The sequence below is a fragment of the Monodon monoceros genome, unplaced genomic scaffold (genome assembly GCF_005190385.1).
Source record: "Monodon monoceros isolate NGI ecotype Baffin Bay Population unplaced genomic scaffold, NGI_Narwhal_1 Super_Scaffold_12, whole genome shotgun sequence".
NCBI classification, from domain to species: Eukaryota; Metazoa; Chordata; class Mammalia; order Artiodactyla; family Monodontidae; genus Monodon; species Monodon monoceros.
In genome coordinates this window covers 166,224,449-166,362,669 of record NW_021703768.1, presented here as the reverse complement: position 1 = coordinate 166,362,669, position 138,221 = coordinate 166,224,449, and the positions used below count along the sequence as shown (strand labels likewise).

At 52.7% G+C, this 138,221-nt stretch overlaps 7 protein-coding genes and 1 pseudogene across 12 annotated transcripts in view; 3 read left to right on the top strand and 5 right to left on the bottom strand.

The window, feature by feature from the left end:
* The window catches only part of NDUFA13 (NADH:ubiquinone oxidoreductase subunit A13), a 7,736-nt gene extending 5,050 nt beyond the window's left edge, over positions 1 to 2,686 (top strand). The window contains 4 exon segments of the mRNA XM_029219229.1: positions 302 to 380; positions 1,737 to 1,808; positions 2,205 to 2,274; positions 2,492 to 2,686. Of these exon segments, the coding sequence (XP_029075062.1) occupies positions 302 to 380; positions 1,737 to 1,808; positions 2,205 to 2,274; positions 2,492 to 2,611 (341 nt within the window). The 3' untranslated portion in view covers positions 2,612 to 2,686.
* Positions 2,687 to 3,194: 508 nt separating this feature from the next.
* Positions 3,195 to 11,904, top strand: YJEFN3 (YjeF N-terminal domain containing 3). Of its 2 annotated transcripts, XM_029219228.1 has the most exons (6): positions 3,195 to 3,317; positions 7,286 to 7,394; positions 9,481 to 9,591; positions 9,827 to 9,940; positions 10,020 to 10,170; positions 11,642 to 11,904. In XM_029219228.1, the coding sequence occupies exons 1-6, from the start codon at positions 3,202 to 3,204 to the stop codon at positions 11,845 to 11,847; spliced, it is 807 nt and encodes a 268-aa protein (XP_029075061.1). In that variant the 5' UTR covers positions 3,195 to 3,201; the 3' UTR covers positions 11,848 to 11,904. The 2 variants fall into 2 exon arrangements, with proteins under 2 accessions (XP_029075061.1, XP_029075060.1); XM_029219227.1 differs by lacking the exon at positions 11,642 to 11,904 and having other exon boundaries at positions 3,202 to 3,317; positions 10,020 to 10,508.
* A 3,139-nt stretch (positions 11,905 to 15,043) lies between these two features.
* Positions 15,044 to 21,017, top strand: CILP2 (cartilage intermediate layer protein 2). Its single transcript, XM_029215800.1, has 4 exons — positions 15,044 to 15,504; positions 17,450 to 17,558; positions 17,752 to 17,909; positions 18,157 to 21,017. Exons 1-4 carry the CDS (start codon positions 15,261 to 15,263, stop codon positions 20,490 to 20,492), a joined length of 2,847 nt encoding a protein of 948 aa, XP_029071633.1. The 5' UTR covers positions 15,044 to 15,260; the 3' UTR covers positions 20,493 to 21,017.
* A 9,200-nt stretch (positions 21,018 to 30,217) lies between these two features.
* Positions 30,218 to 30,388, bottom strand: LOC114891702 (annotated as a pseudogene).
* A 6,885-nt stretch (positions 30,389 to 37,273) lies between these two features.
* On the bottom strand, positions 37,274 to 75,579 carry PBX4 (PBX homeobox 4). The gene is given in 9 exon segments (XM_029216886.1): positions 37,274 to 37,629; positions 40,128 to 40,242; positions 40,573 to 40,733; positions 43,692 to 43,827; positions 44,088 to 44,303; positions 44,536 to 44,779; positions 63,035 to 63,108; positions 75,054 to 75,312; positions 75,498 to 75,579. Coding segments are annotated over 9 exon segments (1,374 nt in total). The 3' UTR covers positions 37,274 to 37,542.
* Positions 75,580 to 78,109: 2,530 nt separating this feature from the next.
* LPAR2 (lysophosphatidic acid receptor 2) lies at positions 78,110 to 80,430 on the bottom strand. The gene is made up of 2 exons (XM_029218515.1): positions 79,684 to 80,430; positions 78,110 to 78,987 (listed from the first exon to the last, which is right to left on the bottom strand). Exons 1-2 carry the CDS (start codon positions 80,423 to 80,425, stop codon positions 78,674 to 78,676), a joined length of 1,056 nt encoding a protein of 351 aa, XP_029074348.1. The 5' UTR covers positions 80,426 to 80,430; the 3' UTR covers positions 78,110 to 78,673.
* A 1,774-nt stretch (positions 80,431 to 82,204) lies between these two features.
* GMIP (GEM interacting protein) lies at positions 82,205 to 91,610 on the bottom strand. 5 transcript variants are annotated; one of them, XM_029218332.1, is made up of 21 exons: positions 91,478 to 91,610; positions 90,420 to 90,504; positions 89,883 to 89,958; positions 89,714 to 89,771; positions 89,289 to 89,414; positions 89,133 to 89,197; positions 88,916 to 89,023; positions 88,391 to 88,471; positions 88,137 to 88,307; positions 87,910 to 88,047; positions 87,363 to 87,550; positions 87,029 to 87,135; positions 86,865 to 86,954; positions 86,469 to 86,546; positions 86,246 to 86,400; positions 85,836 to 86,024; positions 85,597 to 85,734; positions 85,298 to 85,494; positions 84,586 to 84,973; positions 83,151 to 83,217; positions 82,205 to 83,014 (listed from the first exon to the last, which is right to left on the bottom strand). In XM_029218332.1, the coding sequence occupies exons 1-21, from the start codon at positions 91,494 to 91,496 to the stop codon at positions 82,641 to 82,643; spliced, it is 2,898 nt and encodes a 965-aa protein (XP_029074165.1). In that variant the 5' UTR covers positions 91,497 to 91,610; the 3' UTR covers positions 82,205 to 82,640. The 5 variants fall into 5 exon arrangements, with proteins under 5 accessions (XP_029074165.1, XP_029074163.1, XP_029074164.1 ...); XM_029218331.1 differs by having other exon boundaries at positions 82,215 to 83,014; positions 87,339 to 87,550; XM_029218329.1 differs by having other exon boundaries at positions 82,215 to 83,014; positions 87,339 to 87,550; positions 90,422 to 91,184; positions 91,478 to 91,579.
* Positions 91,611 to 93,188: 1,578 nt separating this feature from the next.
* On the bottom strand, positions 93,189 to 109,019 carry ATP13A1 (ATPase 13A1). Its single transcript, XM_029217417.1, has 26 exons — positions 108,605 to 109,019; positions 106,227 to 106,316; positions 105,941 to 106,131; positions 104,404 to 104,476; positions 104,059 to 104,214; positions 103,885 to 103,954; positions 103,700 to 103,806; positions 103,066 to 103,195; positions 102,886 to 102,941; positions 102,183 to 102,309; positions 101,952 to 102,089; positions 101,752 to 101,872; positions 101,241 to 101,398; positions 100,752 to 100,927; positions 100,568 to 100,678; positions 99,346 to 99,471; positions 98,377 to 98,485; positions 96,655 to 96,854; positions 96,478 to 96,574; positions 95,614 to 95,774; positions 95,429 to 95,543; positions 95,145 to 95,341; positions 94,154 to 94,296; positions 93,839 to 93,950; positions 93,610 to 93,753; positions 93,189 to 93,524 (listed from the first exon to the last, which is right to left on the bottom strand). The coding sequence occupies exons 1-26, from the start codon at positions 109,004 to 109,006 to the stop codon at positions 93,414 to 93,416; spliced, it is 3,621 nt and encodes a 1,206-aa protein (XP_029073250.1). The 5' UTR covers positions 109,007 to 109,019; the 3' UTR covers positions 93,189 to 93,413.
* Between the last annotated feature and the right edge of the window lie 29,202 nt (positions 109,020 to 138,221).

The following is a 138,221-nucleotide window of genomic DNA, read 5'->3' as shown; positions in this document are numbered from 1 at the left end:
GTGCCCCTGCCCGCAGAGTGGATGAATGGGATAAAGAGTGGGCTGCAGCTGTGGGGGGGGGGGGGTCCAAGGGAGGGGGGCCAGTGGACTTTCCACAGAGACAAAAAAAAGTAGTCTGAAAAAATAGGTATTAGAGATGGTACCGGCCATCTCTGGCAGGGGGTTCGTGAGGGCTTTTGCCTTCTCCCTCATTCATGTTACTGGAGTATTTGCACAGTGAGTGGGTTATGCTTCAGGAGAAGAAAGGACAAGGTGGCCTGTCCCACGTGCAGGTGCTGAGCAGCGCCCCCTCTCCCCACAGGCTACAGCATGTTCGCCGTGGGCATCGGGACCTTGCTGTTTGGGTACTGGAGCATGATGAAGTGGAACCGCGAACGCAGGTAGGCCCTGCGCTGGTGAGGATGGGAGGGTGGGGACGTGTGCCTGTGGACTTAGTGTACCTCGGGGCCCCTTGTCAACTCCTCAGGCCTCAGGGGGTGCAGGCCCTGACACAGCAAGTCGATTTCTGGGCTTTACCCTCAAGGAATGACTGACTAGTAAGCAAGAAGCTCGCCGCCAGATGTTTACTGGGTGCCCTTGACCTCCACCACTGGGTACCCGAGGGTCCACGTTAGCATAGCAGAGGTGGAGGTGGAGGGACAGGCCCGTGATGCACTCTCTTAGTGGGTTTTTGTCTTTTTGTGGGTGGTGACCGGGCAATGGTGATATAAAGGCTTAAAAAGCAGATCATGCAAGATAGTGGCCGGGCCAGCCGTACAGGGCCTGAGGGACCCAGGTCTGCAACGGCCTTGGCTGGGACTCTGGCCGCCTCTGAGCTTGCCGGACACCCCGCCACGTGGCTCCTTCTCAGTGGCTCCCAACGAGCTAGGCCCCTCCACCCTCTCCCACTCTGTGTCCTGTGTCCTTAGCACCCACCTTGAGCTTGCTCACCCCCAGCACAGGTGGTGCTGGAGGAGGCCTAGCAAGTGGAGGGAGCTCAACATTGTTGAGTGAACTCAGGAGCACCTGGTGGGTGCTGGACGCTAGGGCCGCCACACTGGACAGGCAAGACCAGGCCCAGTCTCCCAGAGGGACCCAGTAGTAACCACGGTGTGTGACTGTGGTGAGGGCAGCAGCCTGGAGCGGGGCTGCTACCCTGGGTCCTGGGGGATGGGGAGGGGGTGGGAGGGTTGAGGTGGGGGCTGAAGTTCACCCAGACCCTTCCTTGTGCTGCTGTGAGATTTCTGGTGATGAGGGGACAGGGCAGGAGGCCACTCCCTGGGCCACATCATTGGGCATCGCTCTCCCCACACCTCCCAGCACAGATGGGGCTGGTGGCTTGGAGATGCCAAAAAGCAGGGAGAAGAAAGGAGCTGCCCATGATGCTTGCTCCCCCACGGCTTTCTTGCGGTGAAAGTGATGTGATTTTGTAAAGTCCAGAACCCCATGATGAACGTTCCCCACAGTTCACTGCAATCATCAGGCCCGGGCTATTTTTAGGATTTAAAAAAAAGTTTTGAACTGAAAAGAAAGCGTGAAGCCAGCAGTCTTGTGGACTGACGCCGCCTGTGTCAACTGCATGCCCCCCTCATCCCCCATCTCAGGCTGCCGGTGGGCAGAGCCCACTGCCCAAGCCCTTCCCCCTTGCTTGCCTCTCCCCCAAACCCCTTTCCAGGGTAATGCATGTCCAAGGGCCTCATCATCCACCCCCCATCCCACCATGGTCTGGTCTGAGTGTTGGTTTTGGGGTTTCACAGGCGCCTGCAGATCGAGGACTTCGAGGCCCGCATTGCACTGATGCCTCTGTTGCAGGCAGAGAAGGACCGGAGGTGTGCTGCTGGGGCCAGGGTCGGGAGGTTACAGGCCTGAGTGCTGCAGCCTGCAGCGTGGGATAAGGCCAGAACACACATGGGGACCGACAGCCATGACCTTGTACGTGGCTCCAGGGGATGCCCTCGTCCTTGGAGAGGGCCCCAAACTTGATTTGCAGCAGAGACCCAAGAGAGAATGGAAGGGCTTCTGGGGGAGGGGGCATTGGGGCTGGGCAGGAGGACAGTAAGATTCTGCCAGTGGAAGAAAGGAAAGAAGAGGGGTCAGCATGCGCAGGGTTGAAAGCTGCAGGAGGTGATGGGGAGGTGGGGCAGGGACACGTTTGGCAGGTTTGTTCGGCAGGGGCCCCTCAGGGTGGTCAGGCCTGTCCCCCACCTCCCACCCTGTCCCTGCAGGGTTCTCCAGATGCTTCGGGAGAACTTGGAGGAGGAGGCGATCGTCATGAAGGACGTGCCGGATTGGAAGGTGGGTCCTCAGCAGGGAGGGCGGGGGTCTAGGCCACTGCAGAAACGCAGCCTCCCACAGAAAACCTGGGGCTGAGGGGTAGTGGGTGTCAAGTGCCAGAAGGGGAAGGCAGTTTTGGGTGTAGGCACAGTGGCTGCCAGGCCTGGTGGGGTCCCAGCAGGCTGCATGGGCCTAAGGGGTTAGCTGCACCGCCACCCATACCCTTCTGTTCCCTCAGGTAGGCGAGTCTGTGTTCCACACAACGCGCTGGGTGACCCCCATGATGGGCGAGCTCTACGGGCTGCGCACGAACGAGGAGATTCTCCGCGCCACCTATGGCTTCATGTGGTACACGTAGGCACCTGTGCTCTTCAGACCACTGGACCCCTACTCCCTCCCTACCAGGAGAGAATAAACGCTCTGGAGACTGGCCTGCCTGTGTCCTAGGGACTGAGTGATTGGGGGTTGGGGGCTACGGGGTGTCACAGGAGGTGCAGGGACTAAGCAGAAGTTGCCAATGGGGTGGCCCCTGGATCACCCTTTAGCATCGGCTACCAAATATGCCTGGACTTTTCCCTACCTTTTTTGAAACCCTGCTTGTCAGCAGCCAGCCCCTTCGGACTGGGGGGCTTCTCCACCTGGGTACGGGGTGGGTGGGTGACCTGCAAAGGAGAGCACCGGGGTGGAGAGGGGCGCAGCACAGGCGGGTCCCCTCGCTCCTAAGCCAGGATCCCATAGCAGGGGTAACCGGCCCATCGCTGCCCCTCCAGACTTTGTTTTCTTGCCAATATTCGCAACTCTGGGATTCCCGCCATCCTCTGGGGCAGCAGTGGGGTTAAGTCCACTTGCACCTACCGACCAACGGCTGTGCACAGCGCCTTCGCGGCGTCTCCTGATTGGCGGACACACGGTGGGCGGGAGGAGAGAGGACGCCCCCTCTGCCCAGGGATGCACTTAAAAGGCTGTGGTGGTGGTGGCTGCCTGCGCGCCCAGATCACCTCCGCCATGAGCAGCGCGGCTGGCCCGGACCTAGCGGAGGCACCCGAGGAGCGGTGTTTCCTCAGGTCAGCCGGGGGGGACAGGGACGGGAGGCTGGGGCATGGCTGGAAGAGGGCCTGGGGGACCAGGGGCTGTAGATCAGAGGCAAAGGCATGGCCGGGATGGGGGGGCAGGGAGAATCCCACGCCCATCCGCATTTCACTGGAGAGACAGCCTGCAGCTGCCGACACCTCCAAAGCTGCGTTACCAGGGAAACGGCATCTGCAGCGGCCCATCAGCACCGCTGGTCGCTCCCCCGTTACCCACAGCCTAAGCAGGGCCCGCCGCCCCTTTCCATCTTCCCCAGGGACCCTGGAGCCCATGCCCCTTGTCTCCCATCCGGGAAGAGCTGAGCTCTTTTAGCTCCTCAAATGCTCACACCCTCCTTGATAGTGCGCCTGCTACTAACCCCTCGTTCGGAGAAGAAAACTGAAGGCTGGGGAGGGAAGCCACTGGCTGAGCTAGGGCTAAAGTGATTTTTAAATACATGGGGCCACTTGCCAGTGGGCTGATGAATTTGGGGTCTGGAGCTGGCAGCTCTGGTTGTGCCCTCCACCTTGTCCTAAGTCATCCTCTTGTGTCCTCTAAGCGCTTGTGACATGGGACCCCAAGCAGGGCTGTAGACCTCACTGTAAACCAGACCCCACAGTCCTTTGTGCGGCCACCTGCCCACTGTCCACTCAGCCCCTCTTCTCAAGGCAGATCCTGTGCAGCGACTGGCTGATGTCCAGACTCAGCGAGAGACCCAGCACATGCTAGGCAGGGGGAAGAAAGTGTTTTAGAAGCTGGAGCTGTGACTTCACCTGGTGTGGGGGATGGGGGGGGCCTCAGATGCCAACTAAGGAGTGATGGGGTGCTGTGTGTTGGGTGGGAGTGGAACACGGGGAGAGGAGGCTGGGATGAGAGACATAATGGGGGGCATGTAAGTAAGGTGAGGAATTTGAATATTCTCTGAACACTGGGGACCCATAAGAAGGTTTGGGACAGGGGGTGGTGAAATCTGGTGTTCAAGTTTTCAAAGCCCCCTCGGCTTGTGTTGAGTTTGGGGGGATGTGACTGCAGTAGGCAGCCAGGTGAGCAATGATGAAGGGCTGGTGGGCAGAGACACGAGGGTGGAGAGAAGCAGATGGAGCTGAGAAAGCAGGGAGTGTGTGGCACAGGCACCCTAGCCTCAGAGCTTCATCTCTAAAAAGCCCCCTCCTGGAGCATTTTGCCCCTTCTGGGGCTGGTGGGCAAATCCCGGGACCTCACAGCTCCTCTCATCTGGGGGCTGAGGTTGGGAGAAGCAAGAGGCACCCTCATAAACTGAGCACCGTCCCCCAGTCCCATAACAGTTCTGCCCTATCCCCTTCCCTGCCCAGAGCAGCTGCTGCCCCTACCCTCAGGCTCCTAAGCCTGGACTGCCCTCTGCCTGTGGAGTCCCGGTTATCTCTCCAGTGACCGGTTAGGCAGGAAGATAAGGTTCCAAGTGGAGGCCAGAGGCCAAAGCTTTGGAACAGAGAAAGAAGAAGAGGAATGCATGATCCTCCCCCAGCCCTCCTGCGGGGGCAACAGAGCTGTCACAAGGTGAAGATAGAGGAATGAGCCATATTCTGCCTGCCTGCCTGCCTGTGCTGGGTCTTTGTTGCTGCTCGAGGGCTTTCTCTAGTTGCGGCGAGCGGGGCTACTCTTCGTGGAGGTGTGTGGGCTTCTCATTGCGGTGGCTTCTCGTTGCGGAGCACGGGCTCTAGGCACGCGGATTTCAGTAGTTGTGGCGTGCGGGCTCTAGAGCTCAGGCTCAGTAGTGTGGCACATGAGCTTAGTTGCTCCGCGGCATGTGGGATCTTCCCGGACCAGGGCTCGAACCTGTGTCCCCTGCACTGGCAGGGGGATTCTTAACCACTGCACCACCAGGGAAGCCCCGCCACATTCTTAAAGCGCCTTCGACATTCTTTCTCGGGAGCTGGGCTGGCCTGTCCTGGGGGCGCTCTTCATCTGGCCCCACCATGAGGTCTGTTTCCCCACCCAGTCCTTCAACCTCCTGCAGCATCAGCCACAGACAACCTGGGAGTTGCATCTGGCTCTGCTCGCTGGGGTGACAAGGCATGTCACCTTGCCCTAAGCCTCCATCTTCCCCATCTGTGTGGGACCCTGAAGTATCTTTCTGACCAAGTTTCTCAGCCTCGCTCTCTCTGCCTCTCTTCTGTCCCTTGAACCTGCCAAGTTCATTTCCACCACAGGGCCTCGGCCCTCACTGTTCTTGCCACCTATATTACCTCCCACAGCACTCCAGGCCAGCTCCTCCAGGAAGCCCTCCCTGACTCCCCATCGCATAGCAATGCTTGCTTCCCACCTCCACCCCTCCTGCTGCCTGGCCTGGTCACACTGTACAATTGGCTAGAAGGTTGTGGTCTCCTGCTCACGGAATCAAAAAAAGGAACCTCAGGATTCATCCCAACAAACCTCTACCCATCTGTAGGTCTCCCTCTGCTTTGCTCACACCCCATCCGTGGCTCTGGAGACAGACACCAAGGGTAGAAGGCTCAGTTTTCCAACTTGCTTCCTGCATGACTCTGGGCAAACCATTTTATTTATCTGAGTTGTTATATGTTCTTCCAACTCTTCTGGGCCTGGTCCTTTTACGATAATAATAATAATGATAATACCCTAATAACAATTATTATTATTATCATTACACTCTAGGGTGTGCTGAGCTGGGGGCAAGTGCAGTTCCCCAGCTGGAAGGGGTCCTGGCTATGGGAAGCTGGCATCAGGCTATAGACCCTGCCCAGCTGCTCCAGCCCCTGATTCTGGAGTGAAGAACGTCTTCCAGTCCTCAATGCCAGCCAGCTCTTCCTCTCTGTAGCCACCAAGCCCAGACCAAGACCAGCTTGGGCCCTGCTCTTAGAAGGACCCAACACTTGGTTTAATGCTCTGCCGTCACCATCTTAAAACTCTTAATAATTATTGATCAAGGGGCCCTACATTTGCATTTTGCACTGGACGTTGAAAATTATTAGCCTGTCCTGCCTTCTCTTTTGCAAGGCTCAGAGAGATGAGACGGACCTCAGTCACTCACTGAGCTGGGGGCTGAGCTTCACCTCAAGCGCTTTGGCTCCATTTCTCTGGCCACAATTATTGAATTTTATCACTGTCCCTGAAAGAGGGATCACCAATGAGTCTCATAGCTGCAGGCGCCACATCCACCTCCCCATGTGAGCCATCAAACTCTGCTGCCTTGGACTTCCCTGGTGGCGCAGTGGTTAAGAATCCGCCTGCCAATGCAGGGGACACGGATTCTTGCCCTGGTCCGGGAAGATCCCACATGCCGCGGAGCAACTAAGCCCATGCGCCACAACTACTGAAGCCCCCGCGCCTAGAGCCCGTGCTAGGCAACAAGAGAAGCCACCACAATGAGAAGGCTGCACGCCGCAATGAAGAGTAGCCCCTGCTCGCCGCAACTAGAGAAAGCCCGCGCGCAGCAACGAACACCCAACGTGGCCAAAAAAACAAAACAAAACAAAACTCTGCCGCCTTTAACACCCTCCTCCCCACAGGCACCCCCAGTCCAGTTGACCTCCAGTGTCCTAGAATCCTTTCAGTGGTTTTCACTGCCTGAAATCCACGCGTCACCTCCAACAACTAAGTCCTTCATGCTCTATTCCCCCCTCTGGGTTCCTCTTGCCTTGGGGACTGGGGGCATCTGGGTGAGGCTCTATATCCCATGCTTTGGGGCAATAGAACCAACATGCACGGCCATGCACTTCTTCTACCACCAGAGGGCTCCCGCGCCTCAGGCTTGTGCTCAAAACTCCCGCAGCCTTCCAGGCTTCAGTTCAACGGTGTGCACGATGGATGAGGAAACTGAGGGTCTTCGGCTCTGGGCACGGGGTGGGGGTGGCATCCGGGCCTGGCTCAGAGCATTGGTGGCACATTTCTGGCTCCAGCTGAGTCTCTGTCTCTAAGTCTTTCCGTCTCTCTGTGTCTGAGCATTTCTCCCCACTCTGACCCCCAGCACAGCCGAGGCAGCTGCCCTGGAGCGGGAGTTGCTGGAAGATTATCGCTTCGGGCGGCAGCAGCTGGTGGAGTGGTGCGGCCATGCTAGTGCCGTGGCTGTGACCAAGGTACCTGACCCCTGATCCTCAACCTTGACCCCAACCAGATGGCCAGCCCACCAGAGTGGAGGCCTAGCTGCATGACCCCCACGGCCAGGATGGTCATTTCTGCCCTCAAGAAGCCCCTCTTTGCTTGGGGCCACCCCAGCCCATCACTCAGATGGGGAAACTGAGGTCCAAAGAAGATCATCACTGGCCCAGGCCAGTGTGTTAATGAGCGTCAGGACAGAGACGGGGGTCCCCACAGATGTGGAGGCAACCACAGAGATGGGTCTGGGGCCCTTGACTGCCTGCCTCTGCCACCTCCTGGGTCTTGAGCAGAGGGGACGTCAGTTCCTGAAGTCTGAGCACCCGCAAACAACTCCCAGCCACAGGTGGGGGAACTGAGGCCCAGAGGTGGGGAGGGGTCTGCACAGGGCCCTGGGGGGTTGGAAGTAGAGCTATGTTTGGCTCTGGAGCAAACCCCCAGGCCTCGAGGTGCCTGCAAGAGATGCAAGAATAATAGCAATGACGATACTACTGTCCAGTGTTTCGTGTCATGTTGCCAAACCACGCTGGGCCTCAGTTTCCTCCTCTGAAAAAGGGTAATAAACTGACACCAATTAATAAACACAAATGCCTTAAGAAAGTGCCTGATTGAGTCAGGGCTCCAGCACGTAACCCTTTTCCTCTTCCTCCCCTTCTTCCTCCTCTTCTTATTACCGCTGTGTACTTTTTTTTTTTTTTTTTTTTTTTGTGGTACGCGGGCCTCTCACTGTTGTGGCCTCTCCCGCTGCGGAGCACAGGCTCCGGACGCGCAGGCTCGGCGGCCATGGCTCACTGGCCCAGCCGCTCCACGGCACGTGGGATCTTCCTGGACTGGGGCACAAACCCATGTCCCCTTCATCGGCAGGCGGACTCTCGACCACTGCACCACCAGGGAAGCCCACCACTGTATACTTTTTAAAAAACTTAATATCTTTATGGGGCCTCAACTGTCTTTTAACTTAAATGTTGCTAGTTCCAAGTGAAACAGATCCTGAGTGAGATGCTCAGAGGAAAAGAGAACAATGAAAATCAAAGCCACAAAAGCAAACCCAGTGTAGTAAACTCACGCCTGGCCATTGATGACCAACCGTCCAGTTTTTGCGCTGAAAGCTCTGTGTTTGTCCAGAGGCCCCTTGGTCCTAGCCAGCTGGATGTTATCACTCTACCCGACTTGGTTGCGGGTCTGGGGCTCTGGGCATGGCGTGGTGGGGTCATAGGTAGGACCAGGTTGGGTCAGGACCTTGCTGAGGCCCTGGGGAGGAGACTCAAAAAGGAAATAACTTTCCCTCTGTGTGGTTGGAGGTTAGAGTATAGTTGGGCCCCCTGGAGCCACCCTGGGCCTGGTAGAGACCCCACAAGCATGTCGGAGCCATTGTTACTCCCATTCGATAGAGGCTGGGGAAGGAGAGTGAGCTGAGGCCAAGCAGAGAGTCAGGGTAAGGCTGAGACTCTTAACTTCTGCGTTAAAGAGAGGGAGATACACAGAGACAGAGAGGAGAGTCTGAGAGATACAGAGATGGAGAGAAAGAGAGACACAGAGGCGAAGACAGAAATGAGAGAAACAGATGAGGAGAGACACGTAGAGAGTCTGAGAGATACAGAGAGAAAGACAGGGAGGTGAAGACAGAGGTCAACACAGAGGGACAGACGGAGAGAGACAGGGTATGGCGCGTTGGAAAAATACCCCCCTCCCCTACTCCCTCCAGCTTTGGGGCCTCCGGGAGGGACGGAGGCCTGGAAACATGAGCGGTGGGAGGGGCAGCCACTGCAGTGGAAAAAGGTGGAAGAATGTCTGCAACTCAGGCCGAGAATAAACAAACCGCACTCTGGGCTCGGGTGGTGGCAGGAGGCACGTTTTTCTGCTTGGGCTTGGCAGAGCCTGAGGCAAGGACTCTGGGTCTCCAACAAGGAAACTGAGGCCCCCAGAGGCCCCAGCCCCTCTCCTCCCGTCCTGTCCTCTTGCCTCCAGGGCTGAGCCCTATCCCATCCTCTACTCCAGGCCTCAGTTTCCCCACTGGAGTAAGACGTTCCGAACGCCATGCCTTTGCCTTTGCTGTGCCCCTGCCAGGTGTTCCCTTTGCCTGCCCACTCCCGGAAGCAGAGGACGGTGCTAGTCGTGTGCGGCCCGGAGCAGAATGGGGCAGTGGGGCTGGTCTGTGCCCGGCACCTGCGGGTGTTTGTGAGTAGCAAGAATTTCCTTGGCCTCTCAGGGTCACACTCCCAACCCATCCTTGAAAAAAAATTGCTTCCTCCTCTTATTAGTGTCCCAGGGGGAGGATGAGGCATGTCAGTTACAGAATATGCCCAGTGCTTGTGCCAGGCAGTGTCTGCTGTCTGGTACCCAGATCTGGGGACAGAGGCCCAGTGGGGAGCCTGGGAGGGCCCCAGTGCTGACCCCTTCCCACTCCCCACAGGAGTACGAACCAACCATCTTCTACCCCACACGCTCACTGGACCCGCTGCACCGGGACCTGACTACCCAGTGTGAGAAGATGGACATCCCCTTCCTGTCCTATCTGCCCACGGAGGTCAGCTCGGGTGGCAACTGAGGGGGTTGGTGGGGGACAGTGCCCCAAGATCGCCCCCTGACCCTGCCTGCCCTCCCAGGTCCAGCTCATCAACAACGCCTACAGACTGGCGGTGGACGCCGTGCTGGGCCCCGGTGTGGAGCCGGGCAAGGCCGGGGGCCCCTGCATGCGTGCACTGGCCACGCTCAAGCTACTGTCCATCCCCCTCGTGAGCCTGGACATTCCCTCAGGCATGTCAGGTGGAGTGGGGGGCATGAGGATCTGGAGGGCTTGGGTGGAGGTCCCTGTACCCTGGCTTCTGGTGGTCCCAGCCTGTCTGCCCACTCTGAGCCTCAGTTTCCCCAGCATGGATGGATCCTGCACTCTGGGTGAGGCTGAGGGTCATGTCCATCCCTCGGATGGGGAGTACCCAGGCTGGTGCCCGTGTGACCCTGGGTCCCCTCCCCCCTACACCCAGCACAGTGTGCCCGCTGCCCACCCTGGCCCAGTCACCCGGGGCAGACGTGAGCTCACTCGGCAAAGGCCCCGCTCATCCTGGCCACGGCCCCAGGCCTGTTGGAGCCATTAGGCAATGGGCAGAACGGAACAAACAGCTGCTGGCAAGCCAGACCCTCCATGGGGGTGGCCAGACTCAGGGGGACATCACCCGGCTTACAAGACCCCAGGGTCATACCAGCAGGATGCCACAGAGCTGGGGGTGGTGTCTAAGGGAGGAGGTGGTCTGAGGGGACAGGCTGCAAGCTCTTGTCTGAACAGATAGCCTTGGACAGAGAGGGTCTCCCTGTTAGGTCAGAAGGGCTTATTAGTGGCCCCTAGTCTGAGGGTGGAGGCTCATTTGAGGGATGGCAGAGGCTACAACCCAGTGAGGGAGGGGGCAGGGTCCTGCCAAGTCAAAAGGCAAGATCTAGTCTGAAGGTGAAGGCAGGGATGTCAGGTCAGAGGGGAGAGTCTCTAGTCAGAGGCAGGAGGCTGGCTGCTCAAGTTGGGAGGGGCGGGGGGCACATCTTGTCAGAGGCAAGAACCTGGGGCAAAGAGACAGGTCTGATGGGGTAGGCTTGCCTGAGGATGGTGGCAAGTCTGTCCCCTGAGTAGAGAGTGGGGATCTGGGAGGAGGCTGGGAGGTCTGGGTGGAAAGAGACTTTAGTTTAAGTAGGGGAGCTCAGGGTTGACAGGCAGGGAGGTATAGAGACGGCAGACGCAGAGGTCTGATTGGGAAAGGGCAGCACGTATAAATGAGGTCGTCTGAAGGCAGAAGCTCTGGTCAGAGGAGGAGGGAAACATCTCCGGGGAGCGGGGAGAAACTGGCCTGAGGGCAGAGGCTCAGTTTTTTTGGGTTTTTTTTCCGGTACGCGGGCCTCTCACTGTTGTGGCCTTTCCCGTTGCGGAGCACAGGTTCCGGACGCACACGCTCAGCGGCCATGGCTCACGGGCCCAGCCGCTCCGCGGCATGTGGGATCTTCCCGGACCGGGGCACGAACCCGTGTCCCCTGCCTCGGCAGGCGGACTCTCAACCACTGCGCCACCAGGGAAGCCCCCAGAGGCTCAGTTTTATGGGAGGCAGGTCTGACCAAACTCATGGGTCAGAGCAGAGGCTGTGTCTGATGGGGAAGGGGAAGTGGGTGATGGGGCGGCAGGTCTCTTGTCTGAGAGCCAGCACCCCTCCCAGCTCCTGGTCCCCGCCTCCCATCCTTCCTCCCTCAGGCTGGGACCCAGAGACCGGCGGCGACGCCGAGGACGGGCTACGACCCGACGTGCTCGTATCGCTGGCGGCGCCCAAGCAATGCGCCGGCCGCTTCTCCGGGCGCCACCACTTCGTGGCCGGCAGGTTCGTGCCCGACGACGTGCGCCGAAAGTTCGCTCTGCGCCTGCCGGGGTACACGGGCACCGACTGCATCGCGGCGCTTTGACAGCCACCCGTGCCCACGCGGCTTGGGCCCGCGCCAATAAACACACGTACCACCGCCACCTCGCCTGGGCCTCCTCTGTGCGCGGGGTCTGGCGCGGGGGTGGGGAAGCTCAGGGAGGAACTTCCCACCGGTCCCCTGGTGGCCCCAAGGCGGGAGGGATGGAGGGCAGACGTAAATGGACTTCTTGCTGGCCTCGGAGAAAACTGGAGCCAGAAGAGTGGAGGGTAGATTCAAGGTGGGATTTCCAGGCTGCTCAGGGTGGCCTAAAGCCAATAGAATCGAAGTTAGACCCGATGGAGGATTTCTAGCCGCCTAAAGGGCGACTTAAACATTGAAGGTTCAGACAGCTTCAGGCTCGATTCCAGGAGGCACTTCCCGACGTGGAGAACAGAGGGTGGGCTAAGGAGGGGACTTCCAGCCGGCGACGAGGGGACGCAGGCCAGCCCGAGGGCGGAGGTACAGCCAGACGCACCGAGGGGGGCGACCCAAAGAGGTTGTCTGCGCACCGAAGTCACCTCAGGCCCGGGAGCGTTGCTTGGACGGGGAGTGGCCTGGACGGGGCGTGGCCTGCGGTCGCGTCCCTCCCCCATCCACAGCCCCAGCGGCCGCCAGACCCGCGGGAGTCCGACCCGAGTGCACAGCGGAGCTGGGACCCTCCCTCCGACTTTCGGACCTGGCCATGGCGTCACTGCAGATACTGCTCTGCCTCTGTGTCGCCGCCGCGCACCTGGCGGGGACCCGAGGTGAGGCGCCCCCAGACCCCAGACCAGCCCCCTAGGCGCCGGACGTCTGACAGAGGGCGGGGCAAGCAGCCGGAGCCTGGAGACAGAACCAAGGGACCCACTTGCTTCCCCAGGCCTGCATTCCCTTTGCCAGCCTCGGGGGTGGAGTGAGGGGGCAACGAAGAGATGGAGCTCTGGGACCACCTGGGGCAGGAGGGGATCTCGTCCACTGTCTTCCCTCCTCCAAGGGACGATAGGGGCACCAGGAGTGTGGCTATGAACTTCAGGCTCCTCTGGATTCTCAGGACTGCAGGGTACCCATCTCAGCCACAGCATTTGGACCCTGAATCATCCAGTCTTGGTCTCACTATGAAGGGGCCAGAGCTGTCCCCTCTCACCTAACTCCTTCCCTCTTCCACACACACACAGCACTCAGAAAAGAAATTCCCATCTCTGGAACACTCAGTGGAGTGGGGAACTGGGCCCATTTCTCAGATGGGGAGACTGAGACTCCAAGAGGGAAGGGACTTGTCTGAAGTCACTGCCCAGACCAGTTATCTCAGACAACTCGCGGCTGGAGAAGCCAGGCTAGATTCCAAGGACTTCCCACTGGCAGCTTGGGCCCCAAGTGCAGGGATGAAAGGTAGACTGAGGGAGGGACTTCCAGTCAGCAAATGGATGAAAGAAAATTCAGATCAATATGACAGCAGGGAGGGGCACAGCCAACTGAACTCATGGCCACTGAGCACAGTGGGAGAACTGGGTCTGGGAAGCAGAGTGGATACAGACTTCCCTAACCTAAGGGGCTGTGTCAGAGTGAGGGATGGGGCTGTGGGAGACTGGGAGTGGGGAGGTCATGGGGAGGCTTCCTGGAGGAGGGGGTGCTGCAATTCTCCCCTGGATTCCGGCTTCTCCCCTGTGAAATGGGGATGATCGTGGGAGCACTTTGCATACCAGGAGTTCACAGAAGTCCTTCCCCCTACCCCTCACCCCTTTGACAGGCACCACCACCCCTGAGGAGCCCATGGTGACTGCGTGGGGCCTTGAAGGTTCATTGCTGCACCCTGGCCAGCCCTCACCAGCCCTGGAGGACTGGGAAGGTGAGCCAGCTTGGGTCTGAGTCCTCGTTCTGCTGTGGACTCTGTGTGAGCTCTGGCTGGTAGGGTCTTGTGAGGAGGGGACACAAGCTGGGTGAAGAGCCCAGGACTGTCCTGGTCCCTGGGCACGGCAGCCCCTGGAAGTGGTGCCCCAAGAGGTCTAAGTTTTAGGAGCAGGGAGATGACAGCCCAGGCTGTTTGTCCAGGAGGAAACCAGGGTGGGGTGGGGCGGGGCGGTGAGACAAGCTCAGTTCAGTCAGGGAAACAGGAGTTCTGGAACCCAAGTCTCTAGCTTCCCAGCTAGGAAGGTTCTATTTGACTTGCTCTTGAATGAGGAAAGGAGTGAGCACCCCTTGGGGAGTTGATGGAAACAGAAGCTAACCTGTGAGAGGCCAGACCCTTCCCACCTCTGGCTTCTGTGAAAGGGAGGGTTGACTGATAGGTTCAGTGGGCAGCAAACAAGGTCCCAGCTGGCACTGATGCGAGGCTGCTAGGCAGTGGAACAGCTGGTCTCAGGCCTGGCTCCTCGTGCTGCCTTTATATCTCCTTACACCTCAACGGTTCTGAATTCTGAGAGTGGGGGCTGGTGAGACAGTGGCAAGATCTCAGCGTGCACTCATGGGCCAGCTCAGATACTGAGCAGCAGAACTAGGGCCGGGGCAAGCGCAATCCAACCTCCCCTGATCCTTCTACAGCTCCTTCTGCCCTCGAGGGCTCTGGATCTGGGCAGGCTGGGCTCGCCCATGCACTTTTGTGGGGAGGGGGACCTGGCTTAAACACGCAGATGGGGGTGGGCAGGCCGCAGCCCAGGCCCCTGCCTGAACTGATGGGGCCCGACCGGCTAAGGCCCGGGTCCCAGCGCGTGCGGTGTCCGCAGAGGCCAGCGAGTGGACGTCCTGGTTCAACGTCGACCACCCGGGAGGCGACGGTGACTTCGAGAGCTTGGCTGCGATCCGCTTCTATTACGGGCCGGCGCGCGTGTGCCCGCGGCCGCTGGCGCTGGAGGCGCGCACCACAGACTGGGCCCTGCCGTCAGACGTCGGCGAGCGCGTACACTTGAACCCCACGCGAGGTTTCTGGTGCCTCAACCGCGAGCAGCCCCGAGGCCGCCGCTGCTCCAACTACCTCGTGCGCTTCCGCTGCCCGCTCGGTGAGGGCGGGGCTAAGGGAGCGGCGGGGATCGGCCATAGGTGGATGAGGCCTGAAAGGATGGTGTCGTGTGGGGTGGGGGGAGGGTGAGGGTGCAGGGCGTGGCTAGGAAGAGGCGGGGCCTTTTAGGAGCAAGGCCGCAGGAGACGGCCGGACCGGATAGGAGAGGAGCTTTGGAAGGGAGGGGCTAAGAATGGCCGGGGCCCAGGTCGGGGTCAGGAAGGGGCCCCCAGGAACATAGCTCCCTCTCACTGCCCTCTTTTGCTCATCTAGAACTAGGGCCGTTCTGTGGAAGTGTGTTTTGAGCCCCAGATGTGGGTGAGACGCAGGGAGAGCAGCAGGGCTTATCTTGGCGGGGGCGGGAAGGTACCTCAACTGCACATTCGACTGGTGCGCCTGGGGGAGCACCGATTGAGGCAGTGGGCAGGACTTCTCTCTGACTCGGATGCGCGTGACGAGAGCACCCTCCAGTCCCACACTGTCAACAGAGTTCCAGGTTCCATCTGACGCCCCCATCCCTGCCCTCTCCCCAGAGGCCACGTGGGGTGCGTGGGGCCCGTGGGGTCCTTGTTCGGGGAGCTGCGGACCAGGCCGTCGCTTGCGCCGCCGCCGCTGCCCAAGCCCTGCTGCGGATGCGTGTCCTGGGCGTCCCCTGGAGGCGCAGAAGTGTGTGAGGCCTACATGTCCAGGTAGGAGGGGCGGGGCCTGGAGGAGATAGTTGGGTTAGAGGCGGGGCCTGAGTGTAGGGGCGGGGCCAGTTGAGGGAAGTACCTAGAGGGGCTAGTTGGGGTGGAGCCTGATGGGGCGGTGCCTGGAGGGAGGAGGCGGAGCCTGAGTGTAGGGGCGGAGCCTGGACGACCAGAACTTGGACCACTTGGAGACTGGCTTTTCCTTCCCTTCCGGGCCCCCGAAGAGCATTGGTAAATGTGTACATCTGGACGGGTGGACGCCATGGGGGTCGTGTCCAGTCATGGGCAGATCTGAGGAGGCACTTCCTCTGTGTGCCTGTTGGAGTGTGCGGATGTCCTGGTGGATGTGGATACACACAGAAGCTGGCTCACACACTCGTGGTGCACACGCGCGTGGCATTCGCAGGCCACGCCCGTCCCCCACACCCACGTGGACATGCGCTCACACCCTGGCAGACATGATGCCCAGGCCCTCCCTGGTCCAGACACCAGGCCAGCCAGGAGGCGACTGGAAATTCCAATCAGGCCTGGTCTCCACAAACATGGTCTGGAGACTGCCCCAGCAGAGCACGCAGCAGGGTGGGGGAGCACAGTAGCCAATGGGGTGGTGGGATTCCCCACCCTACTCTGCTTGGCTCTGCCTTCTCCGTGCCTCTGCCCTGAAGTTTCCAGTGGAATTTTCCATTTTATGGAGAAACCGCAGGATTGTGACAGGAGGGAGATGTTCTGGGCCCAAGACCCATCCCCTCACTGGGCCCCCAGCCCCTGCCTGAACATTTTCTCTCATGCTAGAAGGAGCCTCTCTGCCCTGTAAGAGTCACCTATCCTGTCCTCTCCTCCAGGGCATCTCTTTCACACCAGGATCCCAGGTCCCTCCCCTTGGCCCAGCCCTGACCACTGAGCCCCATGTCCTTCACACCAAGGGCTGCTGCAAGCAGGTCCATGCTGAGGACTCTCTGAGTGGAACAAGGTGGGGAGGGTGTCTGGGTACCTTTGCTGAGTGACTGATAGAGAGGAAAGCCCTCCCCAGGAAGGGGTCAAGAGTCTTCTCTGCCTTCTGTGCCCCCCCCAGGGTGTGGTCTCAACACCTGTGGGTGCCCTGACCACATCCTTCTGGGCTCGGTGGTCACCCCACCTGGGTGTCCGCTGCCAGGAGCCAGGGTCTCCTTGCGAGACTGGCCTGGCACCATGGCTACTAGCCATGCCCACAGAACCTTCTGGGTGCCTGGAGTCTGTGCCAGCAGCTGAGCCAATGTCAGTGCCCGAATGGATGGCTTCTCTGCAGGCATGGCCCAGGCCCAGGCCAACAGCTCCATCTCTGCTGTGGTCACTCTTGTCCTTAATAAGTTGGGTAAGTGCCTCATGGTAAGAGGGATGAGGGGGCTGAGGAACTGGGGAGGAAATTCTGGGTGACGCCAAGCACTTGGGATGATGTGATGTACAGTGAGGCCAATGGAGCAAGAAATAAGATGTAACGGTCATTGGAGAAGATGTGAGGTGAGAGGTGGAGTTGCAAAGGGAAGCATTAAGATTAAGCATTGGGCTTCCCTGCGTGGTGCAGTGGTTGACAGTCCGCCTGCCGATGCAGGGGACACGGGTTCGTGCCTCGGTCCAGGAAGATCCCACATGCCGTGGAGCGGCTAGGCCTGTGAGCCATGGCCGCTGAGCCTGCGCGTCCGGAGCCTGTGCTCTGTGATGGGAGAGGCCACAACAGTGAGAGGCCCGCGTACCGCAAAAAAAAAAACAAAAAAACAAAAAAAACCCTTTAAGGGCACAGTCTCCAGCAGATGTGAGGTGAACCTGAGTGGGGGGAGGGTCATTAGAAAAGGCCCAAGTGAAACAGGGCATCACTGTAAGGGAAAGGATGGGGCCCTGCTCTTGGGAAGGGTCATTGGGAGAAGCTGGGGTGGGGCAGGGCCCTGACCTTTGCTGCCTCTGCCCCCAGAGAAGCCCTATCTGGTGAAGCACCCTGAGTCCCGAGTTCGAGAGGCTGGCCAGAATGTGACCTTCTGCTGCAAAGCCTTGGGCACCCCCATGCCCAAGAAATACTCCTGGTGAGTGCCTTGCCCCATGCTCAAGGGTCTCGTGCCCAGATTTGGGGTTGGGATGGGCTTCCCATGATATGTGGTGCCTCAGAGACCCAGAGGAAGCTGCTCTGCAACCTCCCTGTGCTCCATGTGGGGCGGGACAGATGCAGCCCCTCCCCCGTGCCAAGGGCATTCATGGTGCTGCTCACCCGCCACCCAGGTTCCACAACGGGACCCTGCTGGACAGGCGAACGCACAGGTACGGGACCCACCTGGAGCTGCATGGGCTTCACCCAGACCAGGCAGGCACCTATCACTGCAAAGCATGGAATGATGCCGGGGCCGTGCGATCGGGCACTGCCCAACTCACCGTGCTTGGTGAGTGTCCTCAGCAACCCTACCCACAGCCCTGAGCGAGCCCTGACACCAAACTGAGCCCCAACCCCAGCGAAAACGCAACTTCAAACGGAACCCCAACTTCAGACTGATCTCTGACCTTGCTCAGTCGGATCCCAGGCTCCCACTGAGCCCCCAGGTTGAGCCTCTGATCCCAATCTAGGCCCCCAACCTTGGCCTCCATGGAGTGCCCCCCTTACCCTGATCTGGCTGATTTCTTGCTCCACAGCCCCAGGCCAGCCAGCCTGTGACCCCCAGCCCCGAGAACACCTGATCAAGCTTCCAGACGACTGTGGTCAGCCAGGCAGCGGCCCCATCTACCTGGACGTAGGCCTTTGCCCTGACACCCTCTGCCCCAGCCCTGCGGGCTCGAGCCCCCGATGTGGGGATGCAGGCTCCCGCTGCTGCTCGGTGCACCGGCTGGAGAGCAGGAAGATCCACTGCTCTGGCTACATCCTCCCAGTAAAGATAGTGGCTGAATGTGGCTGCCGGAAATGTCTGCCCCCTCGGGGGCTGATCCGGGGACGTGTGGTGGCCGCTGAGTCTAGGGAGCCCTTGCGCTTTGCTCGGATCCTCCTGGGCCGGGAGCCCATTGGCTTCACATCCTACCAGGGTGACTTCACCATTGAGGTGGCACCTTCCACTCAGCGGCTGGTGATTACTTTCGTGGACCCCAGTGGCCAGTTCGTGGACACTGTCAGGGTCCTGCCTTTTGACCCTCAAGGTGCGGGCGTGTACCATGAGGTCAAGGCCATGCGCAAGAAAGCCCCTGTCATCTTAGATGCCAGCCAGAGCAACACGATATCCCTCGGGGAGCTGGAGGACGAGGCCCCCTTAGGTGAGCTGGTCATCCCGCCGAGAGCCTTCCGCAGAGCTGATGGTGAACCCTATGCAGGGGCTGTGGAGGCCCGGGTGACATTTGTTGACCCCCGAAATGTCACCTCGGCGGCTGCGGCCCCCAGTGACCTGCGATTTGTGGACAGTGACGGGGAGTTGGCTCCACTGCGCACCTACGGCATGTTCTCGGTGGACCTCCGTGCTGCCGGCTCCGCAGAGCAGCTGCAGACCGGGCCGGTGGCCGTGCGTGTGGCCGCCAGCCAGATCCGAATGGCCGGCCACGTGGAGGCCCTGAAGCTGTGGTCGCTGAACCCTGACACGGGCTTGTGGGAAGAGGAGAGCGGCTTCCAGCGTGAGAGGTCGGCGGCCTCACGGGTCCGCCGGGAGGAGCGGGTCTTCCTGGTGGGCAACGTGGAGATCCGGGAGCGGCGTCTGTTCAACCTGGACGTGCCTGAGCGCCGCCGCTGCTTGGTGAAGGTGCGCGCCTACGCCAACGACAAGTTCAACCCCAACGAGCAGGTGGAGGGCGTGGTGGTCACGCTGGTCAACCTGGAGCCTGCCCCCGGCTTCTCGGCCAACCCCCGCGCCTGGGGCCGCTTCGACAGCGCCGTCACTGGTCCCAACGGGGCCTGCCTCCCCGCCTTCTGCGATGCTGACCGGCCAGACGCCTACACCGCCCTGGTCACGGCCACCCTGGGCGGGGAGGAGCTGGAGCCCGCCCCGTCCCGGCCCCGCCCACGCCCGGCCACCGTGGGCGTGGCCCAGCCCTACCTAGACAAGCTGGGTTACCGCCGCACCGACCACGATGACCCCTCCCTCAAACGCAATGGCTTCCGCATCAACCTCGCCAAACCCAGGTCCGGCGACCCCGCCGAGGCCAACGGCCCCGTGTACCCGTGGCGCAACCTGCGGGAGTGTCAGGAGGCCCCGGTGACCGCCAGCCACTTCCGCTTTGCTCGCGTGGAGGTGGACAAATACGAGTATAACGTGGTCCCCTTCCGCGAGGGCGTGCCGGCCTCCTGGACTGGAGATCTCCTGGCCTGGTGGCCCAACCCGCAGGAGTTCAGAGCCTGCTTCCTCAAGGTGAAGATCCAGGGTCCCCAGGAATACATGGTCCGCTCCCACAATTCGGGGGGCAGCCACCCTCGGACCCGAGGCCAGCTCTACGGTCTGCGGGATGACCGGAGTGTCCGAGACCCCCAGCGCCCTAGCACATCTGCGGCCTGCGTGGAGTTCAAGTGCAGCGGGATGCTGTTCGACCAGCGTCAGGTGGACAGGACGCTGGTGACCATCATGCCCCAGGGCAGCTGCCGGCGCGTGGCGGTCAACGGACTCCTGCAGGATTACTTGACCCGGCACCCCCCTGCTGCACCCGCTGATGACCTGGCTGTCTTCTCCATGCTGGCCCCGCTGGACCCTCTGGGTCACAACTATGGTGTCTATACAGTCACTGACCAGAGCCCAAGGCTGGCCAAGGAGATTGCCATTGGCCGCTGCTTCGATGGCTCCTCTGATGGCTTCTCCAGGGAGATGAAGGCCGATGCTGGCACAGCCGTCACCTTTCAGTGCCGGGAGACACCAGAAGGCCGGCCGAGCCTCTTCCAGAGGCTGCTGGAGTCCCCATCGGCAGCTCTTGGTGACATCCGCAGGGAGATGGGTGAGGTGGGCCGGGCACAGGCACGAGCCTCAGGGCCCCTCCGCACCCGCCGTGGCAGGGTCCAGCAGTGACCCTGGGCCCCAGCCTCGCTCCTCTGCCCTGCTCCAGACTCCTCTGTCCTTGGCAAGTCTCTTCAGGTTTCTGGGCACTTCCCTCCCCAGCCCAGAATTCAGTCAGGTCCGATGGTGCAAATGCAGGCAGATAATTGTTGCTGTGTGACGTGAAATGGAGTTTGTCCTGACTGTGGGAGCCAGCATCCTGGGATGATGGTCGGGGCTGGTGACCGGCTGAGGCCCAGAGGGGATCATTCCCAGCTCACATGCCAGCTCTGATTTCATTTCATATTTTGACCCGGATTTCAGATAATCCTCCCTTTCAGATTTCTGTGCTGAGCTGGATGCTTTATTGGGTCCTCTACCCTGAGTTTTGTTCTTGGGGTTATTTATTGAATAAATAATAACAGGTGTGAGTGTGGGGTCCGGACGTGGCCCATTGAAGGTCTGGGGAAGAGGCTTCTTGGCTCTGGGACTGAGGAGCACAATTCTCATACGTTTGGTGCTTGGAGATTCCCCAGGGGGTCGGAGCAGGGATTCCATTAAAGATGCTTCATTTCCAACTCCTGGTGTCAGTCTTGGGGAGAGAAGGATGGAGGCTGGGGCTGCTGGATCCAGGTGGACCTTGGCAGGCAGAAACAGGCCTGAAGCACATACGGACATGGGTGTGCAAGCGGCTTGCAGGCCCCCGTGCGGCCCTGGACACTCCTCAGGCAGGCACGTGGTCCCCAACCGATGCCCACAGAAGTGTATCTGCGACATGTGTGTGCAGAGCTGACTCATAAGCAGCCCAGGCTTGTGCAGCCCTGACTGCAAAGCACAGTAGCAGCTGCTGCCCTGGCCTTATCCTCCTTGCCTGGCTGTGGTCAGTGGCTCCTATCTGGCCACATGCCCAGGGGCTACAGTGGGCAGGGAGGGGCCCTGGCAGGGCCGCTTGCCCCAGGAGGCAGGAACTGAGGCTTCCCTGGACTTCTTCCACCGGGACCACAGCTGCCCTGCCCTGGGTCACACCCGGCTGAGGCCTGGCCATGCCTTGACCACGTGGTGATTTGGCTGCCCAAGGCCATGGTCCTGAGCCATCACCGGGACTCTCAGTCTGGAGGTGCAGCACCATCACTTGCTTGCGCGCTGTGTGCGCGCGGCCAGGCAAGTTGTCCTGACGCCCCATGGGGCAGGCGCTGTTCCGACCACACCCCCACTTTCCAGACAGAGAAACTGAGGTCCCAAAAAGGAGAGTCAAAGGGCTGCTTGGGCCCCAGAGTGAATCCCGGCAGGAGCGGGGGGCTCCCTGGATGGCCCAGCAGTCCCCTCAAGGACACGTGTGAGACTCCCTTGGCCTGTAGACGTCGGTCCCTGGAAGGCATCAATGTGGCGTTTCTGGGGGCCTGGAATGGGGAGCATTGTGCCTGGCTGATTGCCCCCAGAAAGGGTGGCGGCAGGGAGTTGGAGTGCGGGGTATTATTCCCTTATTCTAGGGCCTGCTCAGGCCTTCTGCACACCCACCCACTTACCCACTCAACTGCCCACTTCCCCTCTATCACCCACCCACCCGCTCGCCCACCTGTCCACCCCTGCCCCTCCAGTCCCTCTTACCATCTGCCTGTCTAGCACGTAGAGGTGTCACCTCTGTGCCAACAATGGGGGCCCGGAGAGGGCCTGGCCTTGGCGGGGAGAGAGGTTCACGCACACCCCGACACACCTGTGGAGTCAGTGCTCAGCCTACATGGCCCGCTGGCTCTTGTCCACCTGGAGAACTCTCCATCGGACAACCCCCAGCCTCTCCAGCCCTCACTCACACTTTTGCTCAGCCCATGCCTTTCATGGGAACATCTTCCCCTGCCCAGGGGCCAGACTTAGGGGCCTGGAGGGTCTGGGAGAATCTGGCAAACCCGAGGGTATCAGCCCCAGTCTCTGAGGGTGGGCCCCAGGGCTGTGCTTGGAGACAAGGTTTGGAGGCCCCGGTGCCAGCACCCCAGCCTCTCCTTGGATAGGCTGTGATGGATGAGAGAGGGGAGATGCTTTGAGGCCCCTGGGAGCCAGGGGCATGTGCATTTATCCAGACTTACTGTGTCTACACCCTCAGCTGAGAGGGAAGCTCAGAGGGGTAGGCCACCGCCCAAGGCAACGCAGACTCTGGGCCTGCCTGTCGGGGTCCTGGGGGGCAGCAGGAGTTGGGGGGGTTCCCCCTGCAGCTGGCAGGAGAAGCTGGCTTCCAGGCTGGGTGTGATGAGGTGTCAGACACCACTACCAAATACCTTTCATTGAGAAAGTGTTGGGGCTGCGGCCACTGCCAGGCCTGGGGCAGCTGAGTTGGGGGCTGGCAGCTGGCCCCCCTTCCCTAGGGTGGGGCAGGGGTGAGTGGGCGTCATCCTGGGGCCCCCTCCCCAGCTGCTGCGGCTGGGCCAGGAGTGAGCAGGGGCTCCTAGAGGGAAGCGGGCCAGGGAGACTGTTCCAGGCAGAGGGCAGAGCCCAAGAAAATGCTTGGCACAGGACGGTGGCTGAAGCCCCAGTGCCTCCTCATCCCTGCTAACAGCTCTTCAAGAGGCCAGCACTTGGCCCCAATATTCAGATGAGAAAACTGAGGCTCCAAGAGAAGGAAGCCATGGCTCTGAGCTGACAGCCCTGTGCTTCGTTTTTTGGGGTTTTTTTGCGGTACGCGGGCCTCTCGCTGTTGCGGCCTCTCCCGTTGCGGAGCACAGGCTCCGGACGCGCAGGCTCAGCGGCCATGGCTCACGGGCGCAGCCGCTCCGCGGCATGTGGGATCTTCCAGGACCGGGGCACGAACCCGTGTCCCCTGCATCGGCAGGCAGACTCTCAACCACTGCGCCACCAGGGAAGCCCAGCCCTGTGCTTCTTGACGCTGTCTTGTGACCCCATTCTAGCCTCGGAGCCAGGAGTCTCCACGCCCCCGCTCCTGGAATGTTTGCTATCCGCCTCCTGGTAAATCCATTGCTCTCCCCCTAAAACTGGGGCTGCCAGACCACACCCCGTCAGCTTGGGGTGTGGGGGGCATAAAGTCCACCCTAGAGACCCCAGCTCCAGCCACCCTGGCGTCAGCTCAGGGCACAAGGAGGCCCTTGGTCCCGCCCACGGCATTTTAGACATAATTTTAGAACCAGGGGTTCTTAAAATTCCTAGTATTGCGAGTGGGAGAAAAATCTTGGAACAGTGCTTAAAACAAGAGAGTCTTAAACCTGTAGAATCCAAGAGGAGGAAGATAAAAATGAACACACATTGAGCAGTGACTGGATACAAGCCCTCCCTGTCCCCAAAGCCCTAACTCACTTTGAGAGCATTTAATGTATATTTATTGCCTTGGGCCTCAAAATATGCTTTTAGGGAGGGTGGTTTTTCACACACGTACCCCCATTTCACAGCTGAAGGGACTTGCCCCGGGTCATACAGCAAATGGGGACACCATAGGCTGAAGGGAAGGGCAATGTTTCTCAGAGAAAAGGACACAGGCAGTGGGTCTTGAAGGATGTCTAGGAGTTTGCCAGGTGGGCAAGGCAGGAAGGGCATACCAGGCAGCTGGAAAGGTACATGTGAAGGCTGAGGAGGGAAACCTCAGGCGGGCATGGAGAAGGGAGACACACAGGGGTGGCGTACAGAGCCTTGAATGCCACACACCTGTGGAGTCAGTGCTCAGCCTACATGGCCCGCTGGCTCTTGTCCATCTGGAGAACTCTCCATCGGACAACCCCCAGCCTCTCCAGCCCTCACTCACACTTTTGCTCAGCCCATGCTTTTCATGGGAACATCTTCCCCTGCCCAGGGGCCAGACTTAGGGGCCTGGAGGGTCTGGGAGAATCTGGCAAACCCAAGGGTATCAGCCCCAGTCTCTGAGGGTGGGCCCCAGGGCTGTGCTTGGAGACAGGGTTTGGAGGCCCCGGTGCCAGCACCCCAGCTCCTGCCAAGCAAGGAGCTGGAGAGTCTCAGGTGGGTGATGGGGAGCCACAGAAGGTGCTGGGGCTGGGAAAGATCACACAGTTTCTCATAACAAAGACTCCTCTAGACCTGGGGCAGCATTCAGCGTGTTGAAAAGTGTTTCCTTTATGGAACTGGGTCTGCCCCCTCCCACGTGGCAGACCTTCAGGGTCCAAACCTGCAGCCCAGCGCCCCTTCCCCTCCAGCTGCCTCCTGTTTTGGCTGAACACTGCTGGCTCCTCCACTTGGGCCTCGTGTCCCTGGCATGGCTACCCACCACTTCCCCAGCCCTGTCTGTCTCCCTCATCAGCCCTCAGAGTTGGGTATGACCCAGTCGCAGACCCCAAAGACTGGAGCCAGCCTGGCGGGGAGAACTGGCTTCAGTCAGGTGGGAGGAATGCTTGCATTTTAATGGTGGAAACAGAGGCAGGAGGCCAGCAGAGAAGGAACAGTTCAGCTAAGCGTCAATGTCCTGCCCAACCCCTCCCAGGGCAGGAGCTGAGGCCAGACCCCAGGGCCTGGGGTGGGGGATCTGGGCAGGCAGGAGGGAGGAGAGCCCAGGGATCAGGGGAGCAACAGACACGGACATTTGGTGATGGATGCAGGGAAACATCCACCGCCCTACCCAGGGTCACAGGTGCCGTGCCAAACAGCGGATGTGGCGCGTGGAGTCAAGCTTCTTTATCATCAGTCCTGAGGTCACGCCGTCCTGGTCACTCGCTGTCCCTGTCCTCCCCAGTCAGACACTCCCTCCCACGCCACTAGGCCCCCTTCTTGTCACTCATTCAGCTACACCGTCACTCTTAACTGCAGCCCCACACGCAGTCATCCCCCCCCCCCCCGCCAAAGTGCACATGGCTGGATTTGCCGGTTGTTTTGGGTGTGACAGCCTAGCTGGCCACTGTGCCAACCCTCACAGCAGCCCGGGCGGATGAACCCTCACACAGAGGCTTACAAGGCAGGGTCCTGCGAGGGTGCTGGCAGCCAAGAGCACCTGTGTACAGTGGAACATCAACACCCACAGTTGCCCTTTGTCACCCTGCACTTGGGGACACTCAACTCTCAGACACCCTGATCGCCCAAGTCAGGGCTGATCCTGACCCGCCACGAACCCCCGCAGTTCAGTCCCTCAAAGCACAGCGGGCGCAGCCTGGTGCACATGGCACCTCCCACCGTCCGGTGGCCCTGGGGAGGCCGTGGGCTGGGGGCTGGGGGCGCCTCGAAGTCCCAGATGCTTTTCCTAGGAAGTCCCGAGTCCCTTCCTGCTGACTCAGCCCTGGGGACTGGCTGCCAAACCTCAGGTATGTCCTCGAAGGCTGCCTGGCGGGGCCTCCATCAAGGCGATCGGGGGAGCCCACTCAGGACTCAGCCCTCCCCCGGGCCCCAGCCCCTCCTTTGCCCCAGATGGAGATTGAGCTTTAATGATGGGTCATAAGGCAGGCTACTGGCATGGTGGAGGAGGCTGAGGTCGGCTGCTCACACCTCCAGTTCTTCCAGGCTGAGGGTCGGTAGACAAATGAGCTCCAAGCCAGGTCAGGCTCCCTCATAAAGGGGCCCTGCTCAGCTCACGCTCCTTGCCTTGTAAAGATGCCTCTGTCTTGGGTGGTCTGGGGATATTTGCCTTGGCTGCCCCTCCTGGGGCCCGGCACGGGGACAGCGACACACACACACACACACACACACACACACACATGCATGTGCACACATGTGCTCTCACGTGATGTCTACATGCAGACCTGTGGGTACAGATATGCTTGATCATGCCCAGACTCAGCCCTGGACTGGCCTTTCCAGAGCCCCATTCTGAAGAGGGAGGCAGAGCCAGGCACAGGTACCTCAGCCTGTGGGGGTCAGATTTAGGCCAGCAGGAGGGCCAGGGGCTGGAAAAAAACAGAGAAGGGCCGAAGGAAGGCTTTCTGGAGGAGAGGGCATTTGCTATGGGCTTTGAAGAGAGAATAGGAGTTTGCCAAACCAAGATCACATGTCCAAAGGTCTTGAAAGCTGGTTTTAGAGTTTACCTTTTTTCTGTGAGGATTTTGAGCAGGGGAGGGACACAGTTAGATGAACCGCAATTCACTACCTCCTCTTGAAGACCCAGCCTCTCCCCTCAGGGGGCTTTCAGTCAGATGGGAGAGGCAGAGCCAGGCCCAATCTGGAGGCATAGAAGAGTCCTCAGGTTTGTGAAGCACCTGCTAGGCATTGGGTTGGATCTTGTCAACAACCTTTTAAGGTAGGTATTATCTCTAGTTTTCAGCCGAGGAAAGCAAGGCTGAGAGAGGGAGGTACCTTTCACAGGGTCCCACACGGAGGCAGGGCTGTTCACACACAACCCTGGCTTCTGACTTGCAGTTGTGTCTGCTGACCTGGTCCCAAGCTGACCCTAAAGTTCGAAAGGCAGGGCAGTGGGGCTCCAATAAGTCAGCTTTGCCAAGGGTCATGTTTTTGCATCTTGGGTCCTGGCCTGTGGGGGAGGCCCCTGCTCACGGGACACACAAGCTCCCCCTGGGCCTCAGCATGATTGTCCCTCTCCCACATCCCTTGTCATCGGCTGCTGAGTGGCTTTAATGAGCAGCCTCTAGGCAGAGGGATGTCTGAGTAGGAGGCTGGTGGTGCTTTTCCAGGCCTCCTGGGAGGCCAAGGCCACAGGCCCGACGTCTGGCCCAGGTGAACACAAGCACTTGGAAATGGCTGACCCGACGGAATCTAGGCTGTGGCTGAAGAAGCCACTGGAAAAACACGCAGTCCACGCGGCCAGATCCAGCTTACGTCTCACCAGACAGGAGTGGCCTGCCCAGTGCCTGGAGCTGAGGAATGTTCGTTCCCTAGCTCTTTGGAACCTGCTGTCTCTGACCGGGGAATCCAGCCGCCGGGCGGTGCCACCCTCGGTCTCCTGTGGTCAGGCTGTGACCCGCCTCCTAATGTGTCCTTGGAGAATTAGGCCTCTTGTCTTGTCCCCTGGCCCAGATGCTGTTGGAGACCATTTGCTTGCTTGCATGCCCCTGACAATAGGAAGATCACTCCTTTACAGCTGTCGTACCTGGCAGCCAGGAGCCTGTAACTGGACCAGTTTCCTACAGGAAGCTCTGGCTCCTTTGACCACGTGGAGGGGAGGTCACTGCAGCCTGAGCACCCCACACCTCACACCCCCTCTGTGGGTGCAGCCCCCTCCTGGGCCTCAAGACTTCCCCCATGCTCTTTGCATTCAGCGTGTCCTAAGGAGACCCAAGTGTCTCACCCCAGAATGTGCTCCTTGCCCCATGGCCATGCTTTAGCACTAATTTCTCTGTCCGCCCTCCTGAGCCACGGCCTGGGCAAGTGGACCACACATCCATTGAGCACCTACTGGATGCTGAAGCGCTTTACTTGCATCTCTTCACTGACCCCTCCCAGTGAGGCTGTTCCTATAATTGCTCTACTTTACAGATGGCGAAACTGAGGCTCAGAGGGTTTACTTGGCATCCTGGGGTAGCAGGGGCAGATTCTGGAAGTAGGAGCCATTCCCCTGCTGGAACCAGGATAGGGACCTGGTGGCCTTGTCTTTTGGGCTGGGGCGGCCCCTGGAGGCCAAAGGGGGAGCCGCAGCCTGAGCCACACTCTTGGGCCTGAGAGCCCCCGGCTTCCCATAGGCTCTGGCCTTTCCCCTACACACAAATCCTCCATGGCTCTGACGGTCCCTGTCAGTAAGAGCAGGAGCTCTGGGTGAACTCTTGCTGGCTCACCACGGAGACGCCTAAGCACAAAATCCAGCCTCTTGTATCAAACGCAGGCTGGAACCAGGGATGGGGAGGGACCAAATGAGGGGAGGAGCCAGTGTCAGGGTCTGAATGCGGGTGACACACCGAGGTTCCAGGGAGGGGGTGGTTCAGATGAGGGGTGGGGTCCAGATGGACTGAGAACAAGTGCTGCCCGGTCTCCCAATTCTACCCTGCCCCAGGAGACACTGTGAAATTAAACTAGGAGCTTCGGGGGGCCTTTGACGAATGACCAACGTGGGGTGAGTGGGATCGCAGACCTCCCCTCCACACAGACCACAGCTCTCCTCACCTCTCAACCCTCCCCAGGACTCGCTTTGGTCCGGAAAATCCCCATCGACCAGGACCAGAGGGAGTTCCCTGGCGGTCCAGTGGTTAGGACTCCGCGCTTTCACTGCCAAGAGCATGGGTTCAATATCTGGTCGGGGAACTAAGATCCCGCAAGCCGCGAGGCCAAAGAGAAAAAAAAAAAAAATTGAGGACCAGAGAGGGGTAGATCCTCCCTGGGGACATACAGCCCAGCCCCCGTCCTGTCCCCGGTGGCTGGGCGGCGATTGGGTGGGGTGGGTGGGTGATGGGCCCAGAGCGAGATTAACCGGAGCCACGCCCACAGCTGCGGAGTTGCCCCATCACCTCTTTTTTTTTCTGGCCGCGCCACCATGCTTTCGGTATCTTAGTTCCCCAACCCGGGCCAGGGAATTCCCTTTTTTTTTTTTTTTTTTTCTGGAGTTGCCCCATCCCTATCCCAGGGGAGAACGCGGATCCAGGAGGAGAAACCAAAACGCCCTGGCTCCTGAGGTGCCCCCAGCCCCTGGACGCTGGCTGGCTGGCGAGGACGGGGCGGCTAGGGGGAGAAGAAAGCTGGGGAGGGGGCGGTAGTGAGTCAGGGACCCTGAGGGGTCAGGTCCCGGGGAGAGGGTCTGTGGGAGTCAGGCTGGGAGCAGAGGAGAGGGGTGGGGTTTGGGGGAGGGGTAGAACAATTCGCCGGGCATAGAAGGGAAAAGAGGGTGCTCCGGCAGAGGGAACGGCCAGTGCAAAAGCCCTGGGGTGGGAACACGTTTATGGGATGGGTAGCCAGGGGGCCAGTGAAGAGGGAAATGACGTCAAAGACACACCTTGTAGGGCCTGGAGGGGGAGAAAAAGGGAATTGGAGTCTGAGAGGGAAGGGAAACCAGTGCCTGGATCCACTTCCCGTTGTAAGATTGCCCCCTGGCGGCCCAGTGAAGAACAGGTAGGGAGACGGTGGGGTCCGTCCATCCTCAAATCTACCCTCTGGCCCTCACAGGCCTTCACAGAAATTGTGGCAGCCTGAGCTAGGCTGCCCTTGGTCAAACCACCGCCCTCCTGTCTTCCTGTGTCAGTGTCCCCCTCGGCCGAACGGGGACAAGGTAACCCCAGACTCTCCAAGAGCATGGACACCATGCTCGGTGCTTTGGGTCCTCAGTGCTCATGTGATTCCCACCAAGCCTACTGGGGCAGGAGCTACTTCTGTTTCCAGTTCACAGCGGGGAAAACTGAGGCTCAGGGAAGGCAGCACATGCAGGGTCTCCTCACACCAGGGATACCTGTCAGGAGAGACTGGACCCCACCAGGGGCCAGCCCAGTCGGCCAGAACACAAGTTCAAGTTCTGCCTGTGCATATCTCCCCAGTTCTTCAGTTGAGGGAGGCTAGCAAGAATAGCACTAATTCGTTCTTCAAACTTTCTCTTGCTGATGCTGGTGTCCATTGGCGATTCTTCTTCTTCTTTTTTTTTTTCCAGAGCAAAGTTTCACGCTGTGTGCCTTCGCACACCAAAACTCTCTCCACCAACATGGGAAGTCTAACTCGCGCTGTGTATTTCCTCAAGGGCCTGGGCCTTTCCAGATGCAGATGGAAGGAGGCAGCACCACCAGACACCAGAGGGATCTGAGTTCAGGGGTGGGGGGAGGGGGTGTCGGTTTAATTAATTGTCGTTTTTTTTGGGCCACACTGCGTGTGGGTTCTTAGCTCCCCAACCGGGGATCAAACCCGTGCCCCCTGCAGTGGAAGTGCCGAGTCTTAACCACTGGACTGCCGGGGAAGTCCTAATCATCCATCTTAAACTTGCCGTTGATGTAGGGCACCCAGTCCAGAATCAGCCACCAGTCGGTGGCCCACACCAGTCCCATGGTGCCCACGGTGCCCCACATGCCCACCGTGGGAATCCAGTTTCTGGCCAGCTCGCGGCAGTGCGGGCCCAGGAACCTGCTCAGCATCCTGGGACCCGCTGGTGATTCTTGCGTGAATCAGTGCCATCATGGGCCAGTGGGAGACCCTTCAATGCTGCTCCTGTGTCTGTGATTTACTCTAAAATTCAGGTCCTCTGGCTCTCTGACCTCAGGCTCCTACGCATTTGGATGTATGTTTTGAGATTGAAAGTGCTACTCCTCATGTCTGAAGAAGGTCCCTCATCACCTGGTTCTACAAGGATTGGCTCATTAGCCACTACAGTTGCTCACCTTCAACACACCTTGAAAGGAGTTCAGGGCGGAGATCAGGAATGAGGCTCTAAGTGCTCTGGGAAAACTGGCAGAACAGGTCTTCAGATAGGTAGGTATCTTCAGGAGGACATTTTTTTTTTTAATGACTTTATTTATTTATTATTTATTTATTTTTGGTGGTGTTGGGTCTTCGCTGCTGCGCACTGGCTTTCTCTAGCTGTGGTGAGCAGGGGCTTCTCACTGCGGTGGCTTCTCTTGTTGCAGAGCACGGGCTCTAGGCGTGCGGGCTTCAGTAGTTGTGGCTCACAGGCTCTAGAGCGCAGGCTCGGCAGCTGTGGTGCACGGGCTTAGTTGCTTCTCTGCGTGTGGGATCTTCCCAGGCCAGGGCTCGAACCCGTGCCCCCTGCATTGGCTGGCGGATTCTTAACCACTGCCACCAGGGAAGTCCCAGGAGAAAATTTTTATGAACCAAATTTCTTGCATCTTCCCAAACGTAGAAAAGCACTAAAATCATTAGCCGAGACATCTGCTCTTTGTGACTAGCAGCAACCTTCTACTGAGATGTGTGCTTGATTGCACGTCCCCTTTTCCAAAATCACATATATGCTGACCTCCTTCACACCGCTTCGGAGCAGTTTCTCAGAGCTCTCTGAGAAGCTCTCTCCAGGGCTATAGTCCTCAGTATGGCCCCAAATAAAACTGAAACTCACAGCTCTCATGTTGTGCATTTTATTTCATTCAACATTCTCTTTCCAATTTATCGCTATTCCAAAATAAGGAAACTAAGGATCTGACACCCCAGCAGCACTCTGTCTCAGCCAGCCCCGAGGGAGTGCTGTCGTGTGCAGGGCCCACACCCAGGCAGGGGCCATTACCCCAGTCAGGATCACACATTCCAGGTAACGGGCCACCACTTGCAAAACTCTAACCTAAAGCCAGTCTTTTTTTTTTTTTTAATCACCAGTCAATCCTAGACAATTTGCTAATTAATTAGCATGATGAATATTAGAGGACTGGGGTTAAGATGTGTGGATCAGCTAAAAAAAAAAAAAAAAAAAAGGTTCTGAAGAACCTGGGGGCAGGACAGGAATGAAGACGCAGATGTAGAGAATGGACTTGAGGACACGGGGAGGGGGAAGGGTAAGCTGGGACGAAGTAAGAGAGTGGCATGGACATATATACACTACCAAATGTAAAATAGATAACTAGTGGGAAGCAGCCACATAGCACAGGGAGATCAGCTCGGTGCTTCGTGACCACCTAGGGGGGTGGGATAGGGAGTGTGGGAGGGAGATGCAAGAGGGAGGAGATATGGGGATATATGTATGTGTATAGCTGATTCACTTTGTTATAAAGCAGGAACTAACACACCATTGTAAAGCAATTATACTGTAATAAAGATGTTAAAAAAAAAACCATTAAAACACTAAAAAAAAAAAGTGTGAATCAGGGAGAATATTAGCGGCTCTCCCCCTCCCAGACATCTGGCCAGAGTTCCAGCCTTATCTGGGAGATGGTAAAAATGCAGATTCCCAGGCCTGGCCCAGAACTGATGAACCAGAGCCTGCATTTAAACCCATCTCTGGCCTAAACCCCTCAGAGTAGCCCCCTTGACTCGAGACTCTGAATTGGTCTTGTGTCCAGCTGCTTGGAACCCTACCCAGGTTACAGTGGCTTTTGCCTCAGTGGCTCCGTGGAGCTCTAAGCAGATAGAGTGTGCCTTTCTGGGGCTCCTGACTAGGTGATGGAGATGTGATTTCGTGGAACCTGGGGAAGGTGGCTACTCATCTCTCAGAGGCAGCCCAGGACACGGATCCTCAGTCTCTGCCTCCCACCAAACTGGCTCACAGAAGCAAGACAAATCTCTGAAAAGCTACACAAATGGTATGCAAAGAATATGCAAATCCCACACATCTTTAATTCAAATAAAGCAAGTCGTGCATATTATATGCAAGTAACAAACACATATGCAAATGTCATGAGAGGAAGGGTGCCCGGCTCAGGGGTGAGGGTTGTCAGACACATTTCAAGGAACACACTGAGTATAATAGTAATGGTGGGGCTTCCCTGGTGGCGCAGTGGTTGAGAATCTGCCTGCTAATGCAGGGGACACGGGTTCAAGCCCTGGTCTGGGAGGATCCCACATGCCGTGGAGCAACTAGGCCCGTGAGCCACAACTACTGAGCCTGCACGTCTGGAGCCCGTGCTCCGCAACAAGAGAGGCTGCGATAGTGAGAGGCCCGCGCACCGCGATGAAGAGTGGCCCCCGCTTGCCACAACTAGAGAAAGCCCTCGCACAGAAACGAAGACCCAACACAGCAAAAATAAATAAATTAATTAATAAACTCCTACCAACAACATCTTCTTTAAAAAAAAAAAAAAAAAGTAATGGTGGAGGTCTCATTTCCTGCCCTGAGCCCGGCCCTTCACAAGGATCAGCCCTTGGACCCGACAGCTACAAGTTGAGGGGGTCTTATATCCCTGGGTCTCCAGCCCAGGAGTGGTAGGTCTCCAGCCTCTAGCTCTGTACTCGCTGCAGGGCCACAGCGGCCTCTGGTGGATGGTGATGGGACACAGCAGCTGGACCTCTCACTCCACCTCCACTTTCTTCTCCCTGTGTGGTGGTTTCCAGATCCCCCTCCCGTGGGGTCCTGATCATGAACTTCCAAGCCACAGATTAGTGGGGGAGGGGGAGAGGAGGGAGGGGGAGGGGGAGGGGAGGGGGAGGGGGGAGAGTGGAATAATGAGTAATGAGCAGGACTGGCTGAGGGGAGTGGTCAGTGTTCCAAGGGCTCCTGCTGCTCTCCCAGCACAAGCCTCAGGGATTTCTAAACTGCAGACTGCCCAAGGGTATACAGAGAAATGAGAGATCGCTTCCCTGTCAACTACCGGATCCTTGGTTCCTTCCCCAGTGGCCACGGCTGTGACCTGCGTCTCCTTCCAGAGATACTTGGATACCCCCACCCCCCAATTTCAAAAATGGACACAAATGGTTATCCTTCCTACTTTTTACATTAATGCATTGTGGAGACAAGCTACTTCAGTCTTTTGAACGGTTGTATGCTATTCCACTGCAGGGCTGAACAGCGTGATTTAAACAGTGCCCAAAGGACAGACATTTATTTTCATTTTTTTGCAATTACAAAAAAATGTGGCAGGAAATGCATCATTTTGCATTCATTTGCATGTACCTGTAGAAAAATTCTTAGAAGGAAAACTGATGAGGGAGAGGGTGTGTGCATTTTTAATATTAATAGATTCTAGAAAATTGCCATCTTGAGCAGCCATACTGATGAGCTGTCTCCCCAGAACTGCCTTCGGGCTCACAGCCTTGGCTCTGCCTGTCTCTCTCCTAAATGGGAGCCTGGGGCACAGGTCACGAAGCCTCTGTGCCTCAGTGTCCCCACCCGTTGCATGGAGGTGCCATCAGCACCCACTCTGCCAGCAGGGTGGTCTCAGGGCGTGCCAGGTGACTCCTCTGCGCTCTTGTAGTCCTTAATAGCTCGATTAGTGTCATGGGGCCACATTTTAGGCATTTTTTTGAATAATGCAGTATGAAATGCTGGTAAAGTGTGACTTTACGCGCAGAATTTGACCTAGGGAGTTTCCTCAAATTACAACCCTCCAAGAGGGACTTCCCTGGCGGTCCAGTGGTTAAGACTAGGCACTTCCACTGCAGAGGGCCCAGGTTCGATCCCTGGTTAGGGAACTGAGATCCCACATGCCGCGCAGTGCCGCCAGAAAACCGAAACAAACAAGCAAACCAAACCTCCAAGAGACTCAGCCAGAAGCTGGCGGCCGAGCCAGCCACGAGCCGCATTCACGCCACAGCCACGAGAGAGCGCAAGTGAGCGGGAGGCTCCAGGGCCACCTGGGACCCGCAAATTGCTGCTTTGTCTATTTCCTCTGGGACCGCGCTCTCCACCTCCTCTCCAGTGTCCACACGACCTGCCGTGGCACATCCCACCCTCTTGCTCCCACAGGACCTACCCGGCAGCTCTCCGCGGCACTGCTTCAGTTTCTCCGCACGGCCTCTGGCGACCTCTTTGCCGCGAGTCTCCTGGAGAGCTGACTGTGCTCTCTGATCCTCTGAGTCGCTGATTGTCTCTTGAACTAATCGGTGGCCCCATCGCTCCACTGAACCCAGGCTGCTCAGTCTGGCAGTCATTTTTCCATGTTGGTGGACCTTCACTTTCTGCTCCTGAAATCTGTCCTGGCTCCCATGACATCCTGTCTTGGTTTTTGTCCCATATTCTGGCCTCTCTCAACTTCCAAATTTCTATCCTGAACAAGACTCCGATGTCTAGTTGCGTGCACACCCCAAGCCTGTCAGTCCGGAGCTGAGCTACCTCCCCTCCGTGATGCCCCCGTCCGGTCTTCCTGTGGCTCAGCCCACCCCATTTCTACTCAGCAGCAGGTCCTGCAGGTCTACCTTCACCCACGTCCCCCGGCCCTAGCCGCTCCTGCCTGCACTTGACCGCCACCTGGAGGTCGCGGGTCCTCCCCTTCCCTGCAGTCTGTTCTCGATGCAGCAGCGGATCCTGAAGATGCGAGTCCCACTGGGGTGCCCCCTGCTCACACCAGGCCTGGCCCCTTCCAAGGGCCGGCACCTCTCGCCCTCCCACTGGTGTGGGTACCTCGGGCAGCGCCCACCCTGCACCTCGGCATGCTCTCTCAATCACCTCCCTAAGGCCTTGTCTTAAGGCACAGTCCCCAGTGGGATGTTGGCCGTCAAAAGGAATGAAGCACTGACACATGCTATATATAAAATGGTGAACCTTGAAAACATGCCGAGTGAAAGAAGCCAGACACAGAAGGCCGCATGTATGATTCTATGTATATGAAATGTCTGGAACAGGCAAATCCACAGAGACAGAAGGTAGATGAGTGGATGTCAGGGGCTGGGGAGGGGAAATGGGGAGGGACTGCTCACGGGGACGGGGTCGCCTTTTGGGTGGGCTCTACAACAGCCTCGACTGACCGAGACCCCCCCAGGCTGTGGGTTTGGGGTTGCCCAGCATCCTAACAGCTCCTGCTGGCAGGGATAGGGTGAAGAGCAGCTGGGAGGGCTCAGTGGAAAGGTCACAGATGCAGGGGGAGGTCCTGATGGCTGTCCCCCGCCCGCCCTGAAGGTTTGCAAGGCAGTGAGGGGAAGAAAAGAAGCGCCAACTGTGCAGAGAGCCAGGCTGGGGGCGGGCTCGCAGAACAGCACCAAAGAGACTCGAGCTTTGGGGCGTCGCGGGCACAGGGCTTTAAACATGGGAGCTACCTAAAATATCCAGCACTGGGGCTGAGGGGCTCCGGTGGCAGTTCATTCCCTGGAGGAAGATCCTCCCAGACACAGAGGCAGTGGCCAGTGCAAGATGCATCGTGTAGAGAGAAGCATGGTGTGCCAAGTGGGGGCTCGTCTGCAGGGACACACCCAGACCGCCGCGGACCGTCTTGGCAGGTCACCCTGAGGACTAGCGTGCCGTGGGTGCCGGTGGAGAAGGGGCCAGGACCCAGACACGGTTGGCTGAGGTTGTATCACCCGCCTTAGATTTCCATTTCTTGGTTCTTGAAAGCAACAGAAATGGAGACATGGAGGGCAGTGTGGTGACAGGCCAGGTGAGAGCAGCCGGCTGCTGCCCAGAGGCCCGTGGGTGTGATGGGTTGGGATGGGCAGATGTGCGGGGGGGATGGAAGCCAGAAGGGTGGGGGGCAGAGGTCCTTTGATCCCAGGAGACCACCATGCTCAGTCTTTCGCGGTGCAGGCCGGGACCCCGCTGTGCTGCATGGCTGTGACCCAGCGGACCCTCACTCCCGCACCTCGTTTCCTGTCTGCAACCCTCACTAGGGTGTCGGCGCCACGGTGGTGACACCCGCGGGGGTTGGAGACAGGACAGAGGGATCTCTCGGGCATGGGGGCCCAAGAACCGGGAGAACGGTGATGCATCCAGCTGGCCAGGATCTGGGCGGAGCTGGTGCGGAGGTGCACGGGAGTCAGAACACTCTGTGTCCAGAGATGAAACACTCTGGACAGAAGCTCAGATGCTGGTCATGGTGGCAGCTGACAGTGCGGGGTTAGGGCCGCGGTGACACTGACTGACGGGCAGATACAGTGCACCTGCTCAGGGCCCCCGAGCTGTCCTGAGCCCAGGTTCATTTAATTCTCCCAACAGCCCAGCTCTAGCATCTTCATTCCCGGTGAGGGGAAGAGAGGAGGAGACAGAGGGAAGGTCCCACCCGAAGGCTGAAGCAGAGGAGGAACTGGGCGAGGAGACAGAGAGGGGCATCCAGGAGCCGGGGGACTTGCAGCGCCAAGCCTTGGGCCAGCAGGATTTCAAGAGCACAGATGCAGGAAAGTGCTTGGGAAGTTTATCGTCTTTAACGACATTTCAGCTGAAAATGGTAGAACCTGTATTAATGGGAAAAGGTGCCAAACCAATTCCCAGTAAAATTCTGAGCTCACAACAGACTTAAATCAAAACTGCATGAAACGACACAGCAGAAGAGAGTGTGGAAGGCAGTGTCTGGGCGAGTTGGCACACGGATGGACAAACGAGCAAACAGAGTAACAACCCGCCCAACTGCGCAGCTGCAGCCCTGCACCTGCGCGGTCAGCCATCAGCAGGAACAAATCTGGGAGTGAACGACATCGAAATTAAAATTGGTCCAAAACTGTAATGGGAGAATTTGTGCCAAGTCCTAGAAGAAACAATTCAGCCTTAACCATAGAATTACAGTAAAAAACACCAAACGGAGTTGGCAGAACGAGCAGTGTCTCAGCCCATTTCAAACCCCAGCTGACAAGCAAAAGATGGTACCGGTGTCGCCTGCCGTCAGCTCAGGGAGCGCTGTCTGCTGTCAGTTCTGGGTCTTCTGAGGAAACATGAATTCCAGGGAACCAAGGCAGGTCACACCGTCCTCTTTTCTGCTCATCCCAACACTTAATTGGATGCGTCTGAGGTGACCCTGCCGGGGTCTCCAATAGGTGAAGCGGTCGACATTCACCTCACCTGCCAGCCGCCCCTGGCCTGAAAAGACAGAGACAGAGAGTCAGAGGGGGGCCGTGGGACAGATGACCCATCCGGCCCCCGCATCCCTGAGGCGGCCTAGAACATGCCGAGGACCGTGAGAGGAGCCAGGAGATGGGGCAGGGACAGAGGGGTCAGTCCTGGGTCACAGCTGGCCTTGCACACGAGTGTGCCTCCTTGGCAGGAACTGGCCTCCACTGGCCGGGCTCTGGCAAAGGACTGGCAGGGCACCGCGGCACACACTCTGAGGGTGAGGGAGACCCAGGCAGGCCCGGAGCTGACAGTGGTCCCACAAACATCGTGGTGAGACGTGGTGAGCAGGAAGAGGCTCAGGAACCCAGCAGGACGCGGGCCTGGCTGGGAGTCAGGAGGGCAGCGCCCATGGCTGCGGGCGTGTGGGCTCTGTCCACAGGGCGGGGATATATCGGGCACATGTGACCCTGGGATGTTTGTCCACAGGAGTCCCCCACAATGGAAACCACTACTATTGGTAGTGGTTTGCAGCCCACGAGAGCAGGGCCTGCAACTCACAAGCTTCCCTTCACCTTCCTCATTCTTTTTTATTTTATTTTATTTTAATGATATATTTATTTGGCTGCGTTGGGTCTTCGATGCTGTGCGTGGGCTTTCTCTAGTTGTCGCAAGCGGGGGCTACTCTGTTGCACCATGCGGGCTTCTCACTGCGGTGGCTTCTCTTGCTGTGGAGCATGGGCTCTAGGTGTGCAGGCTTCAGTAGCTATGTCTCGCAGGCTCAGTAGTTGTGGCGCACGGGCTCAGTAGTTGTGGCGTGCGGGCTCTAGAGCGCAGGCTCAGTAGTTGTGGCACACGGGCTTAGTTGCTCCGCGGCATGTGGGATCTTCCCGGACCAGGGCTCGAACCCGTGTCCCCTGCCTCGGCAGATGGATTCTTAACCACTGTGTCACCAGGGAAGTCCCATTCACCTTCCTCATTCTTGAACTTTCCTTAACAGGCTGAACCCTCCTGCCTGCACCCTCTACCCCTTCCGACCCCACAAGGCCCAAGACCCTGCTCCTCACCCACCCATCCCGTTCCCCCCTCCCCCGCCTCAGCTATTACCTCCCATGTGCTCCAAGGATCTGCCACAGAGGACAGTGCTGGGCAAACAAATCAAGAGAATGCCTTCAAGGGCTGCCTCATCATGTGACACAGGGACACTGAGAGGCCAGCGTTGCTCCATCCACCCTCAGTCTGAAAGCAACTGGGACAAGGACACTGGCCTCAGGGGGACACACTCTGCCCTTGGATGGACACCCATAGGCCTATGGTCCCAGAAGGAGAACATGAGTGGTGAAGGGAGGGGTCCACTCGCAGGACTGGGAGGTGACAGGCTGGGGCCCAGTGTGGGACTGGGAGCCAAAGGGCAGCTCAGGGCCAAGGAGATGGCTCCCAGCTGGGGTGACCTCAGCCCCTGAGACCTGCTCTCTGGAAGAGCATCTGTGCCTGTCCAGGGCAGGGGCCCACGGCACAGGTGGGTGTCCACACCACAACCCCAACCTTCCTGCTTACTATGTGGGGTTGACAGGACCCCATGTCACAGTCCACGGAACCCTCACCCCGATTCACTCTCACACGCTCACCCCTACTGTGCTCGAGGTGCTGAGCCCTGGGCAAGGGCAGAGCCGGACAGGTCTGGCCACTTGGTGGTGTCAGAGCATTTACTCTGCTCAGGTGCTCATTATGGGCTGTGGGGTTGCCACAGTGATGGGATGCGCACTGCCTGGCACCGGGAGGCATCCATTCCCTGAACCTTTAAGAGGGGCTGGGGGTAAACGGGTGGGGGGTCAACCCCGAAGGAAACAGGTGGACTGTGTAAGGCCCTGCCCACTCCCGCATGGCCTTGTCACACCTGCACCTGCGCAGCCTCTTCAGGACAACCCTGCGCGGGGGGTCAGGCCCCTGTGCCTGTCGGTGGGAGGCCGAGAGGCCCCAGGGACTGCGAGAGGGATGATGCCCTCTGATCCTGGCTGGCCTGGCACCTTGCCCCAAACCCTGAGAAAGTTCCTGAGGGCACATCCCGAGACAGCTGAGATCCATGGCTCATTTTCTTCCCAGATCTTCACTCTGGCCCAGCTCGCACGGGCCAAGGGGGAAGCCAGGATGGTGAGGCCATGGCATGAACGTGTTGAAGGGTCTGAGTCCAGTGGGGCTGTACCTTCAGACCGTCAGGGCCTCGTCTGCCCACCCTTGCCTTCTCCTGATGGGTACAGACACCATCGGGGAGGGAGGGCTCCTTCCCACTAGGCAAAGCCCTCAGCAGTCATCGAGTCCTGTGAGGCGTGAAGGTCTTTGCCAAGTGGGGCGCCACACAGCTGGGCTCCCTGAGGCGGCTCTGCCAGCCTACATTCATCCCCATGATGGACTGAGACACGGTCGAGATAGCCGGTTCCGAGGACCCGCCACCCACCTGGGCTCCACGTCAGCCCTATCACAGAGTCTGGGAGCCCACAGGTGTCCTTGGGATTGTGCTGGAGACTCACCTGGCCCAGAAGGCTGCCTTCCCCAGGGGCGGGCCGGAGGGAGGCCAGCGTCTGCAGGGTGATAAGTGTGTCGCTGGTGCTGGTCCTCGGAAAGGGACCAGAGGACCAGGAGGTCCTGGAGGGGCGGGAGGGGTCAGGACCAGTGGGACCTACCAGACCCCCGGCCAGGAAGAGGCTGCGGAGGTGACTCCTACGGCTCCCTGCCCCTCCAGCAGCCCTGCGTGGGTGGGGAAACCAGACTTTTGGTAGGAACTTTCTGTCCCCACAGCATCTGCCCAGCCTGCCGGGATGTGTTGACTTCACCGGGATAATCACTAATGGGAACAGAAACCTCACAGTGTAAATAGAGAAAAGAGGCATACGCAGGGACCAGTCTGCTTCCCCAGATGCAGCTCAGTGGGCCCGGCCACATGGGAGCGACTGACCCTGGGCTGGGCAGCCTTACTGACTGGAGCTGGGCCTCAAAGGGCAGCTGGCCTGGCTGCCCGGGCCCCTGACATCGGTGGTATCCTCTACCATCTTACCTGTGTAAATGGTAGCCCCTTCTTGAAACTTCCCCATGTTCTTTTTATACCGGATTCTTTTGTTGCCGAACCAGTTGGAGACCTGTGGACAGGCAGAGATGGAAGTCACTGGAAAAAACTGACCTAGCGATGAGACGCGATGTGGACAGACAGCTGGGGGGGAACATCACTGAGTGACAACGCGTGGCCCTGGGGCTGGGTGAGAGGCCGGGACTGAGAAGGTGGCGCTAATGAACTGTGGGCCCAGGGAAACGTCTGCAGTGTGTTGGTGACATCCTGGACCTGGCGTGGCTTATAGGAGAGGGGAGAGCTGGAAGGAAAACAGGCATGTGTGTGACACACTCAGAGAGACGAGTGTCTGCTCACTGCGGCGGCAGGCAACAGACTGAATACTGATGTGGGAGACGCATCAGTAACCACATTTCCGGGAATGCAATTTAAGCAAAGAACACAGTCGAATCCAAAACTTATCAAAGGATAAGGACCACTTGACAGGGCAGGGGAAGGAGCTGAGCACTGAGCTGAGGGCCTGTTTTTAGTCCCCAAAGCCAGTTAGGAGGGAGCTGCAGTCACATGCATCCTGTAAGCAAGGGGCCGGCCCAGGGCCTAGAGGTCTGAGCCCAGCTCTGACTCCAAACCTGCACCGAGACCTCCAGGGCAGGGCTTCTCCCTGTGGGTCACTCTCTGGGGGGCGTCCTGGGCACTGAGGGTGCTGAGCAGCACCCCTGGCCTCCACCCACCAGACGCCAGTAGTGTCCCCCCCCCCCCCCCCCCCCGAGAGTTGTGATAATGAAAATGTCCCCTGGGGGCAGAATCGTCTGGGTGAGACCCTGGGCAGTGCCTTCCTAAGAGCATGGAGACATATCCCAATGTAAGGCACCAGGCCCTGCAGTGAAAGGTATGTATTTTAATGAACAGAAATAAACAGTTAAGTTACGTGGCAGTACTGTGGATGGAGGACTTTTCTCCTCTAAAAACCTGTTTCTTTCTTTCTTTTTTTTTTGTGGTATGCGGGCCTCTCACTGTTGTGGCCTCTCCCGTTGCGGAGCACAGGCTCCAGACGCGCAGGCTCAGCGGCCATGGCTCACTGGCCCAGCCGCTCCGCGGCATGCGGGATCCTCCCGGACCAGGGCACGAACCCGTGTCCCCTGCATCGGCAGGCGGACTCTCATCCACTGCGCCACCAGGGAAGCCCAAAACCTGGACTAAGTTTGCAGAAGAATGGCAGTGAGCAGTTTTCCATGTTGAATTCAACTGGCATTTTAGAGGGACAAAGAGCAAACTTCCCGTGTGGGTGACGGAGGGCGGCTGCCGGGGAGCTGGTCCGGGCCAGGGTCCACCCTCTCCACGGGGTGTGTCCCGACACCTCATACAGGAGTGGGATGCCCTCTCCGCCAGCTGTAGCTCGGAGCCACTGGCCACTCCCTGCCCAGTCACTCTGGTCCCTTTGGCTCACACAGCTGCAGCCGCCTGCGTTTCTGCCCATGGCCCTGTCCATGGGCTCAGCTCTCCCGCCCTTTCCCCCTCGGGCCTCCTCACCCTGGAGTTGCAGCTGATCCTGTCCTGAAAACGTCTGTTGCCTCATCTGCAACACCCTTTGCCCTAATGGTGCTCTCCCTCCCCCGCTGCTACTTCCTCCTTAGGCGAACCGCACAGCCTACACGACATCTGTGTCCCAAATTCCGAGCCCTCCCTCAGCTGTCAGACATTCCCAGCTGGAGGACCTGCCCGAGTGGGGAGGGGCTCCCAGCACAGAATTCTGCTGCTGGTGGGCGGGGTCTCAGGGCCCGCCCACAGAGCAGGAGTCCCTGGAATGTGGCCTGTGCTTTTCAAACTTTTGTTTGCAACGAACCCTCTCCTGAGATAAAGTTGAGACCCAAGACCCATGTGCTCTCGGGGGGTGCCAGGGCTTGAAGTGAATCTGGCCGTTTTCAGACAACTGCTCACGGTGACAAACAAGCTGCCGTGCCTCCCACTTCTTTCGGGCCTCGAAGCCCCAGAGGTGCAGCCCTCACTTCAGCTCCAGCCAAGGTGCTGAGGACACCGCAGCAGTTCCAGGGTGAGTGAGGTCTCATGTGACCGGGACACCTGTGAGGCTTTGCTGCCTGTGTGACCCTGCGGGGTTCCTGAGTGCCCTTGTCCCCAAGTCGCTGCTGGACTGGGCAGGGACCAGAGCAGAGGGTGGTGACGGAGGGCACAGGCTGACTCGGCTGGAAACTCAGCCCCTCCAACTGCACAGTGGGAGCAGCCCTCCCTGCAGCCGGGGGCTGGGTGCCGTGCCCTGACCCCCACGCTGCCCCACGGGCGTGGCCTGGTCCTGCCTCTTGCTTGTGGGCTGCCTGCGCTTACCATTCTCACTTTAAAGCCTTTGGAAATATTTCTTGGGTTCTCATCTTAGCCCCACCACCTTACCCCAATTCCAGTGAGGACAGTGGTGGTCCCGACTACCAAGGTTGCCTAAGGTTGTCCAGGTCCCTTCTCTGATCTGCACCACCATTCCCCCTCTGGAGCCAGATGTCGTCTGTCTTGTACCCCCAGACACACACACTGGACTGTTTGAGAAACAAGAAGGCAATGCGCGCGCCTGAATTTATCCCAGGATAACTGAATCGGTACTTAAGCACAAGAGCTGGTCTATCACTTCAAGTCCTAATTTTCCTCCAAGTTCTTCTTCTTCTCCCAAGCTCATACCCCACCCCTCTTGCGCAACACAGCACATCCCTCTGTTAGGAGAATATTAAATCCTAACGACTACAATCCACTGAGTACCTCATGATACACTCTGTGGTGTCGCCTCCGGGACCGCACACTCCACACCAGTCGCCTCAGCGAGTCCCCACACCTGGTGGGTGTGGCTTCCCGCCTGAGGCCCACGTTCATAGCCCAGACCCGGGACCTGAGCCCAGTCAGGCCGACTGGGAGCCTGCATACCCGGCTCCCGCCCCACACATTTCACCAACTTCCCTGGGTGTCCTCCTCACTGGGCTGAACTTTCCCTCCCTTCTGGGTTCAGGGAGGTGTGGCAGGAAAGGACTGTCACCTGGGAGACGGTGATGCCACCCTTCCTGGCCAGCTCTTCTTTGGTTTCTTCACTGGGGTAAGGGTTGCTCACGTGGGAATAAAAATATTCATTCAGCACTTCCGTGGCTTGCTTGCCGAAGTTCTGCCGCTTACGCCTGTGAAGACAGACAGCCTCAGCTGGGGATCGTACATGGGGCCTCGTCCTCGTCTCTGATTCCCTACAGTTGTAACAGCAGCAGCCAGCACTTCAGTCGCCTTCCAAGAGGCTGTGTGAGGGCTACGCCTGCAGCTGTGGCCACAGCCCCTGCACAGGCTTGGAGGCCCCCAGAACTGAGACCCAAGCCAGCACTGACTTAGGTTCCTCTTCCTAAGAGCTGACCCTGGCGTCACAGGCCGGGGGTAGGTAGGGCCTGACCTGGCATCGAGGAACCTCGAGCACAGGGTCATCACGGTCTCGCAGGTGCTCTCCTTCAGCTGTATCGGGACGCTGTTGAACTTGCCGTGGAGGATGCCCACCATGTGCTCGATCTCCTTGGGCGAGACAGGCCTTATCCTGCTCTGCTCCTGGAGAAGGCTGGTGACATGCGTGGGGTGGGGAGACAAATGCCAGCCGGTGACTACCCGGCAGGCTGTCCCGGGGGCTCCATGTGGGACCAGCCACCTGCCCCCCGAGGCTCCCACACAGGCTGGCTACGGAGAAGTGAGGGCAAAAGGCTTCCGGTAAAATCGGCCACCTTTGCTGTGAGACCAAGTGTGTGGACCCCCTGCTCTGGGCCACCAAAGGCAGGCAGTTAGCGCTCCATGTTTCGCTTTGACAAATGCGCATTCACATGACAGAAACTCTTCCATGCAGAAAGATCCCCTGTTCCTATTTCTCTAGCTCAGAGTGGTAAATCTGTCGGATCTGGGACAGCTTGGCCCTGTAGTCAGAGCGCTCAGGGCCATTGTCATTTGGACAGCCACCTGGTGTTGCTGTGCCGGCCGCCGCCTGGGCTCCTCTTCGGTGCTTCTCCGGCCTGCACATGCCCTCGGCCAGCAGCATGTTATCCAGCTTTTGGAGCTGAGCGTCGGGGGGACCCTCTTCCGGAATGCCACGAATGTTCAACCCTGGGTAAGAGAGGAGACACTGAATCAGTGTCTGTTGTCGGAATAAAAACAACCACGACAGAGTGTTAGCACTGTCTTCGTGTCTGAACACTTTTCACGGAACCCTTGAGGGGAAAGAAAGGCTTCATCTGATAACAGACATTGAGTAACCCCCGTGACGCTGGTCCAGGTGCCGTGCTTAGAAGCCCAGCCCGGGTGGCGGGAATGCAGGGGGCACACCGATCACAGCTCACAGCCCACAGTTGGGTGTGTGTGGGGGCCTGCAGGGCAGGGGCGGGGTGGCACTGGGTGCTGGAAAGCCTGAAGCCCTGAACCTTGTCTTCAGATGGGAGAGGAAGCACGTTCCAGACACACACACTAGCACAGGCAGGGATACGAAGGCTAGTGGCCGCCTGGCTTCAGGCAAGGCCGTGCTGCTCTGCGTCTGAAACGGAGCCCCCCCCAACCGAGTTCCCTTACTGAGTTTGACTAGTTTCTCTATCTAAAACTTTATTCCCTTTCTTGTCCCCTTTGACCTCAGTCCTGTGCTAACTGAACACTAATCAATCAGTCAGATGACTAAAATTGCTGTTGTTGATAACATCGTTAACGTGCCAAAATTGCTATTATAGATATCGTCATTAATGTACAAACTCAGGTTATGTCTCCAGGGCAAGGTGAGCTAACAGACCCCTAAGCCACGGACCCACCTGGTCAGCGACTCATAAACCAGAGACGTCCTGACTCCCGAAACTACGATTACGAAATGTCACAAGATGATGATTAATTCCAGCCTCTCTGTTCTTCCCCTTAAAAAAAAACAAACCAAAAAACCCTCACTCAAAGACCAAGGTGGAGTAGATCTGAGGCTTGTCTCCCACTCCCTTGCTTGGCACCCTGCAATAAACACTGTACTTTCCTTCACCACCACCCGGTGTCAGGAGAGTGACTTTGCTTTTCAGAAGACTGAACTTTGGTTTGGTAACACATCTATTATGTCTGTTTGTGTTTCCTGTGTGTGTGTTGGGGGGGAGGGTTGTTGCTATAAAGTAAAGAGGAAAAGACTGATCCAGAGGTGCCAGAGAAGATGAACTAACCCACCGAGAGATCTTTTTTAAAAAATACATTTATTTATTTATTTATTTATTTATGGCTGCATTGGGTCTTCGTTGCTGTGCGCAGGCTTTCTCTGGTTGTGGCCAGTGGGGGCTACTCTTCGTTGCAGTGTGCGGTCTTCTCATTGCGGTGGCTTCTCTTGTTGCGGAGCATGGGCTCTAGGCGTGTGGGCTTCAGTAGTTGTGGCTTGCAGGCTCTAGAGCGCAGGCTCAGTAGTTGTGGCGCACGGGCTTGGTTGCTCCGCAGCCTGTGGGATCTTCCCGGACCAGGGCTCGAACCCCTGTCCACTGCATCGGCAGGCGTATTCTTAACCACTGTGACACCAGGGAAGTCCCCCACGGAGAGACTTTAAGCAGAGAAACAAGATGATTGGCTTTACAACATGGAGAAGCCACCGCAGCTGGACTGAGAGGGTGACATGCTCGAGGGCAGGACTGGACGGGCAGTGGACGGGCAGGGGAGGCAGTGGGGGGGAGCTGTTGCTGTCCGAGGGGATGCAGGTCAGCTACAGGGCAGCCAGAGGGCGAGGCCCCAGAGTCTGTGACCACCAGATGTGGGCGTGAGAGAAAGGAAGAGGCTGTGACCATTCCCACATTCGCCCAGGAAGGTGCCATTTTTTCCCAAGTACAGCACACAAAGCAGCAGGCAGGCATGTGAAAAAATGGCATCAGCCTGGTCCCTGATCCAGCTGAGCATGAACGTCCAGGTGGCTGCGAGGCAGCTGCTTCCTGGGAGCTGGGGCTGAGCTGACCAGTTTGGGTGGGAAACAGGTATTCATGAGTCATCGGCGTGTGGTGTGTGGGAAATCCGTACATATCCACCTGTACCTGCAGCTACACCTATGAGAAGGCCGTGCCCCTGAATACTAGAAAACCAGCATTTCAAGAACAGGCAAAGGAGGAGATGGAAAGAGTTTTCGGGTAGGTGGAGGAAAAACCAGAAGTAGTCACAGAGGGGTAAAAACATGGGCTTGGTCATTAGGCGAACGCTGTTAACCCTGAAAAAGCAGGGTAAGGTGGGGTACAGCCTGACGAGCAAGGTCCGGAGGAGCATGGGAGACAGGCAGTACAGGGAAGAGGCTGCTGCAGGGGTTACAGAGCGAGCTCGGGTCTGAGGAGGGTGGTCTTGCAGGACCTGTGTCTTCTTTGCTTTTTTAGTGACAGAAGAAACATCTGTGGCTACAGAGGAAAGAAGATTGGGGGGTGGTTCCTGATGGAAGGCAGGGAACGGAGAAGGAGGTAATGATACAGGATATCCATCTAGCTCTGACTTTCTGGAAAAACAAAGTTTAAAGTGTTTTCTTGGAAACAAGCTCTCAATACTATCAGCTACTAACTGACTCAAGTGCTCAAATAAAAATTGAGTTTAGGGAATTCCCTGGTGGTCCAGTGGTTAGGGCTCAGCGCTTTCACTGCTGTGGTCCGGGTTCAATCCCTGGTCGGGGAACTAAGATCCTGCAAGCTACGTGGTGCAGCCAAAAAAAAAAAATTGAGTTTAATCCTATCATGTGGATATTTACTCATTAATCACGTGCCCCTTTCTTGTTCCCTATGTAACAGGTTAACCTTTTCTGTCAAAAACTCACCAGTGAAAATTGAAGGCGCTCAAGAGAGATCCTTGCAGGAATTTTCTTCACATGCAGGGAGCTTCACCTCCTTACGTTTGGGGACCCTCAACTCACCCAAAGGAACCCCTGCCACTTAACTCATTCCCACTGGGTTATAATGTGGCTTTTTCTGAAAGAACTAAAGGAAAAGTGCCCCTTTTATCAGTTGCTGGCCTTCCAGTTCAGAGACCCAATTCTCTAACAACCTTACTTGGTCTTCAAGAAGCACCAGATGTAAACGCTGGGCACCCCTGGACAGAGCTGACCTGTGCTGCCTGACCCCCATAAAGGCCCACACCCTCCTAGCCACTCCTAACCCAGAGTAGATAATGGACGTCCTCCTCCTCAGGCCCTCTGTTTGCAAATCCTATTGATTCAAACTCCATGATCAACCCACCATCCATCCCCTCCCTTAATGCCACTGCTGGAACCCTGCTGCGCTGACCCCTCTCCTGCCCTCCATGACCTGTGAGGAAACGCCTCCCCTCTGATCCACTGTGCACACCGGTAAGCCAACCACCTTCAAACACTGTGCTCATCATGCCAGTCTTTTGTTCAAAGACTTCAACCAGGGCCTGCACCCACCTAAATTAAAGCCTAGACTCTGACACCTCATACTCAGGGTCTTTCGTGACAGCCTTCCAAACCCACCTTCATGAACCTTCCCTCTGCTGGGCCCTTCATGGCCCTTTGCAGCACAGCAGATGCTCTGCGACCGTCTCAGGCTTACTCAGCAGCTCGTCCCTGAGCACCCGTGGTTGCGGCTGGGGCTCAGGAGTGACTTGAGAGGGACACACAGCACCCCGTCCTGCCCCAGAGGGCCCCCAGCACACCCTGACTCCCGGGCTGGAGAGGCCACCTCCACAGCTTCCATCACAGCTTCCGTCATTACAATTAGGGGCAGGAGTGGTCCAGGCTGGACATGCGGTGGTGGGGGCATGTGCACATCTGTGTGTGTTCATGCGTGTGTGACTCTGGGCTGCTCAGGGGTGCGTGGCAGTCTTTCATTCTTTTTTCTTGGCCGTGCCACATGGCTTGTGGGATCTCAGTTCCCCGACCAGGGATTGAACCCGGGTCACAGCAGTGAAAGCGCCGAATCCTAACCACTAGACCACTAGGGAACTCCCCTTTCGTTCTTTTATTTATCCAACAGTAAGCATCTGAGAGTCTATCACAAGCCACGTACCCAACCAGGTGCTGGAGATTTTAAAAAATACACCAAAAAACCACGGGACTTACTGTCCTCAAACGAAAGCTCTCAAATTACAAAGAGAACACCATTTTCTCATGTCTCTTTACGGGGTATGTGCTGGTGTGGCCTTTCTTGGAGGGGAGGTTTGAAATGCCGATTAACACAGAAAAAGCACATATCCTTTGATCTTGATCAGAACTCTGTTCTGCGAATTTACCCTACAGGAACACTGACCCTTGTAGATGCTGTACTTACAAGATACTCATGACCACCCCGTAACTGTGAAAAACCAAAACCGCCCAAATGCCCATGAATAAGGAGACAATATGCCTGTCATACCCCAGGCCCTGTGGTGTTAACAGTGCGTATGTTATGACCAGCATTCATGAGCTACAAGCTTTGCTTCTTTAAAGCTGTATATTTTAGCGAATGTATGTGTATGAGGAGAAGCAAAACTTAAAAAAAGTTACCCTGTGCCTTAGTCACCAGGACCGGTCCCAGCTGTGGACATGGCCATGCCGAGCGCCTTTGCCTTCTGTCAGCGAGTGGCCCCTTGCATGCGGCCCTGCCTCTCCCTCAGCACCGCGCATCTGTCTCCCAGCACACTGTCCCTGCCTGATTATGGTCATTAGACACTCGTTACCGTTAATTACAACAAGCTCATTTCTGGTCCCAGGGGTGCTCCTCAGCTCCCCCAGAGCCCTCGACTGGCAGGTGGGAGGCTTTGGAGACGAACAGCTCAGCTCAGGGACACTGTCAGTTGGAGACACTCAGATGAGGTGGTGGGATCTAAAACAGAGGCACTTCCACCCAACCACCAAATTTCCTTATGTTCCCAATTTACTGTGGGTAAAAAACTCCAGTAAACCAAACAAGGAAGTAAAATAAAATTATGAATATCAACACATTATGTTTTTTCTAAGAAACAATATGGAACTGCTATGGACTGAATTGTGTCCCCCCAAATTCACATGTGGAACCCCCAATGTCTATGTGGAATAGGGCCTGTGAGGATGCAATTAAAGTCCAATGAGGGGCTTCCCTGGTGGCTCAGTGGTTAAGAATCCGCCTGCCAATGCAGGGGACACGGGCTCGATCCCAGGCCTGGTAAGATCCCACATGCCATGGAGTAACTAAGCCCGTGCACCACAACTGCTGAGCCTGCTCTCTAGAGCCCGCGAGCTGCAACTACTGAAGCCTGCGTGCCTAGACCCCATGTACCGCAACGAGAGAAGCCACCGCAATGAGAAGCTCACGCACCGCAAGGAAGAGTAGCCCCTGCTCGCTGCAACGAGAGAGAGCCTGCGCACAGCAACAAAGACCCAACACAGCCAAAAAAAAAAAAAAAAGTTCAGTGAGGTCATAGGGGTGGGGCCCTAATCCATAAGACTGTGGCCTTCTAAGCAGAGGAAGAGAGACCTCTTCCTTATTCCATTCCCCTTGTGAGGACACAGCGAGAAGTCATCTGTCTGGAAGCCAGGAAAAGAGCCCTTACTGGGAACTGAACCAGACCCAGAAAATAGTAAACCAATGAGCAGCTGTGTTCCAATAAAACTTTATTTACCAACACTGTGATCTGCAACCCTGCTCCACAGTATGCATGTCACAGAGCCTAACATGGGTCTGAGGAAGAACCTACATGCATGCAGGTCCGGGTAGGTCAGCACACCTCCGAATCACTGCCTTCAGGTTCCCCCCCTTCCTTGGAATCCCCTCTGGATCCTGCCCCTTCTCTTGACAGTTTTCCTTCTGTGGGTGCAGTATGAAGGATGAGATTTTTGCTTGTTTTGTTCAGTCCTAATCTAGATCAGGACTCCTTGAAAGGTAGTGTCTGGTTTGCCCTCCGTCTATAGAAAGGCCAACACAGACAGAGAGGTTGCACATAGAAACCTTTATAGCAATGTGACAGAGTAATTTCATGTCTGTTGAATCTAATGAGACTTTTGGGTTTTTTATTTGGCTGCTCTCTGTCTTAGTTGCGGCATGCGGGCTTTTAGTTGTGGCATGAGGGCTCTTAGCTGTGGCATGTGAGATCTAGTTCCCTGACCAGGGATCGAACCTGGGCCCCCTGCGTTGGGAGCACAGAGTTTTAACCACTGGACCACCAGGCAAGTCCTGGGCTTATTCTTTTGTATGCTTGCTTCATTTTTCCTTTCCATGTCCTAGTTCATCTTGCTTGTATTTCGCACTGGTACTGGGCGGTGGTGAGCCAAAACCCTGTGGCCTGAGCAGACTGTGGCTGGGTCACTGCCGGAGGCTGTGGGTATGTCCTGGAGATGCCCAGGCCCCAGGTGTGAGCTCTGGGTGTGGGACAGTCCAGAAGTGACCCTCCTGACACATTTGTAGGATGCCTGCCTCCCTGTGCATCACTACAGTCATCAGTCGTGGGACGGAGACAGAGCTGCCACCTGGAAAGAGCCTGTGAGGGTGTCCTGAGTTCCAGAGATGAGATGCTGAGGGAAAGCCCTGTGCACAGGAAAAAGGCTCACTGCAGGCGCTCCCATCGAGTGGACACAGAGATGCTAAGTGAGGAGGAAGGGGCCAGGACCGGGTTGTAAAGGAAGAGCAATCCATTCTCATGGGAAGATCTATTTAGTGAGGAAGCAAGGCCCCTGAAACCCCGAGGACGCCAGCTTGGTGGCATCACAAATGTGGCAGGAACCCAGACTGTGGGCGCTTCCCTCACAGAGAAGCAGCCCAGTTTCCCCAGCCCAGGAGTGAACACCTTAGCCGAGGCAACAGCATGGGAACATACCCGCAGAGACCCACCTGCCCGCCCGCCCACCCCACCTCTACCCAGGGCCCTGAGGGCCACATCTGTCTCTCTACGGCTGTGTGGAACAACCCTCTTCCCTAGGGACCGTCGCTGTCTTGTTCACTGCCTTGGCTCTGGTTCCTGGAACGTGCCTGGCCTCACAGAATCATGGCCCAGAAATAGGAACTTGTGCTAAGAAACCTCTCCTCAAAGGCCACCAGGACATTTTATGGACCAGTGCTACCAGGCCCTCAAGGAAGAGAGAGCCCCTTTCTGCAACAAACTGTTTCGGAGAAGAGACACGGAAAAAGCCACCCACTCACCAGACGGAGAGCTCAGGGCGGGACCTCAAGGGGAAGTCACAGCCCAGCACATTCATGACCAGAGCCGAAAGGGCAAAACAAATGACCAGCAACCCGAAGTCAACAGCATCTGTGTGCATGTACATGCACAAACATATGAATCATAACCAAGAAGATTTATCTCTGAACATAGGTGCTTCCAAAATCTGTCAGTAAAAATCATCAACGCCAATGAAAATCAGTGTAAATGAATGTAAATGAAAACCTATCAACGTAAAGCATCACAGTAACCACAAGGAGAAAAACTATAGCTCAAAGGATGCAGAAAGAAACAAACTGAATGGGGCTTCCCTGGTGGCGCAATGGTTGAGAATCTGCCTGCTAATGCAGGGGACATGGGTTCGAGCCCTGGTCTGGGAGGATCCCACATGCCGCGGAGCAGCTAGGCCGTGAGCCACAACTGCTGAGTCTGCGCGTCTGGAGCCTGTGCTCCGCAACAAGAGAGGCCGCGATAGTGAGAGGCCCGCGCACCGCGATGAAGAGTGGCCCCCGCTTGCCACAACTAGAGAAAGCCCTCACACAGAAACTAAGACCCAGCACAGCCAAAATAAAAAAAAAAGAAAAGAAAAGAAACAAACTCATTCAAACAACACCCATTAATGATAAAAACCCTTAGCAAACCGGGAACAGAAAGAACCCTCCTTAACCTGACAAGGGGCATCTCCCTAAACCACACACACTTGGACTTACTGGGGACCCTTTAGAGGCACTGCTTCGAGTGAGACACGGGCAGGCTCTGTCCTGTAGGTGTTGGTCGAGCGGATGGGACCAGAGCCCGGGAAGGGACAGACGGGCAAGGTAAAGAGGGGAGATGTCACCCACTTGCAGGTTGAAGGGCATTCTTGCGTGACTGGAGTCACCCGGGGATCACCGATGTCACCGACAACTCCCCCCTCCCCCTCCCCCTTGCCCCTAAATTGGCCCCCAGGTGGGGTTGGTGCTGAGCAATGGCATTCTGACCAGCTGGCCACCTGCACTGTCAAGGGCCCTTTAAATGCTTGTTTCCGGGGGGTAACTTGGAACACAGCCTGTTGGTGTGGAGAACTGCCTGCATTTACCTTTGAGACGACGTCCCCCAGGATAGTTTTTTAAGCAACATTCTAGATTGAAGCCATGTTTTAAGTCACTGGACTTTCTCAGTCCCACAGGACTTTACAAGGAATATCCCTTTAGCAAACTCTCATCGGTTTCTGAAATCACAGCTGACATGCACATTAGATATTCATCAGATGGCGGGAGTATAACACTATGCAAATTCCTATCAATTCTAATTAATCCTTAATTAAAATACATCACAACCTAAGTGCTGAAACCTCAACCAAATATGCAAATTAATTCTCATTTCAATATACTTTTGCATTTGTTAATTTAAGGCCTGCGATTCTGTCATAAACTACTGTATGAACTGCTGATGCTCTGTAAAAACGGCATGCAGTTTGCCTAGGTTTTTTTTTCCTGTGGCAACAGGGCAAAAGGAAAAGACAGCAAAATGCTGTAATAGAAAATGCAGCCAAGTAAAACGTCTAGAAAATTAGTCCACGCTCTCCTGTGAGGCTTTGGGAACATTTAAGAGCAACAGCTAAGAAAAACAGCACTTATGGATGGCTTCTGTCTACATTAAACAATCTTATTTCTCATCCAAAGAAATGCTTTAATTTCAACCGAACAATATCTAGAAGCTTCCGAAGCTGGGCTACCGTCACCCAAAGGTACGACCTTTATTTTGCCGAGTCCTGCACAGGGAGGTGACCAGACCAGCAACACGCACAACCATATCCTACCCATTCCCAGGCTGGAAATCAGACTTTTAGGCCCTCCAAGGCCCTAACTTCCCTAAGAGGGATTGTCCCAGGGACTGATGACAGTTCTAGGTGACAGTAAAAAGGAGCATTTTCTGTTAAGAGAGATCAGTCACTTTCACACCATCACCAAGTTTACTGATAGCTACTGTATGCCAAGCCCATAACAGGGTTGGGACACTCTGCAGGCACGCCTGTGCTTTTGCCGGTAACAGATGCTGCATGAAATTAACACGTAGGATAATTTCAGTGGATGGTTAAGCCCTAAGAAGAAATCTGAATAGGGTAACAGATGCTGCAAGAAAGTGCTGCTTCTCAAGAATCTGTGTGCTAAGGCCTTAAGCTATGGGCCCCCAACTGAAATCCTTCAGTCCTTGATTGGTTTTTGTAACAGCTTTATTGAGAAATAATTCATGCGACATACAACTCACCCATTTCTAGTGAATAACTCAGTGGGTTTCAGTACATTCACCAGGTTGTGCAACTACCACCTAACTTTTTCACTACCTCAAAAAGAGACCCTGTCCCTGTTAGCAGTCACTCCCCACTCCCCACCCCAGCCCCTGGCAACTGCTAATCTCTTTCTCCCTCTTCCGGACATTTCACATAAATGGAACCACACACTATTGTGGACTTTTGTGTCTGGCTTCTTTTATTCAGAATAAAGTTGTTTTTTTTTTTTTTTAATTGAACTATGGCTGATTTACAATGTTTCAGGTATACAGCAAAGTGATTCCGTTGATCTATATCTGTATCTATATCTTTTTCAGATTCTTTTGCGTTATATGTTATTACAAGATATTGAATATAGTTCCCTGTGCTATACAGTAGGGCCTTATTGTTAGCATAAAGTTTTTTTTTTCTTTTAAAAATTTTATTTATTTATTTATTTTTGGCTGCGTTGGGTCTTTGTTGCTGCGCATGGGCTTTCTCTAGTTGCGGTGAGTGGGTGGCTACTCTTTGTTGCAGTGCACAGGCTTCTCACTGCCGTGGCTTCTCTTGCTGAGGAGCACGGGCTCTAGGTGCGCAGGCTGCAGTAGTTGTGGCACCCGGGCTCAGTAGTTGTGGCTCGCAGGTTTAGTTGCTCCGCAGCAGGTGGGATCTTCCCGGACCAGGGCTCGGACCCGCGTCCTCTGCATTGGCAGGCGGATTCTTAACCACCGCACCACCAGGGAAGCCCTAGCATAAAGTTTTTAAGGTTCATCCATGTTGCAGTCTGTGTCAGAAAACTTCATTCCTTTTTATGGCTGAACAACAGGCCGTTGTACAGATGGACCACATCTTGTTTCTCTAGTCATCATCATGGACATTACATTTTTTTCATAATCCTTGATTTTCTATTTGTCTATACTAATCCACCTGTCTGTCCAATAGAACTTTCCCAATGATGGAATGTTCTAGATCTGCACTAATATGGGAGCCACTAGCTACATGTGGCTACTGATTACTTGAGATGTGGCTAGTGTGGCTGAAGAATGCCTTATTTAATTATACTTGATTTTAATTAATTCAAATGCAAATCACCCCTGTGGGATGGGCCACAGTCAATAGCGGCAGAGGAGCTATGTAGGCTGATCAGAATCGGAGGCTTGATTCATGAGTCACCTGGAGCCTGTGGAGCCGAGAAAGGACACTCCAAGCAACCTGAAAAATAACCCTCCAGCTCTAGGAGATCCGCCGCCTGCGTGGCCACAGCGAAATACCGCACAGGGGTCTCAGCCCCAGGGCCAGCCAAACACAAAAGGGATCTGAATTCTGGAAGAAGTCACACATTGGCCCGAAGGGTAGTCGTTGGACAGACCCAACCAGAAAGCTGACGCTACTGATCAAGATGTTGCAACTGCAACAGACCTGAGTGGCAGAGGAGGAAGGGAAACGGAGGTTAAAAAAAAAACGCTGGATTACTTATGCCTGAGAGCTCCCAGCCAGGCCCAGGAACAGTGGTGAGGAAATAGGAGGGCGGTCCTTTGTGTGAGAGTTATTACATCCACTTCCCCCACGGCAGCTGCCCGTGCTCCTTGGCCCGAGAGCAAGGCTGGTGGGGCTGGGACTTCTCGCTCCTCAGAAACAAAGTGAACCCAGGACTGACCAAAGTGAGAGACAGATGCGTACTTGAGGCCAGCAAAGGGGACAGTCACGGCTTGGAGAAGACGGAGCAGGTCCCTCGGTGTGAACTTCCCAGGACGCTTGGCAGCTCTTCAACGGGCTGCCCATCTGCAATCCAAGATCCAGAGGTCTTTACGCAAGTTGGCATTCAAGCGAATTTGGAGGCAAAGCCTGACCCACACCAGTGTGTGCGACCGTTCCTGTTCTGAGGCTAAGTCACTGAACGCAAGGCTCTGCCTCAGTTCTTGTCAACACCACATATGTAAAACCTAAACAATTCTGAGTTCTGTAATGCACCCAGCCCCAAGGGTTTCAGGAAAGGGACTGGGCCAGTATTGGGTCCTCCCAGCTAAATTCAAAGCTCTCTAAAAAGGGTTTATTTGTTCTCCTCAGGACAGCTTCTCCAGATACCAAGAAGGATGGCTGTTTCAAGGGAAGGATTCGGGAGGGGGGTGTACTCCTAGGGTATCCTTGGTCTTCAGAGACTGCGGCAGGCAGGACCACCCAGACACCACACAGAGGAGAGCACAGGTGGAGGGCCTGCGTATCGACCCTGGAAGGTGCACCCGTGTCCTTCCCACAGGCCGGAGGAGGCATCGGAAGGCAATTCCTGGAACTCGTGGGGTAGTGCTTCCAGGAACATTTGACAACACGGTTTACGTGGAGGATGGCTTTCTTTTCAAGATGATACGAATGATAAGCCTTGGGTTCTAAGTCAGGCCCCAGACACTCAGTCTTCCTGAACCCCGTAAGCTGTACAGGATAAAGGATTTCACTTAATAGGTATCAGTCACCAGAAACAGTTCTTCATTCAACAAAAATATAAGGTGTGTACACTGTGTGTCAGGTACCAGGGCAGTCCTAGGACACGGCTCGTCCTAGACCCTGCACTCACCATTGGAGACAGATTGCAGAGGCTAGGAGCCATCATGGGTGCAGTGAGAGCAGCAGATGCACAGACAGTGCCCGGGGCCTGTGGGTGCAGAGTTCCCTCCCTGCAGGGCCTGTGGGTGCAGAGTTCCCTCCCTGAGCCACAAAAGGGTGTGGAGGGGCAGCACGCAGCCTGGCTGTGGGTTACTGGGGTGCAACCCTCTCTCCGGAGCTTCACTCTGCTCATCTGTAAAACAGGAGTGAAGTAACTGTCTGTCCCGGGCCACTGGAAGTTTGGGGTAATGATGCCAGGACTCGCGGAGCTCTCTGGCTGTGGCCCACGCTCCATCAATACCTACTGGGCTTTTAAACACTCTGTGCAGGTTTAGTGTTTACCCTAAAGGTCTGTCGCAGACATTAGCTAGAGGGAAATGTGAGAAACGTGGGTTAAATCAAGAAGCCAACGTGTCATCTCCCAGTGTGGGCACCCCAGGAGGCTCAGCCTGCAGGACCGCTCATCGGGCAGAGGCCCATGGGAAGCTGGTGCAGGATCATGACCCTGAATAGTTTTCTTTGGCCCAAGACTTGGTCATTCCTGGTCATGGGGTTAGGGGAAGCTGAGGCAGCACTGAGATCTCATTTACTTTCCTCGTGGTCCATCCTGGAGACTGTAAGGCCTGCGGCCCATGTGCTGGAAACACAGTGCTGCCATGACTGCACTTCCTACTGATATGAAAAGACACCTGGCCACACTGAACTTGACATTTAGGCAGCTCTCGGCAATTGTGATGGCTAGTGCTTTTCAAGGCTGAGTGGTGCTGCCCCATCCCCGTGCTGCCATGCAGCCAAATGTACCAGGCACCCCGATGTTTGAGCCAATCAGTGGAAAGGAAGCATGATTTTCTAAAGAAATGCCTAGATCTGATGCATGGCCTACGCTCTGAGCCCTTACAGCCGCCTTGGGATTCAGCCTGGGTGGAGTCAGAAGCCCTGAGTGTAGCCCTTGCCACCTGGGAGGATGGGACAGGGCAGCGGCGTGGGCTAAAACGGACACCTCAGCCTGTCCTGATGGCAGTAGGTCTCAAGCCTGTCATTTTCTCCTGAAACTGCTGAGTTTGAAGCTGACTGACAGCTGTGTTCACATATGGAGATACAGAATCAGATGAAGCAAAAGGAGAAGTGCCCAGACAGCGCACACCCACAGCTCTCAAGAAGCAGTTTCCCCAACAGTCCCAGCATCATCTCACTAATGGGGAAAAGGTCATCAAGAACTACAGCTTCCTGAGACAACAGCTGACTAAACTACTTTGAAAAACTGCTTTTCATTACTACTAAATTCCTTACTTTGCATAGCTAAGTTGTCGATAAAAACCTCAAGGGCCCACACACCCAAGGAGCTCTGATGACAGAGCCAACTGCTGAGGGCAGTGGGGACCACCCGCCCCCCCCCCCCCAAGGGCTGTTTCTTTCCCCCTGGCGGCAGGTGGGAGCTGGCAGGGGGACAGCACACCTCAGAGAGAGGCACCAACACGGGAAGATTTTTATGACGGTGATCAACATCATACAATTCAACTGTCCTGAGGAGCATGTGACTGTAGCCAATGTCTCCAGGGGATGGACACACACTGGCGTGTCCCCCGTGGGCAGTTTCTTCCAGCTCACAGGACTCGCGGGTTGTGCTCGTTCAGTTGTAGGAATGCTGCTTATCTGGTTCACACAGGGCACTGAAGGGAGTGCTGCGAGGGGTTAAGGGCAAACTTGCTTAAACCCCCAAAAAGCCCAACCTTGTTTACTAGAAGTCATAATATCTGCTCCCCATAATTTAAATAAGGAACAGACAAGACGGGCCATTAGACATTCAAACACCTGTGAGAGGCACCTGAGCAGGAGCTTAGCGTGGGACCTACAGGGCAAGGGGTCGTCCGCAGAGGGTGACCTGGCTCTGGGCGTTGGAGCCTAAGGGAAGTGAGGAGGGCAGCCAGTGGGAGCTGGTGGGGGACCCGGGTCAGGGGCTGAGGTGGTGAAAAGGGATGCACGTGAGTGGGGGAGGGAACGACTGATTAAATAAGTAAAAGTACTGAGGATGATGGGAGCAGGGTTCTTATTGTCAGAGAAAGGAGAGAGACAATCTCCTTTACCAATCTAGAGAGAGAGAAAAATAGAATGAGCCCAGTGGTGCTGAACCAGAATTAAAGACACTGAAATGAGGGAATTCCCTGGCAGTCCAGTGGTTAAGGACTCAGCCCTTTCGCTGCCGGCGCCCGGGTTCGATCACTGGTCGGGGAACTAAGATCCCACAAGCTGCCCGATGCAGCCAAAACAAAGAAACAAAAAAAAGATACTGAAATGAGCTCATGGCTTTCAACATATGCAGATACAGTAAAAATAGACATGAATGAGTGTGTGTACACATATATATGCACCACCCGCAAATACTCCTGAGCTCTGTGCCCTGAGAGTGACCAGAGCAGTACCACCTCAACAGTAACAAGCATACCCAGGACCAAGAACTACTCTAAATGGAGCCAGGGCTCCTGGAGAAATGGCTGATCCCGGCCCGGCAGGAGAGGGGAGAATACGAGCCTGGAACATGTTATGGCAGCAAGGAAGGGAATGCTCAAAGGCTGATGGAGACATGTCAGAAGGACATGAGCCAGCTTCAAGGGTCTCACACTAGCCAACGCTGGGACAATTTGAGCGTCGAAATGAGTGATAATAGTAACTGTGGTAAAATAAGACTCCATGCATTCCATGAATCTATACTGACACAAAATACGAAAATGAATAAAAGGGAAATGGAATGAGGGATAGTCTCAGAGTACCTCCTACAGAATACTTATTACAAAGGGAAAAGGAGCAACTTTAAAAAGGAGAAGTCTGGCAGACACTATCTCACTTGAGTGATCAAAGTTCAAGTCATCAATAGGGGACAGAGCAAATGTGGGCACCACTGAGCAGCCTCTGTGTGAGAAGAGGCGTTCATCTTCATTTTGAGGATGTGTAGCAGAAATCTAATCATGAGGAAACACCAGATAAACCCAGATGGAGGGACTTGCCTGTGATCTTCCAGATGGTCAAGGTCATGAAAGTCAAGGAAAGACAGGGGCTTGTCACAGATGAAACAAGACCGAAGAGATGTGATAACTAAACGCAACAAGATTTTGACCTTTTTGTCCTTTTCTATAAAGGATTTTATTGGGACAACTGGCAGAGCCTGAATGAGATCTGCGGATTCCATGGTGGGTGGGGTATCAGTGTTCCCTTCCTGACCGTGACAGTTGTCCTGTGGGTAAAAAGGAGACTGTCCCTGTTTGTTGGAAACGCACTCAAGTGTGCAGGGGTCACGGGGCATCGTGGCAGCAACTTACTCTCTAATAGTTCGGGGAGAAAATGTATTTGCGTGTTCTTGGAACATTTATGTGAATCTGTGATTGTTTCAAAATAAAAAGTTAAACACACACAAACAAACCTATGAGAACAAACATAGACCACTCAAACTACAGTGGCTTTGTAAACCAAATGGGATATAAGCTTTTGGGTTACAGAGTGCATAGAGGGTAAAAGAATTAGCACAGAAATATACCACATGCTGGCTCTTATGAAAAAGGAAAGTGGTGGGAAAGATAACAGATAAAATGTTGACTTCTACCTGGGTTAAGGAGTGACACCATGAAGATCCACAATGAGATATTCCTTTGAAATAATATGATTCCCAAAATCTGCTGTCATCAAACAGAGTCTTTCAAATACAAACAAGTGTAAAAGGATATCATGTCCACTACAATGGGACACCACTTTGCACCCACTAGGATGGCTATTATAAAAACAAAACAAAACAAACGCAGAAAATAACAAGTGTTGAAGAAGATGTGGAGAAATTGGAACCCTTGTGCACTGCTGGTTAGAATGTAAAGTGGTGCAGCTGCAGTGGAAAACAGTCTGGCAGTTCTTAAATATACAATTACCATGTGATCCAGCAATTCCACTCTTGCGTATATACCCCAAACAACTGAAAGCAAGGCCTCAAACAGATATTTGCGCAGATATTAGCATCATTATTCACAATAGCCAAAAGGTGGAAACAACCAAATGTCCCACAATGAACGGATAAACAAAATGTGGTCCATCTATATGATGGAATATTATTCAGCCATAAAAAAGAAGCAAATTCTGACACATGCTACAACATGGGTGAACCTTGAAAACATTATATTAAGTGAAATAAGCCAGTCACAAATGGACAAATATTGTATAATTCCACTTATATGAGGTACTTAGAGCAGTCAAATTCATAAAGACAGAAAGTAGGATGGTGGTTACCAGAGGCCAGGGGAGTGGGGAATGGGGAGTTAGTGTTTAATGGGGAGTTAGTGTTCAGTTTAGGAAGATGAAAAAGTTCTGGAGATGGATGGTGGTGACGGTTGCACAATGATGTAAATGTACTTAATGCCACTGAACTGTACACTTAAAAATGGTAAAGTGGTAAATTTTATGTTATGTATGTTTTATCACAATAAAAAATGTTCCAACTGTGTGTGTGGGGAAATATCACGTCCTTACAGCATTTGGGTGAAACGAATGTAGGTTTAAAATTGAATTTCTCTTTCAGTCACCAGATAACTACTGGAGGCTGGCACCACACCCATAGCCTTATATGTAAGAACTCACACAGTCTTCAATAACCGTGGGCTAAGTGTTGTCACTGTCCCCAAGTCACAGAGAAGGACTGGGGACAGAGTAAGTTTCAGTCACATGCTAGGGTCATGGAGCCAGAGGTAAAGTGGAATTCAGACCCTTTCACTGCTCTCTGCCACCGTCCATGTCAAGTACACGTCAATCTTGCACCAAAACCGTGTTCAGAAAGAAACATACTTTTGTACCACATACGTGCTTTCCACAAGCCCCAGCATAACTCAAGTGCTATGCTCCAAAGTGACACACAACATTCAAATAATTGATCTCAAGAGACCAACTCACTCTGGACTTCCCTGGTGGAGCAGTGGTTAAGAATCCGCCTGTCAATGCAGGGAACACGGGTTTGAGCCCTGGTCCGGGAAGATCCCACATGCCGCGGGGCAAGTAAGCCCGTGAGCCACAACTACTGAGCCTGCGCTCTAGAGCCCGTGAGCCACAACTACTGAGCCCACGTGCCACAACTACTGAAGCCCTTGCACCTAGAGCCCGTGCTCCACAACAAGAGAAGCCACCGCAATGAGAAGCCCGCACACTGCAATGAAGAGTAGCCCCCCGCTCGCTGCAACTAGAGAAAGCCCGCCACAGCAACAAAGACCCAATGCAGCCAAAAACAAAAAGAGAGACACCAACTCACTCTAAGAAATGAAGTGACAACCCTTCTCTGATGATTTTTGTTTAAATGATGTCTTCACCATATTTGTGGCTTCTCTTGTAAACCATCTTCAAATTGCTATTAACCTTGACCAAGTGATCAAGGTCAGTGGCCCTATTAGTGATAGGACTTACTGACAGCACATACCTCCGACACAATGCACTGAGAAGGACACAACGTTGCTTCTGTGCGATTCCTGCCACAGATGCACAACCTCAGTCTAATTATGAAGAAACAACGGACGAACCACACTGAGGGACTCTATAAAATAACTGAGCAGGTCTCAGCAAAAGTATGAAAGCCATGGATGATGAGGAACAATGGAGGAAACTTCATAGATTGGTGGTGACTAAGGAGACACGATGACTAAATGCAGTGTGGGATCCTGGACCAGAAAAAGGGCATTTAGGACACAACCTGGGGAAATTCAAATGGGACCTGTTGCTCAGTTACAGAGCATTGTACCAACATCAATTTCCTGGTTTAATCACTGCACTATGGTTCTGAAGGTGTTGCCATTAGAAGAAGCTGGGAGAAGGGTATACTCTCTGTACTAATTTTTCTTCCTTCTTTTTAAAAAATTAATTAATTAATTGAATAATTTTTGGCCGCGTTGGGTCTTTGTTGCTGCACGTGGGCTTTCTCTAGTTGCGGTGAGTGGGGGCTACTCTTCATTACGGTGCACGGGCTTCTCATTGCAGTGGCTTCTCTTGCTGTGGAGCACGGGCTCTAGGTGCGAGGGCTTCAGTAGTTGTGGCTCACGGGCTCTAGAGCGCAGGCTAGATTTTGATTATGATTCTACTTTCCTAATTCTGTCATCTCAGGTCCTTTTGTAAAACAACTGAATGCCACAATGCCTCTGAGGTCTTGCACCTAGAGTGCAGCTGCTCATTACTCACTGGCAACAGTATTTCTCTAGTTACAAACTGCAAAATAAATGAGTGTGATACACCGGAAAGCAGGGCTCTGACAAAGCAGAAATGTACCAGCTGAACCATCGCTGCCAGAGAGGGATGTGACGAGCAAGATGGCCCACGACGCACGTTAGGGCTGAGCCAGGACCAGAGGTGTGAGGTTGTTGTGGTCCTGGTGCCACACAAGACGTGTCTTCTCAGCGGCCTACCTGCCTTTTCCTTGATCTCACAGAGCACACTGAAGAGAGCAGGCTTCATCTGATGACAATTCAGAGCATGCTTTCTGAAAGAGAGGTGACAGAGGAGCAGGTGAGAAAGAGAAGAGTCATTCTGTGCATGAGAGTAATGATCCTCTACTGAGTCTGCCAGGTCTGTTGAAAAACCCTCTTATGAAAGGACAGAACCATAGCATTTCAAATGATCGAGCTTCAAAATTGTCCACACAGCTAAGAACTGGGTCAACAGGTTTTCCTTCTTCTAATCCACCATTGCTTGTTCTATTCATGAAACGTTGAAAGTTTTCTACTGTGGTTATATTGTAGTTGTGTACTTCAAAAAGAACATCAGGATTAATGTTCCTCAAAGTATGTTCTGCTGCTTGAACTTTACTTAATCCTGCTTGATGAGGTTGGAAGAAAAGTCTATTCATATTGGCCAGTTCCACCTTGTCATAGTCAAAGAGTAGCAACTTACCAATGCCACATCTTGTCAGCATTTCAGCAGTCACACTGCCAACTCCACCAACACCTACTATTGCTACAGCAAAGGTACGGATTTTCTCATAGTAGCTTACAATTCCCATTCGTTTCAATGCCATCAGGCGGCGTCTCCACCGCTCCTGTGGGCCTCTCAGCCCAAACTGCATTTTAAAAAGATCACTGTGGCTGCTCTCTGGAGACTGGGCTGGAAGGCAAATATGGAGCCAAGGATACCAATCTGGAGGCTATTACAGCTGGAATAGTCCAGAAATGCTGTTGGCTTAGAGTTATGGTAGTAGACATAAAAAGTAGATAGATCTTTGGTTTGGGGAACAGAATCAACAGGACCTCCTGATAAACTGGTGTAGGGTTTTAGGGAAAGAGGAGGTTCTAGGATAACTACTAGCTTTAGGTCTGAGCAACTGCATGGATGGAAATATCATCAACTTCAACAGGGGAGACTGGAGGGCAGCAGGTTTGGGGGAGGAGGGTCTGGAAAGGAGGGTTGTACTTTGATCAGGTTTCACCTGAGATCCCTATAAGCTATCGAAGAGGAGGTATCAGGTAGGCAGCTGGCACATGGACATGGACTCAAGGCTGGAGATAAACAATATAAAGATGGAGTCCTGGGCATAGAGATGGCACTTTAAGCCACAAGACTTGAGGGAATCACTATAGGACAATGTAGACAGAGAGCGGCCCAGGCCCCAGGCTTAGGCATCTGTACTTGTAGAGGTCAAGCAGATGATAAAATCCTGCAGAAGAGACTGGGACCCAAACTGCCAGTGGGGAGGGACCAAAAACAGTTTCAAAGAGAGAAGAGTAATCTGTGAGAAATGCTTCTGAGAGGTGAAGTGGGAGAAGAGACCTTGGATTTAGCAACATGGAGGTCACTGGTGACTCAGCAGAGTGAGAAGGTTGGGAGAAGGTGGGTGGAGGTGGGAGAGGAAGTGGAAGTAGCAACCACAAACTCTTTGACACTTGATCCCGAAAGAAAGTAAAGAAATGTAGCAAGTGCTAAAAGAAAGGGTGTGTATTAATCATGTTTAAAATTTTATATCTTTTATGATGCTTTGACATCCTGGGGCAGGGAGAGACTGCCCTTCCCAGGGCTAACTAAATCCAGATATAGCAAACAACTTGCCTGAGAGTGTGCCTTTCATATGCAAACTCAAATCCAAAGGCCACACTCCCAATACCTCTTTTATCTAACTCTCAGCACCAGTCAACATGCCTACACACCCCCCCCACACCCCCACACCCCTGCCCCACTTTCCTGGTGGCACAGTGGTTAAGAATCCACCTGCCAATGCAGGGGTCACGGGTTCGAGTCCTGGTCCAGGAAGATCCCACATGCTGTGGAGCAACTAAACCTGTAAGCCACAACTACTGAGCCCGTGTGCCACAACTACTGAAGCCCGCGTGCCTAGAGCCCGCGCTCCTCAGCAAGAGAAGCCACGGCACTGAGAAGCCTGTGCACTGCAACAAAGAGTAGCCACCCACTCACCGCAACTAGAGAAAGCCCACGCGCAGCAACAAAGACCCAATGCAACCCAAAATAAATAATAAACAAAGAAATAAATTTAAAAAAGAATACAAGGAAAGAGAATGAAGTCGGCTGCTCTGCTTCTTAAAGGGGATTCTAGGAATGATTATTCCCAGGTCAGTTTCCTGCCTATAAAACATCTTACTTTAGATACAGTATAAAGCACCTTTGAATGAATACAAAGTAACTTCACAGAATGTTTTTGTGGTTTATTATGAAAAGTAAACAAATGTCTAACCTTTAAGCATGTTCTTGGCCTAGAGGTGATCAAGCGGCTGACAGCAAACCATCAGTGATTACATAAAGTAGGACAGACTACATCATTCATCAAAGGGGATGAACTAATTTCTGTGACAGACACATCCTAAGGTGACCCCCACTGAGTATAATCCTGTCTCCTTGAGATTGGGCAGAATCTGTGACTTGCAAAGCGGCAAAAGTGATGGTATATAGTCTCGCCTGTGGTTATGTTACATTATGACTCCACCTTAGTGGACTGGGGAACGTCACCTGCTGCCCTTGAGGCCAGCTGCCATGTTGTGAGAGGGTCGGTAATGGGGAACCGCAGGCAGCCTATTGAAGCTGAGAGCAGACCCCCCAGCTGACAGCCAGCAAGAAAACAAGAACTTCAGTCCTGCAACTGCAAGCAACGGTTCTGCCAACAACCCTACGAGACTGGAAGATGATCCTGAGCTTCAGATAGGAACACAGATCAGCCAACACCTTGACCGAAGCCTTGTGAGACCCTGAGCAGAGGACCCAGCTCAGCTGTGCCCAGATTCCTGCCTGTGGAAACTGAGATCAGTTTTAACTGTTTTAAGCTGTTAGGTTTGTGGTAATTTGTTACATAGTGACAGATAGCTGAGATAACTGAACAGATTGTAAGGCAGTGAATGGGGACTGTGGGGAGAAAAAGAAGGTCTGTGCTCGCACCTTTGGCAAGTACATGGCATGTTCTATGCAACCAAGTATCTGCATTAAAACAAAACAAAATGTTAATGTTTATGAAGAAGCAAAATTCCAATGAATGAGAAATCATAAATCTTTTAAATAAATAAAAGAAACTTCCGAGGATAATCTAAATTAAAAAACAAATCTGCGAATATCCTTTCAAAACCAATGCTAAACAAAACCAATCTGTAACAAAACTATTGAGAGTCACATAGAATCATGCCAGAAAATGAAAGCATACAGCTTTATCATCCTCCAACCCCACTTATTCAATATTTATAGGACAAACATTTATTGAGGCACTAGTATATACCGGTCACTGTATAAGGAGAAAGGAATGTGGGAATGAATAGAACGTAAGTCACATCCTGGCTTCTACCAACAGTGTACTGTAGCTTCTAATTTTAGCTGTAATTTACTTTTCCAAATTATGGAAAAATCTGCTTCCCTGAACAAGGTATTATTTTATTATATTTATTTATTTTGGAGGTATTTATTTATTTACTTATTTTTTACTGAAGTATAGTTGACTTACGTTACATTAGTTTCAGGTGTACACCATAGTAATTCAATATTTGTATAGCTTATACTCCAAACAAAGTTATTATAAAATATTGACTATATTCCCTGTGCTGTACATTACATCCTTGTAACTTATTTATTTTTTACCTAGTAGTTTGTACCTTTTAAGCCCCTTCACCTATTTAGCCTCTCCCCCAGCCCTCTCCCTCTGGCAACCACTAGTTTGTTCTCTGTATCTGTGAGAGATTTCTTTTCTGTTTGTTTGCTTGTTTCATTTTTTAGATTTCACGTATCAGTGAAAACATACACTATTTGTCTTTTTCTATCTGACTTATTTCCTGAGCAAGGTATCATTTTAAATTACTGAGGAATTTGATTTAGAGATATATTCAGAGATCTTATCCTTTAGAATAAGATACTTTTGAAAAAGCTTCCCTGAGAGCGACAATGATTCTAATACCTCAACAAAAGATGAAATCAAATCCCCTTAATTATTCTCATTTCTAGAAGGATTGTTTTAGCTGACAAATCCAGTCACCTCCTGGAGACAGACCTAGGAAAAGAAAAAAAATTAGAAGCCATGTTTCCAACCCTGAGGAAATCAAATCTTGATGGAAAACCTAGAAATTCACAGAGGATGCCAAGCTCCAGAAAGGAATGCAGCCCAGGAGACAGATGCCCTGGCATTTTAAAATAAGCTTCTTTGTAAAAGTAAAACTGGGGAGAATCAAACTGTTGTGGGTACCATCAGTCATCTGTAGAGTCATTCTAAAAGCAAACCTACAAACAATGAAACAAAAACAGCTAAGTAAATGGGGGTTGAGAATACGTACTGATACCCAAATTCAACCATAGAAATTATTACAGTTATTTTAGCAAAAGGAAGCCTTGGATCAGGAGGCAGTTTTGGCAACAGGAAACGAGGATAATTATTTAATACAACACAAGAAAAACTCTGCAGGACTTGAATGAAATGCAACCTTTAAATGGAATAAATTTAAGTCTGTGAAAATCTCATTATGATGTCCTTATTTCCTAATTTGCCCATGGATTGGTCACAATCAACACTATTGTTAAATTTCTTACTCAAAACCACAGAGAGATGAAAATCTCTCTCCTGAGCAAAAGGTGAAATGGCTTCTCACTGCCTGCTCCAAAAAACTCAAACCACTTAGCAAGACATTCGAGGCTCTTCACCAGAGTCCTGCTGACCTTCTCCCTCCTCCGGACTTGGGGAAGTCCTACTCCTCTGTCTAGTCCAAGACTCTAATGGGTTGGCCTGTCCTAGCCTGGATTTCTTACTCCCTCCTTTCTTCCGTTTAAAGCATTTACCACGCCTGGCCCGGGCATGATGAAGGCCTCAACTTACTCATTTCAGAAATTCCAGGCCAGCACCATACTTGGCACACTAACTGAGCAAAGATTTGTTGAACTGAACTGAAGGAAAGGTAGAGGCTAGAGATGTGACACTAGCAGAGTAGAAACGAAGAGTTTGAAAGCAGAGCTCTGACGTCTCTAGACTTAAGTGGGGCAAGTGGAGAATCAAAAACTAGGGTGAGAACTGCTAGGTTCCACAGCCAAAGAAGGGAGCAGAAGCCAGAGGCACACAGGGCTCGGCTGGGGTCCCCTCTTTTTGGTCTCGGTTCTAGGGCCGAGCCCACACGGGGCACTCATCCACTCTAGGAATGAAGGGAAAATATTAAGGGGTTTAATAGTGCATCATGACAAGAGAGACAATCAAAAGGGATTTTGGGCTTCCCTGGTGGCACAGTGGTTGAGAGTCCGCCTGCCGATGTACGGGACACGGGTTCGTGCCCTGGTCTGGGAAGATCCCACATGCTGCGGAGCAGCTGGGCCCATGAGCCATGGCCGCTGAGTCTGCGTGTCCGGAGCCTGTGCTCCACAATGGGAGAGGCCACAAGAGTGAGAGGCCCGTGTATAGCAAAAAAACAAGGGATTTTGCTGTGATCCTAGATAGCTTCAGGAAATTGTTTTAAAACCAACAAAATCGGGACTTCCCTGGTGGCGCAGTGGTTAAGAATCTGCCTGCCAATGCAGGGGAGATGGGTTCGATCCCTGGTCTGGGAAGATCCCACATGCTGTGGAGCAACTAAGCCTGTGAGCCACAACTGCTGAGCCCGCGTGCCACAACTACTGAAGCCCACGTGCCTAAAGCCTGTGCTCCGCAAGAGAAGCCACTGCAATGAGAAGACCGCGCACCGCAATGAAGAGTAGTCCCTGCTCAATGCAACTAGAGAAAGCCCGCATGCAGTAATGAAGACCCAATGCAGCAAAAAGTAAAGTAAAATAAAATAAAATAAAATCCAACTCTTAGGAAAAGCACACCAAGGACAGCAAGACTTTCCTTTGGCACTAGACAAAGCCAAGCTAAGCATGTTAACCCAGGAGCAGAGCTAAAACCTGCAAGCAGTCTAAGAACACAGACTGCCAGGCACCAAGTTCACTGGTATCTACAGAACCTCCTTAAGGGCGATGAAAAAGAAAATCTCAGCTCTGAAATTTTACTTCCCGGCTTTGGACTAATAGATCCTCTCATGCTAATGCTATCTGGCTTTAGGAAATTGCAAACCATAAATTCCTCTTCTGACCCCTTGCATTCTTTGATGGGCGTGCTGAAAGCTCAATGCTTTCTGACATGCATTAATGTACATACTTCTAGAGGTCTGTGTTTCCATATTTAGTATCCCAGAGGTACCAAGACGAGGGGCACACCATTCACTTGACAGTACATGCCTTGCCATTTGAGTAAGTTTTAAGGATAGTCAAACTTACGTCATCATCTCCTTTTAATATTCGGAATTTAATCCATATTCCAGGTAAAGTCTGCAGAAATACTGGAGGAATGAAGAAAGTCATGCAAATTTTGACTAGTAGAAAATACCTAACAAGTCATATATGTAAAAATCAAATTTAAAAAAGTTCAGAGAAATCTTTTCTTCCTAAGGAGAGCTATGGAGGCCCTAATTACAGTGTCTGTTATGTTGCCCAAAGGCCAACCTCTAAATATACTCTTTTTAGTTTCAGGTTCACCACTGCATATGCCATATAGCTTACTCTTAACACATGTATAATAGTGACCATTCTCCATCATATTTTTATTCATTATATGTAAAGTTTTTTTGCCCTAAAAACCTTATTACCATTCCCCAATGATCATTTTCTATTACACTCAAGTTCTACAAACTAACGCAAAGTTGAGCTATGGTTTTATAGACCATGTAAAGGAAATATAGAAACAACCCTGGGACTTCTAAAACTTGACTTCCTTAGACTGAAAATGTAAACAGATCCTGAAACAACAAGGTCCCATGGCTCCAGATCAAATGTTTCATCTAGAGAAAAAAAAATCAACTGTTTTCTGATTTTTATTTGTTCATTTCTAATTTTCTTTCTATATTAAATAGACAAAACAATGCTAATATGTGACCCTTGTGATTAATTTAAAATCCCTTATGCCCACAAACACAACTTAGGCTCAAAAATAATTTCCATTTGTCAGATTAACCATCTACTAGGTAAAATGATTCATGAAAATTGAAATAAATGACACGCTATCATCTCCACTCTTGAGAGTCTGACCTCTCCAAGTATGGTCTGAGATCAGCGGCATTGGCACCCTTGGGAGGTGGTTAGAAATGTGGACTCTTGGGCCCCACTGAGACCTGCTACATCAGAACCTGTGCAATAACATTTCTGCAGAGATCTGCTGCAGGTCCAGCTAAGAGAAGCATTGCTCTAGAACACTGCTGTCCAGAATTTTCTGCCATGATGGAAATGTTCTCTACCTGCATTAAGATGGTAGTCACATGGCTACTGAGTACTTGAGAGGTAGCTAGTGTGACTGAGGAACGAAATGTCTGATTTAATTTTATTTTTTAAAACATTTATTTATTTATTTATTTAGGCTGTGTCTTAGTTTGACCCGTCTTAGCTGCGGCATGCAGGATCTTCGTTGCGGCATGCAGGATCTTTAGTTGTGGAAAGCAGACTTCTTAGTTGCGCCATGCATGCAGGATCTAGTTCCCCGACCAGGGACTGAACCCGGGCCCCCTGCATTGGGAGTGCAGAGTCTTACCCACTGGACCACCAGGGAAGTCCCTGAATGTTTAATTTAATTAATTTATTTATTTGTGGTTGCGCTGGGTCTTTGTTGCTGCACGCAGGCTTTCTCTAGTTGTGGTGAACAGGGGCTGCTCTTCGTTTTGGTGAGCGGGCTTCTCACTGCTGTGACTTCTTTCTTTTTTTTTTTGCGGTACGCGGGCCTCTCACTGTTGTGGCCTATCCCATTGTGGAGCATAGGCTCCGGACACGCAGGCTCAGCGGCCATGGCTGACGGGCCCAGCCGCTCCGCGGCATGCGGGATACTCCTGGACCGGGCCACGAACCTGCGTCCCCCGCATCGGCAGGCGGACTCCCAATGACTGCGCCACCAGGGAAGCCTGGCGTGACTTCTTTAGCTGCGGAGCACGGGCTCTAGGCGTGCGGGCTTCAGTAGTTGCAGCACACGGGCTCAGTAGTTTAGGCAAGTGGCCCTAGAGAGCACGGGCTTCAGTAGCGGTGCGTGGGCTCAGTTATTGCGGCGTGCAGGCTCTAGGGCATGTGGGCTTCAGTAGTTGTGGCTCGCGGGCTCTAGAGCGCAGGCTCAGTAGTTGTGGCGTACAGTCTTAGCTGCTCCGCAGCATGTGGGATTTTCCTGGACCAGGGATCAAACCCGTGTCCTCTGCATTGGCAGGCAGATTCTTAACCACTGCACCACCAAGGAAGTTCCCTGAATGTTTATTTTAATTCATTTTAATTTACAGAGACACATGGCAAGTGGCTACCTCATTGGACAGTGTAGCTCTCTAGAGCATCTTCATGCCCTTGCAAGCAAAAGGTCAAGAACTGACCACAACAGCTAAATCTGCCAATCTGGCAGCACAACCCACCTGTCGTTCCAACATGCAGAATGACTTGAAGGGCCAGTCCTCTTCAGCTGCCTCTTCCAGAACATCAGGTCTGGAGCCCAGGTCTCCAGGACGACATTGTTGACCATTCTGCTTCCTTTTAAAATCAGGTTTCCAAAACTCACCCCTCAGCCTTCCCAGCTCTAGAGTTTTCACACTGACTTGTTAGGAATCTCACGACTAGACAAAAAAGTGAGTCCACCACTGACGAGGGGCAGCTTCCAGGCCCCAGGACACCTGAGGCCTGAGGATTCTCAAAGGTGTGGTACACAAGCACCCTGTCAGGGGGCATGGTTAGGAGGGGACCCAGAGATTGCACCAGGTTTTCAAAGGGGCCGATGATTCAAACACTGGTTAACAACTCTGGGAGGGGGAAGAACTTTGGAACCTGAGAGTCCTGACAGAGGAGCCCTCAACCCTAGTCTGATAACCTTATAAACCCTTCATAAAGGTATTCAAAAGAAGCAAAGGAAACAAATCTACATAAACTTCAACATGTTGTCAAATTTATTATTATAAAAACTAAGGCTACACATGATAGAGTGACATACTCAGAAAATCCTTGGCAAACAAGAGAAAATTTCCTGCCTTCCCGGTCCCATATAAGAAATGAATGAGAACGTGATCAGTGGAAGATCCAACTCAGAAAACACAAAAACTGTCCCTCTCTAGGAAAAGCTCAGGGTGTCACCAAAGAAGTTCAGAAGATCATTCAAGAAGACTAGTTACCTATCACACAGGGAATTTCCAGCTGACGTGGGCTGAATTTCAACCAAGACAGTGCATTCCAAACTCCCCAGTGTCCCTCTACTATCTGTGTAGCCAGAAGGAAGAACAATACACAGTTCACTATTTGAAGACTATTTAGCTATAGTAACAAAATGAATTACACCCAAGTATGTGGAGCTGCCTTCCTAATAACGTAGAAAGGTGTAAGAAAGAATCCAGTAGGTGTGCTTCCCTTCTTTAAGCACACGGTGACAAAGCAGGTTGAGAAGGCCTCAAATCTGAGATGAAAAATTCTTTTCTTGCAAGCCAGTTGAGCTAAATTGACTCCAGGGGCTCTTAAGGGGTCGGCAGCGCACAGAGATGAAACCGTTCTCTCTTGTTTCAGAGAGAGGGCAGGGTCAGAAGGACCTCACCAGTTGAAGTGAAGCCAAAGGCCAGGGAAGCCAAAGGGCTCACCCAGTTGGCTGATCAGGAAAGACACAATCTGCTTCCCTGCCCAAGCTGATAATCTACCAGGCAGCAAGGCTTACTATGAGGAAAAGACCCACCCAAGCTGTGTTTTCTCCAGAGTGGAGTAAGTGGCCCGCCCACTTGAGGACTGAAGACTGGTGTCTGGACTTGGGTGACTTTTAGGGCCTTGAATTTATCTAAAGGCTACGCAAGGAGTGGGGCAGATGTGAAGCTTCCAAAGTCTCAAAATAAAAGCTCCAGGGATCTTTCTACCTCAGGAAGAAACCAGGAATCTGCTACCTAACAGCTACGTTGTAAGGGAAGTGTAATGACCCCCTGTTCAGTTTCTTAGCCTTGAAAGAAAAACAACTCTCTCTGAGAACAGCAAGAAGAGGTGACTGACTGCATTCCATTCTAAGCCTACCTAGGGGAGTCTAGAATCTCAAGAGATCGTTACAAGAAAAAAGTAGCAGCCTTGGGGCAGTGCAGGGTGACACACGCCTGAGGAAGGCCACATCTGAGCAGAGTTCGCTCCTTCAGCAGCTCCTGGCCTAGAACAGAAGGAACACAGGTAGCTCCACAAGCACCCAAAGCACTGCTTCTGTGGTTCCTGGGTGTGAAGAGCCCGTTTTCCCCCTTCCCTAGCTCCTACCAATCCTTCCAGAATCTAAGTGCCACAAAACTTTACTGAACGCTAGGTGCCAGGCATTGTGCACAGCCCTGGGAATACAAAGGAAAGTACAACAATGCCCTTGCTCTCACACTGGCTTAGCGGAGAAGGCATCACAGAAGGGCGCCCTCTCCCGGCCCAGCTCTTTTGTGCCAGGAATTATCTCTACTCAGCACACTCCTATTATGATGACTGTTTATGAGTTAAGTTTCCCACACACCTTCCTTCTGAATGAGCTCTGAAAGGGCAGAGAACATCTTAGCCATCTTGGTTTCTGTAGCACCTAGCACAATGCTCCAGTGGTGTGCGGTGGGGTTATGTGTGTGTGACACTCTTAACTTCCCAGATAGAGGCCATGAAAACTGTGGAAAGAGTCGACATTCCACAAGAAGCAAAGGCAAGAAAGTTTGAAGAATAAATGCCTGCCATATCCACCTTTTACTTGCCTCCTCCTTTCCTGGGGCTGCTGTTCACCTGGCTTTGTAACCCCTCCTCACTAGAAGGTTCTAGGCACTGCACAGTCCACACCACTACACCCTGGTCCCATCCACAGGGACCATCCCTTACCCCCAAACAAGTCCCATTCAACAAGACCTCATCCTCCAAAAGGATGTCATTCTGTGCTTTGCTACCTTCTAACAATTCAGGCAGGCCCCAAACACAATGGGCTGCCTTGTGAAGCACATTTTACCAATCCTGGCTCACTGACAAGTGGTGGGTGGAGGTTAAGTGGGACAGGTGGTCTTAAAACCACTGTGATTTTCCCACTGCAACTGAAATAAAATCCAAACTCTTTCCTGAGACTTGGCCCCATGTGATCCTGGTTCCAGACTCTCTCTGCTGTACTGGGGACTTTCAGTCCCTGGCTCTGCATTCTTCCTGCCCTTTCCCACCTTCGGGCCTCTAAAGGTGCTGTGCCCTCTCCTGGCTTCCCACAGCTTGCCATCTCTTTACTTACAGCTTTTAGCGCAACTTATACCTAGTTTTGCTACTTACTTTCTCTCCCTCAAACCATGAGCTTGAGATCAGTGACTACGTCAGCACCCACACATAGTGTCTAATAAACATTCGCCAAATTAATAAAAAAGGGGGTCCTCTGTCCCCCTCCAGCTCCCCCACTAACCTTTTTTCTGGATGCTTCCCGAATCAAATCACACCATCTCTTCATTCCCGAGTCCCATTTCCCACAACTCATTCTCCATTACCTGCCCCCAGAACTTCCCATCCTCATACATACCACTGATCCATTTAGTTGTCCATCCTTCACAAATCCCGTGTGCACCCATCTCTCAGCCCTTACACCCCCCCAACACTCCTCTTCCCCCTTACATCCATAAACCCTGAAACCACCTTTCACCATAAACCTCTCCATCCACAAACTCCCCTTAAACCCATCCCTCTCACCCCAAGATGAGCTCCTAAAACCCAGCACCCACAGCTTAGCGCCATAAGCCCCCTTTCAATCCGTTCCATTTTAACCCCAAACATCCTTTCGGCCTCAGAACCCCCCTTCAGTCCTCCTCAAACCCCCCGCCCCCGATCTGCCCTCTCCCTCTCCGCCCAGACTCACCACCCCATCTCTCACCCTGCACCCTCCTCACCCCTCACGCCCCCAGCCGCCCCGGCCCTGGCCCCTCGGCCCGCCCCCTTCACTGAAGCGACTTTGGGTGGCCCCCGCCGAGTCCGCGCCAGCACCTGGCCTGCGCCTCGTCCAGGCTCTGGTCGGTGATGGCCATGATCTGCAGGACGTCGTCCGTGTCGGAGCCCGGTGGGGGCCGGGGCGGTGAGCGGCGCGGGTCAGCGGGGCGGCAGCACGGGGTGTCCATGAGCGGCGAGGCCTGGCGGGCGCTCAACCAAGGAGCAGCCGAGCCTGGAGAGCTCGCGCGGACGTCGTAGCCAACCGCCGCCGTCTGTGCGCGCACCACGCGCGCCCCCGGGCCCCGCCCCCCTCCGCCTACGGCCAACCGCCGCCAGCCAGGCGACCGCGCCCCGCCCAGGGACACGCCCTACTATCTCCGTCAGCCAACCGCCGCCGCGCGGGCCGCCGTGCCTCGCCCACAGGCAGGCCCCTAAAAGCCCCTCCTATCTGCCTAGGACTCTGTTGGGGGTTGCTGAGGCAACGGCGCTTTCTACCCCTACCCTCCTCCAGCCGGTGAGGGCAAGGCCGGCTTTGCTCTGCTTCAGAAACCGCATCTCCCACATCTCCACCTCCCTCAACCATTCCTACTCTGAGACACTTTACACCGCACACGTCCTTAGAGCGCTCCCTTCTCAGAGAGCCCGCACATCTCTTCAAGAGTCCCCACTCCTCAGGCACCTCACTTCACAGAGCCAATCCCCACCCCCAGCCCCCACTCTTCCTCATAGTCTCCCATGTCTCAGAGCATCCCACTCCTCGGGGACCTACACATCTCAGAGTCTTAACTTCTCAGAGCACTGCACTCTTCCTCCAAGCCACCCCTTGCTTCTCAGACCCTCCCTAGCCTCTCAGAACCCCATCAACACCCCTACCCCCATTCATCTCCAGAAGCCCGGAGCCCCAGACCCCTGCTCCCCTCAGCCTCAGTGCCAGCAGGTGGGTCACTTGGGCTCCCGGCCTCCCAGTTCCCCCTCCCCCCACCTCTAATATTCCATAGGGGGTACAGGTACGTGTGGTGATGGTGGTTGGAAGGTCAAAACTGAGTGATTTTCTCAGTTGCAGAAATCACTTCTATTCACCTTTCAAGGTCCAGCTTATTAAGAGTGACCTTGCTTTATTCATTCTTTTGCTTTACAGCATTCCGCTAGCACGTGAAGGATGCTTTCTGAGGACCTACTCTGTGATGCACCCCCAAATCAGAGCGAATCTTCACAGGCCTTTGTTTCTAGCTGCTAGGACTCCTGGCATCAGAGGGTTCTTGTGCGAGAGAAAAGGATTTATTCTCGGACATAAATCACTTCTCCAAAGTCATGGGACCTCCTAGAGCCTGTTTGCAATGGGGACAGACCCCAGACGAGGCTCATAAAGGGACCTCAACCTCCTGGGAACCCTTCAGGACAGGGCCCATCTTCTTCACATTGCTGCTGGAGAGGAAATGCAAACACCAACTGGTCTGATTAGATTCGGGCACTCCAAAGGGAATGGAAATGAATGATGTAGGCTAGTGTAAGAACAGCCTGGAAAGCTCCTTGATGAAGGAAACCTGACACTTGGCCCCAGTAACAGGAAGTACTAGAACATGTGGGGACCATGGAGAGCTGGTACCCTGTACAAAAGGTCAGCCACTACTAGTGCAGCACCACACAGGAGGTCTGAAAAGTAGTGGGTAACTTTGGTATCCTTCAGAGAACAGTGGTGGGGAGATGGGTTGAGAGCTTCAGGGACCATCTGAGACAAAAACCTTAAGTCACCTGGTGGAGAGGAGAGACCTACAGAGAGGGAAAAACTGATGGGACAAGATCCCGAAGGAGACCAGAAGAGTGTGGGTTAGAACCTGGAAGATGCTGATGCAAGAGCAGCCAGCTCAGAGCAGGTGAAACAGAGCTACCTTTGGAGACCATCAGGGGTTCCCACCCCATAGGAATGGCTGGCTGCCTTTACCCAAAGTGATACTTTTGTCCAAAAGGCCTAGAGCTCCCTGGAGACAAGGACTATGTCCCCATCCACGTGGCTGGGTGCTGGCCTAGGTCATCACTTCTGAGATTCAGGCCCCAGGCTCAAGGAGCCACACTGCCTACCTTGGACCCTGGAGAAGTACCTGGCACCCCAGTTTGTTCTTGCCTCCTCACAGAGCTGTTGTAGGGCAGGGAGAATTTTCCCAAAGGGAAACTCAGCCCCAGTTAATGTAGAAGGATCTACACATTTTTGGTTCTTTGGCAATGCATGCTTTAGTAGTTTAAGAATTCAGCCTCTGATGGGAGGCCTGGGTTCAAAATCTGGCTAGGTGTGTAAGCAGAGAGAATCCAGATCCTGGTTTACGCCGTGTCTAGCACAGTGCCTCTATGTATCTGAGAGGGGACTCATCATGGGTCTGGCACATCTGAGACCACAGGGTGAAGTGGGGAAAGCCAGGCTGAGCTTGTGACCAACTCCGGACTTTGTGGAAATCCGAAGTCCTTTCCTCAGGGGTCTCTCTAGTCCCTCGATGTATCTCTGTGCCCTTTTGAAACTATGTAACCATGGGCCAAATTTCGATCTCTCTGAGCCACTGTCCTCACATGAAAATATATATAATACCTATGCCACAAGATGCAGGTGGTGATTAAATAATGCACCTAAAACGCTTATCAGTGTGCCAGGCACATCAGAGAAGCTTGAGAAATGGCAACTCTAAAATCCTGCATTCTGGTCCATGGACCCCACTACCCCAAGCCCACAGGTGTGCACGTAGGTGATGGAGTGGGCAGTGGGATGGACACACCTGACTATTAACAATCTGGACTCAGACAAGGGGGCAGGCAGGTGAGAGAAGCCTCACACAGGCCACAGACTACTCTGGGCTCCAGAGAATGGAGACAGAGAGGCAGGTGGCAAGATGAAGGCAGGGAAAGAGGTGGAGGAGACAGAGGCAAAAGGGAACAACAAGAGAGACGGAGCAACAGCCATGCAGAGACCAAAGGGGAATGGGAACAGGGCCCAGGAGATGCCACGTTGAAGGATCCCAGCTCAGCCTGAGCTGAGGTGGACAATTCTGGGACATAGGGACAGACAGATAAGCTGACAACAGAAAAGGCTTTGGAGACCTCGGAGCGGAAAGGTTTACTCTTTATAGACCCCCTCCTTGTAGACCCCCTTAATTCTTGTGGGGATAGGCAAGACCACTGGAGGCTGCCAGAGGCCATAAACCTTTCCCAGCTCACGCTCAGCACTCCTCAGTCTGTGGCCCTAAACAATCAGCCTCAGGCAGATGGGGCGCCCATGGTCCATCCTTGTTACCCTGTTGCACTGGGCAGCGTGGCCTGAGGGGGCCCTAATCTCTCCCACCTTTATTACCCACGCCACCGTGGACGAGGAAGCCAGTCCACAGGGCTTGCCAGGCATGTGCAGTAAAAACAGAAAAGTGTCCGTTAAAAAGCCCTGCAACCTGAGATGACTGAAGAGCCAGATTCCTGCACCTCGTTCAACTCTCTCCCAGGTGCTTAGATGACCCCAACCTACAGGCCCTGAGATGGGCACAGTTGTCTGCCTGGGTAGGGCTGGCAGTGGTTTCATGCCAAGCCAGACTGAGGGTCTGCCTTTAAGTCTGGCCCGCAGATTGGGTAGAGCCGGGCGCACCCACAAGTGGCCAGGGGCAGAGCTCTGGCATTTGCTGTACCCTGCTGAAGTCCAAGGTTAGCTAAAGGGTGGAGTCCATCAGGGAATGGCCATTCTCAGGAAGCATGATGCGAGTGCTAGGGCCTGTCTGGGTGGAGGGTGTGTAGCGAACAGACTTGTGGGTGGACCGGCGAAGGCACAGACAGCAGAGGAGGTGGCGGAAGGTGCGGCGCATCTCAGCATCTCGGCATGAGTACACCACGGCGTTGACCAGCGAGTTGGCCTCGGCTAAGAGTAGGAAATATTTCTCCACAGCCAGGACGTTGCAGGACTTGCAGCCCAGACCATCCAGAAGCAGCACCACCTGGCCCGGTGTCCAGCAGACCACAAACGCCCCTGCGGGATGGAGCCTGATGTGAGCAGGGCCAGCTGTTGCAATGGCTCAGAACTGGAGGAGTCTCCAGAGCTTGGGCGACAGCTGTGCAGTTTGTAGGGAAGAGCTGCCTGTCTTGCTGCCTTTGCAGCATGATGGGGCAGAACTGCTAAGAGGGGAAACCTTTCTCTGATTGTCTGCCAGAGGAAAGCCCTTCCTAACTGGTACACGGTGGACAGGACCCTGGACATTTCTACATAGAGATTTGTTCTTTGGGGGAAAGGTCACTGTGGGACCGAACGATTACTCGGTGGCGGAAAAGGAATGATTAGGAAGAGTTGCTCTTTGTTTTTTGGGGGTGGTGTGTGCACCTCCCCTGCTCAGACCATTCTACATTCAACCGCCAGACCTCATTACTCCTGGCTAAGAACTCTTAAGGGCTTCCCATGGAACTCAGAACAAAATATGACTCCTGTCTGTGCCTTTTGAGGCTGTGCTGACCTTCTCTTCCTGCGGACCAGTCACGTGGGCCTTCTCCCCTCTTTGGAGACACTGGGCTGGTCCTGTTTGGGGCTGTCACCTTCTGTTCCCTCTGCCTGGAACTCTTGCCTTGCCTCTGCTCAGGTGGCACCTCCTTGGAGAACATTCCCCACCCAGATCATCCCCTCCCATCATGCTCTATCAGTCTCGCAGGAGTTGGGAAGTAGGGTGCCACTCACCCAGGATGATGACAACAGTCTTGACCAGGCTGAGCGTGGTTTCACGGTAGTGGGGGTGGCAGCTGACATGCTCTGCCATGCGCTGCACCCGCCGCCTCACATAGAAGAAAATGCGAGTGTAGACAGCCACCATGAGCAGGAAGACGAGCAGGCTGGACAGGGCCCAGACGGCCAGGTAGGAGCGGCTGAGCAGGGGGGCCATGCGCGAGCAGCGGTCCAGGGCGCAGAGGCAGTGCCAGGAGTGGGCGGGCAGCAGCCCCAGGCCCAGCGCGGCCACCCACACGCCCACGATGAGCATGATGACCCGGCCTCGGGGCAGGCGGCTGTGCAGCTGCACGGCCATCACACTGCGGTGCCGCTCCACGGCGATGGCCAGGAGTGTGGCCACGGACGCCGTCAGGCTCGTGTCCAACAGGCCCTGCCGCAAGAACCAGCCCTGAAGTGAGAGCCGGGCTGTGCGCGGGCCTGTGTGGAACATGAGGAAGAGGTAGGCTACACCGGCAAAGAGGTCAGCTGCGGCCAGGTTGCCAAGCAGGTAGTAAATGGGCTGGTGGAAGCGACGGTTGGAGGCGATGGCCGCGATGACCAGCAGGTTGGTCAGCAGCACCAGCACGCTGACAGTCAGCCCCAGTGCCACCACAACCACATCTTTGGGCCGCCAGTGGGAGCTGAGCTCCTTGCCGCTGTTGTTGTAGAAGAAGCCGATGGTCTCATTGTAGTAGCACTGGCCCATGGTGACCATCTGGGGGCACAGAGGGAAAGGTCAGTACAGAAGGTCCTTGTTGGAAGGACAGAGAAGGGAGCAGCAGCCAGAGGGAGGATTAGGACAGGAAGGGCAAGGGTCTCAAACTCAGATGCATGAGGGCAAAGTGGTAGTGGTAGGGGCCAGGGTGACCTGGAAAAGCAAGTCTGTGAGTTCGGGGGTGGGGTGGGCAAGTTGTTGCTTAATTACTAATAAGACTCTTAGAAGGGTATCTCCCAAATCAAACGACTGGGTGGTTTTGTTTTTAACCTAAAGAATCAAAACAAAACTCATTTGCCCACGCGGTGCCAACCTGGGACCAATCTGTGTGTGTGTGTGGCGGGGGGGGGGTCGGTTAGGGCAGGACAAAGAGGTGTGGGCTGTGAAAGCAGGCAAGGGAGGGTCAGTTTGGTGTTGGGGTCAGTGCAGGGAGCGGAGCCCATGGGGCGTGTGTGCGCAGGGTGGGGCCACTGCTAGGACCTTGCAGGAGGTCGGTGCTGGGACGTGGAAGTGACTCGGGCAATCAGATTGGGGGCAGTGAGGCAGCCCCACAAGTTGGGCGGCGGGCTCTGGGCGCGAGCGCTCCCGAAGCAGGCGGGGGATCGGGCCGTTTCGAGTGGGACAAAAGGGGCGGTCAGGAAGGCGGCAGCAGGCCGGGCCTCTGGGGGCCCCCAGGCTAGGGGAGGAAGAGGAGGAGGTAGGAGAGGAGGGGGCGGCGCCCGGGCCCCGCAGCACGTGCCGCGCCCTCCCCAGGCCCCGCGCCCACCCTCCCCCGTCCTCGCGGGTCTCACCTGAGCCGCCCGTCACGCCGCAGACAGGGTGGCCTCGCGCCCGAGACCCATGACCGGGGGACGAGGGCTGGAGCAGAAGAGCGTCTGGGTGCGCCTGGCGGGAGCGGCCAAGAGAGGACTGGAGGCGGGGTCCCGCCGCCCCGCCCCCGCCGCAGCGCCCCGCCCCGCCCGGTCCCCACCACCTGGAGGAGCCTCTCTTCCGCTGCCGCGGCGGGGACAGGGTCGCCCGGAACCGCAGCTCCCCTCTTTCCTCTCCGCCTCGCGTCTCCTCGGTCGCCCCTCTCCACTTCCGGCGCGGGACCCCCACCCCGAGTCCCCGCACACCTCACGCGCCCGCAGTTTTGGGCCTTCGCGGGGCTGAGTCACTCGCTGCCCGAGATTTCCCGCCGTGACCTGGCGCCGCCCGGGCCCACCTCCGGGTGGTCTCAGGGTCTGCGCCCCTGTCCCGGCCCCACCCCGCCCGCTCCCTCGTGTCCAATCCGTCGCCGAGTTCTAAGCCACGCCCTGATCCGACCCGTCTCCCACCGCCGCGACCCCAGCCCCTCCTTGGCTTCGCCGGCTTAGAGCTACCGCGCGACGCAGCCTCCCTTGACCCGCAGACCTCTCTGGCCCCAGCTGACTCTCCGGCCGCACTCAGGTTTCTCGAAATCCAGCCCCCGGCAGCGCTGTTCCCTGCCCGGCCCACGCCTGTGGCGGCCCTGGACTCCCACGGCCCAGAGCACACAGCCCCATTGTCTCGGTTATCTGCACTTAGTTATGTTTGTTTGATTGTGCAGGACCGGATCGCACGCTGAGCTCCGGGAGGGCCGGCCCGGTGTGACTCAGCCAGGTGCCCAGGCCCAGCCTCTACTGCATGTAGGTGCTCGGGGTGTTCTGAGATGAAAGAAAGGGGGCTTTGGTTTCCCTGGTCGGTAAAATGGGGCGAAAAGATGCTGCCTCACCGACCTCTCCCCTGTCACCCTTCCCTGGCAAAGAAAGACACTCAAGGTTATAAAGGACACAGTTTATTCAGAGGCCACCAGACCCCAGGCAGGATGTTGAGTCTGGGTTGCCCACACCCTCCAATATCTGGTCACTTGGGATCAGCTAAGGAGGCAGACAGAGATGGGGGAGTGGCAACAACCAAAGTAGCAAAAAGCACCCCTATCCTAGGGGTCAGAGACTAGGGTGGACCTCAAGGACCCCATGATCTGTATTATTAACCCTGAGTGACCTCTGAACCTGAGTGGCCCTGTCGCTTGACATTGACCTGTGTCTAGTGGGGGGGGGGGGATCCTGGTACATTGCTGCTGAAGGGTTTTAGTTCTCCCCTAGGCCATGTAGTCTTTCCCCATAGGAACTCTCCAGACACCCCAACATTGAACTCCTGGGATGTTGGGCCCATCTTCTCAGTCCTGGGCTTCTTGGTCAGAGTGCTGGGATAGTCAGAAATGGTCCTCAGCTTCCTCAGGCTGGGTGCCTGGGCAGCAGGTGGCCTTGGGCACAGACTCGTTGTGCAGCTTGGAGAGTAGCCGGGCCGTCTCCTGCGTGATCTCAAAATGCTTGGGCAGTGGGGTGCGGCGCAGAGGGCTGCCCTCACGGGAGGTGGCGGCAGGGCCGGGTCTTGGCCTCCGCAAGCTCCCTTGGGGCACTGATGTGACAGGGGTCTCCTCGCACAATTTGGAAGCCACCAGGGCCAAGCAGGACAGCTGGTGGGTGACAGGCCGTACACCCCCCCGGGGATACTTCACTGGCTGGCGGCTGAAGTGGCCACGGGACTGTGTCCCCAGGGGTGAGTCCTCAGGGCCTTGGCTGGACACTGTGGGATAGGGTGGTCAATGCTGAGCACCCCTAAGTCCTCTGGATACACCCCTCCCCCATTGTCATCACTCAGCCAAGCTACCCCAAGGCAGGGGCAACCCCAGAACCCCTGGGCTACCCCACAACACACTCACCTTCCTCTCCCTCATTTTTGGTGTCTTTGGTTACTTCCTCTTCCTGGTCCCTCTGCAGAGTTGGAATCTGCAAGAAGAAACCCAAGAATGAGACCTCCAGCAATAAAATGCCAGTTCTTTGAGACTCGTAGACATGCAAAAGTTCCCTTGCAGTTCTGGTATCTGGGGAGAGATGATGCCCTTGAGAGTGTACTGCTTGTCCTCCTGTGAAGAGCAGTGTCATTAATCTCAACTGTGGGCTCTGTGAGGGCAGGAATGCCTTTGTTCAACAGAGGACCAGCCCGGAAAGTGACAGCCTTCTCTGCATTAGGAATGGGTGAACTACCGGTCTTCATCCTGCTCTACTTTCTGCAATTTCAGGCCTGCTTTTTAGCTTATCTGAATATCTTTTAGTTCATCCTTTCGCTAAATGCTAATAGCAGTTGGAATTCTTTCTCTGTGTCCGGAGCACTTTCTGAGGTATTCCAGTTCTCAGAGTCCCACACCTCACCAGCAGCAGCTTTCCCAGCTCTGGGGTGCTGCAGGGGAGATCCTAGCTCTCGGGAATGGTAAGTGTATCAGGATCTGAGGGTCAGAAAGCCTCCCCTAAGAGTCTCATCTGTAGATGGTTTTCATTAACAGTATTTACCTCTTAGGGCAATTACTATGCAAGCACCCCTGCATTGTAGGCGTGCAGTCTATGGAGGCTTGCACAGCCCTCTTTGGCCTCACTTCCTTCCACCTTCCCCTCACTCATTCATTACAGCATGGGGCTGTGCCCTGAATACACCAGGCATGGTCCCACCTCAGGGCCTTTGTACTGGCTGTTCCCTTTGCCTGGAACACCCTTCGCCTGATCTCCACCTGGCTTACTCCCCCCTCACATCCTTCCAGTCTTTGCTCAAACCCATCTTCTCCATGAGACCCACTCACAACATCCTATTTACTGCTACAAACTGCCCACCACCTCTCACCTTGGTGCCCTTGATGTCCCCTACTTTACCCTACCCTTTCTTTTTTCTATAGTATTCATCACCTTGTAACATCCTGTATAACTGACTTTATATCATATTTCTTGTTTATTGTTGGTTTCTTTCCCACTAGAAGGTAGGCAACCAAGAGGATGGAGTCTTTGAATATTTTGCTAACTGATGCCTAGAACAATGCCTAGAGCAACGCTTGGCACATAGTAGGTGTTCAATAAATATTCTGTTGAAGGAATGAATGGTACTCATGTTAGTATCTCTGCAAGGCTCTACCCTGTTGTTACTCCATTATTTCCCACCACTCCATTCCTTACCTTTCCTTTCAGAATGAGTGCAGGGTAAATAAGGAAAGGAGAAAGGGAATGAAATAGAAAAATTTCAAGGGAAAGGAAGGAAGGAAGACAGGAGAGAGAGAGAATTAAATGGAGAGAAGGCTCTCCCCATGTCTGTGGGCCCAGCAGGTTCCTTACCTCTGTGGGCGTGGTCTCGGGATGCTTCTCCAGGGCACTAAGGGGCATGGTGTCTGGGTTGGGGTCCGAGGCTAGGGATATGGGCAGGGCGTCCAGGGCAGGTTGTGAGTATGGTGGCTGGGGGCTGGTTGGGAGGGTCGTAGGGGGTGGGCTGGGGTCTCGGGGCAGGGGCTCAGTGGCCAGGAAGAGGTCATCAATCCCGAAGATCTGCTCATAGTGTACAATGAGGAACTCGATGAGCTGGGCCTGGTGCACGGAGTCTAGCAGGCAGGTGACGGGGCCGGCGCTGGCTACCCCTGGACCGTCCGGCAGCCGCAACAGTGTCGGCCCAAACACAATGCCCAGGTTGTTGGCAGACATCTTGTTCTCCTCATACTGTGCAGCCACCCTGGGGACAGTGTGAGGAGAAGGGTCAGGGCACAGAGGGTATGGTTATTGGTCATCGGGTAGGATCTGCAAGCCAGGCTAGTGGCAGCTTGCCCAAGTCCTGGGTAAGTGGTCCCAGTCATTGTGTACGACCAGCAGCCACATGCCTGGCAATGGGGGTCAGGGGTCAGCATCCAAAGTCAGGAGTCATGTATTAAGTTTCAGAGCTCAGAAAACACATTCAAAGGTCAGAGGTCAGGGGTCAGTGGTCACATGTCCAAGGAAGGAGTCCTGGATCCGTGCCTCAGGTCAGAAGTCATGTGTCAAGGTCAAGGACAGTGCACACCTGAATAGATGGGCCACCAGGTGCCGCAGGGTGTTGTAGTTAGAGTCAGGCAGCTGCACCAAGAGGTTCTTCAGCGAGCGGATAACCTCAGGGCTGGGGCTGGGGGTCCCAGGGTCGTGCCCAGGGTCTGCATGCAGGGTCTTAGCCAGAGAGATGAAGGCGTCGTAGAGGTGGAAGGGGACCACGGGGTCAGTGAGCTGGGGGTGGAATGGCAGGGGGGACATGGGTGTGGGTGGGCTACAGAGGGTCCTCAGTCTGAGCCCACCCGGCCTCTGACTCCTGAGCTGCTAAGCACCCACCTCCTGGAGGAATCGCTTGAGAACACTCGAGACATCGTGAGGCGAGTTCCCTGACAGGTCAACCAATGCTCGGCCGTTCTCAAAAGCCTGGCACAGCCGTTCCACGCGGACCCGGGACCCGCTGACCCTATAAATGCCCTGAAGGGCAGGGGTGGGAAGTTGGACAGCTGGCTTGCAATCTGGCCATTGAGAGGGCTGGGTCACTCACTCTTGGGGGTGGTCAAGGGTCAAGGTGGCACCTGCACACTCAGGGCGCGCTGTTCTATCTCGGTGGTGCACCTGGTGATCACAAGGGGCACCTCCTCCGGGAAGTCCCTGGGCAGTTGCAGGAAGTTGACCCCAAAGAGGGGGGTCCGGGCTGGGAGCCGCTTATGTCCGCAAAGGATCAGTAGAGTCTCCAGGCAGCGCTTGTGGCAGGTCAGAAAGCACTGAGGGAAAGGTCACAGGGTCAGGGAGGTCATCGGGGGTCAGTGGGGGAAGAGAAGGTCACAGGGATCCTCAGGGAGCAGGGGGCTCATAGGAGATCATCAGATCAGGGCAGGTCCCAGGGGTGGGAAGGTCTTAGGGATCTCAGGTCAGAGAGATGCCTGGGGTCAGAGAGGTCACTGGGGTTCAGCAGAGGTCATTAGGTCATCGGCTCAGGCCACACCTCCTCGCACTCAGTTCCGCTGACCATGAAAGCCTCGCACTCTCGGCACTTGGCTGGGCCCCGCAGCCGCCGCAGCCGGTGGGTCTGGGCCGCGTTGGACAGTGTCCACTTCTTGAACGGGGTGCCTGGCCCGTTCTCCAGCCCATCTCCCAGGTCTGCAGGGAGACAGGGTCAGGAGTGCCTAGTCCACCCCCACCCCACCCCTACCTGCTTCCAGCCTCACCAGGGTCTCGCTCCTCCAAGTCATCTGAAGATTCGGTGCCTGTGGACGAGACCTTCACCAGCCGCCTCGTGCCAGAGCCTGGAGTCAGAGGGTTACAGAGGTTGGGGGTCACAGAGGTCATGGGGAGGCTCCAAGGCTAAGGAAACATTCCTGGTTTTTGGCCTTCCAAAACCACCCACAGATGCCCTTGGGGAAAGGGTCAGAGGTCAGGAGGGGGTGGGTCAGACAGGTCAGGAGTTAGGGGTTGAAGAACCTGGGGGGTGGTTCAGAAGTTGGGTCAAGAGAATGGGTCAGAGGTTGAGAAAATAGGTCAGGGTTGCAGGGTAGGTCAGAGGTCAAAGAATGGGTTTGAGATTGAGGGTCAGAGCCTGGCCAGGGGCTGGAGGATGGTCCCACCTGGGCTGGAAGTGGGAGAGTCCTGGGACCGAGACTCGCCGCCACCACCCATGCTGTCCACATCACTGGCCAGAGTGGGGCCCAGAGTTCCTAGGAGGGGACAGGTCAGTTAGGTATGGCCTCCTGCCCCAGCACCACTCCTGCCTGCCCTTCACGGCACTCACCCTGCCAGCCTGTGCCAGTGTCCTCCCAAGGGCCTGGCTCAGCTGCACTCTCATCCAGCGGCGGAGGTGGGGCTCCAGAGAGCTTCTTTCTTGTGTCCAGAGGGGAACTGAAAGGAGAGGTTTGAGGGCTCTGATAACCAGGAAACTTGCCTGGGATGACATCACCCTGGCATCCCGTTTAGGCCCCAACTCCAAGTACTCGGGTCTGCAAGCCCTTATGGCCATGAGCATCGTGGCCCCCAGTGCAGTAGCCCCAAATTCCCAACTCTCCCACGACTGGGACAACCCCACCCACCTGCTTGGCTCCTACCTGACCCCGCTCCTGGGGACCCACCCGTGCGTGAACTCCTGGAAAGAGAAGGCTGGTGGCAGGGGCGGTGGGGCGTCGGGCCGCAGCGCCCTCACGAACTCCTGGTATCGCTGGCCCGGCTCAAAGGGCGCGCAGCACTCGGCCAGAGCGGCGAAGGCGCGGGGGCCGCGTTCTGCCTGAGCCCCTCGCAGCCCGAACAATCCCAGGGTCACCTGTGGGGCGGAGGCCTCAGGTGAGAGAGGGGCTGGGCCTGGGAGCCTGGGGCATGGCCTGACCCTGAGAGATACCAGCTCGGTCCAGGCTTGGGGGCGGGGCCGGGCAGTGGGAGGCGGCTTAGGGACAGGAGCGCGCAGCTGGGGTTGGGGGTGTGGTCAGAACCAGGGTGGGTCATCTTGGGGGTAGGACCCCCTGGGAGGGGGCCGAGGGGGAAGTGCAGTCAGGGTCTGGGGGGCCGGAACTGGCTGTCCAGCAAGAGGGAGCAGGTCCTGGTGCTCTGGAGGTGGTTTAGGGGCAGGAGGCGCCCAGCCGGGGCGAATGAGTGTGGTGGGCAGCCGTCGGGTTAGGGTCTCACCCGCCTCAGCACTTCGTCCCCCTGCAGCACCAGTTTGCGCACGTGTGATACGATCCGCTGCTTGGCGGCCTCCAGGTCCTGCTGCCGCGCATTGGCCTCGCGGACGCAGGCCTGGTACAGCGCCTCGGCCTCCTGCGCCTGGAGAGACCAAGGCAGGGAGTGTGTGTGGGACAGATCGTGGGACCGGGGGTGCCGAAGCACAGGGGGGCACGGGGCCGAATCCCCACCTTGGTCTGGGCCTCCTCTCGCGAGCGCCGCCGCCGCTCCTGCTGCCTGTTGGGTCCCGGCTGGGCCTGGGGGGCCGGGTCTTCGGGGGACGCCTGGGAGCGCACCCGCAGGTCCTCGCTGCGCTGCACATACTGGAGCTGGGCCCGCCGCAGTGCCTGTACTGCCTCGTTCTGTGGGCGGAGGAGGGACGCGGTCACTGCTTCTTCATCTGCTTCCCCAGTCCGCTTCCCCAGCCCCCCACCCTAGACCTTACCATCCGCTTCTGCTCTTTCATCCACTGCTCTTTAAACTCCTTCCGCCACTTCTCAATCTCAGTCCGTTTGGCAGCCAGGGGCTGGGAAGGATGGGGAATGGGGATGCTGCCTCAGGGCTACTCGATCATTGCATTCACTGGGGCCACATGTCTTTCATCCTTTGGACCCTTTTCTGGGTCTGCACTCTCTCTCCTGGGTCTTCTCACCCAGAAGACCTCTGCCCTCCCCTAGCCCAGTGTCTCCAGAAAGTCTCAGTGGTCACCTCCATCCTTTGTGCCTAGACCCAAAGATGCCAAGGCCCTCTTCCTGGGCACACTTGGCACCTCGCCCCGTGGCCCGCAGAAGAACAAAAGCACGGTTTCGCAATAGCACAGGGAGCCTTGTTCGAATCTCTGCTGGGTAACCTTGGGCAAGTTCCTCAGCATCCCCGGGTCTCAGCTTCCTCACCAGCAAATGGTACTGATGGTAACGGTGCCTTCCTCCAGGTGGTTGTGGAGGGAATAATGCATGAAGGGCCCCCTCACCTGGTAGTAGTCTCTTTTCTGCTGGGCCACTGTCTCCATGGCCAGGGCTCCCAGGCTGAGGTCGTGCTCCAGAAACAGGGTGTAGATGTACTGCAGTGGCATGTGGCTCTGAGGGTGGGGAGAGGCCGTCTGGTGTTGGAGGATGCTGAGGATCTAGGGGTATCTGGCTGGGGTTCTGGAGAGACTGGGCTCTGGGGGGGGGGGTGCTCATGGCTACCTGCTGGTGGATGGACACCTTTCCCGCCTCAGCAATCTTCATGATGTTTTTGGCAAACTCCAGCTCTGGGGGCAGACAGCAGGGGTCTGAGTCAGGCAGGGTGTGAGCACTGCAGGGTCTGGGCAGGGCCTGGGACCCGGTAGAAGGGGCCCTCACCATGGCTGGCTCTCTTCTCAGTCCAGGCCAGCAGCTCCTTGGCGTAGCGGCTCCAGGTCTTAGCATACTCCAGGGCTGCATCCACACCCCCCTTGGTCCGAATGAGCCGCAAGTCCAGTTCCTCCCCTGGGGCAGACGGTTGGACCTCTGACCTCTGAACCCTCCCATGGAAGCCTTCCCTGAGCCCTCAAACCAGACCAGTGGACCCTGTTCTACACCCTATGGCTTCCCCAAACACCCCCTTGTTTTCATTTGTCCAGGTTGTTTTACACTGATTCTCCACTCCGACTGGGGGCTCCCTGAGTACAGGGGTTCAGATCTGTTGTGTGCACTGCCGTGTCCCTGGCGCATGGAATAGGCAGTTGACGATGGAAGGACTCCTTTCTGCCCCTCCCCCACCTCGCTTGGCCTCAAAGCCCCCCTACCTGTAAGGGGTGCAGGATCCTCTGGGGAGGGACCACTCCAACGGTTGGTTTCACTCGCCTGAGGGGGAGGGAGACAGCATTCAGGAACAAGCAGGGCAGGGGCTCCACCTTCCTCAGACCCCCTCCTCCAAGGTCCCCTCCTCCCTGTCCCCTTGGTCCCATCCCTCACCAAAGTGGCTGTGGGGGTCTTGTCAGGTTCTGGGTCTCCTGAAAGCACAGGGTCTCCAGCCAGCATCTCAAGGGTCCTGGGAGGTAAGGGTGTCAGGATGCCACCCTCCACCCAGTCTGTCCCACCTAGGGGTGCTGGGGGCCCCAAGGCAGTTTGGGGATGGTCCTAGGTATCACCTCTGTGACGTCTATTGTATCTAGGAGTCCTGAGGGATGGGGCTTTAGAGGGGAAAGTAGGTAAGCTTTTTTTTATGGGACTTGAGATAGAATTTGAAGGATCCCAGGTAACTTTGGGGTTCAGAGTAGGATTATAAAGCTCTCAAGTGTTTTAAGGGGTCACAAGGGTCACAAGAAGGATACGTGGGGGCCCTAGGATCACTTTGGGGATTTCAGGTGGATTTGGGGGGTTGAATTTTGGGATATTCAGGTGTTTTGAGGATCCAGAAGTTGCAGGTTCCTAATGGGGTTTCAGGCACCTAAATGGTTAGGGATTTGGGGGGTCCTGGTGGAATTTGGGGTTACTCAGGCACAGACTCACACGTTCCCAAGTGAGATGTCGAGGTTGTCCAGGCTCCGGAAGATATCACTGTATCTCTTCCTGCTCTCAGGAGCTGAGGGTAGCCCTTGGGGAGGGGAGTATCACACATGGGCCAATGGAAGCCTCCCTCCACCCACCGCACTTTGGCAGGTTGTTTGGAGGATCGGGGTAGGGTGGGGGCGTGGGGGGGGGGAGAGAGAGAGAGAGAGGGAAAGGGAAGAGAGAGAGAGTTCTGTTCCCATGGGGAGTATAGGATGGCGTGGGTGTCTGAGCTGGGATGGAGGGAGTGTGGGATTGGGTGGGGCCCGACTTGGGACAGGCAGATGGACTCAGGCACAACCCAACACAGAGACAGCTGCTTAGAGGAGCAGAGACACCCACACATGCATTGGCCCAGAAGCAAAGCGACAAAACAGAGGTCCTAGATACAGCCACACTGTCTCCCGGGACAGAGCCGGCTTGACAATGGAACCACATGGACCTCAGCCCAGACAGATGGAAATACACGTGGGACAGAACGGCACATGGCCTGCCACAGAAACACACACAGCCAGCCTGAAACCACAAGAGGCATAAAGACCAAATGACAATCAATATGCAAAGCAGAGACACAAAGACAGGCGGAAACGAAGTCGGACCTTGCCACATTTCTGTCGCAGGCACCACTTCTAGGGAGCCCAGATCAGCATGTCCCCCTCCCCGGGCAATGGAGTAGCCGGGTGGGGATCCTGCCGCGTTGCCCTCTCCATCAGCGGTCGTGACACCCTGCCCCCATCACAAATATCAGAAGCAGAAGCGGCCACTTCCCCTTCCTGGGCCCCCTCCCCCAGGCATCCGGGGTGAAGACTCCAAAGGGGGAGGGGGTTTCAGGGACTGATGTCCCGGGTCCCCCTCAGCTTGGGGGTTCCCACAGTGGAGCATGCCCGTGTCCTCCCCATTCAGGAACTCCTCTCCCGGCTCTCTGGACGGAGAGGGATAGGCGGGGCCCCTCATTGATTTAGGAAGTAGGATACTGTCGGGGGAGGCCCCTCTCTGATCCCGTATCCCGGACTGCCTACCCGGCTCTGTTGAGTCCATGGTCCGGCCCTAGGATCGCTCGGCTGGGACGGGGATTGGGATGGAATCGTGCGCCGGCGCCAGCGGGGCCCAGCCCCGATTTCCTGCTGCGGCCGCCGCTGCCCGGGTTCCTCGTCGACCCGCCTCGCGGAGGCCCCGCCCCGAGGAGGCCCCGCCCCCAGCCACGCCTCTGCTGGTCGGCCGCACCCTCTAGGCAGGGGAGCGCGGACCACGCCCCCTGCCCGAGCAGCTGGATAAGCGGCTGAGCCAGGACCTCCTGAGTGACCTGCCGAAATGACTCCATCCCGGCCAGGGTTCCCCTCCCCATGTCTTTGCGGGGTCCCCAAACCCCAGCACACTCCCCTTGCAGTGAGTCCACAGAGTCTGCCTGGCCTGAGGAGCCTGTCCCAAACCTTTCACGTTCTACGACCCAATGATGCCCCTGCCCAGGGGTCTCTTGGACCTCTGAACTCATCCCAACCTGGCTGGGGCAATGGGAGCCCCCTGGTTGGAGGTGTGATGTCCTGCCTGATTCCAGTTGAAACTGAAGTCCCCTAACAACGCTGGGGCTGGAGATACAACTGGGGGACACCCAGTAATGCTCAGTGCTGGATCAGGTTCTTGAAGACCCAGTTACAGCAGAGCCGGAGCGCCCTTAGCACTTCTCTCAGTCATGGAGGACACAGAGACCCTCGCCCTGAGCCCCGGCAAGAATCATCCCCAGCAAATCACAAGTCCAGAGTGCTTCCCTTCTTGTTGCCTCAAATTGTCTCAAGGATTCCATGTGACCCCAGCAGCCCTTCTGCTGGATGGGGCCTGGCACCCGCGCCCCTCCAGAAACCTTGGCCAGTGTTCGGGGCCCACCTGATGCTCACAGCTGGTCCCAGCCCTTTTCCCACTTCGGCTCCCAGGGCCTTCCTTGGGCTGTGGGCCACACTCCTCCTGATGGGAAGCCAGTCAGGGGTGGGCTGCTGAGGATGACCAAGGGGCAAGGGCAGGAAAGGGTAGAGAGCTCCTCACTGAACATCGGTGGGGAGGAGGAAGTCGTCCAGAAGCCCGGGCCTGGGTTCCCTGGCCTGAGGTCATCACATGCAGCTTGCCAAAGTTATAAAAATGCACTCACACCCCACACTCTGTAATTTCTGACAGGAAATAGTTTTTTCTAGTTTTTGGCTGTCAAGAAGGCAAGAAATCTCTGACTGTGGCTCTTAGCTTTCATGCTGTCTATTGCACAGTTCCTGAGCTGTAGTGAGCGAGCACCTTTTGAAAGGAAGGACAGTAACAGTATGAGAGCCAGGTTGCAGGTCAGACCCTGGCTATGACCTGTGTGGTGCTGAATCCCGAGTGTGACCCAAGTCAGTATTTGTAATGATTTGGATTGAACTTCCTCATATCTGACACTATGAGAGGAAGGCATGCTGGTATTTTGCATATTATTGAAAAGGGAAAAATGGCATCGATCTCAAAACTCCCTTCAGTGCCTGAGGTGTCAAAATGTGAAGCTGCGAGACCACAGAAACATGGGGGCGCTTGCAAAACTAGGAAATATGCAGAGCTCTCTGGGTTCCGAGCTTGGCCTGCCCAAGTGCTGAATGTGTTGCAGAGGGGGGTTAGAACCTCCCACAGTCCATGAGGAGGGTGCCAGGACCTTCCTTGGGGACCACCCAGCCCCCAGCGACCCCTTCTGTGGTGCAGAGACAGAGGCAAGGCTTCTTCAAATCACTGATGCTGCTTTATTTACCAAAGACGCTGGCCCAGGGCTGGTTCCGCCAGCCAGGCCTCAGACAGCCGTAGGGGGTGGGGTGGGGGTGTCCCAGCTCAGTCTTGGTGGGCAAGGCCAGGTCAGCCTCACCGTGGGGGCAGTGTTCCCTCCTGGGGCCCTCGCGGGGCTCCTGCCCAGCGGCAGCAGAGTGGGCAGTAGGTGCCAGCACTGCCATCTCAGGAAGGCACTTTCAACTTTGGGGTCCCCAGGAAGAACTGCAGGACGCGGTCGACCAGGAGTGCCAAGCAGAAGTCCAGGAGTAGGACCTGGGCGATGACCAGCTTGAACTGTGGGACAGGGAGTGCTGGTGAGTCAGGTGCCTGCAGACAGGTCCAGGCCAAGTCCTGGGACCGCATCTACAGGGCCCCTCACCTCCACAGGGATGTCCACGAGTCCAAACTGGCTGTTGAACTCAGGTGAGGAACCAAGGAGCAGGCCCACGATGGCCAGGAGTGACACGGCTAGGCTCCACACCAGAGGCCGGTTCTCAGGCAGGCTCTCCATGAAGGGTGGGCCCTGTGGGGATAGGGAGATGGGCAGCTGTGTGTCGTGGCAGCCCAGAGGGTGGGCAGGGTGTGCGGGGGCAGGGGCTGGGCCTCACCTTGTAGTTAATGGCGAAGGTGGCCATCTGCATGGCCATGGCCATGATGTACACTGTGCTGTTGACTAGGCTTGGCTCAAATTCTTTGTACAGGTCCACAAATTGCTCCTGCCTTCAGGGACACATGGGGGTCAGGGCCCCCTCATGATTCCTGCTGCTCCCCGCGGAACCAGGACTCTGCCTGGTGGACTCTGCTGTCCTGGCCCTGGTCACCCCAGGCCGACGTCTGCATGTTTCTCCTGCCACCCCCCAACCGCAGGGATGCTGCCTCCTCTGGGAGCACCCTGTCCACCCCCAGGCTGGGAGTGCACTCACTTCTCAGGGCTCCGGGCCTGGGCCTCGCTGTACAGGTAGACGAGACTCATGAAGTGCACGCAGAACTGGAGCATGACAGTGAGGATGGTGTATAAGTTGAAGATGTTGGGCAGGGGCCGTTCTCGGGAGAGGGTCTTGAGGGGCTGCAGGGGCAGAGTGGGGGTCAGGGCCCAGGCTCACCCTGGGGTCACCCACCTACCCTGCTTCCTGGCAGGCCTTGTGCAGAAAGCGGTCGCCAAATTCTGGGGTTTACAGGTCAGCACTAGTCCCCAGAGCCCTGTCCACCCCCCATCCCCTCAGTCCAGATGCCACCCCCGCCTTGCTCAATGCCCAGCCATAGCGGTCTTAAGATCCACCCCGCCCCCGCTCTAGAATAAACTTAAAGCCCTCCCTGTTGCTCATGGGGCATGTATGATCAACCCAGACCACCTCCCACCCCCTCTGGCCACCAGGGCCTCCTTGCATCAGCCCATGACCATCTGTGGCCTTTGTGCCTAGTTCCTCGCTGGTTCTCTTGCTCTTTATGCGTTGGCCTCAATGTCAGCATTACACGGACCTCCCTGACCGACCCTGAGGCCATTCCCCACAGCCTGTGTGACCTACTTGGTGTTTTTCTCAGCACTGCATACTGAGTGCTCTTGATAATCGTTTTCCCATCTGTCTCAATGGTGTGGCCCACCTGAGACCCCAGCCTGTGGACAGTGCTGGGCCTGAGCGGCGGCACTCTGAAGAGCCTCAGTGGGCACCCGCCCTGCCCCCTGATCCCCATCTGTAACCTGGGGATGACAGTTCCCATCCCAAGGGCTGCTGTGAGGATAAAACAGACATGTGGTGGCACCTTTAATAGCCTGCCCTGGCTGGCCCAAGCTTCGCCAGCCATCAATCCGAGAAGCCTCCCGGCACCTCTGGGGCAAGAACCATGGCTCAGAGAAGCAGAGGGCACCCTTGGGCTGGGGCGGGAGCCCCTGCTTTGCTCAGCGTCCTGGCCCACCTTGGAGCGGGAGATGAAGAGGAAACAGCCAGCCAGGAGCAGCCCCTGCAATGTGGCCTGGAAGTCACTGAACTTGACACCCTCCAAGTATAGGACACTCTGGCTGTAGGCCAGGATGAGGGCATTGAGCGCCAAGATCTTGAACATCTGCAGTGTGGTCACCAGCGTGCAGCGGCCCTGCTTGATCACGTGGCAAACTGCGGGGGAAGGCAGGCGTGGGCGTGGGTGCCAGGCAGGATGGGCCTAGGGATGGGGTAGGGGAGGATCACGGCAGCAGGACTCACTGCACTGGATGGAAGAGAGTTTGGAGGTGAAGGGCGCAGCGATGCTGGCATCCCCCAGCTTCACGATGGGCATGCTCTCGTCCTCGAGGTCCCGAAGCACCTGACTCAGGCGGTCCTATGAGGCAGGTAGCAAGGGGTGAGACCTGACAACAAGGGGGTGCTGGTGCCCCCCTTCTGAGACTTACCCGCTGGGAGGCCAGCTGCTCCTCAGAGGGTGGGAGCCCCGACCTCTGCTTGGCTGCCCTGGAGGTGGCCCTAACTCCACTGTTGCTCAGGACGGGGCTGTCCCGGGGCCGCCGCCGCCGCTCGATGATCCGCTCAGGGGCATTGGCCAGGAGGGCCACACCTGGTGGGAGTGTGTGTCAGAAGCCAGAGGGAGCCTGCCACCCCGGCACAGAGCACTGAGTGTCTGTTCAACACAGCTAATCCCGGGGCCAAACTTCCCCACATTTTACCTGATCACTCACCCCAAGGAGCGCCTCAGAGAGCATCTATCTTACTTTCTACAAACTACTTAAGGACAACAAAAAAACAATACCCAAATAAAGTACATAACGCTATGTAGGTCAAAACTAACTGATTTCCAAAGAAGTTTATTGCCAAGAATCATAATGAGGTAAATGATGGGTCATAAACATCGTAGTTGATAAACCAAATGGATATTTGAAAAGCACTGAAACTAGGTTAAATTGGTCTTTAAACATCAACTTGACATCTATGTTCTGTTGACACAGATCCGAGGCTATAAACTCTCCCTGGCCTCTGGCCTTGGCCCTTGGAGCCCATACAGTGCCTGGGGGCCTGAGAAAACCAAGTCATGTCTGCCCCATGGAGCTGCCCTGGACCCTCACCAGAGGTTGCTGGCGGTCTCCGCCATACTTTTCCTCAGACACTTGTATCTCTTCCTGGCCTTGGAGCCCTTCAGATCCCCAATCCCACCAGTCCCTGCCCCGTCCCTTCACTACTGCTTCCTCACAGAATTTGCTCAGTGGCGCGTCCCTGATGGTAAGCTGGTGTTGGCAGAACAGCCCCCAACCCCAGGGGCTCACCCACATCAGCGTGCTTCAGGGCACCCACGTCGTTGGTGCCATCCCCACACATGAGGGTCACGTAGCCCAGCTCCTTCAGGCTGGTGATGACAAACTCCTGTTTGGGGAGAGACGGACTGAGTGAGGGCTGCGCGCCCTCCCGAGGGCCCCGCCTGCCCTCCGCCACCCCGTACCCACCTTCTGTTTGGGGGCCACTCGGGCGAACACTTGCACGTGTGGGATGAGGCGAAGCAGCAGCTGGGGGTCCTCGGCCTGCAGGTGGGCCAGGCCATCACCCGTGAGGCACAGTGCGTGATCCAGGGCCAGTGCCTTCGGGGAGCCCTGGGCCAGGGGCAGTATGATGCTGCCGTCGATGGAATGCCACTCACACGGTCGACCTGCAGGGCCAGTGCCAGGGTCAGGGATGGGGCTCAGCTGCTCAGGTGGACCCTCTCACTTGGACCCCATGTATGCAGTCCTAGTCTCTCCTCTCTGGAGCACCTTCTTGGCCCCCACCCCAGGTCCATACCAACCTGTACCCCAGACACTAGGCACCCCACAGAGACCATGCACAGAAACCTCCGATACAAAGGATCTGAAAACACAGGGCCTAAGCTACTGGCCTGAGATCATGTGATGGGCCAGATTCAAACCCAGGCAGCCTGACCTCAGACGCACCCCCCCTGCCCTCAACCCTGGGGGCCCGCCTGAAACTCTGCTCTCCTAGGGCCAGGGCACCCCGAATCACTTCCTCAGGCCAGACACTGCTTGCTATCCACTTCCCCTTTCTAGCTGGTTGGTCTAGGTGTGGGTGCTGAGCACCGAGGACAGCTGAGGGCAGCCCACCAGCCTTCTCAGCACTGGACGGCTGGCCCTGAGCTGTCAGAGCTTGAAAGGAAAATAATCTCCACCTCGTTCCTGTTGCAGCTGTTCTGTTAGAGCAGCTTCACTTGCTCATCAACAGTCTTGGCAGCCACCTCTGGGCCACCTGCCTACGATCCCCAGGCTCTGGAAGAGCCCAGTGCCTGGGACTGGGACAGAGACCTGGGCTCAACAGCACAGACAGAGAGAAGGGCTGGGAGGTTCTGGAAGCCCTCTTGGCCGGGCCATACCAGCACCCTCCTCTGGCCTGCAGCCCAGTGACATCACTGGTGCATGTTGCTCCCAAGCCAGGCCCTGCACCACGTGCTGTCCTACGGCATCTGACAGACTCCACCCCATGAGCCAGAGGTGCTGGGGCTGGATTCGTCCCTTGATTTTTCTGATTCACAGGCACCACTTGCAACCAATTTGGTTACTCAGGAGAGACCAGAGACCATGAGTTCTGGAATCAGGACATCTGAGTTCAAATACTTAGTCACAGTGTTTCCCAATGATCCAGGTGGATGGATTCACTTCTCTGTCTCCTTGTCTACAGAGCAGGAGCCCCAACAGCTGACCTGGTTGGCTTCCTCCTATGTGGTGTGGGAATGGCAAGCCCTCCCATGTGGGGCAAAGAGTCTGATGAATGCAAACCAAGCCCTCGGCCCCAGGTTCTGGCCACACCAAACACGAACACCAGCAGTCCCGGTGCTCGAGGGGAGCACTCACCACGCACAGGCAGCCAGCCAGGCCCAAGGTGGGTGGGAGGCTATGAAACGTGGGCTGGTGTGACAACAACCAACCGCCTTAAGATTGTAAGGTGTTGCTGGCCCCAGAGCCGGTGACCGCCTGCATGCTGCCGCACAGGTCGGGTGTGGAGCTCCCCGGCCAGACAGCCCAAGTGTGCTCACGGGGCAGGGCTGTGATCCGCAGGCCTGTGTCACGGGTACTGGATGACGCTGGGCGTGCTCACTCAGGCCTGGCACAGAGGTGAGCCACCGGGCGGGAGCTGTTCTTGGACTCAAGGTCCCCCTAGCCCACGACCACATGGGGCCTCACCTTTCTCCGTGGGAGGCTGCAGGATCAGCGTGTGAGCCTTTTCAATGAAGTGCAGCTCCTGAGCCACGTGGCAGGCAGTGAGCGGGTTGTCACCTGTGATCATGACCACCTGGGGAGAGGGCGGAGGCTCAGTGGAGCAGGGCTCAGGGCATCAGAACTCCAGCCTGGAGACCTGGGGGCCAAGTCCCTTCTGAGGACAGCCATAGAGGAAGCGCTTGGCCCCCTAATGGGGACTGGGCTTCCAAGAGCCTCAACCTGCCTCACCTGGTGGAGTTTTCTGCGAATGATATGTGTATGTGTGTCTTTCTGAGAACACCCATAGCCTTTATTTGCAACACAAACTAAGAGCCAGCCCTTGGTGTGGACCCTCTTGGCTTGGTAGATGCTCCAGGCAGGAGATTGGGGGTGGTATGACACAAGCTCTAGCCTTCTGGCTTAGAGCCTGGTGATGGCAAGATGGGCCTTGACTGCTGAGGCCAGGTGAGGACTAATCATGTCACTACCCTCTGACACTGCCAGGCTCGCCTCCCACACCCTAAACTGAGTCCTGAACTAGAATACACAAACCACCAAGACTGACAGAGAAAAGCCACTGGGACACACACAGCCTGTCTGGGTGTTGTCTCCACATCCTCCAACCCAGCCTCGGCTTTTTCCTAAGATGGGGCGGAGTGGGGGGAATAGTCCTCATCTCCCAGTGATGCTGGGGGCCTGAGAAAGTGATGTGAGAAGGATGGGCACAGATTGAGTCCCAGAGCATCCTCAGGCATGAGGGATAGCGTGAGCGTCCAAGCCATGGTGGAGCTCAACCAAAAGCCATGGAACCTTTGCTTCCAAGACCCAGATACCCACCGCTGAATGCCCCACTGAGGATGGAACTGTCCTCTACTGTCATATCCCCCTCTCTGTAAGGAGTAGCCAAGACTGCCCACCCATGGGGCCTGGTGGGGAGGGGTCCAGTGGCTGTACCCGATGGGAGGCGTTCTGGATCTCGCGGATCACGGCCTTGGAGTCAGCCTTGAGTGGGCAGGAGACCACAATGAAGCCGACGAACTTCAGGTTGCACTCCAGGGCCTCCCGCTTGAGCTCCCGGGCCTGTGGATGGACATGGCAGTGCTCTCATGACTTGTCTCTCCCCCTCCCCCATTTCCTAAGCTCTGACAACACGCTGGGTGGGGAGAGGTCAGAGAAGGCCCCATCCTTGCAGGAGGGACACTGGAGGGTCAGAAGGTGAGAGGTGTGGGGAGGGTGAGAGGCGCCCTGGTGGTAGAGGGGCTCAGCAGTGGCTGGGTGGCCCTGGCCCCCCAATGGTGCCTCTACCCGCTACCATGGACAACAGCGTGACACAAAGTCCCTGTATTTCATCTTCTAGGACAGGAAAGTTGGGACTCTCCTTTGATAACCACTGAGCTAGAGCTCACGCTCTATCTCGTATCAGAAACTAAAAGATCTCTGCCCTCATGGAGCTTGCCTTCTACTGGAGAAGACATGTAATAAAGAAAGTCACAGAAATCAGAGCACTGAGTACCACAAGAGAGATGAAGCCAGGGGAATGGGGCAGAGAGGGTCGTGGGGTGGCACAGAGCCAGGTGGCTCTGAAAGGTCTGTGACTAGGCTCAGGAACGGGCCTTGAACGAGGCTCTGAACAGAGATGTGACCTGGTGTGCATTCTGGAAGGATCTCATGGCCACTGGGTGCAAGCAGATGAAAGCCACTTGGATGAGGGCCAAGGTGGAAACTGGTAAAGGAGCAGCATTGGTACTGGAGGTGGGAGGAGAGCCTACAGCCAATGGGGGGTGACCGAGGGCTGGGGATACCCCAAGATCATGCAGTGACCAGGTGGTTGGGCAAGGCAGGGGTGGACCTGGGCTGGAGATAGGGAACCCAAGGTGCCCCAGGGTGTTCCCCAAGGGGGTGTGAGAGAACCCGTGGATGTGAGGATAGGAGGTGAGACCTGGGTGTGCTCTCTAGGGAGCAGCCCTGGGTTCTGGGGTGGGATGGGGTCCGTGGGGAATGGGGCATGCAGGGGAGGAGAAGAAAGTGAGGACTGAGTGCCACCTGGGGCCTCCAAAGGTAGAGACCAGGGAGGAGGAAGATGAAATTGTGCCCATTTCACAGGCGAAATGGACCACAGGGGACAGAAGGTGATGTGGACAAGGGGCTGGTAGGTGGGGGGGGCTTGGGCCCTTACCTGCTGGTGAGTGAGGTGCCCCAGCTCCTTATACCCCAGCGCCAGGACACGGGCTCCTTCCCGGGAAATCTCCGTGTGGATGTGGTGGTAGTCAGGTGGGCACTGGGCGAACTGCAGGGAACGCAGGGGGATGTCACCAACCGCCCCGCACCCCCCTCCCCACCCTGGGCCGGGGCTGGCTCACCATGGAGTGCAGGGTTTCAGGGGCCCCCTTCACAGCCGCGATGTAGCAGAGATCGGTGGAGCCAAGCTTCTCGTAGGAGGCGAGCACGGACATTCGCTTTAGGGCACTGGCAAAATGAAAGCGCTGGTGAATTTTCAGCCCCTGAGTTTTAATACTTCGGGGGAATACTTTCTCATCTGGAAACAAATAAGTACGAGTCCTGAGGGCCTTCGCTCCAAAGAGGCAGCCAAGCCCCCACCTGCCCCCTCCGTGCCCTTCCTCCCTCCATCCTCTTCCTCCCCCCCACCTCCAGACCCGGGGCCTACAGGAACTCCTGGCTCTGGGAGGGGTCCGAGCTGGGAGATCTGGGTATGGAGGACCCTGCCCCAGGTCAGAGGTGAGCCTGTGCCCACGCACCTGCCTGAGTTGAACACACAGGTGCCTGAGCGGCACACCCCGCCTGCCCGGGGACGTAAGAGCTGTGGTATGGCCGAGGCTCCAGCCCCTCACCTTTGGTCAGTGTCCAGTCTACGGCCGTCAGCATGGCTTTCTCAAGCGGGTCACCCACAAGGGTGCCGTCATCCAGCTGCATGAGGGAATGGCATGAGGCCAGAGCCCGGTGTGTTTCTATGGGGATGTTGGACACAGGGGTCACCTCCTTCCCATCTCTGCAAGGAGGAAGAATAGCTGGTTACCAGGGTGGAGGTGACTGGGTAGAGGGACCCCTTGGGAATTGCTGGTCACAGTGGGGGGCCGCAGGGTGTTGTCTTGGTCCCTGCGACACCTGCACGCGTCTCATGAATGCCCCCAGAGGTCACATGGCTGCCTGGAGCCCAAGCTGAGCCCCCTGCCACTGTCACTCACACTGAAGAATGCTTGGGGGGCCCCCTAGAATGGACCTCTGTGGTAGGGCCTGTGACAGGCCCTCACTTTGAAGGCTTGGGCTGGGCAGCTGTCTGTCCCTTGAGCTCCCAGAACGCCCCCGGCTCGGCGCCTCGCGATCCAGACTCCCCACGCTCACCGGAGCCCGGCCACACCGCGCACCACCAGGCTGTCGCTGGTCAAGGTCCCTGTCTTGTCAAAGCAGCACACCTCCACCTTGCCGGCGAAGGGGATCCGGAAGGGCTCCGTGCAGTACATGTCTGGGTGGTGGGAGCCAGTGTCAGGGGTGCTGCCGGGCCCCAGCCCACTCGGCACCTTGTCCCTGCCCCAGAGACTCACAGAGCTTGGCCAGAGCAATGAGGGAAGTGTTGACGGCCAGAGACAGCTCAATGGGCAGCTCGGGGGGCACGACAGAAGTGAGGATCAGCGTGCATTCCAGAAATAGCTTGTAGCGGTTCCGGCTGGGGTCCTTGGTACCTGCGAAGACAGGGCCTGCCAGCCTGGGGGCCACAGGCGCGGGGTCCAGCAGATGGGGGGGGGGGGGCGGAGGGGAGTGGTCACGGTGCTTACCTTCGATCCATACGTAGGCGGCTGCCGCAATGGCAAAGACCAGGAGGAAGAGGATGAAGATGAAGGTCTCCAGGTTGTTCGCTGTCACCCTCTTGACCCCAAAGAGGATCGTGCGCAGCAGCTTGCCCTAGAGGGACGGAGGGACAGAGATCTTCCCTGGGAGGGTGGCGGCCTTTCCTGCCTAAAAGCACCAGGGCCAGGTTCTCTCTGCTGCTGGGGAGTGCCTGCCTGGGCTGACTGAGCGCCACAGCTGACAACACAGCTGTTCCAGGAACTGCACAGCTATGTGGGTGGCTGCAACTCAGCCAACAGCTACAGAGTTACGGAGACCAGTGACTGAAGACTCGGGGTCAGGGAAGGAAGTGGCTGAGACTGGGGCGGAGGGATGAATTTTCTGGAAGGAGATCTGACCATCGTCTCTACCAAGGAATCCTCACGCCACTTTAGTGAAAAGTTTATGGCCCAGACTGTGATTCCCAAGTGTGCGGGACCAAAACCAGTCTACTGTCTGTGAGGCAGAACCTCAGCCGGGGAAAGCAGGCCTAGTCTGGGGCTTGTCTCAGCACTCTGGCCCCCAGCCCAGTACCTGGTATCAGAGTGAGCCTATGGGGTGGATGTTCTGGGGTCTGAAAGAGTTGCCATCTCAGCTGTCCACCATACGCCCCAGGGACCACCCTCCTCAGAACTGGGCAAGGTGCCACACCTGGGATGTGTTGAATCCGGTCCTCAGGACGTAGGCCACACACCCACTGTCCACCGCTGGGGAGAAAAAGGACCAGCGTCATTCATGTCTGCTCATCTCGACTCTCTCAGAGCCAAGCAGACTTTGAGGGTTTGGGGGTGGCAGGGCTAGGACACCCCCAGACACCCCTGAGGCACCTACGCTTCAGGCCTGTGGTGGCTTTCTGGGGAGGGATGTGCTGCACCACCTTGGTGCCCCCGAAGATGACGTGGAGCCGGGAGTCGGCCTGGAGGTCCAGTACTCGGTTGGGGCTGAGGTCTTCGATGGGTTCCTGGGAACGACAGTAAAGTCAATGGCTAGTCCCACCTTGGCCTCCTTCTCCATCCCCAGGCTGGAGAGCCGGACCCTGGGGCTGGGAGGAACCTGCCTGACCCTCACAGGGCTCCCCATCCAAGCCGGTGCACCTCACAGGGCTGGGGGCTCCACCCTGTCTTTCCACCTTTGTGTGCAGCACAGACTCCCTGTAACCCTGTACCCGGCCTCACCCCGGATTCACAGCTTCCCGGTTTCTCGCATCCCACCTAAGCCTGAGATCCCAGGGTGCCTGACACCCCACCGATGCTCCTGGCCTCTCATCTCCTTCCCTCTCATCAGCACCTGGCTCCCCTTAGTCCAGGGCACTGACCTGCCAGGAAACCCAGGGTCTCCATCCAGATGCTATGCCTCCTCCAGTCTCCTGGCCCAGCCACCAGCCCTTCCCTGGCCTGTGTCCTCCTCAATGGATGGGACAGTGACGCGCCCGAGGACCCCCCTCCCTCCACTCCTGACCCAGCACCTTCATCTGGGGCACCGACTCCCCAGTGAGCATGGCCTCATCCACGATGCAGCGGCCCCGCAACAGCAGCACGTCGCATGGCACCAGGTTCTCCTGTGGGGAGCGGCCTGCAGGGCAGGGGCAGGAGGGTTGGACAGAGCCTGAGGCCTGGGCTCCCACCGGGAAGGAGCAGAACTGGGCCTCACCGATTGAGACGATGTCCCCGGGAACAATCTCATTGCTGGCAACGGGCCTCCACTTTCGGCTCCGGTAGACCTGGGAGGGGGTGGGGTTCCGTCAGCTCTGGGGATGTGCCCATGCCTCGCCCACGCCAAGACCACAGGGACCCTCCTACCCACCCGTCACGCTACTGGCCATACCTGGATCATGTGGGGCTTGTTGCCCATCTTCCGGATCTCTGACATGTTCCGCATCTGCTGCTGCACCAGGGAGGCCTCGAAGGCCACCAGCATGGAGAGTGTGAAGACACTGTAGTACCAGTACTCGTCCAGACACCAGAGTCCCACGCAGAACACCTATGGGACACGGGCCTGTCTGTTCCTGGGAACGCAGGGAGAATGCCTCCGGAGGACTGGATGGCACACGAGGGCCGCTGTGCCCACAGGCTCTGACCACGAGGACAGGGAGAGGTTTTCACGTTTGGAGATGGACCGTGAAAGCCCGAAGGGACAGGGTGGGGAGAAGGACCAGAGCTGCTGCTTTACCTGGAACACAAAGAAGGGCGCGGTGGCTCTCTCCTTGAACAGCTCTGAGAAGTCAGGCACCACCATCTCGGCCCTGAAAGAGACCAGATGCCACGCCCTGTTCCTGGTGGGAAGCCCCAGGGGCCCCACCCCTGAACACCTCCACTTCTGAGCACGGACGGCCTCCCTGGGCAACTAGGGGCCCTGGTGAGCTTCCAGACATTGGGATGCTCAACTATGGCTCTCCTCGAGCATGTGGCACTGAAGCAGGTACGCTGACTGCCCCCAGCCCTCTGCTCTGCAGAGCCCAGATGAAGCTTCCGAATCAGCACTGGGCTCTTCAGGCAGCCGCCCCCCTGAGCGGGGCCGGTGCAAGACGAGAACCTATCATCTGGCTGGGTGACAAGGCAAGGGGAGAGGAATGGCTGACCGTGGGACGGGAGCCCTGAAGCTGCACAGAGGAGGCCCGGCAGCTAGGTGCTGTGGAGTCCCCTGGGGCCTGAAATACAGTGCCTGAGCCCCACCCCACTATGGAGAGGGGGAGCCTGAGCTGCGATGTTCCAAAGGCTCCCTAAATAAAAGCCCTGTTATTTGAGAAGCAGGGCCGAAAAGTGTGCCCTACAGCACTCTGTGTGGTGGCCCTGTCTGGCCATGGGACCAGCCAGGTCCACTATGGCTGTCCTTGTTTTGCCCTGCAGAACTGGAGTGATATCCAGGACATGGGATTTTAGAAAAAGAAACTGCACAGTGGCTGCATTGCAGTAAAAACTGAGCCCCACCCTGGACTGTGTAGGGTACCTTTGCGTAAGCGAGGACGGTGTGAAAGTGGACATCCCAGGCTGCCACCATGGCTGACCTGGCTTGGCTAGGGGAGGATCAGTAAATGTTTCCTATAAACCTTCCTACTAGATCGCTGGTTGCAGTAACGTATTTGCAATTTTTTGAAAAGCAACTAGGTCAAGAAATAATTTCCTAGAGATTCTGAGCGTTTTTGAGTCAAGGACAATTATCACCATGGCCAGGATGGGGGCTCTGAAGCCCAGCTCTGACCCCTCCCAGCTCCCGTCAACACTGGTGGTTTCGGTGAAGGCTAAAGGAGAAAGTGCTGACAGAGCATCTGCATTCCACCTGGTACAAACAAGAGCTATCCTGCTCACCACCATCTTTTTTTATCACCACTCATAAAGTACTGGGATATGTATAAGAAGGATGACAAGAATTTACATTTATAGAAAAAATTTAAAATAAAGAAGAGAACATAAGTTACAAACACAAGACAAGGATGAACAGCCCTGGGCCAGGCTCCAAGCTGTGGGCCCTCCAGGGGGTTCCTATCAGCAGGCAAGTTTGAGGGAGACTAGACTAGAACACGTTTCTCAGAGGGTGCCCGCCACATCCACCTGGGACGTTTTGTTGAAAAGGTGGATTCCTCCAAACCACAGGGCATATACAAGTGGGGAAGGAGCCACTAGCTGGGATAGAGACCCGGGCTGGTAACCACAGGCAGAGGCCCAGTCCTGTCTCAGCAGGGGCGATGCTTGGGGACGCTGGGACTCACCTGTTGCTCCCAAACTTCTTCTCGGCTGCACGGATCTCCGAGTCCTCCTGGAACCCTCTGTTGCTCTGGTAGAATGAGAACAGGTTTCCCACAGGAAAGGCCACAGGGAGGAAACGCTTCTTCTCCAGAGCATCGTAGGAATACTTGATCTTCTGGAATTCGAAGGACAGCACCTCCTGGCCATCTTCGCCCTGTGGGAGGTGTGTCTGTGGCAAAGGCCCCTGATCTGGGAATGTCAGGGCCTGGGGATCCCATCCAAGCCCATGCTGGAGCAGGTGGTCCCTACCTCATCACGGTGTAGGGCTACGAGCTCAGTGGAGCCGTTGTTGGGAGTTGGCACCACCTTCACGAAGGTTGCTTTGCTGGGGTCAAACTCCTGTGAGAGGCAAAGTGCTGCCACTGAGCCCTTCTCAAGCCCCAGCTCCGCGGCTTCCACTGGGGAGGTCACGGGGGCCGCAGCTCTGTGGACATGCTCTGGAACATGCCACTGGGCTCTGGGTGCTGACTGGCCACTCCCCAGTCTGTCACTGGGACAAGGGACAGCACTTCACTGGGCCTCTGGTCCCGCCCATATTATAAAGCCAGGGTCATGAACAGCGCTCAGCGCACAGAGCTCTGCTGACGAAGGTGAACTCAAACAGGAAGAATGCTGCCCGGCATGAGGTACACTCTCAGTCCACATGAGCCAAGGCCTGTTACAGCCCACCTGGCCTGCTGCTCCCCCTCTGCCCCCCGTCCCCATTACTATTCTCGCTGTGTCCTTGAGTGACAGGGGATGATGAGGCTCATCCTTGCCTCAGCTAAGGGCACGTGCTGTTTTCTCTGCCTGGAATGCGTGGTCACACAGCTGGCTTCAGGCCTGCGCTCAAATGTCACCTTCTCAGGACGCTGCCCCTGGATGCTCCATCTAAAGATCCCTCACAAAATCCTTATCCTGGTTTTCTTTCTTTAACATCGACTGCTGAGTTCTATCTCCCCCACTAACACCATGAAGACAATGTGTTTTGTCTCTTTTGTTCTTTCTCCAGCACCTAAAACATGGAGGCACTGAATGGAACTGCACTGGCACTCCCTGAATCCTGTGAGCTGCATCCATCCCACCTCTGCTCCACCAGAACCTGTGTTGCCATGTTTTTTGGCTTTTTTTGCGGGGGGGGTTGGGGGACATGGCAGTGACCCTGAGAAACAAGGCCCTGCCTCTCCAGAAGTTCACAGGCCCCAAAGCAGGCAAAAATAACAACAAAAGACAAAACTATGAACTCAGGAAACGCTGTAGAAAAGTGCAAAGCACTACATGCGGCCAGCCACACGCCGGGTGCTTTGCAGAGTTCATCTGTTTCTTCTTACAATGGCACCCTGAGGTAGGTGTTACAGTTCTCACTTTACACAAGGGGAAACTGAAACCCAGAGAGAAGAAGCACCCCTGTCTGAGATCTCTGATGCAAACCCAGATCTGCCTGTCCTAACCCCACAGCTGCTTAGTTCTTCTTTCTTCTCCATCCCTGGAGAGAAAGTTAATAGTCACACTTTTTAGCTGCAGGCCAATAGGCAGCTGGAAGTTTGGGGGTGTTACCCCCCAACTTCCCTCCATTCTTTTGTCCCTCACTGGGGTCCTTCATTGTACTGACTTGAAGCCACCAACCCCAGAAGTTTGAGAAGTTTGAGTCTCTCCCCTGGGATAAGAGAGATTTCACTTTCTCAAAAGAGAAAGAGAATTCAGTCCACACTTAAGAGTCAAAGAGGGGTGAGGGAGGGTGGTGGTGTGGTTTCTCTTTCTCTTTCTGCGGCCCTGGGTGCTGTTCCTTTTTTCTCTTCTTTTAACAAACCTGTGTGGGATCAGAGGGGAGGCTGATCTCAGTGCCCATGGCTCCATAACCTGCTGGTGTCATCCGAGGCCGGCCCAGAGGGCAGTGGCATAGTCACTGATATCAACTGCTAACCCAGGGCAGCTCTCATTCATCCAGATCTCACGACTAAGGGTCACATGCACTACCTCGCTGTTGTATTCTGAGGGCATCATTACCATCACCTCATCATTACCTCTTTACCATCACCCTTGCAGACAGACATAAAGAGACTCCAAGCAGCTAAGTCACTTGCTCACAAACACCCACTGCTCCTCTTAAACGCTGCAATTAACTGCATTTCAAGCTCATTTTGGTCGTCATGGGGTGGACATGGGTGGCTCTGAGCACTGGCCATCAGGACTGATGCTCAGTTCTCAAAGCAAGCTCCACAGACAGGGAAACCCATCCCACAGGTCTAACCTCACACTACGAACAACAAGGTAGGAGATAGACAACAAAGAAGGTAGGACCGTTTCCAGGAGAAACAACCGAGTACTCGCTAGTATGGGAGCTAGTAAATGGTGACATATGCCGGTCCCTGCGCTAAACTTTTTACAGGTATTACCTTATCGAATCTAAATGACCACACCAGAGAGGAATTCCAAAGAAGGGAAGTAACCTACACCAGGGTTACACAGCCAAGTCAGAAGCGGGGCCAGAATTTAGCTAGCGCAAAAGGGTGGAGAGCGCCTCTAGGGACCCGGCTCCAGCAGATGCGGAGGCCCCGGCTGGGATGGGGACGGACATAAACTCAGTAGCTGGGATCCGCGGTGAGGCCGGACCATGCCGAGGGTCGGTCTCGGGTGCGCACACTTACCGGGGTGCAGGTGAGCGCGCAGTGCGCGTGCACGGACCAATGCCCCGAGAGGACGGTGAGCGCGTGCGCGAGGCAGATGGTGGCGAGCACAAGCAGCGCGGCTTCGGGGATCTGCGTCCAGCTGCTGCCCCAGCCCCAGCAGCCGGCAGCCGCGGCACCCAGCCAGGCTGGGTAGAGCAGCCCCACGAACGGCAGCACCGTGAGGCGCCGCAGCAGCGACAGCCTCCGGTACGGCCACACGGCCGCTACCAGCTCGTCGCCGCTCTCTATAAGCGCCGTCCCGGAGGCAAGGAGTGTGCGCGGCAGCGGCCTGGGCTTGGGCTGCCCGGCGGGCTGGGCCCCGCAAGGCCGAGCCCCGCAAGGAACCGCATTGCCCGCCGCCGCCACCGCCGCCGCCGCCATCTTTCCCAGCGCCGCTCTCGCTTCAGGGCAGAGGCTACGGCTCACTTCCGATGTTGTACTTCCGGTAAACCCTGGGCGCCGCCATGGCAGCCAGGAGTGAGAAAAGCCAGGGCAATGTAGGGGTCTGGGTCCGGAAGTGGCTACTCAGGGCACCGCCATGATAGTCTGTGGCCGGAAGGAGAGTCAGGGCGCCGCCATGACACAGAGGGCTTGAAAGGGCTAAGGCAGCCTGCCTGCTTTGCCACGCCGGACTGAGACCGGAAAAGACGAGGCAAGGCGGGTTGGGCGCCACCATGACAACCTACATCGGAAGAGGCCAGTCCTCCTCGGAGACTGCACTGTCTGGGCCACGAGGGGCGGAGCCTGGACACTGCGGAGGTGGGGATAAATAAGCACTAGTGTTCAGGGGGTGGGATTTATCATGAGGGCGGGCCTTGTGCGCGTGCGGGTTGGGTGAGGTGGGGTGAGGTATCCCTACCTCCGGGCCTGGGTAGGGCTCGGGCCTGGTGGGCTTCGAGAGTCTAGACAGGACACAGCCACACCTGACAGGAGGCGTCATGTAATAGATAATAATTACACACCCACAAAGTTACTACTTTAACGTAAGAATATGAAAAATTGGTGTTTACTTATTGTTTATTATTTACTTTCCTGTTACATAAATGCTATTGTTTCAACAAAACCACAGAAGGACTAATTAACAGTGGCAATTAGTATTTCAGTACCTAGTAGTACTACTAATAGAAAACACATCCAACAATATGTTTGAGAAAAATGTGTATGATGTGTTTATAATGTTTCTGTCCTCTGATACAGCAATATTTGAACTACTTTTTAAACTCTTTTCTGGACCTTAAATTTGTAGGTTATATTGTTGCATATTCTTAAGATTCTTGAGGTATATACATGTAAGACTGCAAAAGGAGAACATAAATGCAATAGGACTTAGATAATATTCTATATTTAATAAAAATAACGTGACATTTCATTCTGTCCCATTTTACACAGTAGGATATTTTTACTTTGTTTTCTTTTCCAAAAATACTTCTTTGAATGGACTGCAACCTTTAGAACATCTTTCTCTTTTATGTGGTGATAAAACTAACACAAAGATGACATCACGTTGACTTGATTCCCTGCTCTTAGCGGGCCCACAATTACTCTGATCCTCCTTTTTAAAAAAAAATTTATTTATTTATTGGCCGCATCCTGTGGCTTGAGGGATCTTAGTTCCCGGACCAGGAACTGAACTCAGGCATGGAGTCCTAACCACTGGACTGCCAGGGAACTCCCTACTCTGATTATTGGTGTCATTCCAATGTGAAGACATCAAGGTAAATAGCCTCCCACCTAAAGCCTTTCAGCATGGATTTTACTAACTAGCAACAACAAGCTTTTTGACTTGTAGGGATTCGTATCTAGCTCTCCAAAACAGGTTTGTTTTGTAGACCAACTATTTGTCAATCAGGTCTTTGCATCTATAAATTTATATGCTGCTATCGGTGTCCAAAATGTTTTCATTTTTGAACATTCCCGAAGCACATTCCAATGTTAACTTATCATCATAAGTTAAAGCTCCCTTGCTCAGGGAGAATGGTTTTAAAGCATAAAGTTGTGAAATCACAGTTGGATTCCAAATAGTTACATGTTTAGGAAGGAAACAGAATGTCCCATTTAATTTGCCCCTTCCTGGTGACATGTTGAATTCCAAAGCAGTCTTATTTCAAAAAATGAGTCATTGTTTTGCTGTATGAGTTTTTGTCACAACTGTCTCCATAGTGTTTTCTTTTCCAGAATATCATATAGTTGGAATCATGCAATATGTAGCCTTTTCAGGCTGGCTTCTTCACTTAGTGCTGCATTTAAGGTTCCTCAATGTCTTTTCATGGCTTGATAGCTCATTTCTTCTTAGCACTGAATAATATTCCATTATCCAGAGGTACCGCAGTTTATCCATTCCCTACTCAAGGACATCTTGGTTGCTTCCAAGTTTTGCCAATTATGAATAAAGTTGCGTACACGTCCATGTACAGGTTTTTAAAATGGCAACATGGTGACATACATTTCTTTTTTTCTTCCTTTCTTTCAAGTGTTTCCAGCTTTATTGAGACATAATAGACATACAACATTGTGTAAGTTTAAGGTGTACAACATGATTTGATACACATATATATTGCAAAATGATTACCACAATAAGTTAGTTAACACCTCCATCACCTCACATAGTTACCTATGTGTGTGTGTATGTGGTGAGAACATTTAAGATCTACTCTCTTAGCAACTTTCAAGTATACAGTACAGTACTGTTAACTATAGTCACCATGCTGTATGTTACATCTCCAGAACATATTCATCTTGTATCTGGAAGTTTGTACCCTTTGGCCAACATCTCTCCATTTCCCCCACCCCTCAGTCCTGGCAACCACCATTCTACTCTCTATGAGTTCCATGTTTTTAGGTTCCACATATAAATCATGTGATCATGCAGTATTTGTCTGTCTCTGTCTGACTCTTTCACTTACCATAATACCCTCAAGGTCCACCCATGTCTTCTCAAATGGCAGGATTTCCTTCTTTTTTTTATGGCTGAGTAATGTGTGTGTATATATCACATTTTACTGATATATGTATTTGTAATGTATATGTTTTATAAATATATACAGATATATTTATAATATGTATATATGTCACATTTTCTTTATCCGTATATTGGTCAATGAACACTTTGGTTGTTTCCATGTCTTGCCTATTGTGAATAATGCTGCAATGCACATGGGAGTGCAGATATCTCTATGAGATACTGATTTCATTTCCTTAGAGATAGTGATTTCTTTTCCTTTGGATGTATACCCAGAAGTATGATTGCTGGATCATATGGTAGCTCTATTTTTAATTATTTGAGGAAACTCCATGCTGTTTTCCATAGTGGCTGCACCAGTTTACATTCCCACCAATAGTGCACAATTTTCTCCACATCCTCACCAGCCTTTGATATCTCGTGTCTTTTTTTTTTTTTTTTTTCGGTACGCGGGCCTCTCACTGTTGTGGCCTCTCCCGTTGCGGAGCACAGGCTCCGGACGTGCAGGCTCAGCGGCCATGGCTCACCGGCCCAGCCGCTCCACGGCATGTGGGATCTTCCCGGACCGGGGCATGAACCCGCGTGCCCTGCATTGGCAGGCGGACGCTCAACCACTGCGCCACCAGGGAAGCCCCTCTCTTGTCTTTTTGGTAATAGCCATTCTAGGGGTGAGGTTATAACTCATTATGGTTTTGATTTGCATTTCGCTGATAATTAGTAATGTTGAACACCTTTTCATGTACCTGTTGGCCATTTATATGACTTTGCAAAAATGTCTATTCAGGTCTTCAGCTCATTTTTTTTTAAGATGCTAGCTATTTTTTTTAATTAATTAATTAATTTTTGGCTGCATTGGATCTTCGTTGCTGCTCACGGGCTTTCTCTAGTTGCAGCAAGCGGGGGCGACTCTGTTGCGGTGCACAGACTTCTCATTGCGGTGGCTTCTCTTGTTGCGGAACACAGGCTCTAGGTGCACAGGCTTCAGTAGTTGTGGCACGCAGGCTCAGTAGTTGTGGCGCACTGGCTCTAGAGCACAGGCTTCAGTAGTTGTGGCTCACAGGCTCAGTAGTTGTGGCTCACGGGCTCTAGAGCACAGGCTCAGTAGTTGTGGCGCACGGGCTTAGCTGCTCCACGTCATGTGGGATCTTCCCCGACCAGGGCTCAAACCCATGTGCCCTGCATTGGCAGGCAGATTCTTAACCACTGCGCCACCAGGGAAGTCCTATTTTTTTTTCTGTTGTTTTTCTAATCTCTATTTCATTTATTTCTCCTCTGATCTTTGTTATTTCCTTCCTTCTGCTGACTTTGCACTTAGTTTGTTCTTCTTTTTCTAATTCCTTGAGGTGAAAAGTTAGGTCATTTATTTGAGATTTTTTAAAAATGTAGGCACTTATAGCTATATTAGTGCCTGACATTAAGCTTTTGATTGTCAAGGCATCCATTTCAAAAGACATCCATCTTGAATAAACATCTTGGCAGCTGTGTGACACAACTACTAGCAAAATAATCAGATAAGGAATTAGGCCAACCCCTTCCCATGAAGGTCCCTCTTTCAGAAAGCCCTGGGTAACCTGGATAACTGACCATTTGAGTGATCCTGCTTCTCCCTTCCTATGCCCTAATTCCTGCTCTTAAGCTTTATTTATTTATTGGCTGCACTGTGCGGCATGTGGGATTTTAGTTCACCCGACCAGGGATCCAATCTGTGCCCCTTGCTGTGGAAGTGCAGAGTCTTAACCACTGGACAGCCAGGAAAGCCCCTCTTTTTTTTTTTTTTAACATCTTTATTGTAGTGTAATTGCTCTACAATGGTGTGTTAGTTTCTGCTGTATAACAAAGTGAATCAGCTATACATATACATATATCCCCATATCTCCTCCCCCTTGTGTCTCCCTCCCACCCTCCCTATCCCACCCCTCTAGGTGGACACAAAGCACCAAACTGATCTCCCTGTGCTATGTGGCTGCTTCCCACTAGCTATCTATTTTACATTTGGTAGTGTGTATATGTCCATGCCACGCTCTCACTTCGTCCCAGTTTACCCTTCCCCCTCCTCGTGTCCTCAAGTCCATTCACTATGTCTGCGTCTTTATTCCTTCCTGCCCCCAGCTTCTTCAGAACCACTTTTTTTTTTTAGAAGGAATGTCCCTCTTAAGCTTTATAATAACCAATAACATGAACCTACAAAACTCTAGACACACCAATCTTGGACCCTAATAAAGACAGAGTCCTAGGTCTTTTCTCTCTCTCTCTCTTTCTTTCTTTCTACCTCTGAACTCACTGTGTAGCCCTGGGGTATGCTGTGTGTGCTCCAGGACCTGTGAGTAATAAATCTTGTTCCTCAAATTCCCTGACGGTTTTTTCCTGCAATCATAATAAGAACCAAGGGCTGCTCCAGCCACAACATTGGCTGGAGAAATGTGTGTGTGGCTCACTAAGGGTAATATGGGCCAGGGTGAGTGCCTCAGGTGTACCTAGCTGATAGCATCACTATCAGTAGGCTGGAACCAACACAACACAATGTAAACTTCTTTCTTAGCACTGCTTTTGCAACATCCTATAAGTTTTGGTATGTTGTGTTTCCATTTTTGTTTGTTTCAAGATTTAAAAATTTTTTCCTTTTTTATTTCTTCTTTGACCTATTGGTTATTCAGGAGTGTGTTGTTGAGTTTCCCATATTTGTGAATTTCCAGTTTTTCTCTTGCTATTGATTTCTACTTTCATATCATTGTGGTCAGAAATGATACTTGGTGTGATTTCACCCTTTTAAAATTTGCTGAGATTTGTTTTGTGGTGTAACGTATGATCTATCCTGGAGAATGTTTCATGAGGGTTTGAGAAGAATGTGTATTCTGCTGCTCTTGCATGGAAAGTACTGTATATGTCTTTTAAGTCTGTTTGGCCTAAAATATAATTCAAGTCATGATTATGCAACCAATTTTGATGTGCAGGTTTTTTCCCCAACACCAAGTGTTTCTCTGACACCAGCTGTGTGTACTACAATTCAACTCAGTCCTGACACTGTCTACCTGGAGATAACATCAGATCTCACAGGATAAGGGCTTGGTCTTATAAGGCTGCCCACCTCCCACTTCAAATGCCAATCAAAAGTCTAGTTTGTTACCTGTGCTTCTGATTGATCAGCTATAGATCAGAGGTTCCTATGATTCCCCTCCTCAGGTTCAGTTAATTTTCTAGGGTGGCTCACAGAACTCAGAGAAACATTTAAATTAGTAGATTACCAGCTTATTATAAAAGGATATAACTAAAGAAGAGCCAGATGGAAGAGATGCATAGGTAAGTTATGGGGAAAGGGCTTGGAGCTTCTGTGCTCTCTCCCAGTTTGCCACTCTCTCAGCACTTCCAAATGTTCACCAACCTGGAAGCTCTCCAAACCCATCCTTTTGGGTTTTGATGGAGGCTTCATTACATAGGAATGATTCATTAAATCATTGGCTGTTGGTGATCAATTCAACTTCCAGCTCCTCTCCCTTCCCTTGAGGTTAAGGAGGATGGGACTGAAAGTTCCAACCCTCCAATAACATGGTTGGTTCCCTTGGCAACCATCCCTCATCCTTAGGTGTGGTCGAGAAGTCACCTCATTAACAGACTCAGGTGTGGTTGAATGGGTTTTTTTTAATGAATATTAACACCCCTTTATGGCTCTTACAACTTAGAAAATTCCAAGGATTTTAGGAGCTCTGTGCCAGAAATAAGACAAAGGCCAACTTTACATTTCTTATTATAAAACACAATATCACAAAGTCCAGTGTTTCCTTATTGATTTTCTGTCTGGCTGATCTGTCCATTGTGAAAGTGGGGGTGTTGAAGTCCCCTACTGTTACTGAATTGTTGTCTATTTTTTCCTTCAGATCTGTTAGTATTTGTTTTAATATTTATTAAATATTTACTTAATATTTAATATTTAGGTGTTCCAATGTTGGGTGCATATATATTTACAGGTGTTATATCCTCTTGATAAATTGACCCCTTTATCATTATATAATGGCCTTCTTTGTCTCTTGTTACATTATTTGACTTAAAGGCTATTTTGTCTGATATAAGTGTAGCTACCCCTACTCACTTTTGGTCTCCATTTGCATGGAATATCTTGTCTCATCCCTTCACTTTGGGCCTATATGTGTTCTTAAAGCTAAAGTGAGTCTCTTGTAGGAAGCATATAGTTTGAATCTTTTTTTTTAAATTCATACTACCACTCTATGTCTTTTGATTGGAGAATTTAATCCATTTGTATTTAAAGTAATTATTGATAGGTGATGCCATCAATATGGCCTTACTAATGTCATTTTTTTTTTAAACAAGCAAAAGCAAGTTTATTTGGGAATAGTCATTGGAATTGCAATTCAGGAAATGCAAGCCATGGCAGACCATAGACTAATGCTGTCTTAATAACTGTTTTCTGGCTATTTGTAGTTTTTTCCCCTCTATTGCTGTTTTCCTTTGTGAATTGATGATTTTCTGTAGTAGTGTGCTTTGATTCCCTTCTCTTTATCTTGTGTGTATCTACTATAGGTTTTGTTTTATGTTTACCCTGTGGCTTCCTTGAAACATCTTACGTAACAGTCTATTTTAAGCCGATAACAACTTAACTTTGATTACAAACAAAAAATCTACCCTTTACTCTCCTCCATTTTATGTTTTTGGTGTCACAATTTACATCTCTTTATATTGTGTATCCATTAATAACTTATTGTAGCAGTAGCTAGCTATTTCTTAGTACTTTTTTTCTTTAACCTTCGTATTAGGGTTAAGTGGTTGACACACCATCACATTAGTTTTAGAGTATTCTGAATAAGACTATATACTTACCTTTATTGGTGTATTTTACATTTTCATATGTTTTTATATTACTAATTAACATCCTTTTGTTTCAGCTTGAAGAACTCATTTCAAAACTTTTGGTTAGAAAGGTCTAGTGCTCTGAACTCCTTCAGCTTTTCTTTGTTTGGGGAAGTCTTTATTTAGCTTTCATTTTTGAAGGACAACTTTTCTGGGCAAAATATTCTTGGTGGCAGTGTTTTTCTTTCAGTGCTTTGAATGTATCATCCCGTTTTATCCTGGCCTGCAAGGTTTCTACTGAGAAATCTGCTGATAGCCTAGGCAGTGGATAAGTTACCTTCTATGAGAGAAAATTCTCCTTTTCTGCTTTTTTTCTTTTTATTTATTTTTGGCTGCGTTGGGTCTTCATTGCTGTGCGCCAGCTTTCTCTAGTTGCGGCGAGCAGTGGCTACTCTTCGTTGCGGTGCACGGGCTTCTTATTGCGGTGGCTTCTCTTGTTGTGGAGCACAGGTTCTAGAGCACAGGCTCAGTAGTTGTGGCGCACGGGCTCAGTAGCAGTGGCTCCTGGGCTCTAGAGCGCAGGATCAGTAGCTGTGGCACACGGGCTTAGTTGCTCCGCGGCATGGGGGATCTTCCCGGACCAGGGCTCAAACCCGTGTCCCCTGCATTTGCAGGTGGATTCTTAACCACTGCGCCACCAGGGAAGCCCTGTTACATTGTTTTTGATCTTGTGAAAGAATTTCAATCTAAAATAGAAACAGAGGATATAAAGTGGAGAATCTCACACACATGCCCTCAGGAAGACAAAACTTAAGGACTAAGAGACTGATTTCCAGTAAAATTCCTGATTTACAGAAAATTATAGCATTGGAATTTTCTCAGATGATGTAGGATTATCAGAGGTTGTCTCATATTGACCCTGGAAAGTTTTGTCAGAGGCGTGAATGGGAGATGACCCAGGAGATGTCAAGGTTGATCTCACAAAGTGGGCTAAATTGAGCTTTGTTTGTGTGACTGGATCGATTTTGTCTGCTTAGGAAATTTTCCTAAGGCTGGTGGTCTCTGGTTTTTATTTTAACTGACTAACTGAACTGTCCTCTCTTTACCTTCCCTGCCCATAAATACAACCTGCCCCAAACCCTGAATGGACTTGCCTGTAGCTTGCTACAGTTTGCTTGTCCTGAATTGCAGTTCCTCTAACTATTCCTGAATAAACTCGTCCTTTGGAACTTGCCTCAGTTTACCTCTTTGTTTAGGTCAACAATCTCTAGCACTTACCTTTGGTTCTATCTTAGTATTTCCTTCTCTCTGCTTGCATTGACCGTCTTGCATGTTGTTGTTGACTGAAAAAAAATGCACAACCTAAAAGTTGAGAATTATGTTTCGTTCAGCAGACATACTAAGGACTTAAGCCCAGGAGACAGCCTTTCAGAAAGCTCTGAGGGACTGTTCTGAAGAGGTAAGGAGGAGCCAGGATATGTAGGAGTTTTTGCAAAAAAAAATCCCATGTAGTCGGAACATCAAAAGATTACTCTTGTTTCTGTAAATCTAACACCTCTCTAAAAAAATAAAGTCTATTAATTTAAAAAAGATTACTGTTAATTAAAGAAAAGCAGACATTTCAAGTTAATGAATTTAGTGCTTTTGTATATGGGAAGGTACAAGAGTCTGGGATTATTAAAATTATTCCTTTGAATAATTAACTATCTATGGCCACCTTAACTATCTATGGCCAGTATCCTGTTTTTCTCGATCCTGAATCCCACCGTTGGAGATGGCTGCAGAGGCTGAAGCCTTGATGGCCTCAGCATCCTTTGTTTACTGAAATGGCAGGCGACATTCTTTGTCCACACTATTTTATCTATCAAAGCCCTTGTTGCTGCACTGGCTTCCCTGGTGGCGCAGTGGTTGAGAGTCTGCCTGCCGATGCAGGGGACACAGGTTCGTGCCCCGGTCCGGGAAGGTCCCACATGCCGCGGAGTGGCTAGGCTCGTGAGCCATGGCCGCTGAGCCTGCGCATCCAGAGCCTGTGCTCCGCAACGGGAGAGGCCACAACAGTGAGAGGCCCGCGTACCGCAAAAAAAAAAAAAAAAAAAAAAAGAGAAAAAAAAAGCCCTTACTGCATTTATCATGGCTGTTTTAAATTCCTGGTCTGACAATTCCCACTTTCCTGTCATGTCTGGTTCTGATACTTGCTCTGTCTCTTCCAACTGTGTTTTTTGCTTTTTAGTATATCTTGTAATTTTTTCTTTTCTTTTTTCTTGTCTGCGCCCACGCGGCCTGAGGAATCTTTGTTCCCGGACCAGAGATCAAACCCGCACCCCCTGCAGTGGAAGCACAGAGTCTTAACGATTGGACCACCAGGGAAGTCCCTCTTGTAATTTTTTCTTAGCCAGACATAATGTACTGGGTAAAAGGGACTATGGTAGATAGGGCTTTAGTCATGTGGTGGTGAGATGTGGGGGGATGGGGAAGTATTTTATGGAGCTGAGAGTAGGTCTCAGTGTTTTAGTGAGCCTGAGCCTCTAGACTGTGAACTCCCTTAGGTGGGAGATAATGGCTAGAGCTGACTGGAGCTGGGTATTTCCCTTTACCCAGGTCAGTTAGACTGCTAATAACCCAGCAGGTTAGGCTTTGGTCAACTAGTTTCCCCTGATGGCAGGATTTGTGAAGAACAGAGTGCTCTGGCATTTATCAAATGGTTCCTTTTCCCTTCTCGCTGCCAGAAGCACAAGGAGATTTTTCTGATATTTTCTGTCAAGCTTCTGGAAGTGAATCTCCAAAAATTGTGGAGACTCCTCTATGACTGGGTTCCCTTGGAGTTTTAAATTGTCACACTTGTCCACACTGAGCCTCCAGCAGCTCATCAAGTACAGTTCAGGTTTTCCTATTTTGGCACTGGTTCCTGCAGCAGTTTCTGCCGATGAGTCTCTGCTCTGATAAGCTGTGACTCCCTGTACTCACCTGTTTGTCTCCCCAGGCTTGGGGGCAGTGGTTTGTCCTTCCAGATCCTAGAAGAGTTGTTGATGTTTCAGTCTGTTCATCTTTTTATTTGTTAGGACAGAGTGGTGACTTCCAAACTTACATGCAGAAACTGGAAAACCCAACGACAGCTTTATTAAGACATATTTCACATACTGTACAATTCCCCATTTAAAGTGACGAATCGATGGTTTTAGTACATTCATAGACGTGTGCAACCGTCACTGCTTAGTGTAATGATTTCAAGGCTCACTTACATTGTAGCATGAATCAGTACTTCATTCCTTTTTATGGCTGAATAATATTCCATTGTATGGAGGGACTGCATTTAGTTTTTCCATTCATTAGTTGATGGACAGTTGGGCTGTTTTCATCTTTTGGCTATTATGAATGATAATTGTCCTTAGTTTCAGCTGTGGGCAGACCCAGGATACCCTCCTAGAGCCTCCCTGGTTGGGAGGGTGACCTAGAAAAATTTTTGTCTGACACAGGGCTGGGGATGAACCCAGAATGCCCTTCACCAGTTTCCCTCTTTAAAAACCTTTCTGGGAGATTCTCCACATATTCAGGCCCCATGCAAGACTATGGCCAGGCCTGGGACTCCCTTCTTAGGCTCTCCTGCATAACCTGGGCCAGTCCTAGCCTCCAGTGGGAGACTTAGAAAAATTTGGGGGAAGCCTATCCAGCAATTGGGCCCCACCTGCACTGCCACTAAGCCCAGGGCACCTTCCCAGGTTATCACAGGCTGGCCTGTGCTGGTTGCTGCTACTGGAGGGGGACTTAGAAATATTTTTTGGTGGCTCCTTTGACTATCAGCGTCCATGTAGGACTGCAGCTGTGCCCAGGCGACTTCTCCACGACCCTCTGAGTGTGGCTGCATGTTCATTTTCACAATTACAATTACGGTCGTTTTCATTTGTTCTAATTTGATGTTAGTTTTGCATGATTGTGTGACTCTTCCTTTTCACAAATAATACATTGGTTCATCTTCATTTGTTCTAAGTCTCTAAGTCAAAATAATATTTTAGTTTTGTAGGCTCTTGATAACTCAGAGCATGTGTGATGCATAATTTCATGGGTCAACCTGGCTAGGCTACAATACCTAGATATTTGGTCAAACACTAGTTTAGACGTTGCTGTGAAGATATTTTTTAGATGTAATTAACATTAAGATCAGTGGACTTCAAGTAAAGTAGACTATCCTCCATAATGTGAGTGGGCCGCATCCAATCAGTTGAAGGGCTTAAGAGAAAAAAGACTGACCTCCCCCAGGGAAGAAGGAATTCTGTCTCCAGACTGCCTTTGGACTCAAGCTACAACATCAACTCTTCCCTGAGTCTTCCGCCTGCCAGACTGCCCTGCAGATTTTGTACCTGTCAACCTCCACAATCATGTGAACTAATACCTCAACATCAATCTCTCTCTCTCTCTGTTTGTATGTATGTATGTATCATCTATGTAGATAGGTATGGATCTATCTTTACATTCATACATCTTATTGGTTTTCTTTCTCAAGAGAAGTCTAATACAGCACATTTTCTCAATGCATTGATTCTTCTGCATTTATTCTAAGCTGAAATAACACAATATTTTTTTTTTGCACTATGTGACTCTGAGCTTGTTTCAGTGTTGCTTAGCTGCACTGTGATTTGCTCTAACCTGAAAGGAGAATTTTGTTTGGAGAGCACTGTTTAACTTAACACATTTCCATAAAAAATGCCTTGATCTTCGTGTGCTTAACTTGAAATAAGGCGTTACTCCTCAGAATGTGACTGTGAGCTAGTTTCTACAAATTCTACTGGAATAAAGTGTGTAATTTTTTTCTTTTAACCATTGACAGCCTTCAAACTCCCCTGTCCCCTTCTGCCTCACACATGTGCTTATTGATCAGGTAAACTGGCATGGTTTAATGGATATATTACTTTGCCAGGCACCCTGTAATGGGCTGAATGGTGCTCTCCCCATACTTCCACTAAGAGATATGTCCAAGTCCCAATCCCTGGAACCTGTGAATGTGACCTTATTTGGAAAAAGGGTCTTTGCAGATGTAATTAACACAAGGATCTTGAGATGAGATCACCTTGATCTTTAGGGTAGGCCCTAAATCCAATGACAAGTATTAGAGATACACAGAGAAGAGAAGAGGATTAGGCCATGTAAAGATGGAGGCAGAGTGATGCAGCCACAAGCCAAGGAACGCCAGCGAATACCAGAAGCTGGAAGAAACAAGGAAGGATTTTCCCTCGGAGCCTGTGTAGGGAGCACAGCCCTGTTGACAGCTTGGTTTCAGACTTCTGGCCTCCAGAACTGTGAAAGAATAAAGTTCTGTTCTTTTAAGCCACACAGTTTGTGGTAATTTTTTTTTCTTTTTATAAATTTATTTTTGGCTGTGTTGGGTCTTTGTTGCTGCGCGCGGGCTTTCTCTAGTTGTGGCGAGCAGGGGCGACTCTTCGTTGTGGTGAGTGGACTTCTCATTACGGTGGCTTCTGTTGTTGCGGAGCATGGGCTCTAGGCACACGGGCTTCAGTAGTTGTGGCATGCGGGCTTAGTAGTTGTGGTGCACGGGCTTAGTTGCTCCGTGGCATGTGGGATCTTCCCAGACCAGGGCTCGAACCTGTGTCCCCTGCATTGGCAGGCAGATTCTTAAACACTGCACCACGAGGGAAGTCCCTGTTTTTGTTTTTTTTTTAATATGCTTGGCTTCTTATTTATTTATTTTAAAAATATTTATTTATGTATTTGGTTGTGTTGAGTCTTAGTTGTGGCAGGCGGGCTTCTTAGTTGTGGCTCGCCACCTGCTTAGTTGTGGCTCGCCGGCTGCTTAGTTGCCGCTCACCGGCTCTTAGTTGTGGCACGTGGGCTCCTTAGTTGCGGCAGGTGGGCTCCTTTACTGGTGGCTCAAGGGCTCCCTAGTGGTGGCTTGCCAGCTCCTTAGTTGTGGCACATGGACTCCTTAGTTGTGGCAGGCTGGCTCCTTTAGTTGCGGTGTGAGGGCTCCTTAGCTGCAGCTTGCTGGCTCCTTAGTTGCGGCTCACTGGCTCCTTAGTTGTGGCACACAGGCTCCTTAGTTGTGGCACGCAAACTCTCAGTTGTGGCACACACGTGGGATCTAGTTCCCTGACCAGGGATCGAACCTGGGCCCCCTGCATTGGGAGCATGGAGTCTTAACCACTGTGCTACCAGGGAAGTCCCAGTTTGTGGTACTTTGTGATGGCAGCCATCCATCCAGTATATATATATATACTGGCTCCTTCCCTACCTCTTTGGAGCAGTTTACTCAGAGCTATTGAGTGGCTGTCTCCTGGGTTATAGTCATCAGTCTCAGTCCTGTAGAAATTACTCAGTAATTTAAGCCCTGAATAAAACTTAAACTCACAAGTCTCATATTGTGCGTTTCTCTTGAAGTTGATATGACCTGGACAGCATCATATGGTCTCTAATTACAGGGCTGCATGGCCCCCTTCAACTGGTTCAGCAGCCACCATTAAAGAGGTGCTAGATGGCAAGAAGTGCTGCTTGTTCATGGGGTGCACACCAACACCCAGGGCTTTGCATTTCAAGGCAACAAACACTACTACTGAGGTCATCCCAGCTTTTTAGAATTTTTAAGGCTACCCACCTTCCCTACCACCACAGGAGTGTTGTGGTGCCCACTTGCTGGAGGTGCCCCTGAAAACATTTTCAAGTCTCTCTCCAATAGCCCTGAGAGGCCACACCAGACTTGGCTGCAGTAAATTCCCCATGGGCTCCAGGTCATACGTTGACCACCCCCACTCCTGGGGGTTGATTGCAGTTATGTCCCTCCTTGGGGCTTTCAAGACAATCAGTGCCCTATAATAGATGCCTCTGATGGATGCTCTCTGCTTGGTGCCTCCAATGGATGCAGTGACTCTGTGCTCTCCTGGGCAGGGCCTAGGATGCCCCAGAGTATGTGGACATTGGGGCTGCTCTTCCTGCTATGCCTGAGGGCCGCACGCACCCCCTCCCACCACCCTATCCCTGCTTCTGCTCTCTCTGACGTGGCTTCAGTGAGTTAGAGTCATCCCTGACCCTTTGTGTCTCCTGTGCTCAGCCCTCCCTGGGGCAGGAGGATCATTCTGTTGTCACCTGCACTGCCCTTCACGGCCCCAGGAGCTCCAGGCCATCCATCAGGCGCCCTCACCCAGGGTCTTTCTTGCTCTCAGATCCCCGCTGTGTGGTGTGTGAGAGGAGGGCCCCACCCTGACAAGTGGCAGCAGGACCTCGAGAGCATGTCGCACTGTGAGAGGGGCTGCGGAGAGCACTGCGAGGTCACTATATCAGTCTGGACGGTGAATGATCCTGTTGGGCTGAGCTAAGATGCTCGCCGGCTTAGAGTCCTGGTGCTGCTTGTAGTGAATATTTGCACCCCAAATTTCCAAGGGAGGCCAGGAGAGGGACCGGGCATGAGTCATATTTGTTGTTGTCCATGACATCCCTGCCGCTGCCGCGTAAGACAACTCCCCAAGCCTGCATGAAGCATGGGGGGTTTGGCCTAGCTTGATGGAAAGCACATTTCATGCTTTGATGCCAGGAATTGCCTGACTTCCCCTACACTCTCTTCCCCCACCTCATCCCCCAAACTGGGCCCACCCAGGACTGCTTGGGACTTGGGTCCCCTCCGTGGCTGCCCTAGCCTATTCCCTGCAACCAGAGTGGAACTTTGAAAGATTTTGAGGAGTACCTCCTAAAATTGGGCACAATGCAGGCCTGAAACAGGGCTGGAAACAACCTCCCTGGCTGCCCTGTCCAAACCAGGCTGGTTCCTGCCACAGGAACGGGGTTTAGGGATATTCTGTGGGAGAACTTCCAATGATGGGCCCTATATGAGACTATAGCTAGACCAGGAATGCCCTCTCTAGACCTCCCAAGCTGGCCTGAGCCAGGTCCCTTCACTGGAGGGAGACTTTGAATGTTTCTGGGAGGCTCATCTGATGCCCAGTGCCCAAGCAATAGGTTGCCAAGCTCAGGACACTTTCCTGCCTCCTGACTGGGCAGGGCCAGGTCCCTCCTTCAGAATGGGATTTAGGAAGAGTTTTTGGTATTGCCTCCTACCGCTGCGACCTGTGTGGGGCTGTGGCTGGAGCCAGAGGCACCCTCCTGGATTTCCCTCACTGGTTTGAGCTGATCCTCACTGTGGAAGGAGACGAAATATTTTGAGAGGTTTATCTGGTGACTGGGCCCCCACGGGACACTCCTTGGGCCTCAGTGTCTGGTTTGGGCTGGTCCAGGTCTCAGGAGAGAGACGTAGAAGACTTTTCAGGAGGTGTTCCCAATGACCAGGGGCCATGGGGAACAAAGGTTCGGCTCTGGGCACATTCCTGGGCTCCTGGCCTGTGCTGATGTGCCCATTCTAGAGGTATGGAAGTAATCAAAGACCACCCAAATGAGAACAACAGAGGCTGCTTATTCAGAGCTTGCTAGAGTCAGGGGGTCAGCTGCCACTGTTGCATTTGGCAGAGACTCAAAGGCAGGCAGTGGAGAGGGAGAATTTTATTGTGAAGGGAAGACTCAGGTGTGCCCATTGGAGGCTGTTGGTTTGAGGAAGCCAGGGGTGGCTGATGACAAGCAGGTGTCCTATGTGATTGGTTGGGGGGCATATTTGGCTTTTGGGGGGCAAATATTAGGGAAGCTGCAGTCATCAACCAAGTCTTGACTCTCTGGACCAATTGCTGCAGAGTTTGTAAGTCAGAGATCCCTTGTCATGTATGGTCTGGCCTCTATGCTTTTTTTTTTTTTTTTTTTTTTTAAGATTTAATTTTAGGGCTTCCCTGGTAGCACAGTGGTTGAGAGTCCACCTGCCAATGCAGGGGACACGGGTTCGTGCCCCGGTCCGGGAGGATCCCGCATGCCGCGGAGCGGCTGGGCCCGTGAGCCATGGCCGCTGAGCCTGCGCATCCAGAGCCTGTGCTCCACAACGGGAGAGGCCACAACAGTGAGAGGCCCGCGTACCGCAAAAAAAAAAAAAAAAAAAAAAAGATTTAATTTTATTTATTTTTGGCTGTGTTGGGTCTTTGTTGCTGCGCGTGGGCTTTCTCTAGTCGTGGTGAGCGGTGGCTACTCTTTGTTGTGGTGCACGGGCTTCTCATTGCGGTGGCTTCTCTTGTTGTGGAGTACGGGCTCTAGGCTCGCGGGCTTCAGAAGCTGCGGCTGAGTAGTTGTGGCACGCGGGCTCTAGAGCGCAGGCTCAGTAGTTTTGGTGCGTGGGCTTAGTTGCTCTGCAGCATGTGGAATCTTCCCGGACCAGGGATCGAACCTGTGTCCCCTGCATTGGCAGGCGGATTCTTATCCACTGCGTCACCAAGGAAGTCCCTGGCCTTTATCCTTTTGTACAGTCCACCTTTCAAGAGTGATTTGAAAATCTTTTGGGAGGCATATCTAACAATTAGGACCTGCCTGGGACTTTGGTCAGGCCCAAGGCCTTCTCCCCAGACCTCTGTGACTGGCTGGTCCTCACCATGAAAGGGGGATTGAAAGGCATTTCTGTGAGGTGAACGTGATGAAAGGTGCTCATGTGGGGTCCCATATTGGCACAGGATGCCGCCCTGGATGGCTCTGGATAGTTGCCTCCTCTGGAGGGAGACAGAAAAATTTGTGTGTGGGGGGTGCTTATCCAGCAACTGGGCCCCATGGGGGATGCTGCCAGGCCCTGGGCACCTTCTCAGGGCATTCTCCCCATCCCAAGTCAGTGCCCTTCCTCTGGAGGGGGAATTGAAAATGTTTTGAAAAATATTTATTTATTTATTCAAAAATACACATAACATAAAATTTATAATCCTAATAATTTTAAAGTGTACAGTTCAGTGGTGTTAAGTATATGAAACAGGGCAATAGTTCTGCCTATGAGAGCTCTGGAATCCATAATTAACCGAGACTTGACCTGTGACTTATACCCTGATCCATGACAGCATATGTACAAAGACTGATTTTGCTGAGAAGGCTGAAAAAAATACTACTGTAATTTAACTGATTTATTTTGTAAGAATCTTTACTTATAGTGAACCACATTTTGGTGTAATACTGGTATAATTAATAAAGTAAATTTGATTTTACTATTAAACTGATATCAGTGATCAAATTTATTGGGAGAATGAATTAAAACCCCCACAGGCTGTTCTTCTGAGGAAAGCTGATTGGCTAGAGAAAGAACAGATTTTGTTAATAATCAGTTAACTGTTTCATTACATCAGTCTATCGACACTTTTCATAAAGTTCATATTTAATAATGAAAGGAGGTAAAAGAGTTGTCATGTTTTTTTTTTTACATCTTTATTGGAGTATAATTGCTTTACAATGGTGTGTTAGTTTCTGCTTTATAACAAAGTGAATCAGTTATACATATACATATATCCCCAAATCTCTTCCCTCTTGCGTCTCCCTCCCTCCCACTCTCCCTATCCCGCCCCTCTAGGTGGTCACAAAGCACTGAGCTGATCTCCCTATGCTATGCGGCTGCTTCCCACTAGCTATCTATTTTACGTTGGTAGTGTATATATGTCCATGCCACTCTCTCACTTTGTCACAGCTTACACTTCCCCCTCCCCATATCCTCAAGTCCATTCTCTAGTAGGTCTGTGTCATTATTCCTGTCTTACCGCTAGGTTCTTCATGACATTTTTTTTCCTTAAATTCCATATATATGTGTTAGCATACGGTATTTGTCTTTCTCTTTCTGACTTACTTCACTCTGTATGACGGACTCTAGGTCCATCCACCTCATTACAAATAGCTCAATTTCGTTTCTTTTTATGGCTGAGTAATATTCCATTGTATATATGTGCCACATCTTCTTTATCCATTCATCCGATGATGGACACTTAGGTTGTTTCCATCTCCTGGCTATTGTAAATAGAGCTGCAATGAACATTTTGGTACATGACTCTTTTTGAATTATGGTTTTCTCAGGGTATATGCCCAGTAGTGGGATTGCTGGGTCATATGGTAGTTCTATTTGTAGTTTTTTAAGGAACCTCCATACTGTTCTCCATAGTGGCTGTACCAATTCACATTCCCACCAGCAGTGCAAGAGTGTTCCCTTTTCTCCACACCCTCTCCAGCATTTATTGTTTCTAGATTTTTTGATGATGGCCATTCTGACTGGTGTGAGATGATATCTCATTGTAGTTTTGATTTGCATTTCTCTAATGATTAATGATGTTGAGCATTCTTTCATGTGTTTGTTGGCAGTCTGTATATCTTCTTTGGAGAAATGTCTATTTAGGTCTTCGGCCCATTTTTGGATTGGGTTGTTTGTTTCTTCGTTATTGAGCTGCATGAGCTGCTTGTAAATTTTGGAGATTAATTCTTTGTCAGTTGCTTCATTTGCAAATATTTTCTCCCATTCTGAGGGCTGTCTTTTGGTCTTGTTTATGGTTTCCTTTGCTGTGCAAAAGCTTTGAAGTTTCATTAGGTCCCATTTGTTTATTTTTATTTCCATTTCTCTAGGAGCTGGGTCAAAAAGGATCCTGCTGTGATTTATGTCATAGAGTGTTCTGCCTAGGTTTTCCTCTAAGAGTTTGATAGTTTCTGGCCTTACATTTAGGTCTTTAATCCATTTTGAGCTTATTTTTGTGTATGGTGTTAGGGAGTGATCTAATCTCATACTTTTACATGTACCTGTCCAGTTTTCCCAGCACCACTTAATGAAGAGGCTGTCCTTTCTCCACTGTACATTCCTGCCTCCTTTATCAAAGATAAGGTGACCATATGTGCGTGGGTTTATCTCTGGGCTTTCTATCCTGTTCCATTGATCTATATTTCTGTTTTTGTGCCAGTACCACGCTGTCTTGATTACTGTAGCTTTGTAGTATAGTCTGAAGTGAGGGAGCCTGATTCCTCCAGCTCCGTTTTTCGTTCTCAAGATTACTTTGGCTATTCGGGGTCTTTTGTGTTTCCATACAAATTGTGAAATTTTTTGTTCTAGTTCTGCGAAAAATGCCAGTGGTAGTTTGATAGGGATTGCATTGAATCTGTAGATTGCTTTGGGTAGTAGAGTCATTTTCACAATGTTGATTCTTCCAATCCAAGAACATGTTATATCTCTCCATCTATTTGTATCATCTTTAATTTCTTTCATCAGTGTCTTATAATATTCTGCATACAGGTCTTTTGTCTCCTTAGGTAGGTTTATTCCTAGATATTTTATTCTTTTTGTTGCAGTGGTAAATGAGAGTGTTTTCTTAATTTCACTTTCAGATTTTTCATCATTAGTGTATAGGAATGCCAGAGATTTCTGTGCATCAATTTTGTATCCTGCTACTTTACCAAATTCATTGATTGGCTCTAGTAGTTTTCTGGTAGCACCTTTAGGATTCTCTATGTATAGTATCATGTCATCTGCAAACAGTGACAGCTTTATTTCTTCTTTTCCGATTTGGATTCCTTTTCTTTCCTTTTCTTCTCTGATTACTGTAGCTAAAACTTCCAAAACTATGTTGAATAATAGTGTTGAGAGTGGGCAACATTGTCTTGTTCCTGATCTTAGTGGAAATGGTTTCAGTTTTTCACCATTGAGGACAATGTTAGCTGTGGGTTTGTCATATATGGCCTTTATTATGTTGAGGAATGTTCCCTCTATGCCTACTTTCTGGATTTTTTTTATCGTAAATGGGTGTTGAATTTTGTCAAATGCTTTCTCTGCATCTATTGAGATGACCATATGGTTTTTCTCCTTCAATTTGTTAATATGGTGTATCACATTGATTGATTTGCGTATATTGAATAATCCTTGCGTTGCTGGAATAAACCCCACTTGATCATGGTGTATGATGCTATTAATGTGCTGTTGGATTCTGTTTGCTAGTATTTTGTTGAGGATTTTTGCGTCTATGTTCATCAGTGATATTGGTCTGTAGTTTTCTTTTTTTGTGATATCTTTGTCTGGTTTTGGTATCAGGGTGATGGTGGCCTCGTAGAATGAGTTTGGGAGTGTTCCTCCCTCTGCTGTATTTTGGAAGAGTTTGAGAAGGATAGATGTTAGCTCTTCTCTAAATGTTTGATAGAATTCGCCTGTGACTCCATCTGGTCCTGGGCTTTTGTTTGTTGGAAGATTTTTAATCACAGTTTCAATTTCAGTGTTTGTGATTGGTCTATTTATATTTTCTATTTCTTCCTGATTCAGTCTTAGCAGGTTGTGCATTTCTAATAATTTGTCCATTTCTTCCAGGTTGTCCATTTTATTGGCATAGAGTTGCTTGTAGTAATCTCTCATGATCTTTTGTATTTCTGCAGTGTCAGTTGTTATTTCTCCGTTTTCTTTTCTAATTCTATTGATTTGAGTCTTCTCCCTTTTTTTCTTGATGAGTCTGGCTAATGGTTTATCTGTTTTGTTTATCTTCTCAAAGAACCAGCTTTTACTTTTATTGATCTTTTCTATCGTTTCCTTCATTTCTTTTTCATTTATTTCTGATCTGATTTTTATGATTTCTTGCCTTCTGCTAACTTTGGGGGTTTTTTGTTCTTATTTCTCTAATTGCTTTAGGTGCAAGGTTAGGTTGTTTATTCGAGATGTTTCCTGTTTCTTAATGTGGGCTTGTATTGCTATAAGCTTCCCTCTTAGGACTGATTTTGCTGCATCCCATAGGTTTTGGGTCATCGTGTCTCCATTGTCATTTGTTTCTAGGTATTTTTAAATTTCCTCTTTGATTTCTTCAGTGATCCCTTCGTTATTAAGTAGTGTATTGTTTAGCCTCCATGTGTTTGTATTTTTTACAGATCTTTCCTGTAATTGATATCTAGTCTCATAGCATTGTGGTCGGAAAAGATACTTGATACAATTTCAATTTTCTTAAATTTACCAAGGCTTGATTTGTGACCCAAGATATGATCTATCCTGGAGAATGTTCCATGAGCACTTGAGAAAAATGTGTATTCTGTTGTTTTTGGATGGAATGTCCTATAAATATCAATTAAGTCCATCTTGTTTAATGTATCATTTAAAGCTTGTGTTTCCTTATTTATTTTCATTTTGGATGATCTGTCCATTGGTGAAAGTGGGGTGTTAAAGTCCCCTACTATGAATGTGTTACTGTCGATTTCCCCTTTTATGGCTGTTAGTATTTGCCTTATGTATTGAGGTGCTCCTATGTTGGGTGCATAAATATTTACAGTTGTTATATCTTCTTCTTGGATCAATCCCTTGATCATTATGTAGTGTCCTTCTTTGTCTCTTCTAATAGTCTTTATTTTAAAGTCTATTGTTTCTGATATGAGAATTGCTAGTCCAGCTTTCTTTTGGTTTCCATTTGCATGGAATATCTTTTTCCATCCCCTCACTTTCAGTCTGTATGTGTCCCTAGGTCTGAAGTGGCTCTCTTGTAGACAGCATATATATGGGTCTTGTTTTTGTATCCATTCAGCCAGTCTGTGTCTTTTGGTGGGAGCATTTAATCCATTTACATTTAAGGTAATTATCGATATGTATGTTACTATTCCCATTTTCTTAATTGTTTTGGGTTTGTTATTGTAGGTCTTTTCCTTCTCTTGTGTTTCTTGCCTAGAGAAGATCCTTTAGCATTTGTTGTAAAGCTGGTTTGGTGGTACTGAACTCTCTCAGATTTTGCTTGTCTGTAAAGGTTTTAATTTCTCCATCAAATCTGAATGAAATCCTTGCTGGGTAGAGTAATCTTGGTTGTAGGTTTTTCTCCTTCATTACTTTAAATATGTCCTGCCAGTCCCTTCTGGCTTGCAGAGTTTCTGCTGAAAGATCAGCTGTTAACCTTATGGGGATTCCCTTGTGTGTTATTTGTTGTTTGTCCCTTGCTGCTTTTAATATGTTTTCTTTGTATTTAATTTTTGACAGTTTGATTAATGTGTGTCTTGGCGTGTTTCTCCTTGGATTTATCCTGTATGGGACTCTCTGTGCTTCCTGGAGTTGATTAACTATTTCCTTTCCCATATTAGGGAAGTTTTCAACTATAATCTCTTCAAATATTTTCTCAGTCCCTTTCTTTTTCTCTTCTTCTTCTGGAACCCCTATAATTCGAATGTTGGTGCGTTTAATGTTGTCCTAGAGGTCTCTGAGACTGTCCTCAGTTCTTTTCATTCTTTTTTCTTTATTCTGCTCTGCAGTAGTTATTTCCATTACTTTATCTTCCAGGTCACTTATCCATTCTTCTGCCTTAGTTATTCTGCTATCGATCCCTTCTAGAGTATTTTTAATTTCATTTATTGTATTGTTCATCATTGCTTGTTTCATCTTTAGTTCTTCTAGGTCCTTGTTAAATGTTTCTTGCATTTTCTCTATTCTATTTCCAAGATTTTGGATCATCTTTACTATCATTATTCTGAATTCTTTTTCAGGTAGACTGCCTATTTCCTCTTCATTTGTTAGGTCTGGTGGGTTTTTTACCTTGCTCCTTTATCTGCTTTCTGTTTTTCTGTCTTCTTATTTTGCTTATCTTACTGTGTTTGGGGTCTCCTTTTTGCAGGCTGCAGGTTCGTAGTTCCCGTTGTTTTTGGTGTCTGTCCCCAGTGGCTAAAGTTGGTTCAGTGGGTTGTGTAGGCTTCCTGGTGGAGGGGGACTAGTGCTTGTGTTCTGGTGGATGAGGCTGGATCTTGTCTTTCTGGTGGGCAGGTCCACGTGTGGTGGTGTGTTTTGGGGTGTCTGTGGCCTTATTATGATTTTAGGCAGCCTCTCTGCTAATGTGTTCCTGTCTTGCTAGTTGTTTTGCATAGGGTGTCCAGCACTGTAGCTTGCTCGTCGTTGAGTGAAGCTGGGTGTTGGTGTTGAGGTGGAGATATCTGGGAGATTTTCGCAGTTTGATATTACTTGGAACTGGGAGGTCTCTTGTGGACTAGTGTCCTGAAGTTGGCTCTCCCACCTCAGAGGCACAGCACTGACTCCTGGCTGGAGCACCAAGGGCCTTTCATCCACACGGCTCAGAATAAAAGGGAGAAAAAGTAGAAAGAAAGAAAGAGGATAAAAGAAAAGAAAATAAAGTAAGGTAAAATAAAATAAAGTAATTAAAATAAAAAAATAATTATTAATAAAATTTTTTTTAAAAAGTGAAAAAAAAAAAAAGGAAGGATAGAACCCTAGGACAAATGGTGAAAGCAAAGCTATACAGACAAAATCTCACACAGAAGCATACACATACACACTCACAAAAAGAGGAAAAGGGGAAAAAATAATAAATCTTGCTCTCAAAGTCCACCTCCTCAATTGGGGATGATTCGTTGTCTATTCAGGTATTCCACAGATGCAGGGTACATCAAAGTGATTGTGGAGATTTAATCCGCTGCTCCTGAGGCTGCTGGGAGAGATTTCCCTTTCTCTTCTTTCCAGTTGTCATGTTTGTACTTGGTTATGAATAAGTCTGTGTTGCAATATTTGGTAAACTGAAATGTTTCTTTCAAGCAATATCTATCCTTCTTTGCAAGATACAAATAATTAGTAATATCTTTCTACTTCTTTTGTTTTATAAATGTTGAATGATTCAGAAGGAAGGATAATGAGTGGTTTGTAATTCAAAATGCTTGACTAACAGTCAGAGACTTGGACCATGTAAGTACAGGTCTAATCTCAGGTACTCTGTTTCAACCCTGGTTTATCTTTGAAACACCAGTGTCTTGGTTCTGACTCCTGGCAAAAATGGAATGAAATGTGGCTAGCTAGTGATTGATATAGATCTGTGCTAGGGTCTGCAGAACATGAGGGTGAAGCCTTAGCAGTTTATCAGTACTGGTTTTAGAAAACATACAGATTGATGGTTTGCAATTGGTTTCAGTTATGTTCTTTGATTTCTACTGTTGAGACCGGTTATGCAACCTGCCTTTGGTGGTGTGCTCAGAAAGGCATTACAAACTCTTCCTCAGATGAGGCTGTGGCTCCACTGAGACCAAGATGTCTCACACAATTTTGGTGATTCATGATCTGAAGATGAAATATGTTCTGTGAGACTGAGAAAGGACCCTGTGGGTTACTACTGGATGTCTCAGGTCTCTTTGATGTTGGTCTGTGCCTTATTTTTCCTGCTATAACATATAATGTCTTAAGTTTTTACCCATGTTTTAATGTGTGTCAGAATTTCATTAGTTTTTAAGGCTGAATAATATTCCATTGTATGGCTGTACCACATTTGTTAATTCATTCATCAATCGCTTGGGTTGCTTCTCCTTTTTGGCTATTTTGAGCAATGCTGCTATGAATGTGGATGTACAAATATCTCTTTGAAACCTTGTATTTAATTCTTTTGGCCATATACACAAAGGGAAATTGCTGGCTCATATGGTAATTATATTTTTATTTTTCTGAGAAACTGCCAGACTGTTTTTCATAGTGGCTGCACTATTTTACCTTCCTACCAGCAGTACGGGAAGGTTCCAATATCTCTGTTTCCTCACGAACACTTGTTATTTTCTGTTGTTTTTTTTTTTTTTTTTTGATAGCAGCTATCCTAGTGGGTGTGCAGATATCTCATTGTGGTTTTGATTTGTATTTCCCTAATGATTAGTAATGTTGAGCTTCTTTTTGTATGGTTGTTGGTCATTTGTAATATCATCTTTGGAGAAATGTCTATTCAAGTCTTTTGTCCATATTTAAATCAAGTTATTTGGGTTTTTGTGTTGTTGAGCTATAGGAGTTCTTTATATATTCTGGATATTAAAGTCATCAAATATATGATTTGAAACTATTTCTCTCTTTCTGTGGGTTGCATTTTCACTCCATTGATTATATTCGTTGATGCACAAAAGTTTAAAATTTTGATGTAGTCCAATTTACCTATTTTAATTTTTGTTGCTTATGTTTTGGTGTCATATCCAAGAAATCATTGCTAAATATAATGTCATGAACATTTTCAACTATGTTTTCTTCTAAGAGCTTAATAATTTTAGGTCTCCTGTTTAGTTCTTTGATCCATTTTGAGTTAATTTTTGTATTTGGTGTTAGGTAAGGGTTCAACTTCATTCTTTTGCATGTGGAGATCTAGATTTTCTAGCACCATTTGTTGAAAAGGACTATCCTTTTCACTATTGAATGGCCTTGGCACCCTTGTTAAAAGTCACTTGACCAAATATGTGAGAGTTTATCTCTGAGCTCTCTATTCTATTCCATTGGTCTACATGTCTTTTTAAATTCCAGTACCACGTTGTTTTGATGACTATAGCTTTGTAATAAGTTTTAAAATCAGGAAATGTGAATTCTCCAAATGTTTGGCCCTGCTGTGGCTCCTCATGGGACTCAGTTGCTGGATGTGCTTCCTAAAATTTCTTCTAAGTTCCCCTTTGTGGAGATGGCCAGAGACCCAAGAAGAGTACCCCTAACACTGCCATGAGACCACATGGGGCATGGTTGCTACATGTACACGTTGAAATTTTTTCTAGTTCTCCCTTCAGAAGAGGTACTATCCCAAGTCAGCCACTTCAACCTTCCCAGGCCAAGATTATGAGAGGAATTGGGATGAGGCCAGGTAAGTGGCAGTGTTCTTGCCCCCACGCAAGGACCTGGAATAGGCCTATTCCTGCTCAAGATGGCTATTGGGAGTTGACTGGCTTTTGCCTTTATGTGGCTCCTCCAGACCTCTTGGTGTCCCTGGAATGGAATTGAATCTGGCCTTTATGGCATGAGTCAGAGTTTCAGGAGGCTGGCAATGATGGCAGGGTTGTTCTGCTATGCCCAATGTGGCAGGGGAAAACATTCGCCACATATTTACTTACACATAGGGGAGGGAGGCCACTGTCACTGTTCAGGTATTACCTGGGATAGTGCAGGTGGGTTGATTGGCATGTGGGGGACCCTCCCACCGGCTAAGACTGTCCCAGGAGACCAGGAGTAGGATGTATGGGATTGGGTCATCTGATGAGCTTCCTGAAAATGTTTCCAAGTCCTCTTCTGAAGGCCTGGACTGTACCCTCCTTGCCTGGGTCTGGAGTGGGGGCACATGGGGATCCAGGCCTTCCTGCCACTCCATATAAGGAGGTGACCAGATGGCCCACAGTGTTCTGGGTCTCAGTGATGAGGCTGTTGCGGGTCCCAGTGGCCAGGTTGAAGTTCCAGGAAGTCAGCCTGTGGTGTAGATATTGCATACTGATGTGGGTAGGGGTGCATTTTCTGACCTGGCAGCCAGATTGGGCCACCAGAATGGTGGTGATATGCTAATCTGTGGCTATTCAGAATAATGGGCTATAGACTTTCCACCATCCAAGATGACTCCTGCTTGAATTGCACATGTGCTGGCTTTCATCTGTCCACGTGTCCTGACCTCACTGCTACTTTTGGTCTGTGGCACCTGAGAGTGGCAGAGGTGGTGGTATAGGTTCTTTACCCAACACAGGATAAGAGTCTGAAAAGCATTGAGACCAGGGTCAACCTGAGGTCAAATTCAAGGTGATATTCAGGGCCAAACTCAACTGTAGTAAAAATTTCAGGCAGTGATAGAAATTATGAGGATGGTAGTCAAGGACAGTATATGGGTCTTCAAAAGGTCAAGGTCAGGGTCAAATTATTAGTCAGTGATAGAAATATACATTGATGATGGTCAATGGCAGGGTTTGATCTGAAACAGAGTCAATGTAAAAGCACAGATAAAGGTCACATAATCAGTCAGTAATAAAAATTGTCAGGATACAGGATATGGGTCTGAGAAGAGGCAAGGCCAAGTCCAGATCAAGTTCGAGGGAAAGAGCAAGGGCAAGAGCAAGGTTGAGGTTTAAGCCAAGGACAAATTATTGGTCAGTAATAGAGAAGATCAAGACAATTATAAGGGACAGGACATAGGTGGAAAGAGGAACATGGGTGAAAAAGGGCAAAGTCAAGTTCACAGTCAGGTCACAATGTCAGGCCAAGGTCAAATTATTGGTCACAGAGAGAGTAATTCAGGAAGACAGAGACACGATATATTCAACTAGTGTTTATATCAAGTACAAGATTATGTCAATTTCAAAGTCCAGTCAACAAGATCAAGGTCAAATTCTCACTCATTATTAGAAATGGGGAGGATAATATTTCTACAGAGACTATGGTTCTGAAAAGGGTGAAGGTCAAAATTAGGCCATGGTCAAGTTCAGTATCATAAAAAGCCAAACTCAAGGTCATATTAAAAATTAGTGATTGATAGAAAGGATCAGTACAGTAGATAGCAGACAGGATTTGTTTAAAATAAGGGTCAGGGCAAAGTTAAAGGTATTAAGTTGAGGTCAAAGGAAAATTATTAGTCGTAGAGAATGCCAGGATGATAGGAATAGAGCACAAAACTGGAATAGATAAAGGTCAAGAAAAATGCCAGGTCAAGTTCATATTCAGGGTCAAATTCAAGTTTAAGTTTTCAGTCGGGGTAGAAACGAACATTGAAGATTGTGAAGGACAGGAGTTGGTCTGTATCAGTCAATATAAAGGTGAAGGTTAAGGTCAAATTAAAATAATCATTCAGTGATACAGAAAGTTGTCATGATAAGGACGGGATATGGGCCTGAAAGGGGTCAAGGTCAAGGTGAGGTCAAGGTCAAGGTAAAAATATAAGCCTGGTTCAAATAGTCAGTGTTAGAGATATGAAAATATAGTCTGATATAGGATATTAGTCTGAAAAGGTCAAGGTCAAGGAAAGGTGAAGGTGAAGGTCAAGAGAAATCAAATTATCAGTTATTAAGAAGACTATCAGGAAGATAGGGACATGTCTTAGTCTGTTCAGGCTGCTATAACAAAATACCACAGACAGGGTGGCTTATAAACAACATGAATTTATTTGGGCACCAGAAATCCAAGATAAGGGTGCTATGGTTGGGTTCTGGTGAGAACCCTCTTCCCTGTTGCAGAATTCTTATATCCTCACATGGTGGAAGGGGTGAGGGGGCTCTCTCAGGCCTTTTTTTTTTTTTTTTTGGCTGTGCCACGCAGTTTGCGGATCTTAGTTCCCTGACCAGGATTGAACTTGTGCCCCCTGCAGTGGAAGTGCTGAGTCCTAACCACTGGACTGCCAGGGAATTCCCTTGGGCCTCTTTTATAAGGGCATTAATCTCATTCATTAGGGCTCTGCCCTCCTGACCTAATTATCTCCCAAAGGTCCCACATCCTAATACACATAAAATGGGCATTAGAATTTTAACATGAGTTTCAAGGGGACACAAATATTTGAAACATAGCAGGAGACAAGGATCTCTATCAAGTTCAAAATTATGTTAATGCCAAGATCAAGGTCAAATCCCCAATCAATGAAAGAAATGGTCATAATGATATTCTTTTTTTTAAAAAAAATGATATTCTTACAGTTCTAAAAAGGTTCAAGGTTTGCAGTTGGTCACACCAAGTGTGAGATCAAGTTCAAGATCAAATTCAAGGTCAAGATTATATTATCAGTTGATGGTGAAGATGGGCAGGATGATAGAATCAAAATTAGGGATAGAAAATGTTCTAATGAAGGGTCAATATGAAAATGAAGGTAAAGGAAAAGGTAAAAATCATGGTCAACGGTTTCCCTGGTGGTGCAGTGGTTAAGATCCACCTGCCAATGTAGGAGACACAGGTTCGAGCCTTGGTCCAGGAAGATCCCACATGCTGCGGAGCAACTAAGCCCATGCGCCACAACTACTGAGCCTGCGCTCTAGAGCCTGCAAGCTACAACTACTGAGCCCACGTGCCACAACTACTGAAGCCTGTGCGCCTAGAGCCCATACACCACAACAAGAGAAGCCACCACAATGAGAAGCCTGCGCACCGCAACGAAGAGTAGCCCCCGCTCGCCACAACCAGAGAAAGCCCGCACGCAGCAACGAAGACCCAATGCAGCCAAAAATAAAATAATAATAATTTTAAAAAATCATGGTCAAGTTCAAATTTTCAGTTAGAGATAAAATGGACAGGATGATAGACAAGGACAGGATTTGTTTGGAATCAAGTTCAAG

What these genes read in the sequence shown, in the direction of transcription:
- GMIP (XM_029218328.1), bottom strand. Translation starts at nt 90,804, where the DNA reads ATGTGTGGGTGTCTCTGCTCCTCTAAGCAGCTGTCTCTGTGTTGGGTT. An exon ending in CACTGGCACAGGCTGGCAGG is followed by an intron (nt 86,955 to 87,028) that starts GTGAGTGCCGTG and finishes GTCCCCTCCTAG; the next exon opens with GAACTCTGGGCCCCACTCTG. An exon ending in CCGAGACCACGCCCACAGAG is followed by an intron (nt 83,218 to 84,585) that starts GTAAGGAACCTG and finishes TTCTTCTTGCAG; the next exon opens with ATTCCAACTCTGCAGAGGGA.
- CILP2 (XM_029215800.1), top strand. Translation starts at nt 15,261, where the DNA reads ATGCGCGTGACGAGAGCACCCTCCAGTCCCACACTGTCAACAGAGTTC. An exon ending in TGTGAGGCCTACATGTCCAG is followed by an intron (nt 15,505 to 17,449) that starts GTAGGAGGGGCG and finishes CTCTGCCCCCAG; the next exon opens with AGAAGCCCTATCTGGTGAAG. An exon ending in ATGCCCAAGAAATACTCCTG is followed by an intron (nt 17,559 to 17,751) that starts GTGAGTGCCTTG and finishes CCCGCCACCCAG; the next exon opens with GTTCCACAACGGGACCCTGC.
- ATP13A1 (XM_029217417.1), bottom strand. Translation starts at nt 109,006, where the DNA reads ATGGCGGCGGCGGCGGTGGCGGCGGCGGGCAATGCGGTTCCTTGCGGG. An exon ending in AAGAAGTTTGGGAGCAACAG is followed by an intron (nt 104,477 to 105,940) that starts GTGAGTCCCAGC and finishes GGTCTCTTTCAG; the next exon opens with GGCCGAGATGGTGGTGCCTG. An exon ending in CTGAAACCCTGCACTCCATG is followed by an intron (nt 100,679 to 100,751) that starts GTGAGCCAGCCC and finishes CGTTCCCTGCAG; the next exon opens with TTCGCCCAGTGCCCACCTGA.
- YJEFN3 (XM_029219227.1), top strand. Translation starts at nt 3,202, where the DNA reads ATGCACTTAAAAGGCTGTGGTGGTGGTGGCTGCCTGCGCGCCCAGATC. An exon ending in CCCGGCACCTGCGGGTGTTT is followed by an intron (nt 9,592 to 9,826) that starts GTGAGTAGCAAG and finishes CACTCCCCACAG; the next exon opens with GAGTACGAACCAACCATCTT. An exon ending in TGTCCTATCTGCCCACGGAG is followed by an intron (nt 9,941 to 10,019) that starts GTCAGCTCGGGT and finishes CTGCCCTCCCAG; the next exon opens with GTCCAGCTCATCAACAACGC.
- LPAR2 (XM_029218515.1), bottom strand. Translation starts at nt 80,425, where the DNA reads ATGGTCACCATGGGCCAGTGCTACTACAATGAGACCATCGGCTTCTTC. An exon ending in GACTGTTGTCATCATCCTGG is followed by an intron (nt 78,988 to 79,683) that starts GTGAGTGGCACC and finishes TCCATCCCGCAG; the next exon opens with GGGCGTTTGTGGTCTGCTGG.